Here is a 144,179-nt window from a genome sequence, read left to right on the forward strand (position 1 = left end):
GTGTCTATTAGGCTATTCAAACTCAAACAGAAGTCTTACGTACACAACACGGACGCAAACACTGAGTATTTTATGAGATGGGGTAAGAACCCAGATTCAGTTGGACTTGTGAATCGGTGCGGCCAATTTATTAAGATGAACCGATTCAAAAGACGACTCGTTCACGAGTCGCTTCGCACAGCGTCTTCAGCGGCTAAGCTAGGTTTCGTCAGTTGTATTGTTCGGTGCGTTTATCTTGAACAAGGCTGTCGGATTTAAAAGTGTTTCTGAAGTGGTCGTTTTTTGTCTTTTCGGCTAACGAGTTCCCACAACAATGGAGTCAACCACGTTATGAATGAAGGCTATCCAAGCTAACCCCCACAGCCCTGCCGCTACAGCCCCCCAAACAAGACGAAGACGAAGCGACCTGAGGGCGAGGCCCGGGGCCTCCATGTCTTTTGTCTGTGGGGAAAAAACACCACGCCGGTGGTCCCGTCATGTCCAGACACAGGCTTTATAAATCGCTCTCCGGTCTGATCCCCATGCCGCTCAGTCAGTGTAAAAGAACAAACGGAGCACCGAAGTCGTCACTGCTGGTTGGCTATGGTCAGAGTTTTTGTGAAATCAAAGGCTGGTGAGCCTACGCAGTTAAAATGCCAGCTCACACCTAAACTGGTGCAGTGTGACTTTCAGATGAGTTGGGCTACACTATTGTTAGATTATTTAGAAAGGTGCGAGTCATGTACAACATGGTGATTTACTCCAGAGCACTGCATGTGCTCATTAGGTTCAGATTTCCGAGCTAACCTCATCAATCAGCAGTCCCTCTGTGACGATTAAAAGGTGCCTCTTACCATATGTGGGGTGCAATTTCTTTTGACCCTACAAATAAGAGCAAATTCAGAAGGTCATCAGTTTAGACTATCAAGTCATGCTTTGTCGCTCACAGACATTGTACTTTAAGTTGCATTCAGTGTATGAAAGCTGCTGCTATATAAATAAACATTGAAGTTATTATAAACAATAACATTAACAATAATGGCAATTATAGCCATACATTATTATTATTTTTATTAATATTATTGTTAATCGGCAGAAAAAGCTGTGGATTTATATGTGTGTGTGTCTTGTCTAGTTTGGTGTATTTCTAGATCTCTTATTCAGTATGTTTTAAGTGTTAAAATATTCAATTCAAAATAAAAAACCAAGACCTGCTAGCAAGGAAAATTCTAAGTAACAGCTCAATGAAAAAATGAGAAATACATACATAATTTTGAGTTTACCTGCATACTGTATGTACTGGAAATGCAATACTGTAGCTTTATTATTATTAATAATAATAAAAGTAATATTTATAGTTATTACAGATATACACTTTGTTTTTCTACATTTTCATTTAATTTCATAAATTTGTAAATTGATTTTAGTGCAGTTATAACTTGTCTAAAGTATGGGACTCCTTTGCTTGTTTGAAATGCTTTTGGACTTGTTATAGTTAAAATCTCCACATACATTGATTTCATTAATGAGAAGCAGGCTGTTAGCTTGCAGTGGCAGAACACTATAGTCCAAACTGTAGAGGCTGTACTTAGGTTTGGAGATATTCACCCCTAAACTTGAGATGGGCCTGCGCACAGAGGGTTTGTGTCAAGCAATGAATAAGTCAGGGACTCTTCACCACATCATTGTAATAGACAGTGACAGCTAGAAAGCTGGCCATTCGGAACATCTTCAGGGATGGTCACGAAGTCTCAGTCACAAACGGTGGAAAAGGATGCCTTGTGTGAGATGAGGCACCAGAACCCCACCTTTGTATTAAGTGTGGTATGTTGCAGATTCTCCGGTTACTTTTCTGGGCTGGTCCAAACGGGTAGGTGTAGGTAAACCAGTGGATTTTTCGTAACAACTCTACAGAGACCCCTTGTTGAATAAATAATTCTGCTGGCACCGGCACACGATAGTGCTCATCAATTTTTCAGCCTCTGCATTTCAGTTACTTCTTCTAAGGGTGCAAAAGTAGCCCATGTGCATGTGAAGCATTATCTACCTATTCGAAGCATACATTTTTCATGCTTCCAGCAGCGCAGTTGAGTCATTCATCCTTTCCCGCTGGGCATCTCAGACAGAGACAGTTTGTTGGTAGCTCGATGACCTCAAATCAGTGCACACTGAATTCCATATCAAACGTGAACAGTATGAACTCACTTTGGCTGACCTGCAGTAAGTGGTGGCAGTGATATTGTGATAAAGTGCATCACAACATGGGTTCAAATCTCTTCACAAGGCCCTTTGATAAGCCTGTGTTTTTTGGGTGAGGCCATTATAAACATAAGCCCATTCATTTCTGATAAACAGGACCAAAGGGTTCTTTGTCTTTACAGCCTTGAAAATCATAACAGCCATAACCAAAAGATTTAAAAGGTCAGTTCTGTAGAGTGTCAGTGGTGAAGCATCTCATGTCCATAACCACGAGCAAAACACTTGATGGTTCTCTACAAGTTTTTCTTTGTAAGAATCTGCCTGTTTACAGGGGTAAGTCAAAGAACTCCAAAATTGCTTATGCTAGGAGAGCACATACTACCTATCAAAAGCGTAGTGGCATCTAGCCTTCCATTGTTTTTCGTAAATAAATGTCTTCTTTTTTTAGTCTGCAATAACCTAACATAAAGTAGAAAACGACCATAGATCTTGCCATTTTTCTTTGCAAAAGAAACTGAAGGAACAACTGACAAAACTACTACCTTAGGAATAATGACATAACCCCCTCACACACATTTTATCCCGTTGTTGGGATGTCAGCCTTCATCAGCATTGAAACCTTTCAGGTGTTTAAACTACCCTTGGGGCAAAAAGATTTTCAATTTGTGTTGTGTGAATGACAGTTCATTTCCTTTGAAAAGCAAACTGTCAAATTATTATTTAGGCAGAATCTACTATTCATACCACAATCTGAAGAACATGAAACTGAGTGTTAGCAAACAGCTGCTTGTGTTAACAAAGCCTTTGCAGGTATTCAATTCAAACGTGAAAGTCAAAAATCAAACATTACTCTGAAAATTTCAAAAGACAGGAAAGCGTCCCAAAACGTATCAGGCACTATATATACATATTTCACTTACGAGTGTTGACCTCTTTGACAGAGAACAAGTTGGACTGTTCAGTTCCCTAAAAACAAGAACAGACACAGCTTAAGAGGCTGTTAGCGAAGGCTTTACTACCAATAATAGCATTACAGCACCATGCAGATATATAGACCCTGATTAATCAGAAAGCCACATGTTTCATTGTACGGAAACTACATGCCCTATAAGACCAGAGGCCAGAATTTCTCTCAACACAAATTTCCCAAGGAAACCCCGGCAGGACTCTGGAAAAAGACATACTCAGCTAAGCAACTGGCAAAGTTACAAGAGGGAACATGTGTCCTTCCTCTTGCTAGGTAGAAAGTCGAGATAAGCAGATTTATTGTCTCACCGCTTTTCTCCAAGTCCTCTGGTCAGAAACTGTATTTCTTTCTGTCATTATTGGCTACTCAATCACTCTTTGGTTTATGTGTCAGATAAAAGTAATTTTGTAACTCTGGAAATAGGCTGGCAAGTCAATAAGTAATACAGAAACCATCTAATACCACATCATTTTTGGATCAGTGGATCAATATGTCACCATTATTTTATGCTCTTAATATAACCTCTTGAAATGCTGAATTATGACTTTAGCAATAGTCAATAACTGTACTCTAGTGAGATTTTTAGCTGACAGATAGATAATATTAGAAGAAAGAAGCTTAAATTGATCCATCCTTTCAAAATAACAAATAACTTATGTAATATGTAAACTGTGTTGTCTACAATTTGAACCATTAACAATCAAAGAACCATTTGCATGCTTGAAGGTTTCCTTGCATTGCAAAATGGTTCTTTAGACTGACTGAGAATTTGTTATATACGGTTCTACGGTACTGTATAGAAACTATTTGAAAAGGGTTCTATGTAGCACCAAAAAGGGTTCTTCTACTGTTACAAGCTTGACATCGTAACAGCAGAAGGACCTTTTTTGGTGCTATATTGAACCATATACAACACATTCTCCATCAATCTGAAGTACAATTTTATGATGCAAAGAACCCTTTAAGCATGCAAATGGTTCACTGAGTGTTCATGTTTCTATACAGATCCACTGTCTTTATTAAAGAACCCTTGAAGAACCATTTTTTTAAAGATTGTATGACATTATTTTGTATGTTTAACAAGTATAATTTAGTGTTCAGTTTTAACATTTTGGTAATGTATACAATATATAATTCTAACGCTTATCAGAGAACTGTTGTATCCTCTTGTCCACTCTGACAAATTTTTCTCTAAAACTACAGTAAAATAGTGGTAGCTGTGGTTGTCAGTATTCTACTGTTTTTTTACAGGGTTACTACAATGATATAGTTAATTACTGTAAAATAATCTAAAAATGATCCAACTCTGTTTAACATCTAAAAATGCATATACCACTAAAACAATAGAGGATAAAGGATAAGGGAAGTAACATTTTTGTGGAATAGGAAGATTTACTGAAAGGCAGCAATGTATGACAAATTGTAGTCTATTGAATATATTTTAGAAACCAAGGTAAAATAATTTATCTTAATGTAAAAAAAAGTAAAAATGGCCTATCTCAGGCCGTCCGTGTAAACTTATCAATAATATTCTGAGCTGCCTAAATCAAGTCGTTATACTAAACATACATAAGTGCTTTGTAAACTGTTGTGCAAAAACTTTTTGTTTAATGAAACAAAAACCAATATACAGTAAATGCGAAGTTTAACAGAATACAGACATGATTTCACTTTTTATACTTCACAGTGAGTGATACATTTGGCGATGTATTTTTACAATGTTTGCTAATTTGGGTAACTATTCTAGTCATTCTTAGCAATGTTTGCCTCATAGCTCTAGTTCTAAACTAAAGAAGCTAAATTTAGACTCCAATTGTCTTGGACAATCAACTACATCTAGGGTAAGTGGAAAATTGTGTAAATCAGATTTTTTTCGCCAAACCATTGCTTTAAAGTGTTCAAACTTCCAACTGCTGACAACACACTATCTGAAAATGTCCTCTTGTGCATTACCAGATGCTGGCTAGGATTTTGCCAAGATACCATAAATTAAAACTAGCTCACAAATTAAGTAACCAGATTTACAACTTAAGTTTTAATTTCTCAGTACAATGTTGCTGACCTTTTTATTGGTTTCTAGGAGGGAGGATGAATGATGATTGACAACTGTCTTTCAACTGTTGCATGTGGCTCACTCCATTACAAAATGAAAATACTGTACTGCTCCATCAAATTTTCCAGTAGCCTGCTGTTAACGGTCATTCTTGGTTTTGACTTTACAGTATTTAACTGTATTTTGGAAAAACGGTAGACTACTGTCAAAAATTGACTGTATTTTTACAGTAATTTATTACTGCATCGGAAAGGAACAGAAATCTCTCCATTGAGAGGTTTTCAAATGTTTTATTCAAGCAGGCAGTCTCGCGTGACTGCTTACTAAACGATTGACTGGAGCTCCGAACTGTTAGCCTGAACTATGCAAAAATATGCACCTTTCCTCATTAAACCTGCTCATCAGACTCCGTACGGACAGGAGAACTGGGGCAAGGAAAGAATTTCACTCATTCAGTAAACGATATACGTCATTCAATGGAAAGATGCAGACATTTTAAAAAAATCAGGCATAGAAAATAGCAGCACAAGGTTATAAGGTGCATTCTTTACAGTTATTTATAATGCAAACATATACAGCAGGTAGAAATAGGGTAGAGTTAATATCTTGTTGTGAATTAAAGGGGAATTCCACTGATTTTTCAAAAGGTCAGTGCAATTTATTTGTTGAGACATAAATAAAGTCATTATGAGTGTTTTGATGTAAAAAGGTAAATTTAAGAGAAATTTACCAACTCAGATTTCTTTACAGTGATGGTGACAGGAACCAGGGATGGCAACGGCAACAACACCAAGATAGCCTTTTTTAATTATTACCCAAAATAACTAGTGAATCTACAAGTGTCCTCTGAGTTTTTAAAATAGGGGCAAAATTACAGAAAAAGCGTTTTAGGACAAAAGCTTATATCAAAAATATCTAAAACAATGTTTTAGGCATCAAGCAATTCTGACTTGGCAAGCTTCTCTAGAATTGTGCATTTTACAAATATCAGTGGAATTCCCCTTTAATACAAATCACAGATATAAAATTACTTAAGAAAGCAATAGGCCAAACATCTTCAAAATGGATCATCTTTACTTTATTGTCCTTCTGTTCACAAACAGAGTACATAGTGGCACAAAATACACTTTCTCCTTTGCCGCACAAGCCAGATTAATATTTGTTGTGCATGTAACAAAATATGATTAATACACATAGTACATGACAGACAATACAAATAACATATATTGTAATTTACTGATCAATTACAATGAAGTAAAAAGACAAAGTGTGGCAAGGACAAGACATATGTTATTAGATTATATTAAAGGGCCCATACCATTAATTTCTCTTGCAGTTAATTCTTGTCCTGATGTCTACTTACAATGTTTGTGCGGTTCTGTCTTCCAAAATGTCATAATTAAGTTTTACATGTTTTTACTGTGCCTTTAAGACTGATATATGTAAATGAGCTCTGTTCTTATTGGCTGACCTGTATTGTGTTTCACTCAAAAAGCAATCCAGGCTGAAACACTCCTTATAACTTCAGTGTAAATGGGTGGGACAAACTACTGTAGGTAGTTACTGTGGACTTAAACAATGTTTGCATATTACATCAAACCTTTTTATTTAAAAATGAATAAGGACAATTAAATGTTCCATGATATGGGCCCTTTAAGTTTTTCGGATTGGTGGATTGACCACTGAGCTTCATTCAGTACATATAGTATACAAAAAATAGTATCTTTGTTCTCTGAGAAAAAGAATGGCAAAGATAAAAAATAGTAATCATACGCAATGCTGATATTTCAGGATGTGGAAAATTAGTCCCACATCCTAGTGTACAGTGTTGTTTAGATAGAGGAGCACGTACAGGATACTGAATGTTTTCACTGCTTTTTCTTTGATTCAACTATCCCACTGGCTCTAACACACCTGATTGAACTAATCGAACTTATCTAATTAAGAAGTCCTTCCTGAATTAAAGTGGGTCTGTTAGAGCAAAAAAAAAGAAACATTAAAATGTGCAGAGCAGAGGTACACCTGGTATACCGTCTATCATTAGGCCTCATATCTTTGCTCATTATATGAAGCTTCACAGTTGTGCTTGACGGAGCTCCTGATTGTAATGTTTAACACAGGTGATGGCAGGATAATGGTGGGAGGGCGGAGGCGGTCTGACCTCCTCAACCTTTTTCTGGATGCTGCTGGAAAGCTCTTCAGGAAGAGGGTGCAGTTAATGTGATGGGATATCCTGATACCGCCACTCCTTTTCCCTCTCAGCCCCATTGTTCCCACAGCCCCAGGATGCTCCATGATGGCTAAACATTTATGCAGTTTCAGACTCCTGACAACAGCATGGTCGGTGCCAGGTACTGATAGGAAGTTCCATTCTGTTTCCCGAACCGACTCTTTCTAAATGTTTCAACCAACTGAGCATTTGGTACAATGATTCGTTAATTCACCAGTGAAGTCAGCTATATTCTCATCCTCTCCATATTCAGCAATGTTCAATCAAGTGCGTGAATGCTTCTACTCACTGCTAGGGCTGGTGAGTGCAGGGCTGGAAGGCAAAAAAACACATAACAAAAAGAAACAACTGGCATTTTACATAATGATTTTATGAAGGTAAATACTGAAAACGTGTTATTTTAATTTCAATAGACATTTTCAGTCAACAGTACAGACATAAATGTTGTGTAAATGCTACAAGGAAAAGTTTTGTTGTTCCGTTGTGAATCAATTTGAATGGTTTATTAAGGGGCCCATATTCTACTATTTTTGGTTCTATGCTGTTTGTTCTGTTTTTTCGTTCCATGTCATAATTAAGTTGTAAATGGCTAAATTCCAAACCCTCTTCATCCCTTTGTCTGCGCTTACATTATGTTGGTAGATGACAAACTGGATGTTACATTATTTCTCATTTAAGTAAATTAAGGACACCACAGTAATGGCAGCAGACCCCAACAGACAGCGGAATGTTCTGTCAGGAGTTCTAGAACGTTCCATCAAAAGCAGGGCTACACCAGAGCCATGTAGAGAGAGAGTTGCATCAACTCACTCCAATGGACCATTTTTTTCCAGCAATGGCGGATCGTGGAACCTCTCAATAGTTCCCAGAAGTTAGCAGCAAATACTAGCAGTGCGGCCGAGTTGCAGCAGAATAGACCAGTTGTGATGCACTTTTAAAGGGTAAAACGATTAAAGAATCAGTTTGTACATAATAAGCACATCTGAATCAAATTAACATGTATATTAAAGTATGTCAGTGGATTTTCCCCGATTAAATTAGTAGATTTAAGAAACATTAACAGATAACAGATTAGGCTAGGGTACTGAGTAAAGTTAGGAGCCCATAAACAGCCTAGTAATTGTAAAATCCCTGCTCTTAATGTCATTTCATCCACCATTGTTGAATCTTAGAAAAGGCTTCTAAACATGTTTTTTCACGGGGTGGGTGGGAGTTAAATATTAGTTAAATATAACATTGGGGCAGAGCTTGTAGAGTGGAGGTGGAGGAGATAAAATGAGAACATCGTTATCCATTTTGGAGTATGAGCTAATGTAAGTTGCACAACAAAAAGAAAGAGATATTTTCGTAATACGTCACTACTGATGTGGATTTAGAGCGCATATTGGAGACTTTAAAGAGTGAACAAATATAAGACGTATGGTTTGAGTGTTTGCAGGCTTTGTGATTCTGTTGACTGTTATCTATACATTATGTTGCAGTTTAGTTGATTTTGGATTAATGGCAAGAACCACGGGGGGATTCAACTCAGCCTAGAGACTCCCTACAATAAGACAGCACCGCCACCCTGCACCCTGAGTCTCAACTCCCTGGGTTTTGCAATTCTTTACCTGTTCCTTATTTTTAATAAACAAAACATTAAGCTTCCCAGTGGTGTGGCTTTTGTTTGTAAAACATATGCAATGTCACGTTGTTGTTGTAATCTTTAGTGATGGTAAGTAATTTAGTAATTGCTCCTGCTGACTTGAGCCAGCAGTTTTTTCTTCTCTGTGTCAGTGGAGAAACCAAACATTTTACTCCTTTCTCCGAGCGACTGAAGCATCTCCATGCAGCAGAGCAAACCATGGTGGGGACTATATGCAAGGACAACATGGAGAAAAGGGCACAGACAAACTGCCTGCCAGGCTATTCATGTTTGAGTTCGTTATAGCTTTATTTAATGAATCCATCGCAGTAAATATGTGCATAGTAAAAAGACAAGATATATAAAATGTTTATATGTGTACAAACAAATAGAAATAGATGTGTTTATTATGTCCTGTCCTGTCTGGATGTGATGTATTTTAATGTACGCTTTTTAATACAGATTTTTTCATATGCAAGCCAAACAAATTTCTTTGGCTCCTTCTCCTTCTGTCCTTTTGGAAAGTCATAGAGTTTACAGTAGTCATCAAGTCATTAAACATAACATAATATCTATAATATTGAAAAGTCAAAGCAATGAAACAACGAAAACACACTTTGAAACCATGTTCACATAACCTAACATGTCAAAAAGGCAGGTAACAACAGCTGTTGAATCCTCAAATAGTAACGAATTTGACTTTAAAATATATCATATTGTTGTAACTACACACACACGTTGGTTTTCTATATAAATATTGTAAATCAGTGCATTTACTGACTTTAAAGTACCAAAAGACGCAGTTCTGTCGCTGAGTGTTTATGGGTTTAAATTGCCCGCAAAGAACTTCCTGGAACTATCTGAAGTATATGTGAATCACGTGACCATCAAGTATTTTCGAACTTCCGTTGACGCTACTCTTTCTCTATATGGCTCTGGGCTACACTAGTCATACATTTTTATGACCAATTCCAATTTCTTTACAACCAAATTCACAGATGTTTTGAGCTGATTTTTATTATTTTATTGGACTTTTTTTGTAACAGGCAACAAAGACAACAATATTCATAACAGATCAATGGAAGTGTATGCACTTCAGACAAAGCATTCAGAAGAGCATACGTCTTGACCAGCATGCCCTAGAAACACGATTTTTAGAGCCCTTATAAACATTAGTCTTAGCACCTTTCTAGTAGGGGTCAGTTTTTGACTGTACAGTGTAAAACATCAGAGAATGCACATCACATCACAGAAATCAGACTGCTTATGAAGTAAATGCCTCAAAACCACAGTAAACACATTGTACACATGAATGCAATTTTGTTTAACAAGGCGTTTGAAATACTGGAAATCCTCCACTAATATTATGACATTTACCGAACGATTCAGTGCAAAACTGTAGCATGCAAAGCAAAGAGTTTGTTACAAGTACATATTACATGGAACGAAGTCTTACAATTTTACAGTAGCAAATATAGTTAAAATGCCATCTTTAATTCCAAGTTCTTTTTGTCAGTCAAAGTACTGATGGCTAAAAAAAATCAGCGTCCATGTACTTAGTTGACATAAATTATGTATATTATAAAATCACAACACAGATTGGCTGAAATGATCTGAATCAGTTGTCAGATTGCTGATCATGTGTTTGGAGCAAAAATTTGCCAATTCCAATCGCGCACACCTAGTCAAAAGTTTTTAATTTTCCCGAACATGGATGCCAAACAGCTTGTAATTTGGTGCACACAGTCATCAACAACAAAAAAATAAAAAAAAACAGAGACAACAGAGACAACTAGCCATCTCTGCTCATACCTATTATGATATCAAAATGCAGCAATAAAATCAATCATTTGTGTTATTGTGTCTTTAACACTAATATACGCAAATGCTGTCTGATTGGCAGACTCTTCACAAATGAAATAAGGCACAAAACATTCAACAAGCAGTCCACACATCATTTGGAAGGCTGCAATGATACATCTGCTTCCTGACAACCATGAATAAATCACAAACCACTTGTTCATCTACAACACTCCTAATCACTACTACAGGAATGGGCAGGCTAAACTGAGGAGACTGAACAGGCATTTAAAAGTATTTACTGTTCACGATTGTGACCTCACAATCATGATGAAGTGTTTTGCAGCTTACTTCCTGTAAATGAACTGCACTGCAGACATCATGACACCATAAATTTGTTAGTAGACACCAATACCAAACAAAAAGAATAATTAACAGTCACACCTTCTCTAAAAAACTTTGTGTCAACATTACTAATTAAAACAAGTATGACCCCATTTCCAAAAAAGTTGAGATGCTGTGCAAAATGTACATGATAGCAAAGTGCAATGATGTGCAAATCATTTAAACCCTATATTTATTTGACAATAGTACAAAGACAACATATCAAATGTTGAAACTGAGAAATTTAATTGTTTTTTTGAAAAATGCATGCCCATTTTGAATTTGATGGCAGCAACACGTTTCAAAAAAGTTGGGACGGGGCAAAAAAGACTGGTAAAGTTGTGTAAAGCTAAAAACACCTGAAGGATAATTGGCAACAGGTCAGTAACATCACTGGGTAGAAAAAGAGCATCCCAGAGAGGCTTTCAGAAGTTAAGATGCAGAGAGGTTGACCAATCTGTGAAAGACTGTGTGGGCAAATAATTCAAGAATAACGTTTCTCAACGTAAAATAGCAAAGAACTTGAGGATTTCATCATCTACAATACATAATATTATTAAAGGATTTAGACAATCCAGAGAAATCTACGCAAAGGACAAGGCCAAAAACCAGTAATGGCTAGCCAAGATCTTTGGGACCTCAGGTGGCACTGCATGACATGATTCTGCAGTAGAAATCATTGCATGGGCTCAGGAACATTTCAGAAAACCTCTGATTGTAAACACAATTCATCACTGCATCCTTAAACACAAACCTTCTCTGGGCCTGAGCTCATCTGAGATGGACTGAGGCGAAGTGGAAAAGTGTTCTGAGGTCTGCCGAATCAAAATTTGAAATTCTTTTTGGAAATCATGGACACTGCATCCTCCAGGCTAAAGACCATCAGGCTTGTTATCAGCACACACTTAGCAATGATGGTATAGGAGCGCATTAGTGCACATGGCATGGGTGACTGGCACATCTGTGAAGGCACTATTTTGTTATACACCGGGATGTAATACCCTGGTTTTGGCAACATATGTTGCCATTCAGATGACGTCTTTTTCAAGGAAGGCTGCTTATTTCAGCAAGACAATGTCAAACCACATTAAAGCAGTAAGGGTGCTAAACTGGCTTGCCTGCAGATCAGACCTGTCACCCACTGAACACATATGGCACTTTATGAAACAAAAATATGACTAAGAAGACCCTGTTAAGCAGGTGAAATCCTATGTCAAGTAGGAATAGGAAAACATTTCACTTTCAAAACTACAGCAATTGGTCTCCTCAGTTTCCAAAAGCTTACAGAGTGTTGTTAATATAAGAGGTGATACAACACAGTGTTAAATTTGCTCCTATGCCAACTTTTTGTAATGTGTTGCTGGCATCGAATTCAAAACGGGACATGTTTTTCAAAAAACAATAAAATTTCTCAGTTTTAACATTTGATATGCTGTCTTTGTACTATTTTCAAATAAATATATAGTTTAAATGCTTTCCACATCATTGCATTTCGTTTTCATTTACATTTTGCAGAGCATCCCAACTTTTTGGGAAATGGGGTTGTATATTAATGGCACGCAGCTTTCAAATACATAAAAAAAGCAAACAGCAAGCCTACACACACACATACACACTCCCCGTGAGCGCAAGCAGTATTAAAAATTTACTGACATTGGGTTCTAAAAAAAAATCTACTCAAAAGGCATAAAATATATTTCATTCACACATGACTGAATGATAAAGATGTTACATTGAGATATATTACTACTTAAAGTACTATTCAGTTGGCATTAGTTTTACATCAGAAGGTGGGGTAATGTAATGTTGGTTTGTTTTATAGTAGGTAAACACAGCCAGAGTCTGACTTAAGAATAAATAGTTTGCAAAAAATGTTCCTAAAACAACTTATTTAAAGTTAAAGGTAGTGTTGATGAAGTTATCTTCATCATGTGTTTTGAAAGCAAAGTATTCTGAAATGTGAGTTATGCCACTTCTTGATTTGTGTTATTTGGCAGTGCTACCACTGCAGAAGGAATGTGGAACCAATTTCGACTCGACACTACCGAGCAGAAAGCAGTTTTCCATGTTATGGGCCCTTTAAGTATGGTTGAAAAGAACAATTTGATTCATAAGTTAGAGTTCAGGTTCGATAAACACTCTGGAGGATGTTGGATGCAGAGCGGTTAGCAGAGTTGGTCAAAAAAAACAAAGGAGAATCAACACCACAAATTGACAGCTATGTCAGCAAGAGACAAAGGCAAAGGCATTACACTGCCATCGGAGTCCACTGCGATGCTGGTGCAGGGCCAGGATCTCGCTGTGAGGCGCAGCAACATCTCACTCAGACGAATAAAAAAAGGGCTGCATATTAAAGGACGCAGATGGCATGTTAGCGCGAGACTTCAACTGAACGACAGCGTGTCCTACTCTGTGATGTTATGCTGTTGTTGTTTTTTTTTGGTAGCTCAACACTAGTGTTACCTCCCTTGAATATCACTTCTGTGTCATTATGTGTCATTGTGGTTTGGTACAGAAGGCATCTCTCACAAAGACTGTGTGGCTACAGCTGGGTGGATTTTTTCCCCCCACCGAACATCACAGAGAGGGCCTCACTCAAGCTTCAATAGCTTTCTGGCACTGCCCTCCTACCTCTGATCCTGTAATTATGGCTTGCCAGAGACATTAACGTAATAAGTCATTGGGGCAGGATACAATAACAGTGCAAGCACACTTCAAGGGGAGTCAAATGAATACAGATTTCAAGCGTAATTGCATGAAAAATAGTTTTTTGCTTTTAGTTAGAAATGTGGATTTAGATCTTTTATCTGATAGCGCTGCTCCACAGTCAGAAGGCCTCAACTTGACTGTTTTTACATCCCTGAGTATATGACAATCAGTTTTTCCAATAACTCATTCAGCTACAAAAGGGAATATGGTTTTGTAAGCCAATAGGCAAGATGTCATTTGTTAAATTGAACCAGTGTATGGGCCTCTGAGCCATCGCTTAAATGTTTCAATACTGCCCCCTTGTGTAGTTGCACAGACCCCATGCTACAGCGAATAAAGCCATTCATTCAAGGCCAATAGCAGGTAACATAATCTGATGACCAGTCCATATTAATATCTGATTTTGAGACTGTGTTTGTGTGAAATGGAGCACTGACATTTTAATGCAACAAAATGAAGCTGAAAATACTGTGTTTTGACAGCAACAAGCTATAGTTCCTGAGTGGAAGCTCCTATTTCGGCCAAAGTCATGACCGCAAATTATAAAATACTGGTTTGAGAGATATCACTGCCCAGCATGCTTTGACCATTTCTAACATCTGTTAGCATTTACTCCAAAATTAAATGTTTCTCAGGTACAGTACTTTTTTGCTTTACACCAAAACTCTAAAAAGCATTTGTCATAAATATGCAAACAAAGGTTTAGCAGATGTCTGACTTACAAGTAAATTCCCTAAAGAAAGTTTTCCCACTTACTATTACAAACACCTGACACAACTAGACACCCTACACTTGATATTACTACGTGTTTCACCCATGCCAACACATATGAAAACAACTGAAGCTTTATCGTATAGAGCAGAGGTAAAATATGAGTTTTGTAGAGTTTCGGTAGCCTGTACGAAGTCATACTGCTGTGAATGTATGGGTGCAAAAGCGATGCAATATTTATTCTGGATCATAAACTACATCTTTAATAGCTCAGTGACCTACTTCTGACCAGACAACTGTTACACCAACTGCCACAGAGAAAATGTCCTTAAACCATCTTAATGTTGATGGCATGTCAGGCCCTTCATTATTCATAGGAAGGCTGTCTGTCCCACTTATTTCAGCACCTCTTAATTGAGCTTGAAATGCCCTTTCTGCACTTCCCCTGTGTCAAAGCCCCACGAAGGGTACGTGCACAATGTCAGACAGTATACAATATTTAATAAGCAGAATACAGACTGAAGGTTCCTTCAGGGTCATATCCAACACCAGAATCACTGCAGGGCTATGCTAATTGTATTTAGAATACCCCCTGCATTGTAATTTCATGTATACTTTTTGTAGGTGGTGGTTCTGATTTAATGACTTAATGCATAATTAGGATGTGATGACTCAACATTATATTTAGCTGAAATCAATCAAATATTTCAACTATGGTTAATGTCCAATACAATATTTACTTCAACAGATACAATGCATACAGAAAAAGGATTAACTGACTAGTTAAGCCGCATAATTACAGACATTCATATTTATATTATGTACCTAGCATGCTGCTATACCATATTGAAAGAACTCCAGCTAATCAAACTGGCATTATTTATTTGTGATTTTGGGAAAAGGCTCAAGTATTCTGTATTGTGTAATGTACATATGTTGTGCAATAAATATGTTAAATGAGTGAAGCTACCAAGCTATATAATATTCATTATTTCCTGCTGGAGATTTACTGGAGAATTTGCATATATTTCTGTTGACCACATTTATGACTGTACAGGTGCTAGTACTTTTAAACTGGATAATATAATCAGCTGCTTCATGCAAAATAAGGCTGTGAGACATGCCACTCTCTTACTCTGTGCCGCAGCACCCCACCAATTAACCTTCCAGTTGTGAAATGTCCTGCAGCACAATATGCTATTTGGGTTAATCTGGTAAAGGTGTCCTTGACTCTTGACAGCATGTCTCTATGGAAACAATAAACCCTATAAAGACACCAGAAAAGCAGCTGGAATTTCAGTTAAAACTTATTTAGGTATTTATTTGGATTTTGTCTGGTGCTAATGGCATCTTTGCTGCTTGGGTGGTCAGCAGAAGACCAGCACAAATAAAGACTGCTAGAGTTACAAAGTATGGATCATTAAAGTTAAGACTCCTGTGCTTACTGAAAATTTTAACTGATCTTTTTTTTCTTTGAAAATTTTAACATTGATCTCCATCAAACCAGAAGGCATACTACAGAATTATAGGTAGGCCTATAGTTTAGGTCCAGTGATGACTAGAATGAAATCAGTTGATCCAACATAACCTTAACCGAGCAATTTTTGACCTACTTCATTCTCTCGTACTCGAGTTGTTGAATAATGCTTTTATATGCGAGTAGGGTTTAGGTTAGTTCACTTCCATTCTATGATAAATTATTCAAGCAAAGAGAAAATAAATATATCATACCACACCATGGGCATCTCTTTGTTTTAAATAGCCAAAAACAGAGCCTTCATGCACCGGAGCTGCAGTGATCGATCAACACCCCTCAGAGGTTAAAAATGTTCTTCCTGGTCCACAAAGTATTTTATATTTTATTTGCAATTGATTACTGCGGTGTTTCCTGCTCCAGTCCTACCTCATCTGGATGGGATAGGTTGAATCTGAAATAGCACGCTTATGCCTTTGAAGGATTTAAAATATGGTCTCCTGCACCCACACAGTGCAAATTATATCTAATAAACAGCCATTTTCGATTCAGCCATATTTGCGTAATTCCATACTGGACAAATTGTGCATTATTTGGGTGTAGAAACAAGAATTTCATTACTTACATAGGACACTATATAGGGTGTAGCAAGCCATTTGAAATTCAGTCATAGTGTTGTGTTTTGCCTGCTATAACACCCCTGCGCCATTTAATTACCTAATTATCAATCTATTCTTGTGCTGAATCAGGTGTGTTACAGCAGGGATAACACAATGCAGTGCAATGGCAAACTCCAGTATTTGAACTGGAAAACTACATTGTTTTTTCCATCCACAATAATGCATACAGAAAAAGAACTTGGGAATAGTTTCACTGGCTTCAGGGTTGAGAACCTGGCATAAATAATAATGACTTGGCTCTGGAAGCTGGAGCTCAGAATTGCATCATTTTATTTAAGCTAAAGTGGGAAAAAACCTAGACTCCTCAATGAAAGTGAGTATTGTTAGCAACAAGCTATCCAGCTAACATTAGCGATAGGATATGTTGCCTTCTCAAAACACTTAATACAGTAATGGTGATAGAAACCAGGGGTTGTAATGTTCACAATGCGAAAATAGTCATTTTATTTACTTTCCAAAATGACCAGTGAAGCCACATATGCCCTCTAATGTTTTACATGCAGTGTTAATAAAGGTTTTATAATGCTGAATACTAAATATTAAAATGTATTCGTTTTCATTCTTACAACTAACAAATTACCTCCAGAAACATAAGGAATGGGAGAATATTTACAAATCTCCATCCAAACTAGAGGAACTATTAATGTCACTTACAGAGGGAGAGACAAAAAAGGGATTATGTCAAAAATTTACAAAGCATTACAACATAAATGTAAGGATGACAATATGGAGGTCAAAGGAAAAAAGGGAGTTGGAAGAAAACATTATAATAACAATGCCACAACTCTTGTAACCTTTTTCCTACTGTTTTTACTTCCTTTATGAAGGATTGAGGTGCTACAATGTTTAGAATGGACATGAAAAGAATTTAGATTAAAAGAACTGCAATCTTGTCCAAGCTATGAGTTCTATGTATTATGTACTCTGTGTGTGTAATAAAAAATCTGTTTAAAAAAATTGAATTGGTTTTCTTTGGAGACTATTTTGCTTTACAACAACCTGCCTGTACCACTCCACCAACAATGGTGTTTTAAAAACATGTTTGAGGTCAAAATCTTATCTCAGAACTACTGTATGACAATGTCTCAGGCATCAGACTGCATATCTTTAACCGTTTCGTATAATAACGATCTGATGTATATAACACTTCAGACGTTTTTATTACTATTGAAGGTGTTAGCAGCCACGTTGATTTGCAGTCATACGCTGAGCACACCATCTATCACGCTATTTGCGCAGAAATTCCCACTTGAAGGGCACTTTCTATCATTTTTTATACTCCTCGGAGGGAAATTCTGAGTTGCTAGCTCCATCTCAAAACGCTAACACGCTCACTGTGTTAGTACGCAGACTTAGCTATTACTTAGTTACATGATAGAAAAAAGGTTATGACTTACCACATGTATTATTAGAGTTTAAGTTACTTGATATTTTACAACTCTGCTTTACATGCCTAAAATAAGAAACATATTACTACTGTCAGTGCTTATGCTTCTTATTGTTTAGCCTAGCTATGCTAGGAAAGCTGGCTAGCATTGAGATGGTCTGGCTGGAGAAATTCATTCGGACTCGGCGAACGTTAACGTCACGACAAATTAACATAAGCTGAAGAAGGTTAGGAAATCACTCAAATAGGGCATGTCTATTAATCTATACTTCTATTAATGTATATAAACAATGTGTCTAAAAATAACAACAAGAAGACCTAAACTGTTTCCTCACCTGTAGCAGCTCAAATATAGGCTGGATCTCCAGAAGGTCCATTCAATTTTGACTGGTGAATGGCCGTTGAATCGGGCACGCGCTGAGCCGTTGAGATTTCCGTTGGATTTTGAATTGTGTCGTTGTGCGCGCGGTACAGATGGAGAGACCACTGATACCACTTTCTTAATTGATCTCTTACCAAGTAGGATAGAAAGAGTACAGCTATATTATCTGTTTCTTGCACTAGAGCACAAAAACTGTAGATGGAAGTTCAAATTTCTCATCAAAAAATTCTGCCTGTGTTCATTTTGGCGGTCTTCTAGTAAATTCACAGTCGAAAATATGCGTCCGCAGTTTATATGTTCCACAGTACGTGTGTAAAAACAGTGTGCATGTGTTGTCCTCATTGCAGGGCAGTATTTTGTCCTACTATTAATTGGCCTATAGAAGAATAACAGAAGTGAAATCTATTTATGAAATTTTATATTCTGCTGCAATGTAGTGGCAATATATTCCAAAACGAAAGAACCATCATTTTCTAATGAGATACTGAGTCCTCAAGCTTCATTTAATGAATTTTATGTTACTGAATGTTTTGTATTTGCCTAAAACTATTAAATGAACGTGGGAGTTAATTTATTAGGAACTTCCAAAACATCTGGCTTCGAAATTTACCATAAGTACAATTACTGTATAATACTGTGTTACAACTGTTTCCGCACTAACCACCTTCACATAAACTCACATATTTGAGCAGACATGTTACAGCAGTGTATGTATTATTTCACAGTTAAGAGGCACTCTATCTAAACTGAGAGCAGGGTATGAAAGTGAAAAGTGAAAGCATAGTCTTTTGTAGGTATCTTTGTTGCAGAGATGTATATAGTTGAATCTTCTCATGTTCAAAGAGGATAATATCATGCATATGCATTCAGAATATGGCACTTGAAGCTTGAGGCGCAAATGTGTTACTACAGTCATGATGTTACAACTATTAGCCTTGTTATATCCCAGACTAATAGTCATATACCAATACTGATACAGATACTGATACAGATACAAAAAATCCTGTGCACAAAAAAGTGGAATACTTCGTACTTTAAATAGTAAAAATAGTAAATATGTTTGTCTCAAAGTGAAGGCTGCAGCCAAGGCAGGAGAGATTTTGTTAGCACTGGTATATAAAGGCTAATCTTCAGTGCTCTGGCATGCATATTTGAGATGGTCTGAGCAGGCAGTTAGACACACGTCATGGCATACTGATGTAAGCAATGAGCAATGAGGTTTAAATCCAATATTCAAAGACATTCATTTAAATTTACATTTTATTATAAACTAGTGCTGCAGCAACTCGCCACTTGCAGCTGTTTTTTTTTCCAAATGGTATTTACGCTACGTAACAGCCAAGAAATGCAAGCTTCCTTGCTGCATCATTGGCTTTGAGACACGTCTATGTGCTCACCTTAACCGTTAGGATGAAGCCCTACAAGCTCTGCTGAGGAAAAACATTTGAAACACATCTTAGTATGATGGACAAACCTACTTGTCTGGCCTTTAGCTCTAACAATCACAGTGGCAATGTGGAACGGAGCCAATATTGGACACTCTGAAATCCAGAATGGCCCTTATCAGGCGTGCTAGCTGGGCATATCTAGCTGATTAGAGTGGACAACAACGCCAAAACCAGAGGCTTTCAGGTAGCCTATCAGTGTAACGATGACGGATGGCTGATTGGAGAAGACAGGCCCTTTCCCCTACAAGGTGATGGTGGCATTTTAGACATTCCTACTTTTCAAACTGCTCATTCAAAAGGATTTCAGAAAGTGTTGAGGATAAAATCAGGTATTGCCAAAAAGTGGTCACCAGCATGAATGCCTATGTGCCTCAGTAGCCTACAACAGTCTAAACTCTCAAGGCTGGCTTGCAAGGCATTTCAAGCAATGCAACCAATTGGCCTTTAAAGAACCTGCTATAAAACAAAATTAATATAGAGGAAACAAGATAAAGTGTTCATCTTGAGATCCTAAATTTTTTTAGCTTCATAGAAACTTTTACAATTATAAACAACAATACTTCTCTAGGATTATTTCTGACAATACAAATAACCGTAGGATTCTTTTTCAACCATTGATAGTCTCTTACATTTCTCACCAATGACAAATATGGGTTTAAGGATAATCTGCAAAATGTGAAGAACAAGGCACATTTTGCAAATTATCTTTCAAAATCTGAAGACTTTGCCTTGTTTCTCAATAAGTTAAAGTCAAAATTAGCTACATGTCCCCTTCATCCAGTCCCAACATCCATTTTTAAGTGTGTCTTTGATAGCCTCTGCTCTGGATATAATAAATGTATTACTAGAAACTGCTTTCCAGATCTACCAGATCAAATTCCAGAGAGTAATTTGGACCACTCGATCAAGAACAGTTTTAGACCAGTCTCCAGTGGAAGAAACACCTGTGGATTTTTCAGATTTGAAGCAAGAGTAGAGCATGATTTTATGCTCTCTCTCAAAGATAAAAGCTATAAGTTCTGTTGATGTGATGCTGACCGTTTTGTTGTCTACCAGGTCTTGCACAGTTGTTAGGAGTCCGATTTAGTTGAACTTTTAATAATATTTTTAATTTTGCTTTTGGAATCTTCTGTTTTTGCTTATTTTCTTTTGATTTCCCTTCCTAACACAAGTGGATCATTAGAATAAATGCAGATAAACATGAAAAGTAACAGAAATTTCTTGTTTTCAGAAAAGTAGTTGATATGTTGTGAGCGAGTTTGAAGACCAGAGTTTGGTTCAAGATGTCTCCTGGATGCCACTAGCCATTGCATGGTTTGGGCAAAATCAGCAGCGCACCTGATTTAACTTCATTACTGATGGAGAGATTTGGAAATGGTTAAACAAATACACTGACAAATGCAAAATCACTACTTGTACTACTACAATTTATTGATGAATTTCATTTTCTCAGTTTTAGGCAACTGAAAAAATGAGATTTAAAAATTAGTGTTTACTTGGTCAGAAAATACACTAATACACTACACTGATATTAATACACTAATAACAAATACACTAATATTATAATACTGTATATTCCTGATGCTCAAAAAATTAATAGCTTATACTTAAGGCTGTTCTGGCCTAAATGTAAATAAAGTAAGGGTGATCTCTAACTTTTACACTCAGGGATGTATATATACATGTATGTGAGTCAGACACACATATATATGTATTTTAGTGATTTCTTTTTAGCTTTAAACTCAACATGTGGTGTAATGACCCAAAAAATAGAAGTTTCATTAAAAGACTGACATTCATCTAAAAAAATCCTTAACTAGTTTGGCAGAATTGTGTATTACTGTTCTTTAAAAATGATAAATGTGGTGAAGTAGTTTTGTTTTTAATCATAATGAAATCTGTCTGCAAAGTCGTTTTTTAAGTCAGCATGGTGTAATCAATATGCAGAAAGCTTCAACCCTGGTCCTGGAGATCTACCTTCCTGCAGAGTCTAGTTCCAACCACAATCTGCCACACCTGCTCCAGCTAATTAACTTTCTCAGAAGTCCTTGACTGGCTGCATCAGATGCATTAGTGTAAGGTAGCATTTCTGATGCAAGTTGGAACTAAATTCTGCAGGAAACTAGATCTCCAGGAGGAGGGTTGGTGACCACTGGTTTAATGCAACAAGAAAACAATAAATAGTACATTATATCACAGAATAGACCCCTGAATATGCTCATAGTTATGTGTGAAGTTCAGTGAGTATTTTAGAAATATCTGAAAATTTTACCATTTTATGACATAGCAACACTTACACAGGTCCTTCAGGAAAAGTTTCAAAATCCATTATATATGAAAAAACTATTACATTTCGAAAAAAGTGATATGATGATAATGCCTGTCATATTTGATTTGAAATGGAAATCTTGGGTGGTACACAGTTAGACCATTAATTCCAAAGCCCATTGCAGAACCACATAAATGAGGCACATCTTTTAATCTCTTATAATTTTATGATTTGACTCCTTCAAATCATACTGTTCTTACATGTTTAATATTATTTTATTTTTTTTTATCAAAATAGCTGCCATCAGAAATATAATATCTATTTCAGTTCTAACACTATGACATTATTATTATTCTGTATTCTGGGAGGTGATTTTTCATTGTAATAGATGAAATTTGTTTGAATGCTATTCTCAAGTGGGTTTAAGTCTGATAGTTAGGAAACTTTTATTTTTCATTTATAACTGTGCATAGCACAACTTCACAACTTCCCAATCCTGCTGTCTCATGACAATAAATAAGAGATTTGTCTGTCATATGACTTTGCTAAAAAGGAGGCTGAACAACTGCTATTCTTGTTTCTGCACTCATCTCAGCTCTCATTTGTGCAGAAAGAAGAAAGAAGGCAATGTTCTGATCATTTTCAGACTTAACATTAAAGTATTCTTGTGGTGGAGTCCCTTGGTGGAAAGTCTGACAAAAACGTGACCTATATTTTGTATATTTATGTATTATACACCAATCAGGCATAACATTATGACCACCTCCTTGTTTCTACGCTCGCTGTCCATTTTATCAGCTCCACTTACTATATAGGTGCACTTTGTAGTTCTACAATTACAGACTGTAGTCCATCCGTTGCTCTGCATACTTTGTTAGCCCCCTTTTACCCTGTTCTTTAGTGGTCAGGACCCCCATGGACCCTCACAGAGCAGGTGCTATTTGGGTGGTGGATCATTCTCAGCCCTGCAGTGACACTGACATGGTGGTGGTGTGTTAGTGTGTGTTGCGCTGGTCTGAGTGGATCAGACACAGCAGTGCTGCTGGAGCTTTTAAACCCTCTGTCCACTCACTGTCCACTCTATTAGACACTCCTACCTTGTCAGTCCACCTTGTGGATGTAAAGCCAGAGACGATAGCTCATCTGCTGCTGCACAGTTTGTGTTGGCCATCCTCTAGTCCTTCATCAGTGGTCACAGTACACTGCCCACAGGACGCTGTTGGCTGGATATTTTTGGTTGGTGGACTATTCTCAGTCCTGCAGTGACACTGAGTGTGAACACTTCTTATTGCATGTTGTTGGACAGCCTGAAATGAAAACTGTTTGCTAACAAAAACATACTTTTGGCTTATGGCTGCTAACAGCTTTTACTAAAAAGAAGACACGTCATTTCATTACAGGGCATTGATTTTGAAAATTCAAATTTTATTTCAGAAAACAATAAAGGACCCCATCAAATTTAAATTTGTCTTTCTTATGGAATGTCCAGGACCCCCTCAGTCCCTCCCTCTATTCAAACCCTGGCCTCCTCTTTTTTTGCTGGGTCACCACGATTGTTGTTGTTCTGTTTGTTCTAACCTCGTCCCTCTAGATGTTCCTCTTGGGCTCTCATTGGCTATTGCTCACCCCTGTTCTTGCTGTTTCAGAATTTTTTATGCCAATAATTTCAAACACTGTCTGAAAATATCACACAGTCTGTGACAACTCACAGAACCTCTCACAAACAAGCTGGTGTTACACATTACACACACACCTTGCAGTTTATCAGAGATAACTTCCCACCCTCCCAATTTTGTTGTCAGCACAGCATGAAATACTGGGACCCATATATGTCATCAAAACATAGTTTTCTTTCCATTAATGCTGTGTTATTAAGCATCTGGACATTTAAGTAACACATAATATAACATTAAATTCAGACTACTGAATTTTATTCTTGGCTTGTAACATGAATTCATTCATCACTGAACAAGTATAGAGTGTTAACAATGTAACTCTCAATACAGCAACTAAGCTCTTGCAAAAAGAACAGTAGATGTGACAAGGTTGGATGGTATGGCATTGTTTGATGACCTGTATTTTTAAAGTAAATGGTTTAGTAAAATGTGAATAAAAAATAGTTTGTTTTTTTAATGTAAAATGTTGTCCAAAATAAAATAGAAAGCAAAATAACCAATAATGCAACAACAAAAAAAGTGGAATGGATAATATATGTTTTTTTGTTGGAGGGGCTCATTTAAGAGTAATGTCAAGTGGGGTAACTGGTTTTAGCCAATTGGTGTAATGAAACTATAACCAAAAGTTTTGCACAAAAATAAATGATTTTAAAAACTAATAATAATAATAATAATAATAATTCATCAGTGAAAAGTGTGTTTAACTAGTCACAGAGACTTAAGGTACCGTTATAATAATAATTCACATTAGAAGATTGTTTAAGTAAATGTTAATCTAACTGACATATTATTTATAAATCAGGCTGAACAGTTGGCAACTACTGAGGGGTACGTACTGTACGGTGCGGTATTTGGGCTGCTTATATGCTAGTAACCTCTTAGCCCGGAGCTCAAAACCTCACACTGGACTCATTAAACAGAGTTATTCACAATCAACTTCCATTGCCTTCTTGTTCGTAGCGTAGTTAACAGCCGAGAACTCCAACGACCACAATGCACTGCGCTGGAAACACCTCGCCAAACGACTTGTCCACATCAGAGCGCAGTGAGCTGTTCCTGCTGCACACAAATGCCAACGAGCGATGAGTGCAGCACTTAACTCCCGTAATGGGGGGGATACACATTACTATTACACACAACCTGCTATTCTGCGAACTCGTGAGGTAAGACCTCTGTGTTACACCTGGACTTCTGCGGCCTTGTGCACAGTTTCTGTCATGGAATCTGTGAGGTGCTCGCTAAAGTTAGCCAACAGAAAAACAGCAAAGGCAGGTTTCTGTGAGAATATTTTCAGCGTAGTTAGCCAGCTACCAATGATAAGATTTAGGCAAGTATCAGTTAGCTTTCCAGGAGTGAGCTTGCTAGCTAGCTAGTATGACAACATCTGCATAAACAGGTGACACAGAGAGAAGCATCATCGGTAAATAAGGTTACAGTGAGGATATTAGGTTGTTAGCACCTTTTTGAAGCAACACCGTAGTTGGAGCTCTACTGTTATTATTGGTATTGACATACATAGCTAGCTGCTGTTTTGGTCAGATGAGTGTCACACCCGTGGATGAACCTGCAGGGCTGCTTTGCCTTACCAGAGCTGATGAGCTGGTCAGTGAGCTAATGGCTAGCTAATGGCTGACGTTCTTTAGTTCAGCTAATCTAGCTAAGTAGAGCAACCTGCCGAGTCTGAATGAAGTGTAGAGCTTGTAGCGCTGACAGCTAGCTAAGCTAAGCTAGCTTTCCTGACCAGCAGCTCACTAGCTAGCTGGCTAGCTGCTGTTGGCTAGTCGTTTGGACAAAGTAATAATTTAACTACACAGCGTTGCTTAAGGTTAGGTAGGTTAGCTAGCTAGTTTATACGAGTATTTAGGTAATGTTCGCTGTGATTGACCAGTACCACAGATTAGTATTTAGTCTCTTATCAAATTTATTGCTTTAGCCTGTGTGCTATTCCAGTTAGCAACGCCAGCAGCTCGCCGTCACGTCATCACGTGATGTAACACACGGTACTTTTCTGGATAGTTTCTGTGAAGATCAGCTTCCCAACTCCAGTCCAGGAGTCCACCTAAACTGCACCCTTTAGTGTTTTACCTGCATTTTAAAACATTTAGCTATAGAAGGACCTGATCATTAACGTATGGTGTGACTCAGGTGCTGGGAAAACTCAACTCTGCAGTGCGTGTGGGCTACAGTGCTGGAGTTGGGACCCACTGACCTAGACAGTTATGTCCATAACTTATTATACAGTTTAAAGAGAGGTGATGTAGTCTCTGTAAGCTAGCTTGGTAACTCAGTTCGATCTGTAATTGTGAATCTGTTAACATTAGTTTGGACTTGTGATCAGTGTGGGCACCTCTCACAATATTGTGTCAGGGTAGAGATTTTTTTTTAAAAAAAGGATCTTTTTAGTCCCAATCAAGGTTGTTTGCCCATATTCTTATTATGAGGAAAGATAGATTTAACAAAGAAAGGTGGATATAACAAGGTCATGAATTGTCATATATGTGCCAGCTTTTGTGTTTTCTTGATCTTTTCATTTCATCTTTTAGGTGGATATCAAGGACACAGTTGTGGAAGACCATGACATTGCTTGGGTTTCTCTGTAATATCCATCAGTCTTTGGATGTGATTTGAAATTTAGGCGTACTGAGGACAATGAGTCTACACCAAGTGCTCACTGGGGCTGTCAACCCCGGGGACAATTGTTTCTCTGTGGGGAGCATAAACAACGTACCTTTCACGGTAAGGAAGCCTTGTGGCTTGTAGAATACACTAAATGTGCCTGTGATTCCAGAGTAATTGCATATGGCACCATTCCCACGAGTCGTTGCTCTGAGGATTTCATTCTGCTGCATGGACAGAAATCAATATCCGTCTATTTTCTGTGTCTCCGTCCTCCAGGCTGTTGCCTAGGTGACTTTCTACCCGTTCATGACATGCTTTGCACAGTCATCCTTTCAAGTGCATTTCATTCTAGGCCTAATACATTACTCAAAAGCAAGCCTTATCTGTAACATGCATTTTCATTTAGGTAATGGTGGGTGTCTTCAGAGTTGCCCTGTTGTGAAAGTTAAAACTTTCCACTCTGCTGAAGAGCTTTTTGCTAATAACCTTTTTTGTTTCTGTGATGAATATTTATGACTGCGAGGGCAGTTGTGTTTTGCCAGACTTTGCACTTGTGTGTATCAAATAAACATTCATGTCTTCTTTGCTCCTGGGACAGGCCTATGCATCTGGCTGTGACATTGTAATCTTGGGGAGTGACTTTGAGAGGCTTCAGATCATTCCAGGTGCCAAACATGGGAACATCCAAGTGGGATGTGTGGACTGCTCTCAGCAAGGGGGGCAGGTAAAATTGTTGTTTAATTCCTTGTTGCGTAACAGGTGGGTGTTGCTTGTCACGTTTCTTTTAACCAGTGCATTAAAAGGCACAGGTGTGGTCAGAGGTGCTTTTTAAAGTGACATTTCTTAAAAAGAAAAAATGCAGTGTTACCTCAATAGTTCCATGACTAGGGCTTTGCCTCTTGTATGGTCATTCAGCAGATGGTCAGTCGGTCTTATTTTAGGCACGTTGGGAACAAACTTACTGAAATGGAGCTTTTGTTTGTAAGAAAACCATATCTACAGCTAGGGCTGGGTGATAAAACGATAACGATAATTATCGCGATATAACTTTCCTTGATAGAACAATAAGAAATGTTTGATAAATGTTCGATATAATACACTGTTCTCACACTTCCACGTTCTAGCGAAAGCCCTGGTGGCATTTTCTGCTGCAAGGAAACGATACTACCCTGCTGTCGCCAGGAGAGGGTGCACTTCCGAGCTTTTTGACATGATTTGGGAGGGAGGGGGCGACAAGTAAAATTGAGTCGCCAAATATACGTGAGGAATGTCTGAAACGTGGAGTTATACATTTCCTGTTTGAGTGAAGCGACCGGCGTTCTGTTCTCCTGTGACCAAGTGTGAGTGATGAGATAAGTGGCGTAACTATACTGTCCTACAGTGAACTCACCTCTTTTCTTACATTCTAACAAGCTTTAGCAGCGTTAAATCACATCTGCTCCACACAACTAAAGCACTGTTACAGTGCTCGGACAGTCATACTTAAGTATTAGTGCATTCCCAAGCAACGAAAGTGAAAGAGAGAAGTGGGTTCATGCAAGTTACAGCCCTGATTTAAACGAAAGTAAACTGAGAAAGCTGTGAGGCACTGGAAAGCGAGAGAGCGCTGTCTTTCCAGACTAGCTGTTTTTAGCAGCTGGCTAACTTGAAGTAGCGCTCCGTCACTCACACAGCACAGCGAATTGATGATACTGTAGATGAAACGAGACACAAAAGCACCGCTTTCAGTTTAAACGTAGCTAAAAGGAGGACTCCTTTTGTCTGGTGTTGATATATTGCGGTTCACCCCTCAAATTACTATAGAGAAACCCAGTCGTCTGCTAGCTGGTGTGTGAATACTGCGATGTGCTCGACAGGGATGTGGTAGGAGTGATGGCAGTAAGGCGGTGTGATCCATCACTGACGTACCGAGCCAGCAAATGTTTGCTGTTTGTACTAAGTTGACGTTGTTGAGAAACTGAACAGTTTAGCACTGTTAATGGCCACTTGTTTAGCATTTGTAACGGGATAGCCTAGCACTCGTCGCCAGACAGCTAAAAATAATCTGTTTTCTTTCTTAAATTATGAATATTACAAAAACTGCGGCCGTGCTTTTCCAGCTGATTAAAAACAACTCACCCGACACTTTCTCCCACTCTCCCATGACAGATTTGTGAAATGTTCCACTGTTTGGCGAGTGTTTGTCATGATCCGACCATAAAGTATAGTTTAAAACAGCAATTAACTACTCAGGAGCAAAAATCAGCCTTCAAACTTAAAAGAAATAATGATTAGACATTTATTGTGATATGTATCGATATCGAACAATATAAATTTTGTTTATCGTGATAAGATTTTTGGCCATATCGCGCAGCTCTATCTACAACCCTCTATCAATGCAGAATTTAGGCTTGTGATTGGTGATGACTTGGCAAATCACCACTGTAGCTGTAGCCCCCAGTGATAGTACCTCGCTTTGAAAAAATGTTGTTTATTTACTGTTTATTTTAAAGGTAAACATAACGATACACTAGCATTCCGACACATGAGCATAATTTAACTTTTACACATTTTGGGGGAAGTGCATTCTGTCCAAATTTGATATTTGAGTATCTGTAAGGTCAGTGAACGGATAATCATTTAATCACTGGGAAAGAAAAACAAAAAAGGAAGCGAAAAAGGAAGAAAATGGACAATTGACTGTAATGTAGGGCTTACATTTTTGTGTGTCAGCACTAGTGTTGGAAAAATAAAAATTGCAGGACTCAGAGGAATACATTTAAAAACAAGTTTAAGTATTAAAAAGATACCTGAAGAAGAGGTATAGTAGTTTTTCACAATGGATGAGAAACCGAAACTGCCTCCTCAGATAAGCTAATGAGCTAACAGAGCTAACTGACACAACACTGGATGTTGATGGAGACTTTTGTCCTCAGTGGACGACATGCCAATATGATAGCTTCTCTGAGAAATATCTTTTCCCTATTTCTTGGCCTAGCTAATGTCATCTAGAGGAGTTAACCTAGTTAGTGCCTCATCTGAGCCCTCTTCACCTGCTCAGGTCATGTCTTTAACAAATGTCCTTAGCAAAGTGTGGAAGCTTAGGGTAATATAATAGATCTATATATATACTTACTTGCAAATGTCACAAATGTACATTTTCTCAGTCTCCTTGTGATAAAATGTAACAAATACCCAGATAGTGATTTCAGTATTTGAATACTGGGACCTTGAACGGTTAACCAAGTAATTAAGTACCTGTGCAAATCCCTACTCTGGACTGAGTTGATATTTATAAATAACAAATATAAATAGAGTACCGCAAAGTTGACTTGCTGTTTTCCTACCACTGATCACATGCTTCTGTTGTTGTCAGAGCAGGAATTAGAAGTGGCCACTGTCTAAAAAAATTACTGCAAACCCGTGCCTATATGGAAATGTTTTGGTCCAGATTATAAATGCATTCAGTGGAAAATTTGTGCAGGGACCATATGTAGGCTGAGGTTACCGCATTGGATTGTGTTGCTTGTTAAAAGACATGAAATAAGATGAATGATACATGGCCATGGTTTATAATAGACATAAGCCAGATGTGTCACTCTGTCTCAGAGGTGAGTGGCTTAGTATGACTCATTCTTGCATGACAGTATTGTATCCTTGGCAGGGTCTCCCACATTAAACCTGTACTTGTACGTACTTGATGCCATGTCAAACAACAAAAGAAGGAATTAAATGTAGTATGAAATTATATCGTTTAATCAACAGGGATTAAGGATTAATTCTGTGAGAGTGCTGTAGGACAGCCATTGTGACTAGCTCAGAGCTTTAAGAATGAGCTATTAGCAGCACCCATTTTCCTCTAAATAACAAAAGCTGTCCATTATTTCAAGAAATGTATTGGCTATATTTGTGCACTAGTTTATATTGTGTGCATTTCTCATGAAATGAAAAATCTGTGGAGAAGATTGTTGATTGTTAAACAATTTTTTTGAAATCGATAGCAAAGGTTGAGGCTGTGTTAGTGTTTAACCCCTTTGAAAGACATTTATTTCATCTTGTTGCCAACAGATAGCTGCATCCTATGGAAACATTATTTGCATATTTGAGCCTATGCAGATCAGCCCAAAGGAAAAAATACAAACGGTGAGCTTATTTTTACAACCAGATTTCCAGTGATGACCCTTTTTGCATTTCTTGTGCTGTATTGACGCATATTCTGTATTAAATTTCTACAGAAGTTAAACTACCATTGGCAAAAAACTGGCCAGTTCGTTTTGGAGTCTATAGCACACAACCTTGCTTGGAGCCCCACAGGTACATGAGTGTCTATGTACAGATCTGTCTTACAAAGGTCAGCGTTTGCTTTCTTTCTTTTAAACCTTTGTCCATTTTTTTTTCTCTTGTTTACATGTCTGTAGGTACTAGTCTCTTGACTGGGTCAGGTTGCTTACAGTTATGGTCCAATGTGAATTTCTGCTGTAGTGCTGAGGGGGAGACAAGTAGCGATCCTCCATGTTCATGGAGGTGTATATGGCAGTGCAAGTAAGTTGTTAATGGAAGTGCTTGAAATTTGCATGTAACTGAATTGGCTAATTAGATTAAATCTATGGTCAAGGTGCTAATAAAAGTTTCTTCATATTGCCTTTTATTGTTATAGGACTGCTTCACCTATTCACCTAATGAAGTTTTCTCCAGGTGGAGAATTTTTTGCCACTGCAGGACAGGTTGGTACCCAGCACTTCTTGCTACTCATTCATATTGATAGCTTGTAGCATGTTTGCCATTCACACCGTAAACCTTGTCTGAGAAACGTAAGGGTCATCTTGCATTTAGGATGACTGTTTGGTGAAGGTGTGGTACAGCACAAGCAAGTGGCAGTCAGACGTTATGAAGCTTTTCTCTCCCCCTGAGCTTGGCTCTCAAGGGGAGATTGACTTCTCCTTCATCTATTTGGCCCACCCTCGTGCCGTCACTGGCTTCTCCTGGAGGAAGACCAGCAAATACATGCCCAGGTTTGAATCCACAGGTTTTATATACAAAAAAAAACTAAGTGTTTAAAATGCACCAGCACATTGTGATGCATCAGTCTGAAGGTTATTCAGCTGCATTGATTTTAGAGCATTACAATTGATTTTACTTTTTGTTACAATATTCTATAAATGTGTGATCATTTTTGGGCCAACATAGATTTTCAGAATATTCCAAAAACCCTAGTGTATTTTTTTTTAAATATAGTTTACAGTGTAAATACTTTCTTAAGTCACATTTATATTTTCAGTGTATTTTTACATTCTAAATGATCTTAAAGCCATGGTCACACCGAATGCAAGTAAATTCACTTGAATGGGGAAGGATGTGATGACTTCCCTTCTGTAGTGGTAACTGGTTTTGTTTTGCGTTGAGTTCATCTAGGTGAACTTTAACCCTGCAAGAGAGTGAGCTGTGGTATCTTATTTCTGAAAAAAAAAAAACTAATGGATGAATTGCTTCCCAGTTAACACAGTTATGTGTTTCATACAGTTGCAAAAACTAGTTAAAGCTGTTCCAAATAAGAATTGTTAAAATTTAAAAATGTCATTATTTAGTCAGAAAAAAACCCACTAAGATATGGTGTGCGTGCACTGCTTTGAGTTTCCCTGTCAAGCCTGATTTTGGACCATGTCATGTGGCTTTTACATATTAATGGCATACACATTGGCTCAAAAAGAAGGTCTAACTTTATGTCTCAAATGCAAAATGCAAATTAAATGTCTTAAATGCAAATTAAATCCTCAGAAGACATTTTGTCCAAGTTGTTGACTGAGTTCTCTTTGAATATTCTTTCAAAACGCTTGCAGTCATCAGATTCATACACCTGGGGAAGAGTTCAGAAGCACAACCCATGTTACAAAATGTTGTTCCACACGTTGCGTGTAATTACAGGCCTCCAGATTCCCAAAACTTACATAGTGTAGCTATGTAAATCACATCACGTCTCGTCCACCCGTACTGATTATTGCACTGCCCGTTGAAGACGAGGCGACAGTCTGAATTTTGTTTTCTTAATTGTGTCCTAATTAGAGATTTCATGTTGCATTGAATTGTTTCCTAAAGAAATCATAATCACATTTAATTGTTTTGTGGTCAGAGATTTGTACACCCAAAAAACATATCTGCAGTCATACCAGCAAGTCAATTAAGCAGCTTCCTCTCTGCCTCCAGGGGTGCCGTGTGTAATGTGTTACTGACCTGCTGCAAGGACAGTGTGTGTCGGCTATGGGCAGAGACCCTGCTGCCCAGCGACTGTCTGCTGTCTGGACTAAGGCACAATCACAGCAGCAGTAACAACAGCGATGCACTGAAGTCAAATAACATGAAGAAGGCCTTTTGTAATAACAAAGGCCAGAGTGGGACACCACTGGAGGTGAGTCACACCCCTCCCTTTGATCAAAAGACTGAGTAAATGTAGTTGCATATTGGATAATTTATACAGTTACCTGTGTAGAGGATTAGGGCCAAACAGACTTTGCTTTTATGGCTGAACTGATCATGTCAAATTATGCAGTGGACTTTCAAAAGCATAGTGCACTTTCTTTCATGTTCTTTCATGTCTGTGTTATTCTACAGAGAAGCTGATTTATAGCAAAGACTGTCTGATGGGTTTTGTTTTTACCATTGCTGAGATTTGACTTTTATGTTGGATGTCAGAAAAGAGCTTGTTTGCACTAAAAGGGCAGAAATGGACTCGTATACACTCCCATGCAAAAAAATGGCAAAACGTTAAGCGTCTTAACAATGTTTAATGGTCTTAACAACAGATCATTAAACAAATAGACAAAGTAATTTAGTATGGGGTATTTTTTTCCCTTTAATTTCTTTCAATTTTGAAGTCTTGTGAGTAAACTAACAGACAAACTTTTACAGAACTAAGAGTCAGTATTTTTCCACACAGCATTGATGGCTTTAAACAGTTGAAAAGCTTTGCCAGGCTAGTTTGTGTTTGATGTGAGACCAAATATTCTCTATAAAGTTTAAATCTGAACTCCAATCCAAAAGCATCAGTTTGGCTTGACCCATTTTTTTTTTCCACAGGAGTGTAGTTTTAAGCAAAAAGTTGGCTATGGATGTGGCATTTTTAGGAGTTCTTCAACATGAACCTGTTAAATAGAATTGACATAATATATAGTTTTTTATAAGGGTCACAAAGTCCTATTAGCTGTAAACTAAAATATGAGAAAAGTGTTCCATAATATTTTCTAACTACATAACGAACTAATTTAATTGAATAATAATAATAATTATTATTATTTACGTATATTACGTATATTTCATATACTCAGTTTAATTATGTGAGACTCTAATAGTAATAGCACTGGCATTGAATGGTGAATGTGAGTGAAGTGTTGGTGGAGTAATTCCATTAATTCTGACACTCTGTATCTACCACTATGTGCTGAGTTGAATTCTTGAAGGCAGATTTAAGTGACTGTCAGCCTAAATTAGGATAATGCCTAAGTTAGTTATAGCTAAATACAGCCATGTCCACTCGGTGTATGCCGTTCATGCTGCACCAGGTTTTTTGTTTGAATGGTTCTTCTTGCATGCCGCACTCTATTTTTGCTTTTAGTAACGTAAGCATCAACCTAGGCAAATATTATGTAACACGTTAGGTAACCGGCCATAATGTCTAGTAGTTGAGGCAAATCTCAGTGTCAGATGTAAATATTTAGCCTCGGAAAAATTGAATATTTTCAGGCTAGATAAATAGTAAATATGTGACAGGCCATATAAAGATGTATGAAAATGTGGCCCATGGGCTGGTAGTTTAAAACCCCTGGTTTATTGCATTAACATACTGATTCAAGTAGTACAACCCCATTTCCAAAAAAGTTCAGATGCTGTGCAAAACGTAAATAAAAACAGAATGCAATGATGTGCAAATCATTTATCGCCTATATTTAATTGAAAATAGTACAAAGATGACAAATCAAATGTTAAAACTGAGAAGTGGTATTGTTTTTTGCAAAACATGTGCCCATTTTGAATTTAATGCTGGCAACACATTTCAAAAAAGTTGGGACAGGGCAAACAGAAGGCTGATAAAGTTGTGTGATGTTATCAGAAACACCTGGTGGAACATCTCTACTAATAAGGTTAATTGGCAACTGGTTAGTAACATTTTTGGGCATAAAAAGAGCATCCCAGGAGAGGCTATGTCTTTCAGAAGTAAAGATGGGGAGGGGTTCACCGCTCTGTGAAAGTCTGTGCAGGCAAATAGCACAACAGTTCAAGAATAACGTTTCTCAACGTAAAATAGCAAAGAATGGGGATTTCATCATCTACTGTACATAATATCATTAAAACATTCAGAGAATCCAGAGAAATCTCTGTATGCAACGGGAACACTAATATTTTCTGGCTGTGATCTTGGGTCACTCAGGTAGTGCTGCATTATAAACAAAAATGATTGTGGAAATTACTACATGGGCTAAGGAACACGTCCAAAAACCACTGTCTGTGTACACAGTTCGTTGCTGCATCCACAAATGCATGTTAAAACTCTACTATGCAGAGAATAAACCATATATAAACAGGATCCAGAAGCGCCACCACTTTCTCTGGGCCTGAGCTCATTTAAGATGGACTGAGGTGAAGTGGAAAAGTGTTCTGTGGTCTGACGAATCAAAATTTGAAATTCCTTTTGGAAATCATGGATTTCAAAGTATTTTTAGTTTTATTATTTAGTTTAAGTATTTTTAACCTTTATTTTACCAGGCAAGATATTAAGAACAAAATTTTTTATTTACGATATCAGCTTAGCAAGTGCCAGAAGAAACTTAGTGTGGAGGGAGGGGAGAGGGTAACAGAATAAAATGAGACCAAAAATAAGAGAAAACAATCAGACAAAAGAAAAATGACTTACAGAGGTCATTAAAACTGTACTGTGATACAAAAATTTACAAGTGTCAATAAAAATGTCATAAAGTAGGCCCTGACAAGCAGTGACTGAAATTAATGTATCCAGTTTTAGTGTTTTCTCTAAAAAATTCCAGTCATTGGCAGTGGCAGACTGGACTAACATAAGGCTGTGTTATAGGGACATAACGATGTGTTTACTTTAGGGGTCCTTACTTCGATGTAATGGGAGGACTGCATGTTATACTTAGCCACAGATTATAGCTACAGTAACTGACTTAAATAAGGTGGAGAGCAACCAAGGAGAGTTTTATAAATAAGCATACACTAGTGCATGGTACGATGAGAGAGGACAATTTGACCAGCGGGAAAAAAAGTGGTGCGTTTAGAAAGGGGCCAGATGTTATGTCAATAAAAACTTTCAAAATGGCAGTAACATCCATAAACTGAACGAAAACCAGACTGTATGGTGGAGAAAATGTTATGGTCCTCAAGATAGTTAGTTAGCTGTTTGTGGACAAGTTTCTCCGAAAGCTTAGAAATGCATGGTAAATATGGATATAGGCCTGTAACAGTTTAAGTCAGCCTCATCACCACTCTTAAAAAGAGGATGTACAATGGCTGCCTTCCAGTCAACTGGTAATTCAGCAGTTCTAATGGAAAGATTAAAAATGTCTGTTTCATTGCCTTGCAATGAATTAGAGCTGCAGTGTTGAAAAAGAAAAGAGCTAATCCATCTGACCTAGTCGGCTTTTTGGGATCAACTGAGTGCAATTCCTTTAAAACTTTTTTCTGTAAAGGGTTGTAACTGTGAGAGGCTGCATGAAAATAAGGTTTAAATATTGGACATAAGGCTAAAAAAAAATTGTGCGCTAAACTGGCCTGCCTGCAGTTCAGACCTGACATCCACTAAAAACATTTGGTGCATTATGAAACAAAAAATAGAACAAAGGAGACTCTGAACCATTGAGCAGCTGAAATCCTGTATCAAGTGAAAATAATAAAAAAAAAATTCACTTTCAAAACTATAGCAGTTGGTCTCCTCAGTTCCCAAAAGCTTACAGAATGCTGTTAAAAGAAGAGGCGATGTAACAGTGGTAAACATGCCCCCGTCCCAACTTTTTTGGCATCACATTCAGAATGGGCATATTTTTTTCCAAAAAAACAATACAATTTCCCTGTTTCAACATTTGATATGTTGTCTTTGTACAATTTTCCATTAAATGATTTGCGCATCATTGCATTTTTTATCAGCGTTTTTATTTACATTTTGCACAGAATCTCAACAATTGTTTGAAAATGGGGTTGTAATAATAGAATAGGCAAAAGCCTTTAATTCAACTGGTAAATAAGTGAAAAGTGTTTGCATATTCAAAAATGCTGATCTGTTCTGTTTATCTCACTCAGCTGAACTTGACTGAATCGTGGCGAGGGCCGATCAGGTGCACGGCCCAGCTAGCTCACACAGGGCTGCTACCTCATCAGCAGAACAAGCATTACACTCACAGAGCCAGCACCCCTCATGCCAATGCTCTGTGCCACTTCCACATCGCTGCTAGCATCAACCCAGCCACAGGTAATTGCAGCATCAGCTACTTTTGACCTCAGTGTCAGTTTCATATCCTTTGACCATCCAACTACCAACTTTCTGCACTTCAACTTTCATTAAAGCCTGTCTACTTATTTTTTTTTTTTATTTTCTTCTATTAGCTGTAGTTTTTGTGATGTTTTAACAATGAACTGGCAGAGAAACAGTGGTGGTGTTTTTTTTTTCTGTTAAGAAATTTTTGAAATGACATTTTCTGCCGTTTCTTTAGTTCGGTGTGAGTTGGGGTTGGACTAAATTTGGCACAAGTGACATCAGATCAACCAAAGTACCAATCAGCATTATGTACATGTAAACGCCAGGTACTCGTGTTCCTCTCCCTCACATAAAGTGATTGCTCTTCCGCTGCTCTGAGTCCCAGACTAAACTCCCAGCAAGTACATTATTAAAGCTTTTTTCACATTTGTTAACATTGCTTTTATGAAGGTGTATTACACCAGTGTTTTGTATCGTAGTTAGACACTGCTTGGTCCTTGTGTTAGCCACCTGTTACAGGATCCTACTATAAGCGATTAACTTCGTTTACAAGAGAGTGATAGGTGTGGTCAGCCTTAACTGTAGAAATAAAACACGTTAGCCATGCCCCCTAACATCAAGGCTCGCAGTGTTTCCCCGCAATTGCACTCTACAGGTGTGGCACACAAGAAATTTCTTTACCATGTCCACAAATATGACTATGCCGACTCATAACAGGAGCTTGTGTGATCAGCCCAGCCGTTAGCTAGCTACCTATAGGTTATGGATATAATGTTAGTTCTGCTGAGTTTTTTTAAATGTCAGACACAATATGCCTGTGATCTACGTGTAATAAGATGAAAGCCTGAGTTCTCAACCATTAGCTGTAAAGTGTATGTAGATCTCTAAAATGACCATTACAAGCTTGTTCTCTGTTTTGCACCTTTTTATTTACTATTTAAAGATTGATCAAGAAGTGCAAGAAGAGCACTTATCTATTAAATTCTTATATTACTTACTATTAAATTGTATTAGTTTATACATATTTTGTGAATTTAACACTGGAAAACACTTCTCTGTGGCATATCTTTAATACTAAAAAAATTTACAACTTTTGAAACCATGATGGCAGGATCTTCAGCATTACTGACTGTGGAGTACTATTTAAAAGAAGACATGAAAAATGAAGGAGGTTAAAAAAAATGTAAATGATAACATTAAGAAAGGACTGCTGAACAGTGTGGTATTGATATACATGGTGATGGTCTATGAACTTTAATGGATAATGAGCTGGTCTTGTGAAACGAATTCTCTTTCAGTTATGTGTCTGAGTGAGTTTTGTGTCTGAGTGAGATGTTTGCCTTGGTGAGTAGGTCCAAAGCTGGAAAGATTATGTCGGAGTGTGGGAGGAAGTTATTCGTGTTTAAGATGTGGTTCTACCACTGTGACCACACACATTTTAAATGTCAGTTGAATTTCAGCAGTGAGAATTCTGGAATGATTTTCTACCTAGTGCTGAAGTGCAGAACTGCTTGAAAGTTTCAATAAGTCCAGTGGTCTTGCCAGCATATATAGTTCTATAATTTGTACAGGCAGTCCAAAATTTTATTTGTAAATATGTTCATTTACAAGTCATGTACATTTACAAGTTTGGTTATCTAGTGGCAAATGTGCTGTGTTAATCCAGATATCCCGTTACTGCCCTCCATCTCGTCACTGAGCGGATCAGATGAGGAGGAGCCTGGTGGACCTTTTACTGTCCATTGGCTTAACAACAAAGAGTTGCAGCTCACTCTCACCATGGAGGTGTTTCTTCAGCAGATCAGGAGCAGTTTGGAGCAGCAGAACCAACCCCAGGCCAGCCAGGCTGACGAAGGTTTGTATTATTCATGAATGGGGTTCTCACATTTGATGCCTTTTGATGACATTTTCTCAATACGTGATGTGTATCATGATATTTCATTTTTCTTTAAGGACTGACAATAGATAGTTGTCTTTATGTACTGACAGTACCCATTTATCGTGTTGTTATTTATTATGCTAATGGTGTGTCCCTCACCCCAAATTGATGGTTGAGTTTGAGATCACCTTTGATGGTGGCTTATCTTACATTTCAGAATAACCTTCCACACGTTGGTCATCTAGATCAGAGCTTCCCCACTACTGGACCGCGGACCGGTACCAGACAGTGGATCATTTAACCAAGTCTAACTGCTGAAATCTACTATTTTCATACTATCATTAATGTAACTAATAATATTATACAAGATTCTTTATTTAAGCCCTAATTCTTCCCATTAAATTTCATGGACATGTCGTCTCTGTGGTCTGTGTGCATGCATTCTGGTTGTTATTGGCTGCTTTCAGCTGAAGGATTTCTGTGCAAACACAGAAAAAACATGGAAAACAAGAACAAAATGATACCAAGATGATCAAAAAATATTAAAGTTCATCCACACAGCAGAAATAACTGCTGCAAGATAGAAGAAGCAGCAATATGCTCAGGAGAGAATCACCAGAAGTGCCAATTCGTAAAATATATACCAATTTAGGAAATGTCTGCTGATCTTCCAACAACACGCATTTCTAAAATGCAGCCAGTGCAAAGTATTTCATGCAAGCCCCTCTATATTCAGTAGCATTAATACCAGCCACACATCACAACCAGCGCAACAGCTTTTGGGCATCATCAACCACCAAACAACCCCCGCCCCTCCACCATCCGGTCTGTGAAAGCCAATGTGGGTTGGGCATTGGTCCATACTGTTAACAAAGGTTGGGAACCACTGGTCTAGATGTTTGGGACACGCTCTATAGAGCTTGACGGCATGTAAGCCAACACTTCTGTGTTGAACCAAGTAAAATAAATAAAACTTTCTTCATTCACGGTACAGACTTTGACGAGGAAGGCAATGCTGTAAGCCCTGAAGACAAAAAAGGAGAGGCGAACGTTGATGCAGCCTCCAGCCCTCTCCCCAAAGCTGCGGTGGAACACCAGGTGGATGTGTTGCTGGGTGACTGGAACAGGGGGGCGGACATGCTCTTCAGCATCCACCCCATGGATGGCTCTCTGCTGGTGTGGCACGTAGACTGGCTGGATGAGTATCAGCCCGGAATGTTTCGTCAGGCACAGGTAGGCGAAACAGGCTACTTATTTTCTTATGTACATTATGCCAGTAGCCCTCATGTAAAATGGGATTGTTAGGATTGTTTGTGTTTAAATTTGCCTGTGTTTGCTCAGTGACTCAGGATTTTCACCAGGAAACATCTTAGGCCCTCGAGTAGGGCGTTGATGGGTTAAACAGGATAACAGCAGAAGTTATTTTATAAACATACACAGGCATATGTGTTTTTTTTTATTTTATGTGTTTGTTTTGTTTTTGAAATTCACTTTGTCTGTTGCACTCATTCTGCTGGCTTAGATTTTCACAATTCTTCACACTTTTAAGACTGCCTGGTGATTTGTAATTGTCAGCCTGTGTAGCTGATGCAGCCTATGCTTTGCAAATGTATTGTTGACCTGCTAGGCTTTTCCAGGCTGATGTGGTAGGGCAGTGCCAGAATCATTTACTACTGCAGCACAGGTAGCTGAATTAACAAGTTTAGTCCACAGCATGGTATGGAGCAGTGGGATTTACAATGAGAGATTTGATGTTAAACTATATATATTATGTAAAAACTTATGTTCATGTGTTTATTTCATTTTAAAAATAATACAATTCATGCATTTGTAGCATGTTGAAGTATATATTTTTCTCCCACAAGCAATCCCTGTGACCCTGTGACATAGTAATTTGGGCAACTGGTTTGCTGATCAGTTGTGCACTGTATTGTTCTCCTCATCTTCCCATCACAGGTGTCTTTCGTGTCCCGAATACCAGTTGCCTTCCCCACTGGTGATGCCAACTCGCTTAGCCGTAGCGTGGTGATGTACGCCTGCAACAAAAATGTGGACCTGGCCATCCAACACGGCCGCCAGCGCCCCGCGGGCTTGCCCCGCTCCTCCTCAGTCCTGATTGGACTAGGCCAGAGCAAGCCATGCTCCAACAGCCTCCGTCTGAGCATTTTCACCCCTAACGTGCTGATGATCTCAAAGCATGCAGACGGTTCCCTCAATCAGTGGGCAGTCAGCTTCGCTGAAGGCTCGGCATTCTCGACTGTGCTAAGTGTTTCACACAAGTCCCGCTACTGTGGCCACCGCTTTCACCTCAACGACCTAGCCTGCCACTCGCTACTGCCCCTGCTACTCACCACCTCACATCACAATGCTCTGCGCACACCTGAGGTAGAAAACATCCTGGCCCAATCTTTACCTGGCCCCGCCTCCTCGGGCCAGAAGACCCGGGCAACCCTAAGCGCTGTGTCCCAGGATCCAAACGCTATCTACAGTGAGCTGATTCTGTGGAGGGTTGACCCAGTTGGTCCTCTCTCCTTCTCAGGGGGTGTATCTGAGCTTGCCAGGATCAACTCCCTCCATGCCTCGGCCTTCTCCAATGTGGCCTGGCTCCCAACTCTTATCCCCAGCAACTGTCTTGGTAAGGGTATCTCCTCTTTGTGACCTGGCTCGCTCACTCACTCACTCATTTGCCTTCAGCAAGCTGAAGGGGAGCTATTGCCAGTAAGTTTACTTTTATATGCACAATTGCACACAAGGGAAGTGTCTCACAAATGCACCTGTATTTACGATCGTAAGCTTCCCTATACATGAAGTAAAAGGCTTTAAGCGCCCTACATAAGTATGCAAATGCAAAGAACATTCAATACTGTTACAGTTGTTTAAGACAGCTGTTTACTGTTATTGGGAATGTTCACTTAACCGGAATAAGGATACTTGAGCTATGCTGAGGAAATGACCACAGGCAAAGGAATTCTATGTAAGAGTGGCACTTTTCATCAGTGGTACTGTGTTCTTCTTTTCTTGTGTTCTAAATTCTTGGAACGTTTTACTATGAGTTTCTGTCCTTGTCTAATGATTACTCTTTTATTTTGTATTTGTAAGGTGTATATGGCAATTCGCCAAGTGCCTGCTTTGTCGCAAGTGATGGCCACTTCCTGAGACTGTATCAAGCAGTCATTGAAGCCAAGAAGCTGCTGAGTGAACTTTCCAATCCTGAAATATCAGTAAGAGCAAGCTGTATGTCCAGTGTGGCCTGTTGACCAAGTATAATTAGTTAAAACAAAAAAAAAGCCTCACGCTTAATTTTTTTTTATTCTGTTCAGAAATATGTTGGGGAAGTGTTCAACATCATAAGTCAGCAGTCTACTGCAAGGCCAGGTTGCATCATCGAGCTTGAGGCCATTACAGACTTTGTACGTATATGCTCTCACACTCACATAGCAGTCACAAAAAGTGAAGAACTATACAACAGTTATGGTAAATATTATTGTGGTTAGTTCTTTGTTTGAATACATAATCATAGCACTGTTTAATAGAAATTATAGGTTATGTGCCCTTGAGCCCATTTGCCACTGCTGAGGCTTTATGCTGCTTCTTAATGTCTCCACAGCAGGGAAAGGAGATCCAGCTGTTACATGTGTTTGAGGAAGACCTGATCTTGGGAAACGAGAAAAATGATGAGTGTTCACAGGAGCTCCCGCCTGCCGAGACCGGTAGGGAGCATCTCAGAAATTCCATTTGATCTTTGCCAACTTTCTTTTTGATGCTGTGAAATTCAAAGTGCCCATGTCCTTCACTTAGTCTCTAGCCCGGCACTCTTCTCTGCACGTTTCTTTCTGGTGGTGATCGAGTTTACCCAGAGCAGAAGATCACTCCTACATATGTGGCATCTGCAGCTGGCAGCAGTTCCTGTTGCTATCGGTGCGTATGTGATTTTACACAGAAAACATTCTCTTTGTCGTTTGTCCAGTAGCAGTTTAGAGTGTAAACACATTTTTGCTGACTATTGATGCAATTTTTGCAACGGTTGTAACAAGGTTTCCTATTTTATAGTTTTTTGTGATTTAAATTTATTGTTCTTATTTTTTTCCAGAGGAGACCTCAACTCCTGTTGATAAAGACATATCGGCTTCGTCACCCATCAACAACTTTAACTTTGAGTCTTTCAGCTCTCCACCATCCCAGAGATCTAAGTTGAGCAGGTCCAACCTGCGAAGTGCATTTCGCCTCACTCTGACTAATGAGAGGGTTTTTAGTCAGGAGCTGAGCCTTCCAGAGGGAGTTGAGGTTACACGCGTAACTCCAGCAGCAGGTGTTGACTGATGCTTTTTGTCTCTGGCCAAGGCCATCCTAAACTAATGAAACATATCACTTGATGTTTTGTTGCTTCTGTTTAGCATGCAGAGTATCTGTTAACCACAAATCAGTTTTGATTAGCTAAGCAATTTGTTTTATTATACATGTGCTACAAATTATTCAGTGAAATCTAATTGTTGTAAGGAAACACGATTAAATCCCTCTTGCATTCATTGCAGGCCACTTGAGCTCATCATCCTTGCAGCCAGCTGGACGAGCTCCGTATCTTCTTGCCACGTCATGTTCTGATGGGACTGTGAGGTTTTGGAGTTGTAGCACAGCCTCTGACAATGATACTTCTGATGAAATTGCACCTACCTACTTCTGGGATGAATGGCCTTTACTGGTGGAAGAAGGTCTAGCCAATACCAGTGCAGTGAGCGTTCCTGGCTGGCCGGTAGGCGTCAGCTGCTGCCACACTAGCAGAGTGGCCGTGGCCTACAAGGATTTGAAACCTCAGGGACTTACTAAGGAGCCCCTTATTCATGTGAGTATATTCCAGTGTGAGTCCACAGGAGGGTCCCAGTGGATGCTAGAGCAGACTCTTAAAGTGGATAGTTTGGGAAGTATTCCTAGCAATGGCTCTGATAAACACCTGATTGTGCCAAGCCTCCAGGATGGTTTGGTGGGGCCTGGGGACTGTTTAGGCACCAGTGGTAAAAGTCTTGTTCACCTAGACTGGGTTTCTAGAGAGGATGGTTCTCACATACTGACGGTAGGTCTTGGATCTAAACTGTACATGTATGGACCTCTTCTGGGTAAACCTCCGGAGCTGGGCCTGTCTGACAGCAGCAGGGAGCGCTGTTTTTCCCGGCTTGTTCTGTTGCGGGTAGTGGACTTGGTGTCCTCTGTAGAGGGTTCCTTACCCATTCCAGTATCCCTGTCCTGGGTTAGAGATGGTATTCTGGTAGTGGGCATGGACTGTGAGATGCATGTCTACTCCCAGTGGCAACCACCAGCTCCAGCCAAATCAGCAATGACCACATGTGATACAAATGTTGGCAGTGTTAGCTCTCTTATAGCAGCAGTGAAGCAAGAGGGGTTAAGTCTTCAGCCTCCAAAAAAGACTCTCACCAGGTCTATGACCAGTCTAGCACAGAAGCTTAGTGGCAAAAGGACAATGTATGACCTTCCAGCTGAGATGGAGGACTACGGCTTATTTGAGGCTGCACATCACCTGTTCCCCACCCTTCCTCAGTATCACCCAGTGCAGCTTTTAGAGCTGATGGACCTGGGAAAGGTGCGACGGGCCAAAGCCATCCTGTCTCATCTGGTCAAGTGCATAGCTGGAGAGATAGTGGCTCTGAAGGACACTGCCGTCAACCAGGAGCGGCGTTTACGATCCCTCACAATCAGTGCAAGCGGCAGCACTGCCAGGGATCCCAGAATGTTTAGCAAGACAGAGAATCCAGACTACACGGAGATCGACTCCATCCCACCTCTGCCTCTGTATGCTCTGCTTGCTGCAGATGAAGAGACAACCCCCAAAGCCAAAGACAAAACGGCCAGCATCCATGGTGACAGTGGCCACAGCTCCAGTCGGACAGACACCTACGACGAGCTTTTCCAGGCCACCACTGTGAGCTTGGATGATGTGGATCCTTTAGATGACGAGGACGATGATTCTAATGCCAAAGTCATCGATCTGTCCCAGTATAGTCCAACTTTCTTTGGCCCAGAGCATGCTCAGGTTCTGTCCAGCCACCTGCTTCACTCCAGCCTGCCAGGCCTGACGCGAATGGAGCAGATGTCCCTCATGGCCTTGGCTGACACTATCGCCTCCGCCAGCACAGACATCGGGGAAAGTCAAGGGAAAAGTCAAGGTTGATACCTTTTGTTTACTACGAAGTTATCTAGCTCCAGTACTGAAGGGCCATACACAGAAGAAAAAAGAAGTTGTTGAATTTACCTGATTCCAATATGTAATCAGTTACACACAAATGAAATATTATCAATTTTAAGTATGTGATTAACATAAGTTTTAAGTAGTTACTCATAGTATGTAACTTATTTAATTCATGTTGAGCCAGTGTACCCATATGAATCATGTAAATTTAAAGCAACCCTTTAAGCAACTTTTTTTTTCAGTGTAGTACAATTTCCCTGCTCAGACACACATTGTTCATCTCAACAGTTAGTTAACAGGGGCCATATTACACAATATCTTAAGTCTGAAATCTTATCTTGTTTAGTCACCATGAAACTTCAGTTGGACTGAGGACAGAAGCTTTTACAGAACAACTGTTCTTAAGTTCATAATCTTATCCTAACTCCAGCTACGAACACAGTATTACAGAAACATCCTAACCAGACAAAATTTCCTAAATTCTGTCATAACTTTAAGACAACCTCAGAGGTAACTTAACGTCTGTTTTAACCATTTGTTTTTATTGTTTTATGCAATGACAGGCAGCATAGTTCACTGTAACTAGCATAATGACGTTAAATTTATCTGCATTGAAAACGGTGCTTTGACGGAGCAGTTTTTATTGTTGTAACAGCGTTTTAAAAGCCTCAGACACTCATATTACCTTTGTGTTAATGTTAATGAAAACCCGTCAGACAAAATATTACAGTTGAGGGTGGTGAATAATGAGGAGACAGAACTGAATATGTTGCTGTTTATTAGGTGAAATAACATTAGCGCGTTTGGGTAAACAAACTGGGGAGCAGTGAAGCAGTGAGCACTGATAAACATCATGAAGTGCTGTCACAATATTCTTAACTTTGAGTTTATTGCGTTTTAGTTGACCTCTTTTACATTAGTAACGGTAGCTGTCTGGCTAACTAACTTGATTGTATTGATTACGTGTTTACGTTTCAGCTGCGCGTATGGTTGGTTGCTAGGTAGCAGACATGACAGTTGATTGTCGATTTCAATTGAGTAAGTTAGGCTAACTTTTAGATAAGATGCTATAAGATTCCTAAATTAAGATAAGATTTACTTTTGTAATACGAATTTGTGGAAAATCTTATCTTGGTCTGACAGATCTTAACTTCAGAAAAAAGACAGGACGTTTTTTGTAATACGGCCCCTGGTTCCAGTTATCAACACTGTAAAGAGTAAGTCTCTCAAAGGAAGCATTTCACATCAGACCAATTTCAGTGACTCTTTACATTTAAGGCAAGGAAAGTCATTATTTTTCAGTTATGCTTTGCATTTTAGCTCTGTCGTTTATGATTTTCTTTTTTTTCAGCATTTTATTTTTAAAAATTATAAATTGTCTAATGTACCTCATAGAAACCAGGAAATTGTTTCAAAAACAGTCATTTTCACACTGCTGAGTGTCAGGCGACAAGTCTGCGTTGACAGGCGCAGGAAAATGATTTTTTTTTTTTAAATCAATATTTTTAATTTTATATTTAACTATTTAATTTAACTATTTAAAGTTATTTGAAAAGACTTAACTGAAAATACTATTTTTGATAATTTTGTCTGAAAGAATTTTAGATGGCTGAAATTCCAGTTTGTCTCTATTAGGTCAGTTTGAGCAGAGAAATCACTAAACTGTGCTGGATTCCAGTTCATTGAAATTGGACACACTTGGATTAATGTCAGTCTGCTTCTTTTTGACTTTGACTAATTACATACTTGCTATAGATGCTTAACCAAATGTCATACCATAAATCAGGTGGAGAAACGCTGGATGAGTGCGGTTTAAAATTCTTGCTGGCTGTTCGTTTGCATACCTTCCTGTTGACCTCGTTACCTCCAGCGCATCGCGCACAGCTCCTCTGTCAAGGTACAGTTGCTGAGCTAAAGATCGTGTACAATGTTCTTGTTCTAGTATTGGAATATAAGTATTTAACTGAATAGAAACATACCAGTATTTTTATTTGTGTTGATTTGATCATCTCCCTGAGGGTCGGCTTTGCTGTCACTTCAGATGTTGCTCCACTGGGTGGGTTGTGCTAATTTGAGGACTCAAGGCTATACACAGCAGTCAGTAATCCTCATTTCTGGCCTACAGGATTGTCTACCTGTCACTATGCCTGGGCATTTCACTCTGAGGCTGAGGAGGAGCTGCTCAATATGCTTCCTGCCATGCAGAAAGGAGAGCCCACCTGGCCTGAGCTTAGAGCTATGGGTGTGGGCTGGTGGCTAAGAAGCACCAACAAGCTTCGCAGGTGCATTGAGAAGGTTAGTGCAGGCAAAACAGTTGGTTTTAAAGCTTTGATAAAAAATATCCAGTATCTAGATTTTATCATTTTATTTATTTGTTTATTTATTTCAAATATGTATATTTTTCTCTAATTAACACAATGTTTCTGGCTGAGAAGCTGCATTTTAGGTACCTTATTATGCATAAATGATACTTTTATGGGTAGGAATATCTTTTTATTCCTGCCAGTCATTGAATCACTTCCATCCTACTTCTTACCAGGTAGCAAAAGCGTCTTTTCAAAGGAACAATGATCCCTTGGATGCAGCCCTATTCTATTTAGCTATGAAGAAGAAAGCTGTAGTTTGGGGACTTTACAGGTATGTCTTAGATAAACTCTTATATTTTATTGTGAGATATAGGATAAAAAGCTGCCTACTTTCTGCATTGTTTAAACTCACCGAGAACCTCTGTCATATGAAGGTCCCATAAGAATGTGAAGATGACAGCCTTCTTCAGTAACAACTTTAATGAGGACCGATGGAGGAAGGCTGCCTTGAAGAATGCGTTCTCTCTGCTTGGAAAGCAGCGGTTTCAGCACTCTGCTGCCTTCTTTCTGCTGGCAGGCTCCCTCAAGGATGCTGTTGAGGTAAAAATGTCCTTAGGACTGTCATTGTTTTAGATAATACAGCCGCCTTTTGAAGTGGTGCACTTACACTCTTTAAATTCAAGCAGGAAATTAAATACGTGTCACGAAGTTCAACTTTTTTTGTTCTCTGTAAGATGTGCTTTGCATGTATTGTCTTGATATTACAGGGAAAAGTGCTGAGAGGTCTTTCTGTGAAGTTTTATCCCCACTACCTATTGTCTTTGTGTCCTTCTATGTGTAAACATCAGAAAGAAATGGTTTCTATTAAACTGCTATGCCCTTTCTTAGGTTTGCCTGGAGAAGATGCAGGACCTACAGTTGGCCTTGGTCATTAGCAGATTATATGAGTCTGATTTTGAGACATCTTCCACCTATAAGAAGATCCTACAGAGGTATGTGTTGGGTCAGGACCACCAGATCCCAATGCATCAGGATCCATTTCTACGTAGTATGACATACTGGGTCCTAGATGATTACAGCAGAGCCTTGGATACTTTGCTTGAGCAGCCCAACCCAAATGTTGGCGCTTTAAACCAAGGTAAGAATTGATACTGTGTTGCAAATTTTCATTTTTATTTTTATTTTATTTTATTTTATTCATTTTATTTTGAAGCTTCAAGTTACCTAAATCTGTGATTGAATTACATTGCATGCGTAAAGTAGGGATGTGCCGATGCAATACTCTATTTAGGACAGATACTAAAAAATGCCACTGGGTTAGATATTAGAAAAAATAAAAAAGTATAATCTGATATGATTCATTAGCCTAAACTATGATGTAAATGCTTAACTGAACTTTAAACGAGATATCCAACCAGGCCTGTCAATGAATATTCTAAATATGATTATCAAATTGTGTAAAAAATTTGAATTACATGATGGACAGGAGTCACACAGCATCGCTTTCATGATTAAAAATGAGATGTAGGTCCAGCTGAAATGAGCAAATAATTCAACAACGGCTGTGTGGCAGAGAGTTCACAAGCCATCTTGGCTGCAGAGAGAGTGATTTGCAATCCAGGCAATCTAAAAAGCCCTGTGTTGAAATACTTCAAGCACTGCTCTGAAGTATTTCAAGCACTGCTCTGAAATACTTCAGAGCAGTGCTTGAAGGTCAGTAGATGACAAAATTGTGGATCCTTGAGAGAAAGTTATGTAAGCTACAGTTAGCCTACTATTCCAGCACTAGCAACCTGAGGGCACATCTTGAAAATATGCACCCAAATGCATCCGATTCAATTCCTCCTCAAATTCATATTCCCTCTGTTAAATTATAGTTGCAGGCACGTGCATCCACACAGCACTGATATGATGCACTGAAACAATGCACTGAAAACAGTGGAAACTGAAACAATGGTACGCAATGAATGCGCTGAAACAATAGGAAGTGAAATGAGTGAAAAACCTTTATGCCTCAATTTAATAATCCAGTCGGCGGCAAAGCAAAGATTTACGCCTTTCTTGAATCTCTTTTACTTTCGGTAGTTGCAATGTGGTTTGGTGCTGATTTCTGCTTAGTGAATGTACACTCCTGAGGATGTGATTCATGAAGGGGAACGTGAATTTGGGGGGCAGCTGAATCGGATGCAGTACTCTTGTTGTATTAGTTTGCCCTCTTATGGACAAAATGCACAAAAATAGATATTGAAACCTATGTGTTCATCATTTTGGTCAATTTTGACAGCCCTAGTTATTAGAAGAATCAGCAGCATGTAGCTCAAAAGTGAGTGAGACGTATCAGCAGTGTGGTCATCAAGTCAGATGTGTGGAGTAATGCAGCTAACTTGATATCAGGTGTAATAGCTTAAAGTTTCAGTTGTGAGTGCCTTAAGATGCCATGTCTACATACTGTGTTCCACTGTGCATATTATACTGGAAATGCAATTATTTTTATGCCAAGTTATGGTCTACAGTGCAACTTGTTTTTTGCCTGGTCGTTGAGGTATAGGCTACATTGAGTGTTGAAACTTTTGCACAAAGTTGCACTTAAAACTTTAGTTAAGCATCCAGTGTGCATTTTTTTTGTTTGTTTGGTGCATAATTTGAAAACGGTTATCTTTTTCATTGTGTTAAAATGATGACTGGACCAAGGAAAATGGCCCAAAATTACTTAATCTTGTTACATTAACTTCCATTACAAGTTTTAACAATGTTTGTTTTTTTTTCTTTTTTCTTTTTTTCACAAGTTACCATTTGGAGATACAAGATTTTGTTCCATCAATGTCGATATGTAAGGGTTGAGCTGTCCTGAGTCTCTTTGCTTCTGCCACTGTGTGTAGTTCTTCAGTGAGATAACAAGCAGTTTTTTGCCATTTAAACTTCACTGAGTGTTTTTAACACTGTAGTTTAATGTCATACACATTTTGAAAATGTTTTTCACCATGTTCCCTTCAGACCTCATTAAATTCAAATACTTGAATATTTGTTAGTTTTTGTTTCTGTTTAGTGTTTGGAAGCTTCATTATTTTTTAAGCCACTGATTAAAATGGAGTTTGATTCATGTTTTGTCAGACGAATGATAAAAAAAAAACACTTCAAGTTGGGTAATTTGGGAATGAATGTTAGGGTACTTGTTCAGAAATAGTGTTCAAAACCTGTAAAATCCTGTACAGACCAGCCTTACTGGGACCTTAAAATTTTTGTGGGTGATTTATGTTGTTTATTATTTCTAGACGTTGTCTTTCTCTGTGTAACTATGTTATTTCTTGCAGGAACCACTGCCATTTCTCCTTGCAGTCCAGAGGTTTTCAACTTCTACACCTACCTCAGAACTCACCCGCTACTGCTTCGCCGCCATTTTGGCTCCTCAGACAAAGCTAAGGTGGGATTGACTGCAGAAGGTCGCATGGCTGACTCCATTAGCCTCATTGAGAGGAGACTGTTCTTCACAGCTGCTTATGCCCACTTACAAGCCGGTTGCCCCATGCTAGCTCTAGAAGTCCTCTCCAAAATGCCCAAAGTTGTCAAGAGATCTAAGCTGATGCTCAATCAAGAGAAGCCTTCACCTTCTTTTAGTGGTTCTGGCAAATCAGCTGGCCAGAATGGTAAAGACCAAGCCTCTACACTGGACTGGTCCCAGCCTATGCTTAACGGGCTCGAGTCCATTTCGGACACCTTGTCCTCTCCCAGAGAAGACCACAGCCAGTCAGACTCTGTGCTGAGCTTTGACTGGAGCCAGCCGTCTATGACCCTGCAGGATGAACCATTGGAGTTGAAGTGGGACAGCGACAAGGAAGACTCTGAAGATGAAGAAGCTGGGCTAGCCATGAAAAACATCAAACCGGAAGACTCCACTGTCATTCATGACCGTGCTGACTCTACCTCTGCTTCCACAGATGTGGTGGACAGCTCCCTGCTTCTCTCTGAAGACATCCTGGCTGCCCGCCTCAAGTTTAGCTCTTGTCTGAAGATACTCACGGCTGAGCTGCGGACGCTCTCCACAGGGTACGAGCTTGATGGGGGCAAGCTGCGTCACCAGCTGTGCCATTGGCTGGAGCGGGAGGTGGTGGCCCTCCAGAGGTGCTGCGGTTACAACCCTTGCCTCCACCAGCTGGCTGGGGGCATTTCAGCTGACCTCAGTCAGGTTGGTGGTAGTGGAGATGAGCAAGAGGCCCAAGGGGCTGCTGAGCAGGCCAGAGCAGTGCAGCGCAGACGCAGGCTGTGGCTGCAGAGGAACCAGCCTCTACTGCGCATCTTCCTCAGCTACTGCAGCCTGCATGGCTCCCATGGAGGAGGGCTGGCCTCTGTCAGGATGGAGCTCATTCTTCTGTTGCAGGAATCCCAGCAGGTAAGTTGCTTCATCACACAGTAGCTGTAAGCACTGAGTGATTAGCTTGTATTAATGAATTGGTGCGTAAAATAAAATCAAAGCAGAAAATAAAATTGTAGACGACTTTAGGAAGAAAAGAGATTAACTTGTGGAATCCAATTCCTTGTGGCCAATGGTTCAGTTTAAAATTGCCATTTTATTTCTTTGATCAACTTATTTATTTATTGTTTTGCCTTTTTGATATTCAGTTTAATGTGCAATATATTTAATGCTTTATTTTATTTGGTCACTTTGTTCTTTAAATCGATCAGTTTTATGATTATACACTTTATTTATGTATTTTTGTATTTTCATGTTAAATTCTACTCCTTTTTCAGTATCTTGCATGGGATAAATTAGCCATATCTTAATTACCAAATAGTGATAATACATATCTCGTACAGGTTGGTGCGTTATTACACAATACTGTGCAAGTCAAAAACCGTTAAGTCATTAAGTAAATCAAGTCAGAAAGCCATTAAGTTTTTCATTTCAGTGTCTGGAAAAACGTAGATAAGCATGTTTAAAAGAAAATTACACAGAAGCCAACAGCTAAATATAATTATTTATGTAAGCTGCATTATTCTGTCTCCAACCTTTACCTTTATTACAGCTTCTGTTCTTTTCAAGAGGCCTACTTTCAGTTTTTCAAAGAAATCTGCGGAGATATTTTTCCACATCTCCAAAGTTCAGTCTTAGAAGTTGGTTGCATTTTCTGCTTCTCACGATCCAAACAATCCCCAATATATTCACTAGTGTTGAGGTCTGGACTCTGAGGTGCTTTGTCTGTTGTTCTGAAAACACCAGCAGCTTCTTTGTTTGATTTGCAAGTTCTTTTATTTTTGAATCTTTTTTCTTTTCTTAGTACTGGCTTTTTATCAGCTTCATCCTTTCAGGCCCAAGTTGAGAACACTTGCAGAATTTATGAGGAATTCTAGTTTTAGAAAATTCTGTTTTTTTGTTTTTGTTTTTTTTTTTCTTATTTTCCTTTGGCTTTCCCTTTCCTTATGCATGTTGATTATCATATGTCTGATTTTCAGAAAAATGAATAACTTGCTCTGAACGGCTGTTTGACTTGAAAAGTAAATGAACAGAAAGGAGGTCTCTGACCTACGTTTCCTAAGACAAAACACTGGACTAAGCATGATATATTAAGGTTTCTTGTAATTTTCAGGCGTCTGCCACATAGTGGTATGAGATTAAAACCAGGTCTCAATAGTCTTTGACTAAGTTATCTGGGAAAGAAGAACTGAAAAGAGTTTCAGTACTAGAAAACTGCTCAGAAAGTGTTGGTAATGGGAAGAAGTGTGACAGTTCCAGCACTGGCTGACAGATGGAGCTGAAACACAGGGCTCTGAGGAACCTGTCCTCCTTCCTGCAAAGCTTCAAACAAACAGCCAGACACAAGCGCCGTCTGAATACACGCAGCGTCAGGCCCGGCTGTCACAGAAATCAGCGGCCTCCTTTGACTAATCCTAATTGACTTTCTGTTTCTGTCTCCTGGCGCTGACAACAGGGCTTGTGAAAACTCTGAGTTAGCGATAGTGGAATTTATGATTGTTGTTGTTGTCGTTTGAATATGAATTATCTATGTATTTTTGTGCCTTCTCCAGCATTGTTGTTTTGATGAATTGTACTCTCTAATTTATACATATTTATTTATTTCCATCAGGATGACAGTCCTCAGCTTCCTGTTCAGCAGCAAGCCTTAGTTCCCCTCCTGCTGGCCTGCACAGCCAGCTCCAAAACGGTTGTGGCCAATCCCATAGTTCATCTGACCAACCTGACACATGACATCCTGCACATCATTAATGCACTGGACTCCCCTCCCCACCCAGATGTCATTAACAATGAGGTAAGGTGGTGTTCCAGAACATGCATGTTTTACTAAGCCTGGAGACAAATCTCAGTTGATTTTCTTCGAAATTCTAATGTAGTTTCTGCTCTCGTATTTAGTTCAGCATCAGTTTTAAGTACTCTTTACAAGCTCAAATCAGAGGACACATCTAAAGCATGTTTGTTTTATACTGGAGTCACTCTGACCATATTTGAACTTTGGATGTTTCCAAATGGAGTACATAGTGTTTTTTTGTTGGTGAAGAAATGTGTTTTTGTTGTTGCTGCTGCTGCTGTTGTGATAGTTTGTTAAAAGCTCGCTCCAGGACTACTATGGCTGCTAATTTATTTTGAATGGCTGCTCTGCTCTCAGATCTACGTGATGCACACGCTGGCAGCCTCCCTGTCCGCCTGCATCTATCAGTGCCTCTGCGACAGCCACAATTACAGGTGGGTTGAACTCTGTGGTCCACTCTTATTGTTGGAGCACGGCACTCTGCTCTCAGCCACAAAACGGTCACTTGGAATAGAGCACACTGAGAAGAACTTGAAAAACGTTATCAGCGCTTTTAGTCGGGCCTGTGTTTTCTGACCCACTTTTAGTCCTTTTGTTCCTGCTGACTAGAGTTTTCAAAAGACTTGATATTCCTCTTGTTAAAGTGCATCTTGCAAACCTGACAGTGACACAGAGTAGAAAGGTTTCAGACTCCCAAGTTGGTTTTGCTGTGAGGCTCGTGGAGAGCAGTTGACCTTAGAATGTCAGCCTTTGAGCCTTTGGCTGGCTTGTGACATTTTTCAAGGGAGTGGATTTTCTTTGGCATGTGAATACAGCCTTTGTGAGGATCTCTACACATGTGCGTTCAGATTAAATGTTACATCTACTGTTACAACTAAGACTATGCCCGTTGTCCTCCATTTGTCTGTAGTATACCATAAAGAATATAATTAATGGGGATACTTGGTAATTTGAGAAATTTGGACTTGCAGTTGGTTTATATTGTCTCTTACACTAGAAATGTTTTTTTTTCCCCCTAGTCATATCAACCAGTTTACAGGAACAGTGTACCAAAGCATCCTTCTTTCCCATCAGCACCCTGTGCGAACCATCAGCATGGATGAAGCTGTCCTTCCCAACACCTCTCCAGCACAGTGGCCTGGTAAACTACATCCATCACTTCTTTTTGGATCTAAATAATCTGTATGGTTTCAATACATGTTCCAAGTCCAGATCCTTTGATTTGTTGCTCTAGTAAACATCATGGCACGCTGAAATTAGCTTCAGTGCTTTTTCATCATCCTGTACACTGTCAAAAAATGGTACTGTGTAGGTTTTTTGCTCATCAAGGTACAAACAATGTACATGTATCTTCAAAGGTACAACAGTGGTGTTAAAGTCTAAATGTGTATCTTTAAATAGGTTTTTCACAGGAGAAATGTATGTATTCGTACCTTTTCGTAACCCAATGTTTTAAAACAGAATACTAAAATAAAAGAGCTGGGGACAAGACAGGTTGTGTGGAGTCAATACAACTTCAAAAATATAGTTGCACTGCGTTGTGGTACAGTTACTTTCCCTAACTAAAGGTACTGAGGATGTACCTTTGGGGGTACCACCACAGTTACTGTTTCATACCTTTTTTTTCCTGAGTGTAGCTGCGGCCTTAAAAAAGACTAGATGCTTGTGCCTAAGCTTCACACCAAATTCTGTGTTCCTGTGTCCACCGTCCTGTAGGTGCTCTGTTATTTTCTAACTATTTCTGTGATTCATGTTGCCCCCTGCAGGAATCAGTGCTTTAGTTCGGCTCCTGAGCGCTGCAGGAGAGGAGAACCAGCCGAGTCTGGGGGTGCTGCTTTGCGAGATCCTCACTGCCGTCTACCTCAGCTTGTTTGTGCATGGCTTGGCCACCCACTCCAGCAACGAGCTCTTCCGCATTGTGGCCCACCCACTCAACAGCAAGTTGTGGGTGGCTGTGTTTGGTGGTGGAGCTCGTATTCCTGTGGTGGAGAAAGCCAGTCCACCTCCAGGTTGGTTTCTTTAACAAAGATTTTCTATGCTAAGCAACATAGTCATGCTTCAGTAGTCTATAGAGTGAGACTTTCTTTTTTAAAGACTAGCAAAGGCCTTTTCTCATGATGTATCTTGAAAGTGGTAGGAACTTTTGAAAAACTACAACTGCTTTTGGCTTGTTGTTTGGGGGCAAGCTGTTTTGAAATCGGTGAGCTAGTATAACACTGTGTGTTATGTAAAACTGTTAGGCCTTCTCACTAGGCCAGGGGTGTCCAATCTTATCCATAAAGGGCCGGTGTGGCTGCAAGTTTTCATTCCAAAGGAGCAGGAGCACACCTGATTCCACTTGTTTAATTAATTGCTCAGTTTTCAAACAGCTGATCATGTCAGTCCTTCTTTGTTGGAATGAAAACCTGCAGCCACACTGGCTCTTTGTGGATAAGATTGGACATCCCTGTACTAGGTGAACGCTAGCTTGTAGTGCTAACGTGTAGTGGCATGTCCACCGGTGGGGTGGGGGTCGTGATAGGTTCAAGAACATAAGCAGTTTTGTGATGCACAAAACTAAGCTGCTACGTAGCACCCCACGAGTCACTTTTTTGGGTATACTGAGAAAGTCTGTGCTTACAATGGAAAAATGTGAACTCTGCTCTTTAATAACACATTTGATAAAAATATCAGTCAATATAACCTTGATGCCATCCAAGAGAAGTTGACCATTTAAAAACTTTTTACTGCAGGGGGGTTTTAAATCTGCTGATCCTCTTGCTGTGGTAGTTGTTGAGCAGCTCCTGTGCTTTGCTCATGTGTGCAGAGGAGACTCTCAAATTCCTTATAGTTGTAATTTTGTCACAATAAACAGATCTGCTGTTTGTGCTGTTAAGGTTCAAACTTTATAGAGAACCAAATACCAATGTAACAAATGCATACTCCAGTATTCAAATTATTCGGACCAGACTTTGGGAGAAAACAGTCAATTTGATATTTATTGATTGAAAAAATAATTGATTTGGTGTCTGGTGTACCACAAAAAGAACTTTGCCATTCAGGTACCATAAAGGTGTTTCAGTTTCTTCAGCACTTTTTTCCTTTTTGTTTGTGTCTCTAACTCCCGTACATTATTAATGCACATATTCAGAGTCTCAAAGCTTGTCCAGTAAGCACGCTACTATTGCCAGTGACAGTTTGTGTTCTGTGCGTGTTTGTTTGTGCCAGCCATGGCAGAGAACCAAGAGCGGAAGCAGAGGCGCTTTAGGATGCTTTCTTCCAGAAGCAGCTCCAGGGAGGTGCCAGACAGCCCTGCCAGCCCCAGCCCCATAGTAGAGCAGGAAGCGTCCGTTTTTAAAGAGCGCTTTGTGCCCCCTGAGCTCAGCATCTGGGACTACTTCATTGCAAAGGTACAGACGTGTAATGTTTTAACCAGTCTTACCCCTATTTTTAGCTCTACTATCTTTGCATAGCATGAAAACTCTGTGCTCTCCATTTGTGTGATCTCCCAAAGCCTTTCTTGCCACCGTCCGCAAGCCGCGTTGAGTATGACTCGGAGGAAAGCCAGGAGAGTGAGGATGAGGAAGAAGAGGAAGAAGACAAATTTGCAGATGCGTTTGACACCAATTCTCCCCTTGAAGAACATTCCAACAACAACTCGTACAGGTCTGCAGGGCTATGTTTTTTTAACGGTACAGTGGGTCATTTAATTTTGATGTGATAGACTCATTGTGAATAAGTGTTCTTTTCCTTTCTGCTCAGCTGGTGTTTGATGCGTTTGGCCATGGTGCAGCTGGTGCTGGTTAACTTGAAGTCGTTCTATCCCATGGCTGGCCATGACCTACTGGGTAAGGCCTAGGATCATTTGGATTCTCACAGTGCCAATGCACCATTTCCAGTGTTCAGTACATTTTTTTTAGTTTCCTAGCTTGTGAGTTGAGGATTGTAGTTGAATGTGGTTAAATGTGGTTAAATGGTTAGAACTTTTTCTTGTTTCTACTGAGAGATTAATTTAGTAGGAATGTCTTATGTATTTAGGCTATGTGGTGTGAAACACAGCTTGCATGGTGAGAATGTTTTGATAACTGAATCCTTTTAAGGGTCCATATAAAGGAGCACCAGATTCTCTTAACTGTATTGAAATCAAATGCAGAAAGGAAATTTTTCTAAATCCTAAAAATTATTAAAATTTCAAAATGTATAGTTCGATCTTCAGTTCATTTTTGGAAACTAGGCTGCAAAAACAGCCTGTTTTGGATTCCCTGTTTTGGTAATTTCATGAAAAGCCAACAAATTTATATATAATTGTGTGCGAAAGTTTAAACACCCCTGGTCAAATTTAGTTCAGTACATGAAATAAGTTAACACATCCTCTACAGAGGCCAAGCATGGTTTCAGTTCATTTGCTGAGTTCTACATACATTTAAAGAGTAAAAGATAAAATAAAAACTGTCCCATAACTTTTGCACAGGCCACATTTTCTGTTTTATTTTCTAATATGTTAAATTCAGCAAAAAAAAACAGTAATAGTTTTATTAAACATCTAATATTTTATGGTTAGTTGATGACAAATTTAAGCTTTTCAGGCACTAACTCAGGCTATTCTTATAGCATGGTTGTGAAGTTGCTTAAATGCAGTAGTTTTCAAGTATTTGTTGTCAAAAAAGGTCATGGAAATTTTTAGAATAGGTCTTTGAGAAGTTGTGGAATTTTGTCCTTTAAAGATGTTTAAAGAGTCAGTAGACTTGCTTCACAATCATTTCACGATTTTGACTGTTTGATAAGCATCATGGGATATTGCGGGTAAGGGAGTTTTTGTTTGCGGTTTATTCTCTGTTGTTGTACGTCTTTCAGATCTGCCTGTGTGCTCCCCACTGTGCCACTCTGTACTGAAGACTCTACAGCGTTGGGAACAGGTGTTACTAAAGAGACTGGAGATTTTTGGAGGCCCTCCATCTAAATATATTTCTACACAGCCTATGGACAACACCATGGCATCTGGCCCTGCTCTTCTTAGACACAAGGCTTTGTTTGAGCCTTTGAATACACCTTTCAGGTCTGCTGTAGTAAGATGGTCTGGCATCTTTATCAAAAACAGGCAATTGTTGCTCGAATATGTTCTAATGGCCTGCATGCTTTTGTCCAGTGGTCCTGGGAATACCAGTGCTTTACATATTTTGGTGTTTTCTCTGTTTATCACAACTAATCCAATCATTCATCTAATTAAGAAGCTATTCCAAGTGAGTCAGAGGGTTAGAGCAGGGAAAACACCTCTGGGAACTGCTACTTCAGGCTACTTAAAAAGTTATTAAAGTTCTAAAACAAAGTTACAAAGCAGAATAGTGGAACAATTTTAGAAAATGTCTGGGGAAAGCTGGGAAGGGTTTTGAAAAAAAGATTCCAGATTTTCAAAATATTTTATTTTTAATTGTTTACTGTTTATCTTTGGTGAATTGCTAGTAATGATGCACGTGTATTGACAGTGCATGGTAATCACACAGGTCCCGACATCATTCTGCTCTTCCTGTTAAGAGACTGTGGCAATATCTGGTCAAACAGGAGGAGGTCCAGGAGACTTTCATCCGCAACATCTTCACCAAGAAGCGAGATCGGAACGAGGTACTCGTCTATCTGCATGCTTACTTATCTGTATGGTCAAGAGTTATGGCATATTTTAGGTTGAAAAAAAAATATGTATCCCCATATTTGTTTTTTAATGTAATATTGACATTTAACAGATTAAAGAAAGTCTATTACCTAAAGCTGGGTCCACTCTACACAATTTTGTAACACCGTTTTGCCACTAACAACAAATTTTCACAATGAAAAAGTCAATCTTTAGGCTTTCAACTGAGTTCCGTAGTAATCAGAGGCCTTCCAATATTTTTAAACATTTGATTTTGACAACCCAAACGTTTGTGAATCTTGTGGTATGAGATGGTCATTAATGTAATTGCACAAGTGATTCAAGAAGAGACGTGTATGCAAGCCGTGTGTACAGTGAGGGGCTTGTTGTTTAACACTGGCAAAGAGTCACTCTCTTCACAATTTGTTAGAATTTTAAGTCATGTAGTGTACGCCCAGCTTAAAGAACATTTTTTTTTTTCGGTGCCATCACTTTTGACCATTTTGCTCTTTTTGTCTGTTGGTACTGAGTATTCATGATGAACACCCTTGTAAATTGTTTGTGTGTAATTTGTTTAGCCTGTTCTTGGCAATTAACAGTCTAATTCTACATGTTAATCTGTCCCATTCACTTGCATGTTTCACCACATTTCTTTGTCTGATGTCTTGTGACTTTTTTGATCGATTAAGTCGGTTGAGGACTGCACTGACAGTATGAAATATTCAGTGATGGAGGAGCCGGGCCTCAATCAGGTACTGCTAGCCAAAACCTCAAGGAGGGCATTATGCACTCAAGCTTGTTGTTAGTGTTTACAGAAATCAGTATGTTTTCGTTATGTCTCACATGCAAATTCATATTATTATGTTTGCGTTTGTCTCACTAGGAAGTTTGAGGTCAGTAGAGGGTTTAAAGGGTATGCTTAAACTTAACAAATGCACTGTGCATGTCGTTTCTGGAGTACGTTTACAGCGCAGACGGCAACTGTCATTGACAAGGTTCAGATCTTACATAGTTATAACATTTATCTAACGGGCCCCAGTTATTGATTACCTTTGTGGGTACATTAGCTAATGAAGCACACAGTGAATTTACATCTCCATATCACTGTTTTAAAGTGCATTGAGGCTCACAAGCATGAAGCTAACAAGAATATTATACACATACAGATTGAACACATGTATTTTCTGGTGTGATCATTGTACTTTGAAAACACTGCAGAACAAATGGAGAATTGATCAAAGCACAACAGTACAGAGAGTCTAAAATCTAAAAAGATCTCTGAATAATTAAAACAATGCAAAACAGTTTCTTGCATACTTTTTAATAACATGAAAATATACCAGTGTTCATAGTTTTTTTTTCCTCTTAAACTTGATACATTTGTTCAAATCATCTTGTATTTTTTCCATATGAATATTATAGAAGTTCCCTGTATAATTTGCTGAGGTGGTGCTGTGGATCGTTGTAGAATTCCCAATGCAGAGTAGACCTCATAAACCAGACAGATAACACTATGTATTCCTAACCAGGTCTGCCGGACAAGACTGAAATATATGAACCATCAATGTTATCTCATAGGATTGTCCTACCCCATTCTAACAAGCATACTAAATCAGATACCCGCCTTTTTAATCCTGCCCCCCTTGAGCCATGTGCAATGACGGTGGATCTCATAACATCAGTTGTTCACTCTTACAAAAGTATGACTATTACTGTAGTCAGAAGTTAAATGTTAGTGCCCTGGCAAGGCCTGAAGATGACTTCTCTCATTCCCACAGATTGAGGCAGATCTGGGTTACCCTGGAGGGAAAGCGCGCATCATCCACAAGGAATCTGACATCATCACGGCCTTTGCCATCAACAAGGTGCGGGATGGCAGGAGAGAAGCAGTGACATTTTCAGATGAAACAGTTTTCTGCTTTTAGCTCAGCGGAGTGGGTGAAGTCTTATCGACTTCTGTTTTGCGTTCGCAGGCCAATCGTAACTGCTTAGTAATCGCCTCCACCCACGACATCCAGGAGCTGGATGTATCCTCTATCCTGGCCACTCAAATACTGACGTGGGTCGATGACGAGGCGGAGACAGAGGTGAAAGGGTAAGCCAGGTCGAAAGAGTTTCATCCGCTTCTCCAGTGGGAGAAACGCTTAATTTTGGCCTTTAAAACTGCCTTTAAAACACAAAAAAAATTATTTTTGTCAAATCTGCACTAGCAAAAAAGAATGTATAATGCGAGCTGTGGGCGGATGGTGCAGTGAGGAGTCCCACAGCAGGATCTGAAACATTGGTTCATATCTTCCCTTCATGACCATTCATCATGTTCTTAAACAAGGCATGCATTATACGTTTCTCAAGGGGAGCTGCAAGATAGCTTTCATCTTTTTTTTACAGTAACTGTTTAACCGCCACATTATTAGTGAACTTTAAAATGTTCTGATGAATAAAAGGTAGCCTCAGTTTATCTAATTCTTGCTTTTCTCTGATTATGGACTGTTGGGATTCCACCATTGCTTTGAATAAATGTGAATGCTTTTTTCTGCTGGACTGATTTTGATCCAGTTAGTCATGTAATTCAATTAATTGAAATGGGTCATTTAAAGAGGCTTTATTCTACACATTTTTCTTCTCAAAAAAATTATAAATTGATGCATAGTATTGATATGTAGTAGGGCTGTCAGCTGGGCTCAGAATTATTTGCTGAATTAGGCTGCAGTAAACAGCGAAGTCAATGTTATGTCTCCTAGATCCACAAGGGGTGCATTTTTAAAAGCACAGGGACAATATTGCCCCTCACAAGAACGTATATCTGCCCATTAATATCATTCGGCATATAAAGTAAACATGTCACGTCGTTCACAATGACTGAGTTTCTAAAAAACTGTCAGATGTTGGCAAATATTCCCCTGCAGTTTAAAACTAGTTTTAAATAAATTGTTGTGGTTTCATTTATTTAAGGTCTGTAATGGCATGTTCTGCAAAGTGTCTGACAGTCCTCATGGATGATAAGGTTACTAACTGGCCTGGAATGTGCTTATAGTCGCAGCAGAGGTAGCCTTAAATATTCGAATGGACGTTTACGTCTACATTCAACTGGGGTTTTTTTTTATTTATTTATTTTTTTTTAATAAAATTCAACCAATATTCATATTTTATTTTCAAAGCCCTAATATGTACATGGATATATGTAAATGACAATGATGTAAAAATCAACTTCAGCCACTGCTTTTGAATGCTTGGAATTTGTAGAAGGCTACAGTTAAATATTTGCTTCCCCTGGGAACGGCACAGTGTTTATTTATATCCTCCAGACCTTGCAGCCCAGTAACCACTGCAAACCGTTTACAGTAACAACACTCCTTATCACTTCACCATGAATGGCTGGGTTAAACTGCTGTACGCTGAGTAGGTGGTCATGTGTAAATATGTTTATGCTTGTGACATCAGGACGTATTTAAATTGGGGTCTGAATGATACTGAAATATTAAGTGTTTATATAGTACATCAAACTTTTTTATTAAAAAAAAAAAAGTTTTTCCTTGATATGGATCTTTTAAATGAAACAGCAAATGGTTGTCATGTCTTGCATGCCTCATTTGGACTTGCATTGTTTCTTGTTATGTATTTTAGAGGCGACGACTTCTTGGTGGTCCATGCCCGGGACGACTTCAGCACTTTGCATGGCACCACGCCCTACACCAACAGCAGCCCTGGTACTCCCATTAACATGCCATGGTTGGGCAGCCTCCAGACAGGCAGAGGAGCTGCCATGGTGAGCTTCCCATAATGGTCCCTTCCTTTGAACCTCTGTCTCTCCTGTGCCAGCTCATTCTCTTCTGCAAGTGGGACTTGTACTAATCCTGTGGTTTTTGTATAATAATACAGTTTGGCATGCAATGTGCCTTATGGGTTGTCATGGTTTTGCATTCATATTAATGTCTTTGCCCTTAAAACCTTAGTTGAAATGTCAAATAGAGTCTAATTTTATAAACCATGTCTCCTTAAGCTATAGTTTCTTTTTCGGAACTAACATGGTCCTTTGCCCCCTTATGCAGCTAATCAAACGGAACATTAACAACGTAAGGAGGATGACGTCCCACCCTACCCTTCCGTACTGTAAGTGACACCAGGCCTTTCTTGCTGTAATAGGATGACAGCGAACCCCGCCAATGAGTTCCCCTCATGTGCCATGTATGGGCTAATCTTTTTCCAGTGTGAAAGACAAATCCGCTTAAATAGTCTCATTATCCTCTATGTGCGCACATTCTGGGTTCTGGGATTTTTGGATGAAATTACATAGGCTGCTCAATAGGCAGTATTCTTCAGTGTGATGCCTGGGACAGTGATGGCAGGATCTTCTCTTTGACTGCAGACCTAACTGGAGCTCAGGATGGCAGCGTGAGGATGTTTGAGTGGGGCCATTCACAGCAGATCACCTGCTTCAGGAGCCCTGGCAACTCCAGGGTTACTAGGATTAGATTTAACTATCAAGGGAATAAGGTAAGAGAATATATGTCTCCTGTGTTTTAAAGAGCGAGTACGCCAAAAGTTTCTATACAGTTTCCCCCTTGTCCCAAATGCAGTTAATCAGCCAAGACAGTTCTTGTTCATTTTGCTTTGCACTGGAGCTACAAGGCTAATGTAGCTATCAAGTCATGGAAGCGTATAGACCACCAGTTATCAGTGTTCAAACTGCAGGCTTGATCATGTTGCTAGGCAGTAAGTTTGAAAATGTATATCGACGTTTTTAAGCCTTTGGCAAAAAAAGAAGGAAAAAAGAAAAAAAAAATGCCGGTTTTCAGGAAACTTTGTATAAAACATGAATAAAATATGAGGCGTGTAATGAGGCAACATAATTCACAATGTTGCCTTATTTTGTGTATTCAAACAATAATTGTGAATTATCTTGTAAATAATATATAGGTTGCTCAACCCTGAAGAATAGTCTCTCACTTGCCTCTGGCCACACCAGGTTGTTAAGTCATTTTAGATAGACCTTCTTGTGTGATTTTTACAACTGACTTACATTGTAGCTATTTGTCTTGGCTACTGTTTGTATGTCAATATAGACAGTATTCTGTAATGTAGTATCTAGATTTTTATTGTTTTTTGTCTTCCATTTTGAGTAATAAATACTTTTTTCTCCTAGTTTGGTATTGTTGATGCTGATGGAGCACTTAGTCTCTGGCAGACAAATACATCTGGGAACACACCAAAACCATACCTGGTAAACTAAGGGCAATCATTTCTGTCACTTTCAGTGAAAACACTATTAGATTTTTTTGGGGTAATATGCTCTTATGTTCCTCTGCAGACTTTGCAGTGCCATAATAAAACGGCTCACGACTTTGTGTTTGTGGGTTCCTCCTCTCTCATTGCCACTGCAGGCCTTTCCACAGATAACAGGTACACCTTGCATGACAGGCGCTGCAGCTTTTCACCCACAGGCCATAAGATCACACCTTTGCCCTGTTGTTTTCTTTTATACGCTGACCAGCTGAAAAGACTTCCTTCAACACCTTTTTACTATTCAGTCCAGCAGAGCAACAGAAAGCAAACTTGTTTTCCTCGCTTTCTCTCTCCACAGAAATGTGTGTTTGTGGGATACTCTGGTGCCCCTGACCAACAGCCTGGTTCACGGTGAGTTAACAGAAGCACGGCTCCTCTGTTATACAAACAGCACGCACCCTCACATGAGCAAGCGCACAGAGTCACATCTGTCTAAATAAATCAAACTCAGAAACCTCACTGACTACGTCTGCGTGATTACAGGCTTCAGCTGCCACGAGTCTGGCGCCACTGTGCTGGCTTTAGCTCCCAAGCAGCAGCTCTTGATCAGTGGCGGGAGGAAGGGCTGGATCAGTGTGCTGGATCTTACCCAGAAGCTCCAGCGCCAGAGCTTCCAGGCCCACGACTCGCCTGTCAAAGCTCTGGCCGTGGACGCCACTGAAGGCTGCTTCATCAGCGGTTCAGCTGAAGGCAACATTAAGGTAGGAAGGAAGGCTTTAAGGCTCGTCTGAATCGGGGACGGGTTGCAGTTTTGTAACTTGAGGGTGATTTAGTATAATAGTCTATGTTCAGGCACTTGGTATACTTTGATAGCTTATGTTAACAGGTATCAAATGATCAAGGAGATGTACTGTGCTACTTATTAGGCCTGGCTGGTAAAATGATAATGTTCATGTCTACGGTATTTGTAATGCATGTTTGAGGTATATTTGATAAAGCGATTATGCCATTCTGTTCCTAAATCTGATATTAGCAGGAAAGGCTTAAACTTTTATTCACAAGATAGAAAGTCTAGCTATTCAGTTGATAGCAGTTGTGATATACCAGGAGAAGCCATCTGTTTGTGTTCTTCAACATTCAAAATACTATTCAGACCTAAAACTGAGGATCAACAAACATGATCAGTAGTTACTGATATTGGATTATATCGAATATACACGTGTATACCTGTTTATATAATATATACACATATACACTTACCATATATGTGCATGTATATGTAGTTCTACAATTACAGACTGAAATCCATCTATTGCTCTGCATACTTTTTCCCCGTTTTCTTGTGCTCTACAGTGGTTTGGACCCCAATAGAGCATGTATTATGTTGGATCATTCTCAGCACTGCAGTGACAGTGTGTTTGGGTGTGTTGTGCTGGTATGAGTGGATCAGACACAGCAGTGCTGCTGGAGTTTTTAAACACATCAGTGTAAGTGCTGGACTGAGAATAGGTCACCAACCAAAAATATTCAGCCAACTGGGTCCAGTGAGCAGCATCCTCTTACCACTTATGAAGGGCTAGAGTATGACCAACACAAACTGTGCCGCGACAGATGAGCTCCTGTCTCTGACTTTACATCTACAAGGTAGACCAACAAAGTATGTGTGTCTAATAGTGTTCACTCACTAGCCACTCTGTTTAAAAACTCCAGCAGCAGTGTCTGATCCACTTGTACCAGTGCAGCTAACACACCACCACCATGTCGGTGTCACTGCAGTGCTGAGAATAATCCATCACCCATATAATACCTGCTCTGTGGTAGTCCTGTGGGGGTCCTGGCCGTTGATGAACAGGTTAAAAGGGGGCTAACAAAGTATGCAGAGCAACAGATGGACTACAGTCTGTAATTGTGTGTGTGTGTGTGTGTGTGTGTGTGTGTGTGTGTGTGTATATATAAATATAACACATAGCCCTAATGCAAACAGAGATTCTTAATGATCAAATAATCCAAAAGACATTGACCTGTGTTGGTTTAGCAATGTATTTGCTGGTTTATTGAACAGATATGGAGCATGTCCACCCAGTTCCTGTTGCATACCTTCCCAAACGAGCACGCCCGGCAGTCACTCTTTCGGAACCTGGGCACGGGCGTCATGCAAATTGAGACGGCTCCGGGCAATCACGTCTTCTCCTGCGGGGCTGACGGCACCATGAAAATGCGGGTTCTCCCTGACTGCTTCAGCACGTACAGCAACAATGTGAAGAACGATGTCAGGTTCATCATGTAGCACATTCTCAAGCATGGAACCACTTTTGCACATGGTAAGACGAGCAATATGAGGCACTGGGGTGGGGGGGTGGAGTGGGCATTTGAAGACCTAATCAAGTTCAACGTTTGGAACACTGAGTGTTCATTGTTACGGAAATCTGAAAGACTGAGTAATACAGGAACTTAATCATTGATGATGAACTGAATCATTGATTGATGAAGAAAAGAAAAAACAAAACGAAAAAAAAAAAACTTGTGTATCCCTTGAATCAGGATCCAGGCTAGAATCATTACATTTAAGCACAGTATAGGAAACATTCCCCTCTCCTCTTTTTAAATATATTACATCAGAAATTAAATCACACCCAAACATATTTAACAGAAGTAAGCCTTAAATAATCACTATTGCTAAGCAGTGTTGTGATTGTGGTTTAGACTAAATTAGTGATAAGTGTCCTTATATTTATACCTAAAATACATCAGACTTGGATCTCAGTGACACCAGAGACTTATTGGTTCAAGTGAGGTTTGTGAACTCATTTTCATTCTGTGGCTTAAAGCTTTGTATCCCTTCTTACATTTAACTGTGTGTACTAGTGTCCGCTTGTATCCCTAATAGTGGTATGAGCAAGGTATTGTGTATTATTAAGAGGAAACAGTATTTAGTTAGCTGTGGGCTCGTCACAACTGTGCACATTCTGAGCATGTACAGTCGTTATGTATTTCAACATAGGCAATCATAGGTTCAGGTTTTTAAGCTTTTTCTCCAAAAAAATTGTTATAAGAGTACACTATAACTGTAGTCATTCTAGGTGCAACATTTTCCTGTCCAGCTCCTGGAGTGGCCCTGCACTGCATATTTTTCTGTTTCTTTTCCTGCCCTAGGATACTCATTTTAACCCAATGAAGGTCTTTTTTTTTAACAAGCTGAAGAGTTGAGTCTTGTGTGGGGAGCAGGGAGAATGCTACAGTTTGCAGGACAGGGGTGCCAAAGGACCAGGATTGATGAGCACTGCTCTAGTGAGAAGGCTGAAGTTTTTCAAAGCACTTTGTTTCAGTAGAGTTAAGCCACAGAAATATATATATATATAATATATATATATATATATATTATATAAATAAATAATGTATGTGTTACCAGGAAGGATCATTCCATTATCCATTTATAATAAATGCTGTTGCCTCCAATGAAAATATTTTGCAGATTTTGGTCCATTGGTCTCTGGCTGACAGCTAATTGTCTCTAGACTTGCTTGGAGAGGTGTTCTTCAGTCCCAGTCTTGGAGAACTACAGTGCTGCACAGATTATTCCCTGATTCAACACCTCTGCTAATTATCAAGCCTTTCATGAGTTTAATTGAGTTTGTATGAGTGGGGAGAACATTTAAACTGTGCTGTGCTTTGGCTCTCTAGAACTAGGAATGAGCTGCGCTGTGCTAGAGTTCTCTTTAGGAGTAGCAGAAGTGAGTAATGTCCTGTCTCTGTCATGCTGCCAAAGTCAAAAGCTTATCACTTCTATGCCTTTAGCTTATCATTTTGCGACTTGTTCTTAGAAGTGAAGGTAATGGGTGCATATTGATGGCCCACAGTGAAGTAGTTAGACTGATTTTGTCAGCCTAATGGTTTATCAGGACTGATTTGCAGTCAGCCTTTGCACAAGAATCAACCTTAATGGCTGTAAAAATGTATATTAGCTTTATTTTGGGGGAAGTGAGCGAGAAGAGTGTAATAAATTATTTTATTGCCTATGTAATATAGAATCAGAGTACCTTGATTAAGTACCTAATTAACTGCAGTCTATACAAAACATTTTGTTTAACACAAGGAATATTTATCACTAGTGTGTCATTCACGATGGCTCTTTCAAATAATTAAAGTTTGGCATACTCTTGTTTTTAGAAATGCCTCCAGGCTGTCTCTCCTCCCCTCTTCTTTTTAGCTATCGCCACGAGATTGACCCCATGCACAAACTTCGCACACTGGTGTCTTTCATGTTGTAGGTACATTTTAGACTCTTATAGCAGTAATATTTATCTCCATTAGGTTTTTTTTTTTTATTTAAATGATGGAAAAAAAATACCAAACTAGAAAACGTTATTTCCTTAACAAGGTGGAAATAAAAATTCAACTGTAGTTGTAATGTGTAGCTTCTCAAGCTTTCTCTCTAACCTCTGAAATGTGAATATACACAAATAAATCTAATTTTATAATGAGTATAAAGATTATTGTAAATTGGACTATGTAATATACATCTAATGTAATGGTATAATAAATCAACTTGGTGCAACCTTTATAATAAGTGTGTGCATATTTTTTTTCCTTAAATGAATTTTGAGTAAATTCTCCACAGAGCCGGTTGTGTTGCATAAAAGTGAGATTTATTACAAATTAACAGCACATATTAAACATGTGTAGTACTTTAATTACACAAAATGGTAAGGTCATAGTAAGTAGTAGCAACCTCTTCTGGTAGAACAGATTCTGTATGAATTATTTTTAAAGGCATATTGTTTCAAAATTTTCAAATCAACATTGGGCCTACATCAGAAAGATGCAATCTCCTCTGACTTACTGTTTCAAATAAGTTTTGAAAATGCATTATTTATTACTGAAAGACATGCTGCCAACAGAGAAACCATTCATGTGTTCAACTGTAAGCAAGATAAATTGCATGATTACCTGACTGGGCACAAGTTAGTTAAAATCAGGTCAGTTAACTGTACCATGTTAGATAACTATCACATTGTAACATAGTATGACATTAAAGATCCTGCATGTTCTAGTTACATTGTCCTTAACATCTTACCCAGCTTTGATTTGAAGAAATCATAGTTATGAAAGAACAACTCAAGGTAATGTTCCAAACCTAATAAAGAGTCATAGGAAAAGTGTAATTAGAGCTTTGTTATGCTCAGAATTTGGTTAGACTCTCCTAGCATTAGTGATTTTTGTAGAAAATGTTGGGCATTCTCATTGCTATATTAGATTTTAGATCTCATTGCACAAAATGATCCTAGAAATTACTATCACTGATACACCCTCAGTAAAAGTGAGAGTGTCAGGAAGTCTGCATCTGCATCGCTCTCAGGGCATTGGATAGTTGGAGGCTCACAGCTTGGCATAATTCTTCAGTATCATCTCCAGCTTCTGGCTCATCATGATATTCCCTCTGACCTTCAGTTTGCCAGCGAAAAATGCCTATGGGGAAACAAACAAATAAACAAACCCTCATTGATCTCTGAGCACCAGCATTAATACGGTAGATGAATGATGACATTTGCACATCTGGGTGAATCAAACTTCATTTTCCCCTGGCCGTTCAGAGAAAAACAAATGTTGGACCGTCAGTACCTTCTGAGGGTTGAGTTTCCCCATCGCCACTTCCATGAAGTCCTCATCAGCTACAGTCAAAGTCACATCAGCCTTGCCGGTGTACGGACCCTTGTGGAGGGCACCATTTCCCGTCTTCAGATCTATGGCTGGATGTATAGATGATATCAGTGTTGTTGGGAAAATAATAATAAAACAAAAAGAAGCTGATCTTAGACTAACAGGTATAAAAGATCTTTCGTTTTGTTGTTCTGTACTGCAAATTCTCTAGACGATATCATGCATCCCTTCATATTTGCTTTTATATTACTGACAACTTAAACTTACTCCACTGTGCTGCTATCTTTCCTCCTTTCGTGATTTCCCATCCAAAAATACCATTAACTTTCTTCACAAGTTCAGCACCAAGGTCTTTGATCCGTCGGCCAATCTCAGCAAACACTAAATCACTCTGAAGACCCCCAGCCTATCAGAAAAGGCAGAACTGTGATTATGTAACATTCTTTCTAATTTCTACAGACACAATGATTTGTATCCTTTTTTTTTTCTTTAATCATTTACATCTTCAAGAAACAATATTGTTAACATTCAAAAGAAAATGATGCCTTTTACCTCTGCTGGCACAGCGTTAACAGAAGCACCTGGAGCTTCATGTAAATCTATATATGCCCCAGACAATACCACAGCTCCTGTCTCCTTGACCTAGACAGCCAGAGCAAATCGGTAAATGATTGTGACAGCGGGGATAGCACGTATGATGAAATAAGAACAGCGTTCCATGTAGCTTGTTTTAGTCCCCTTCAGGGACCACATGTTTTCAAAAAGAAGGAAGTTTCTTTTTTTTTTCTCGTTTAAGCTTTAGGCATTATTGAGTTATTAATCGCAGGGCGTATCACCCAGTAACTATTATGAATTATTCAGTAACTACTAAGAAACCTGTATGTATTATGTTTTGATAGGGAGTGAGGAGCCTAGACCCAATCGATCCGAAAGAGTAAACCAAACAACAGAAAAAAGATAATTTGACAATTTGGTTTTGTTAGCTTGAAGTAGACAGAAAACATAATGAGGCACTTGTTCTCACTTTACACAGTAGGTGAATTCTGTCCCCCTCTTTCCACATCTCTGTCTGAAGACACTGTCCTGGTAGCACAGGCTTCACAAACCGCACCTATCCAGAAAAGAGCAGACAGAAGTTGGAAGCAATTATAGATAAATGTCAACACAACACTGAAAAACAACAACCATCGCAGAAAATGTCATAAAAGCCAAATAAGTGTTAGGGCCTGACTGAAAGTTTGTCATTGATAGCGATTTTTATGAGTCTTACCTTAATGGACTTGAATCTGGAAACATCATTGCCAGCATACTGCTTCAGAACATGGCGGGCAGCAAATCCAAAAGAGCATAGTCCATGCAGAATTGGGGATTCGAAGCCTAAAATTTTAGATTGCGTTTTAACCACTGACGAGCTCGCGTTTCTAGCACAAACATTATCACTGTAGTTGGCTCAGAATATGAACCCATCAGAAATCTCACCTCCCATTGCTGCAAAGTTTGGATCTATGTGAAGCGGATTCCAATCACCACTTAACCTGTACAAAGCAGCCTGTAATGTAGGAGTACAGAAATTAATTTGTCAGAATTAAAAAAGATTCCTTTCCTCGTTATATTTTACAATACTGTGCAAAAGTCAGAGACCACACTTATGTTAATTTCCAGTCAAAATGGCTGTCAAGTACAGATCTGATCATAAGATCTGGAAAAAAAAAAAAATCCACAGATGATTCTGTATATCCTTCAACTGTGAGAAGACCATTCAGTGCTTAAGGTCTCAAAGGATTTTAGCTGTCAAGAAGCCATTACTAAAAATTAAAAAAGAAGAAAAGTTACACTAGAACACAGAGTCTGGACATCTGAGATTAGGGAGTTTTATTGGACTGACGGTTCTAAATTTGTAATTAGAATTATAGATCAGAAGAAAATGCAACCATCTTCTAAGACTGAACTTTGGAGATGTGGAAATATATCTCTGCAGATTTCTTTGAACTGAAAGCAAGTCTCCTGAAAAGAATGGAAGTTGTATTAATGGCAAAAGGTGGACACACTCATTAGTGAAAAATGTGGAATGTTGTGGAATGTTGAGGCTTTTGTATAATTTACTGTAAAATGTTTTGCCTTTTTTTTCTTAACACTGAAAAATGAATAAACTGTACTTAATGGCAGTGGGAATTAAATAAATGAAAGGGTAGTCTCTGGCTTTTGCACAGTACTCTACATGACTGTATAATTGTATAGAGTCGATAGAGTCAGAACACCTTCTCACCATTGCGTCTTTTTAAAATTATTTTACATTATACATCATTTAAAAACACAGTTACCCTTGACAGTATGTGAAAGTTTCATGACAGCCCAGCAGAAATCTTATCTTACATTAAAAGATGAGAGTATTTTTTTTCTTCTCCCAAAAAGTTCTCATTTTGCAAAGTTTTATTCTGGAAGCAACAATATACATCTGTCAGTCTATATTTGCTATTAGCTGAAGATGCAAGCTTGTTTCATCTGAAATGCAAATGCCGAATACATGGTTCCACCACCCACTATTCACACTTCAGAAGATGTCATTTCTAACATCTTTTATACCATTGCTTACGAAATCCTTAGAGAGCCTCAGACATCTAAGTGTGCCCCACATCTTCCTATGTGGATCATGTTTATCATCATCCCTTTAGCCTGTGTTTTTGAACTGGTGAGACGGCACTGTACCCCACCATTATCATCAAACTCTTACCTGATCTCTAGAGGTTTCGTCTACCACCACTGCATCTGGCGCTCTGTTTGGAGCAGGAACTGTGGACTGGGGGGAGATGAATAACCATTTCTATAAAGAAACTAATGCAAACATCATTTACAAAGCTAGAACACAATGTTTATTACCACAGCTTTATCTGATGATCTCTTTCCTCCAAAACCTCCAGCACCAACAATGAACACTGAGAACTGATTGTAGCATACCAGCTCTTGGTTGCTGTACGTGTGAACTGCAAGAAAGAAAAGAATCTCAAATTGCCTGTTAAATCAATTTAGTGTCATTTTTATTGCTATTTCTAGCATAGCTCTTGAATGCAGGCCATCTCAAATTAGTAGTTTTCATGTACATGTATGATTCAATACAGTAAAATGCGTATAGTTCCTCTTTGAAAATAAAAGAAATTCACCATCCAAGAGTATGACTGCACCAGATCCCTTGTCGAGAATATCTGCTATTGATGCCTTTGAAGTCAGCGTTCCTAGAAAGTAAACATTAGTTTTAGAGCCAGTTAAAAGCAACATCAACTGATTATAAATGTCTTGGGAAAGAAGCCTTACCTGATGTGGGCAATGGTTTGTACAACTCTAAGTACTGCTCTCCATGCAAAAGCTATGGAAAAAAACAAAGGGGAAGCAACTTTAGGATTAAAGATTATTCTACTCACTTTGCAGTACATACACCTACATGATTCATATATATGATTTACCCAGTATAGATGTAAAAACCCTATAATTCAGGTCAGTGTGAACCAGAAATCGTAATACAGTTTTCCTTCTGCAGAGCAGAAGACGTTTTAGCAGGCAAAAGTTATTTCATTTTAATGGAAGATGATGTGGAAACAAGCTTAATATGATCAGGCCCATAAACAAGTATGGGCTGCAGAGCCAAAGCAACAAAAATTATATCACTGTCTGAATACTTATGCATCTCACTGTATTAATGGGATGGAAGCAAGAATGTGCAAGAATGATGAAATAATCCAAGCGGTCCCTGTGCTCATCTGTTCAAGCAAACGCCTTAATGAGATACATGGTAGCTGCATGCATATTACAAATCACACAGGTTTTCTGTTGCTCACCCTCGTGGGGTCAAAGCTGAGCCCTGGAACAGAGCTGAGACCTCCTTCTAGCATAGAGACCTGGGCTGGGATGACACCAAAGGTGGGCAGGCAACTGAAGTCCTCATGGCCTTCATAGAGGAATTTGAGCTGATCAGGATCCTTGGACGACATGCCCACTCCTAGAGCATAGAGGATACAGTGCATGTGGGTGTAACTGAAGGTCATTTGTGGAAGCACCTTCCCCACAGCCTCTGTCTGCAGAAATACAAGGATGAAAGTCAACATTTTAAGCATTAAAAAGCATGAATAAGCTGAATAATCTTGGACTCAGACTGTTCAAACTCGAGTCAAAGGTGCAAAGATCTTTTCACAGTGTAAATACGTGTAGTTAATGGTAAAAGCACCACATGGCATTGCGAAGACTAAAGTTTAATACAGTACTGTGCAAAAATCGGACAGAAAACATATTTAATAGAAAATTACACAGAAGCCTCAACAAATAAATGTTTCATGTTGTTCAGTATTCAGTATGTCCAGCTTTTTTGGCTTTATTATAGCTTCCATTCTTTTAAGGAGACTTGCTTTTAGTTTTTTTTTTTTTTCTTCAAAGAAACCTGGAGGCATATTTTTCCACACCTCCTCATCAGTCCATAAAACCTTACTCCACATATCAGATGTCCAGTTTTGGTGTTGTAGTGCAAATTTTCTTCTTTGTTGTTTATATGATAGTGACAGTTTCGGTGGTCTACCAGGTGGCTGTTTTGACTGGAAATTAAATAAATGAAGGTCTTTTGCACAGTATTTTAAGTCTAAGAAACCTTAAATGCATTTGACATATTGTGGATTTACACAAGACTGTGAACATAACTCACAGGGTTGATGCCAGATCCTGTTGAGGCCATAGCGCTGGTTGGATTGGCTCGAATTCCTTCCCCATCCTCCACTTTTGACAGCACCTCCACCATTGATTGCAATGACTCTTAATGACAGAGCATAAAGGGATGGGATATTAACTCTGCCATCCTTCTCATAAAGACAAAGAAAGCAACATGTTCTTCCAATAAGACACAAACAACAAGCACTACAAAGCTATGCTAATGAGCCTTCTTCCAACTCTGCCGCCTCCATGCAACACACCCTGAGGGCAGCTACTGTGAGCAGAAGCGGAAAAGAGGATGTTGCGGCCTTCTTGACTTATCTTTCTTCTGACCTTCGTAATTTGTAATCTTCGTAATCATTCTTTTTTTAAAACTTGCTTAAAGATCACCACTGACGGAAATCACTATGTGCTTGCATTATGTGTAAAATAGTAACATTAGTTCAGAAATACAGGTAGGCCAAAGAGTCATGTGTTAGCCCACTTCAATATTTACCTTGTATACTAGCTGGCTTTGTAGCATTGGTAAAGTCACATATCTGGTCCCATGTGTCCCGTACGTCCTCTGGGGTCATGTTCTGGTTCTTATGTCGGACAATTTTGCCCAAGGTCCTCTCCCACCGCACTTGACCCACATACAAGTAAAAACCTTTCATTAGCGCAGTGGTCACCAACCCTCGTCTTGTAGATATACCTTCCTGCAGAGTTTAGTTCCAACCACAATCTGTCACACCAGCTAATTAACCTATTCAGAAGTTCTTCACTGGCTAGATCAGATGCTTTAATGTATTATGTAAGGTGGTGGGAGGGCAGCATGTTAGACACAGGTCGAAACTAAACTCCAGAGGAAAGTAGGTCTCCAGGAGGAGGTTTGGTGGCCACTGCATTAGAACCTAAAATTTCTTCCAAATTCTAACAAAAATATAGACTTATAACAAACGTAACAAATGTACTTTCACTTACATTTACCAATCCAGCCAGCTCCAACCTAAGGAGAACAGCAACAAGAAATGTTTGGAATTGGCAAACCATTTGCGGTGCATCAAAAATGAATTAAATTCACCACCACACACCTCAAAAAGGCTCCCATTCTCCTGACATTCCTCATGGCACAGCCAAAGAACAAGAGGAGCCACATATTCTGCTTTCAGTGAGTCCAAGAGATCTGACGAAGGAACAAGCACCACGCACTGTCACTCACAATTAGGAGAGCACAACAGGCAACTCAAAGTAATACACATCACAGTGCTTAATATCCAGATTCAAAGTGGTCTATTCAGCCACAAGCAATGAAAGGTTATTTGACACTTAGAATTATCTCTTGGTGCTTTTCTTTGTTCCAAAGGACAGCAAGTGGCAGCTGCCACGGAGAAAAAAATTCAAATGAATAGCTGAGGATGCTGTATCGCTTACAAAGCCTCGTCAACTTTTGTCTTTATGTTACAAAAAAAAGACCAACCAAACACAGACACTTAAAAAAAATAATATATATATATATAAACAAAAAGAGCTTTAATATGTTACTGAGTAAGCAAACAGAGCCAAGAATACAAAAAAATACATGTTTACTTTGCTGACAATCCATGCTTTACTATCATAGCTTAGCATGGCTGCGATGTGAGATTACAACATTTTTTGTACTACAAAGCTTTTTCAAAACTGAGCCTCAACCAATATTTCAGCATTTTTCAGAATGAGTTCACAAAAAAGGGATCTAACCTGATGGCATGACTGTCTGCGTGAGACGTGAGCCTGCTGTTGGGGCAATGGTATTGCAATGGATATTGTACTTTTTGCCTTCAATAGCCAAAGTGTTGGCCAGTCCCAGGAGGCCCAGCTTGGCAGCACTGTAGTTTGCCTGACCAAAGTTGCCATAGATCCCAGCTGCTGATGAAGTCATGATGATTCTGGTGTATTGATCAGTGGTGCCACAGTACAAACAAAGCAACAACAGAATTATGATCACCAGTACTTAATGCTATTTCTTTTTAATAGCAAATCTGATATTATGCACTGTCACTTTTATGACATTACCTCCCAAATTTTTGGTTCTTCATATGATTCCATGCTGCACGGGTGACTTGGAAAGAGCCCCTCAAATGCACTCTATGAATGAGGTCTGAAAAGAAAAGAAAACCCGTTAAAACAGTTGGCAGTCAGATTCTGCATGATAACAGGATTGTTTTCATTATCACAATATGTAACAGTATGTACCCCAGTCCAAGTCACCGGTTCTAGCAAAAGATCGATCACGCAGGATCCTGCAGAGAAATAAGTAGGATGAGGGAGAAACTTCTGCATGTAAGCAATCAAAACTTAACCTAAATGAAAACTATATCAGTAATTATATAAAAAATATTTCAGCTTCATAACCAAGTTATTAACTTACCCAGCATTATTTACCAAGATATCTGGAAAGGAAAAACATGTTAAAACAAAGTAAATGACAGCAGTCTCCTAACAGTGTCTGGAGAATGTTGTTGTTAACCCTTAGAATTCATTATGTTCATTAGATATAGGATTCAAATCAAATTATGTTATTACATATTTAATGATATAATTCTTTACATAATCAATTACATTTACATTCTGTGTCAGCAGGTTCCAGTCTATACCTCAGACATTTTTTCTGTTTGATTCAATGTAAAGAATTGACAAGAAGTGACAAAAATGTAAAAGATGTTTTTTTTCCCTTTTTGCAAAGTAGACTATACACAGAGTGATGTTTCATCAAATCCAAATTATATTAAAATATCACCTTTTCTACTTACGAACATAAATGTGGTAAAATCTGCATGTTCAACATGTTCAACTTCTCCACTTGTTTCCATAATTAATACAAAATTACACCACGCTTTTATCACCTCTGGCAATAACTGGGACTTGTAAGGACACAACAAAGCCAAATGGGGTAGGCTGTTTATAAACTGATTCAGAGCCACTAACATAATGAGAAAAAGACAGAAATGCACCTATTCTTCCAAATGTATCCAAGGCTGTCTGGATTAGCTTTTCACCATCCTCTACTGAATCTGTGAAAATAAGCAATTACAGACATGCAAAAAAACAAATTAACAAACAGTGTATATTTTTTTTCTTCAGCTGAATCTTTGATATCCAAAATTGTGGAGTATATTACATAGGATACAATATAATACACATTCCTAATCCCAGTCCTGGGGACCCCTCATATGCATACCTTCTATCATCTAACACACCTGACTCAACTCATTAACTAATTAAGCTGCTTACCAGCTGTGTATTGTACAGTAAACACAAATAGTATAGGGTCCCCATGACTGACTAAACCACTGATATAACATCTACCAACAGTTCCTTTGGGAAAAAAAGGTCAACAAAAGAGAGCCATAAATATCATTAGCAATCAGCTTCAACAGTGAAAATCCTCATGACTTGCAGAGTTATGCGTACTCACCATAATTTGCCACAGCTTTGCCACCTTTAGCTTTTATCTCCTCTACCACTTTATCAGCAGCTGCTGAACTCTTCCCACCTCCTTTTATATCTCCCCCTAGGTCATTCACTGTGTGTGAAACCGAGGTCACATGGTCAGACAAATGTCTATGAATAAAGGATCTGGCTGAAATAAAATTGAGTGAACTAACTTAGAATACAACCTACCAACGACAGAGGCTCCTCTCTCACCAAAAGCCAATGCATATTCCCTCCCAAGGCCTGAAACGAAAAGGTCACGTTGCATCTTATTGTTTGTATTTGGCACTGGGTCTTCTTGACTGTTTAAACAAAAACGTGCACCTTCACATGAATAATAACACTCACTCACTCACACCAAGGGGCAATTTAGCGTGTCCAGTTGGACCGACTGCATTTCTTTGGACTGTGGGAGGAAACCAGAGTACCTGGAGGAAACCCACACAGACAAGGGGGAGAACATGCAAACTCCACAAAGAAGTGACCCTGGTCACCCGACCAGGGATCCGAACCCAGGCCCTTCTTGCTGAAAGGCGACAGCGCTACCCACTGATTTAAATGGACTTTATTAATAATTATAGCCCATATCAAATAATCACAGAGAGGGGAGAATGTCATTCTAAGATTCTGCAAATATTAGTTGCATTTCTGTTTCTAATGCTATTTAGGTACACCCTTAAAAAGACGGTTCTTGAAGGGTTCTTCAAGAAACTCTATAGTCCTATATAGAACCATGAACAATCAAAAAGAACTGTTTGCATGCTTAAATGGTTCTTTGTATCGTGAAATGGTTCTTCAGACTGATAGATAATGTGTTGTACATGGTTCTATATAGAACCTTTTTGAAAAGGGCTCTTCTATTGTTATGATGTTCAGCTTGTAACACTAGAAGAACCCTTTTTAAAAAGGTTGTATACCAGCAAACGTTGTATACCATATACACAATATACAACACATCCTCCATCAATGCGAAGAACCATTTCACAATGCAGAGAACGTTCTGAGCATGCAAATGTTTTTTTGCATGTTCATGGTTCTATGTAAAACCACTGTCTTTACTAAGGAAACTTTGAAGAACCTGTCTTTACTAAGGAAACTTTGAAGAACCATCTTTTTTAAGAGTGTACCACTAAAAAATAATCACATGAAAATGCATAGTATTACTTATCTTAGCCCACTAACCTATTACCTACTGCAATTTGCCCTTTGCCCTGTACACATCATTTATAGCTGTCTCTGTTGCAACTTTGAGGGGTTAACCTGCATGGAAACTGTAAACTGTTAAATGAAGTCTGAATGTCTGTCTATTTGGCACATAGCACATTATCTGAGATTCACTCATAGGACCGATAACTCATTTGCTTAAGGGGACATTCTGATCCAAATATTAGCATTTAATATGTGATTTGTTTTGTTATGTCACATTTTATTGCAATAAACTGCACCTAATTCGATTGACAGATTTTTCATGCATATGTCCACCAGTGTCTTTTCACTACAATAGCCAGCATAACACAACCACTGAGAAACCCTACGGTGCTGAATAAATCCTTACTGCTAGCTACTGATCTAAAGGCTAATAATTACATATGGTAGCTAGAAGGGGGGGATGTACCAGAATGTAAGTATTGGTAAAAATTAAGTATCAGTGTTCAGTCCAAGTTACATTTTGTAAAGGTATTAAGAATACATTAATATTAATTAATGTACTGATTTTTTTATATATATATTTTTAAAGTAAATATTAAAGTATTTTTCTTACATTTTTAGAAGAATACTTTTAGAATACTTACTGACTAAATAAAAAATATACATACATATACCATCTTCACCATACACCATCAATGGTTGTTTCTTAACTGCTTTAAAAGCAGTGCATGGCGTGTAAAGACTGGACTCAGTCATGGCAATTTACATACATGCTATTAATTGAAAAACACATATCTACACACTTTAAAGTTAAATTTGCAAGATTTTGTTATTGGGATACAGCGAATTCTTTGCTTATTTCAGGAGACAGAAGTAGGATTATAGGAGCACAGTGTATTCGGTATTCAGCCATCACTACTTGTTCAAAGTATTCTGCCCAAGCCTGCTAGCTAGGATTAGTGACACAGCATTTAAATTCATCCTGCTTGTAAAAAAGAGCCCCCCTCCCTCAGTATCCACCTCAAAGCACCTTTCAAAACGTACTTCTACCTTCAAGATACATCATCTGTAGTGGGTTTCTGATGATTCCTAGTCATTAAACCAGCAAATCTTGTTTTTTGAAACTACTGCAGCACCGCTGTAAATGGCGAATAGACATGTTTACAGCAGACGGAGTGACAGCGTTAGTCGTTTCGTTTTATTTTAGCCGGCGTGTCCCTTTAAGTCAAATGGCTAACTTCATAAACAGCTCACAAGCGTTGGCGCTAACTGCTAGCGCTCTGTCTAGTTTGTGCAGCATTAACTGCCAGTCTTGCAGCTTTCTTGCGCTTTTTTTCGGGATATGCTCTTAGGCAGTGGCGTTTATCATTCTTTCATTACCGAAAGGCTAGCTAGCTGTGTCCTAACTAACTTTCAGCATCCCTGCTAACGAGCCGTTTACAGTTAAAGTTAGCCAGCTAGCGTTAGCCACTAGCAGCAGGCGCAGATTTGCAGCTGAGTCCCACCAAATAAAAGCTACTTCTAAGGTAAAACAGCCACCGTCCTCTCGACTCACCTCCGCCAGCGCCCGTGACAAGAACCACTTTTCCAGCGAAAGACAGAGGCGCAGCCATGGTGAACCACTGCAGGTGGACGGACGGGCACAGTTAACGTTAGTTTACCTTGACTCTTCACCTACTGCCTGCAGTGCTCGTCACCGCGTCACGTCATTTCAGCAGCCAATCAGAAGCAGCCTGTGCCGCTTCAGTCCAAGCTGTCTGTTGTATACTGTATATATGGCGGTTTGCGTCCAGCAGCTGTAGCATCAGCTGGATGTCCGAGGTACAGCAGTGTAGGCTACTGCAAACTGAGGTGGTTAAAGTAGCCTAAACCATCCGAAAAATAGAAATCCATCAAAATATTTATTAATATCTTATACAATAGCAGTGTCCCTGTTGTCTGGCAGTTTAGTTTTAGCTTTTTTTTTATTGTTATTTGCACTTTATTCATGGTGTCCAGGTCCTGACATTCAACAGCAATCTATTGCATTTGCTGGATGCTTCAAATTGTTTTCAAAGAACAGATTAAATTCTATAAATGTTAAATAAATAGTAGTTTTATTTTCTGGATATGTATTATTTTCTGGTTCTCATTTGCAGTACTATATAAGATCCCATTCAGCTAAGTTTAAGAGAAGAAAACAGAACAAACAGCCTAATCAATTCAAGTCAGGTTTGTAATACATTCTTTAACATACAGTAGCAGGTCTCACTCACCCCCCTCATTTCTCAGACAATATGCATCTGAACCGATAATTATTGAATGCTATAACATTCTAGATGAGAGACGGTACTGTGCAAAAGCCCACCTTTATCTTATTTAATTTCCAGTCAAAACAGCCATTAAGTACAAGTTGTTCATTTTTCAGGAGATATCTCTGAGATTAGAAGTAAGTTTAAACATGCATAAGGAAGGGGAAATTTGAATGAAATTCAGTGAAAAAAACACAAGTTTCAAAACTGGAGTTAAAATTTATTGAGAGAATGGAACTCCTAACAACCATGCAAGACCTGGTAGACCACCAAAACTGTCACCATCAGATAAACATCTCTGAGAGACAGGAGAAATCCAGCTCCACTGCTTCAGGTCTTCCAATGTGAGATGTCAACTCAACACTATTGATCTGAAAGAATGTGTAGCTATCAAAAAGCTGTTACTGAGAAAAAAAAGAAAATTTGCACATTAAAAAAAAAAAGAAGCTGCTGGTGCTCTCAGATCAATGAACTGGCCACTCCAGACCTCAACATCACTGAATGTGTTGGGATCACTTAAACTGTGAAAAGCAGAAAATGCAACCAATGTCTAAGGCTGAACTTTAGAGGTGTGAAAAAATATCCCTGCAGATTTCTTTGAAGAACTGAAAGCAATGCTCCTGAAAAGGACAGAATCTGTACTACAGTCAAGGTTGGACACACTACATACTGGAAAAAAATATATTTTGTTGATGCCTTTGTGTAATTTTCTGTTAAATGTTATTTCTGTTGTTTTCTTAATGCTGGAAAATGAATAACTTGTACATAATGGCCGTTTTGACTGGAAATTAAATAAATGATGTGCACAGTCCTGTATGTAATCTGAGTCAAACACAGCCAACATTTTTCAATTGGGCCTACGCCATGTGCATAATCATCTTGTCAGAATTTGCGAAGATTGTTCTCGAGCCTCAATAGGGGGGTGGATTGAGGTGGAGAGAGAGAGACAGAGAGACAGAGAGAGAAAGAGCATGGCAGGACAGTCCAGTGGCCATAGCATGTGATCCTGTCCTTTTTAGACCTTACACCCTAATTCTCTCTAGCATTTGCTTGCTGCCCTGCAAAATAATGTTCTTATTTTAGCCTAACAACTGTTCCTCTCGTCTATTCCTCTAGGAAAACATGGGACATGACCCGCAGTGCTAGGCAGACCACTGACAGTGAGCAGCACAGCAGAACTAGCACTAGCACAGAGAGACACTGAATTAACGTTTGTGTCACAGTTTTCTCTGTGAATATGTTTTTCCTCATTGAACGATATTTATTTACGATTCCTGACTTTAAAATGTGCCGTTTGTTTTAACTGGAGCCTGCTGGCCGACTCACAGTCCACAGTGTAGGCGAATGAGATTCGTTCAGGAGGAAAATAAAAGACATGCGACTTGTTTCAGTGAATCATCTGTGAATACATTTTCCTCACGACCGCCACTTATTCACGGTTCCTGACAGGACTTTAAAACGCGCCGCCTGCCTTATTTCACTGGGCACCGCTGGACTACTTCGACCCCTAAAACGAGGCGAAATATAGCCGCGTCGAAGAAAAACGAGTTGTTATTTGCTGTTCATCGATATTTTTTCTGTGAATTTTCTCGGAATTCAAGAGCGCGACTCGTTCCAAAATGCATCGCCGTGTCTGCGCATGCGCGAGTGGCGGGACGCTTTCCTCCCCCCTCCTCAGCTTCTCCTGCAATGTGTGTGAAGGAGGGAAGCGGAGAGGAAAAACACGGTGTTAAAATGCGCGGAGAAAGTGCGCCGAGGGCGATGAGAGGATAACGTCCGCGCTCCTCCGCGATTCTGGGGGGCTCTTCTCGAAGCATGTCAGGGACGGCACATGGGGAGTCGGAGGGAGTCTCCAAAGTTCAGGTGAAACGGCAGATCAAGACCATCGTGGAGGATCTGGAATGCATCTTGGGCGACTTGAAGGATGTGGCCAAAGAACTCAAAGAGGTCGGTGGCTCAGACCTGAGTGCTGAAGGGAAGAGAAAAGGAAAAAAAACAGTCAGTGTTAAGATTTCTCTCTAATAGCTACCTGTGTGCTAGAACGGCGGGCATCCTAGAACAGTTGGGCTTGTAATGAGGTTTATCAGATTTACAGTACGTTTAGAGATCCTGCACTCCTGTCTGCTAACCGAGGCCTTAATTCAGACCGTTACCCTGCTTGTTGAAGATTTCTCTTAACTCCTTGAAGGGATGCTGAGTGAAACATGTCATGGCTTTGTGGTGAACTGTCATTACACTGACTGCTTGGTAATGAAACTCTGCGTAGCCCCCCTTCGTTTCCATTCAGGTCTGTGGAAGGTCTGTCACACAGAGCTCACTCGTTGATATGGAAGTGCACTCCATGTTGACAGCTGTCTGTCTGGAGCCCCTCGTCCGTGGCGTTACGTAGGGTTTAGGATACGTTGATATTTTATGTTCAGTCAAATGTTTTTTTCCTTATTGTAGTTTAATGTATGGCGTGTGCATGTGGCAGTTGGGGTGTCGTTATCATATGGTATATATGTTATGTTACATATAGTTATCATAACCTTGTTATGAGGCCAGAGTGAATGAAAATGAGCTGCCACACTGGGCCTGCTGTGCTCCTGCCACTATGGTTTAAAATGTAACATTTCTATCTATCTATCTATCTATCTATCTATCTATCTATCTATCTATCTGTCTATTTATCTATCTATCTATCTGTCTGTGTATGTGTGTTTGTGTTTGTGTGTATATAAAGAGAGCAATGTTTTAGTAAACCAGTACTTACAACTACACATATGTAGGCTTACCCATAATGCACTGAAAGATTGTGCAGCCTGCCATACCCAGGATGAAAACAATAATCTAACAGTATTCAACAGTGCACAGCCTTCGTATTGTTTTGCTGGCAAAGATTATGTTTAATCGTACTGTAGAGCCACATTTGCAATGCAAATGTCACTTGCCCACTTCATTCTCAGTGAGTGTAGGAAGACAATGTACAGAACATTGTAGAAGGAGGGGTAAAGAGAGGGAGCTTAAAGAAGTGCAAATCCTGCAAGCTTCTAAAATCCCAGTGTTATTATTATAGCCAAAGATCTTATGTAATTGGACAGTAACAAATAGAATGGCCTCTTCAGACAGTGAAACTGTGCTTTGACACTTGACATCACTTTCTAAACTGAAGTATTCATAGCAAATGTCTCGTTATGAGCCAATGTTTGTGAAGAACACTTGCGCATTGTGGAATGTCCCAATGTGGCTGATGTCATGTAATATTAGATTGTAACAAGCAAAACCCCTAAACTATGCTTGCTTTGCAACTACACTCTTAAGAATAAGGTACCAAAACGTTCTTTGGAGCAATACCATAGAAGAACCACTTTTATCTCCCTAAAGACCATATTTCAAATTATGTGCGTAAAGAACCGTTCTTTTAAAGTTTGAAGAACCTCCACATAAATGAAAAGGCACTGAAACAATTAAAGCCTTTTCCCTAGAATTGTGCCTTCAACATCAAAGATTTTGTCTTTTCTGTTTTTTTAAAGGTTGTGCATGAGATAGACTCTCTGACATCAGACCTACAGCTTGAGGAGGAGATGGCCGACAGCTCGAAAACAGACACACTGAACAGCAGCTCCAGCAGTACCACCACCACTACCACAGCCTCCAGCATCGAGAAAATCAAGATCTACCCTGAAGACACCTTACTCCGACCTCCGTCCGTTAACCCTGGCGTGCTCACGGTCCTGAAAAGGCCCCATCCTCCTCTTCCACCTCCACGTCTGACACCACTCAGGGCCGAGGACCACAGCAAGAGCCTGTCCTCAGGGAACCTAGCCAAGGCTAACGGCACGCTCATGCGGAATGGTGTCTTCCCCACCAAGCCCATAAACATACCCAGCAGAGACTCGGCTTGTGGGCCTAAAAGTGTGATGGAGAAAGAACTGACACCGATGCCACTTTTGAGGCACGAAAAAAGCCGGTGTCCCCAGGTGACACGGGAGCGTGTGAGGTTTAACGAAAAGGTCCAATATCACGGCTACTGCCCGGACTGCGACCTACAGTACGACATGAACAACACGGATATGCACTTACACACGGAATTGATCGACACCAAGCTAAGCCCTGTCCATCAATGCTCCTCCTTGGCACCGGCCCACGTCCTGATGGAAAATGGCGGCCTGAGCCTCAGTCATAGCTTTCCCCCTTCGACTCCACCTTTTGTGCCTCATCACCCGACTCAAAAACCACAGAAAACCATTCTACGCAAGTCCACCACAACAACTGTTTGATATATAAATCACCCCTCAAATGACATTTTGTAATCTTTATATTTTTTATTTGATGTCATGAGCACTTTCTAAGCCAGTGAAAATGGATTACCTGAAGATTGATAAAAAAAGATAAGGACAGGGAAAGAGGATGAAAGTGACGTCTGGCTTACTTCACCGGAACTCCAAACAGAGTAAGTGAACGGTGAGTGCTTTTGAATGGACTCAAAGCCTTGAAGAGAATCCATTCTATTAAGTCCCAGAAACATCCATTAATGCACTATATCTGTGGAAATAAGAGACAGACAGAGAGAAAGAGAGAGCGAGAGGGGAAAGAGAGTAGGAGAGGAATATGAGGGGATTGCAAACACTGCCAAATCAGTGAAGCAAATGCATGAAACATAAATACGTACAACAGTCTATTCTGCTGCGCTGCCATTGTAGTTTTGCTTTGTTTATTCGTCCTGTACTATGGAACAAATATTGGCCAGCGGGTAGCGGTAGGGCAGATTAATGTGGTGAATTCGGTCCGAAGGGGAAATAGTCACAAAATCAAATAACGCCTTAATCAAATCATGCCTTAATCCTTTCATGTGCCTCTCTTTTCACATACACAGCCATTTTACAGATCATTTGGAATCATGTCAGGAATTGTGAATTATATATAAAGTTTCAGATGATGTCATGTATAGAGGGACGTTGCGTTACATGCAGAATACAATCAGGATGATTCTGACCTCGAGCCAGACACTGCGGTCATAAAATATTTATGCAGTCTCATAACAATCCAACTTGCCTATGAAAACGGGACATTTTTTTGAGGGTGGTAATCTCCAGGACAGCTCTATCCTAGGTGTCGAATTGAACTCTCACATTTGATGAGGGCGCTTTGACATCTTAGGCAGGTGTCCAAGGGACTTCATTAAAGGGATGTGTAGCACTGTCTAAGTCCCTGGACCGTGGCCATTTTTGTCAGCCCTCTGTTTCACTTTAGACAAGACACTTAAATTTGGAAAGGGGGGTATTTAGCTCTGACACCTGCACTTGTACTTATCAAAGTTAGACATATGCCCACTTAATCAACATTTTTTCCTATCCTCCAAAATGGTAACTTGACTAGAGAAGGAAATAACTTGCTTATTCTTCTGATCCAATGATTCTGATATCATCATGCATCTCTTCTTTTAACGTAAGTTGATGCAGAAAGATTTTATTCTAAGTAATTGTGGACTGTTTCTTTTAGTCTATTCATCATGAAATTTTCACATAATGAAAAGGGCAGCAATTTGTGTAAAACAAAATAAAATCAAAAAAGATGAACTTACAGCAGGGATGCACCGAGATGGGAATTCTGCGCCAATGCATATATCCAATAATTTTCATGCATCTATCCGCCGATGCTGATACGTTAACATTTATTAAACATAGTTGGGATGATATAACTGGATTAACTTTACAGAGAAAAGCATCTTTGGGTTCTTCAAGTTTTGCCTAAATGTTTTGCTGTCCTGGAGTACAATTACTCAATCCATCAATCAAATCAATCAATCAGTCAGTAAATAAATATCAAAAATCGTTTTGAAATATCATATCTAATAATCTGTCCGATGCTGATAATTTTTTTTAACTATTATCTGCAGATTCTGATGTGATTCTACTGTCATTGTGCATCCCTACTTATAATGCAAGTTAATATAACAATCTTTTATTCTAAATCATTTGGAACTATTTCTTTTAGTCCATTCATTATAAAATTAGTAGGGATGCACCGATACTGGAATTCTGGGCCGATGGCCAATATTTTTCATGCACGTATCCGCCGATGCTGATACATAAACATTGATAAAACATAGAAACTGGGACAATATTCCTGGATTAGCATTACAGAAAAATGTAAGATTTATTTTTAGAGAGTCACAAATTAAGTAAACTGAGTAAAATGCATTGGTCAGATCTAACAATCTGCCCAATGGTGGTAATTTGTATTTAATTCTGATATTCTGATATCATCATGCAACCCTAGTTTCAAGGTTTGATATGACAGCAAGAATATAAACATGCCTTATATGATCACGGCATTATTACGATTATATTATGCTTATTATGGAAAAATTATAATAATGATATAATTTACATTTATATAAATCGTTTTTTCAGCCAAAATGGCCTTATGGAGGTTTTATAAGTGAGACTTGTGTAGTAATGTTTACATAGTGAAGCTGTGCACAGCCAGATGTATGTAAATGTATGTGCTACTAACACTACATTCTAATGAAACAGGATGTTTATCAAGTCAAGTACATGAAGACACCCCGCCCCCATTTTAACACTGAGAAAGACTGAAGGAGAGGAGAGAGTGTTCTAGTGCTGGGGGTTCAGGAAAGCAGGCATACCCTAGAGGAAGATGAAAATAGCAGCTTCCACTAATTAGAGAAATTAAGCAAATACTGATTACAGAATTTCACTCTGGCTTTGCATCAACCCAAATATCAACTCAAGGATCAGTTCATTCAATTCCGCCTAACACTTTAAAGGCATTTAACACATTGTGAATTGTCAGTGCCACATTAAATTCCTCAAGTGTTGCCAGTATAACCCAGTGTTTTTTTTCTTTCTGTCTTTTTTTCTTTCTTTCTTCCTTCCTTCCTTGTGAGAGAATGAACAGTGAACATTTCTTTTACTACTGGCACATTTCTCCCTTTTCTTTCAGTAGAACCTGTAGTATTATTTGACTGACAGAATGATTGAGAGTAGATCTGACATCTAGTAAAACTCTATTGGCTTCATATGGCAGCCTCTATTACAGGAAATGGGGCTCTGTAAAACTTAAAAAGGTCCTTTGGCTCACTTCATAAATGACTCCCAGAACGGTTCTTTCTGGAGACATTTTTCTTCTATAGCATAGAAATAAATAGGTTTCAACTGAGCTGCATATGCTAAGTATGTTTTATTTTAATAATAATTAGAGATGTGTTACTGGGTGTCAGAATCAGGCCAATTGCTGGTATCAGAGTAAAAATAAGGACTAAAATGATCTTATTCTGTCACAACTAGTCTAAAAATTGTACATGCACAAAAATTACACATGGCTGCTGTGAAACGTAAAGTGAAGAAAAGTAAAATCATATAACATCAGTAACCACTTGTTAATGTCATGTAATAACAGTAATGGTGGGGCTGTAGTAGAGGTGGGCGATATGGCAAAAAAACCATAATATCATGGTACTACAAGACATTTTCATGATACACAGTATGTCACAATATTTATTAATTTTTTCTGACATCTGATTGTGGACAAAAAAGAAGCAGTGGTGCCACATTTAACAAATCCTATTACAAACTATGAGTATGCATGATTTTTATTCAGCATTTATACCCCTTTTATAATTAAGCAGTGTACTTTAATCAAATTAACCAGGACTGATTATGCACTCTTTGTAAACAAACATCCAATTAGTAAGTCTTCTAGAAGTATTGGCGATATCCACAACATACTCAGAGAAGCACATTGTGAGGTAACAGTGTATTGCGATAATGATAAATATCATCTTATAGCCCAGCCCTAGGTAGTGGAAATTTTGAATAGTTTGAGAATGGTCTATAAATATATAAATATTATTTTAAATGTTTAGCTTTAAATCTTAGTAGTTTTTAAAGAAAAAATATCAAATCATATCAGCTGATAGCGAAGGTTTCAGTAATGGTATTGGAGAAGAAAAAGCTATCATGCCATCTCTAACAATAATAATAATGATGAAGATAACCGGTAATACTTAATATTAGTGATGCACCAATCATATTTTTTATGAGTAATTCAGATTCCAATTTCTTTACAGCCCAATTTGTCTATGGGCAAATTTAAAGTTGATCATTGTCTATGGGAAAATTTAAAGTTGGTTATTTTAGCCTAAGACTAAAATCAAAATGATAAATTGGCTGATTAGGACAAAAATCTACCTGATTGTGTATCTCTACTTAATATTAATTAAGTATGATTGATATTATATAGTAGCACATATAATATCTCTTATATGAAGGTCTTACAAAGCAGAATGTCAGGTTGGATTTGTATTCGTTCATGCTCTCTGCCATCTGGAACAGTGATAAAGTCTAAACACACAGGAGTCTTTGCTGGGTTCATTGATGACATTTACAGCTTTTAAATGACAACTCTGACATTCAGGCAAACAACCCCATGTTTCACTATTGTCTGACAGGCTATAAATACATTAAGACATTTTAGGGTCTGTATGTTACTCCCCAGTGATTTAAACTGTAAAAGGTGCCAAGAACAACCATTCCAGATCAGAGTGCAAAGAGACATGTAAAGCTGTCCATGTGGAAATATATATCTATCCGTGTATAGATTTAAAAATGAAAGTCTGGTATTCAGACCTTATCATGCAGTCTACTTTCATTTCATTCTTTGTTTTATTCAAATATGTGCCTTTTTGCCTTGCATGCAGATAAGCAGATCAGTTTTGGCAGTTCTTGGTTAATGGCAAGATAAAGATTTGTGTAGTGGGAGCTGGTCTTACAAGAGCGATAAGAAATTCTAGAAGCTTTTGCTGCGATTGTCAGAACAAGTTATTGTCATTTTAGAGAATACTATCCCATAGAAACCCTCGCTGTATTTTAAACATGATGGTCCCCTTCCTATTGTAGGCTTCCTTTGCAGATTAAAGTCTATGGGCCTTATTCACCAATATCTTTCTAAGTTTTTTCTTAAATTTGTTCTTCAGAAAGGTCCTGAAAAAAGTCTATATCAGATTCATGATGTGTTCTTAAACCGCAGAACTGTTTGCACCTTTGTGCTCGAGTGTGTGTAGATTCTGTTCTTATGTAAGAACAAATCCTGTATAAGGAAACATTGGTGAATGTCAGTATCTTTGTGAAAACTGCGTAAGTCGGTTTTCAGAAGAAGTTTCTTTTTAAGAACGGTGGGTGAATGAGGCCTAAAGTGAATTGGAAATCACATAACATTTCCCATAATGTGACGTAATTCCAAGCAGAGCACTGTATCAGGAAGAGTCTTGGAGCTAGCTGAGCGTCTTCGCTCAATGATAAATGGGGATTTAGGGAAGGATGGGTGAAATGTGATATTTAGGGTATCAGTTATCAAAACTCAGAAGACGTTTAAAGGCAAAAGTCATTACATTTTGATGGAAGTTCACAGTCTTTTAAATGATATGATGAGTTGTGGTTAATATGACTAGGAACATGGCCATTTTTGTACTTTGTTAGTTCAATTTTGATTTCATGTTGACTTTTAAAGCGCTTTCTTTCAAGTTGGGATAGAATAATACAAACTGGACAACTGAAGGTTAATTTTCTAGTAGGGATGGACTGGTCCAGGATCAATTCTATGTCCTGGTTATACTGAAATTGTAACACCACATTATTTAGTAGCCTACTTTGTCATCCATATTTTTTGGTAAAGTGAACAAAGTGAGTAAGGCTTAATAAGTGCACACATTCCAAATGCATGTTTCACAGTAGCTGCTACTATAACAGTCTAATTCTGTAAATGACTCACGTCTCACCTCCGAAGTGTCAGAGGTATTGCACAAGAAACAAGGAAAATATGAGATTATCTGCCAAAATTGCCATAATTGTGTGACATCTGTAGGCTTAGGTAAATCAGCACAGTGTGTTGGTGGGAGGGCTAATGTCAGCATATCAAGAGTGAATCAGAAACAGTTTTATTCAACAGTACAGAAAGGTCACAGCCAATGACTTTCTCTGCAGACATGACAGCACGCTGTAGTGTGCCCTTGTAGCGGGCGGCTTCAGTGCCAAACCAGACAATGAAGAAAAATGTGATGACGCTTGCGTTGGTAGTACAGTAGAAGTACCTTTTTCTACATTTTCCCAGATTGTAAAGGAAGTTCATTTATTCTTTTGCTTTCACTGAGATGGAAATTATGTTCATATTTCATATAGGGTGATGTAGGAGATATTTGCAGTCATTTCCACTGTTTTAGTGATGCTGAGTTGTAGATTTTTGATAACAAATCAAAATACAAGATGTCCCAACCTCTAGCCACAGACTTGTTTGGGGACTCATAGCTTTTAATGTAAATTAGTTTTTAATGTAAATGAGCTTTTTTGCATTGTTGGTTTATTTTGAGGAATACAAAATCACACATGTAAATACAGTGTTTCCCACAAATAGTCTATACTTAGACGGCTCCCCCAAGTATACTTTGTCTAATTTTAACAATTACCAATTTCTGTTTTGTCCCATTTAAATGCTTATTTATAAACAAGAACACATCTTGTAACACAGTATGCAACTCCAGCTTCTTGTGTTTCAATTTTAAACCATACTTTCCTCAATTGAATTTTCAAGTTAGTAAAAAGAATACTGAGGTGAGTCTGGAAATCCGTATATATTAGAATGCCCCCTTAACACCCTCGAGCCAGACCTCCCCCCAGGTCTGTTTCAAACATGTAGGAAACACCAAAAATACTTGGCAAACCCCACACATTTGTACTAGGGCTGTCAAAGTTACAGTTGATTTTTTTAACACCGTTAATGTTTATTCCTAGTTTGACCCTTGAACCATTTGTAGCAGTGACTGCACACAGTATGTTTCTATGATAGAATACACAATTGTAGCTCTCTTAAAGCAATACCTTATGCATCTTTGAAGACTCAACTCACTGGAGAGCTGTGGATAATCAAAGAGCAGCAAACTAACAAAAGCAATAACGAAGTGGAAATCTACAGTTCCCCTTGAGTCCACAAGCTGTAAGAACAACAAGTTGGCTACAGTCATGGAGCCTCTGGAGCCATTTGGAACATGGATGTTGGTGACGAAAATGGAACACTGTGTTCACCAATTTTCAGTTCATGCATTCATATAATGAAAATAGTGTTATTGAATTATTTAAAGTAATAAAAACATTCTGATTAAGCTTATTTTGTCCATAGCTGTAACAAAATGCTCTGCTTTTAACTTTAGAAAATCTACGCAAGACAAATGCAATTAATCATGATTAACTACACAATGTAATGTGATTAATCGTGAATAATTAATTTAATCATTTGGCAGCCCTGATTTCCTTATTATGATGTCAGCATTCATCAACACTCAAACCTCTCAGGTGTTTAAACTGCCTTTGCAAACATTTTTTAACATGTTAAATTTTCTCATTATTTACGCAAAACACACTTTGATAAACCTGAAATAGAGTGTTGCAAAATGTACTCAAAGCTCTGAAACAGATGTTTTATGTAAACTAAACCTTTAGAGATTTTTCTTACTTAATTAAGAAGTAACTATAGGAATCATACATATTCTGTTTGCTGTTTGTCAGGTTATTGTATCTAAAGATGGAATTGTCTCCCTTGAGTTTTGTCAGTTTAGCAGTTGCTGGGATATTATGACATTGAACATTGTGTTAAAGAATGATTGCACAGGTTTCTAAATTGGTGAGTTGGTGACAGTTAGAAGTGGCTACAGTTTTTGAACACAAACCCTCTTTTTCTGTTTTCATTTCTCAGGTGAAGCGATAGTGACACATACTGTAATTGAAAGTATTTGTTACGTTTCTGTGGAAGTAAAAACACAGCAAACAAATGATGTTGTGAGGATAGAGAGCAGTGTTTCTCTCCAGTGTTGACAGCCTCATTCATATCCCTTTCTCCAGCTTCAGACGGTTGGAACTCTTTCAGAGCCGACGGCAGGTCAAAGCCTCGTTGGTTGAGAACAAAACTGCTAAGAACCCAGACGTGTTAAATAGCACCTAGAAGTGCTACATGGAATCTCTTGACAAATTTATTTTAACAGTCTCAAGTCGTCTTGTTGGATGCCCCCATTAAAGTGAAAAATTTGATAAGAGTGTAGTAAATGTAGTGTGGCAATATTCCTACAGTTGTCATAATTGGCCTGACACTTAATGGTAACATTGATATTCAGTTCCTTTGCTGTGTTTCTTTGGCCTTTACATGCACTCCATGATGACTTCTTCAGTGTAAGTCTGTGCTGTGTTGCTTATGAAGAAAGCTTTAAAATGAAATCTGAAAGCTGTATGACATTATCATGCAGCAGCCGTGAATAAGGTCATGAAGAGAAGAGGCCTCAGCTGTTCTTCCAGAGGTAACGCAAGAACAACAGAAACTCTTTGCTAGCACAGCTGTATAGGTCTGTTCAGGGAAAGATTTGGTCAAATAGAAAAATTGCTCAAGACTTTATGACAAATCAGTGACGCAACACTGTAAGCAATGGCATACATCTGAAAACATAAAGACATTCTCACTGTAGAAGAGAGCCTAAACCAGTAGTCCAGAGGCAACATATGCTCACCATGACCGCGGAAGATGGGCAAAAGTTCATTTATTACATTTCATTAAGCTACATGAAATGTCACTATACATTTTTATACAGAATGACACATATTTAGTCAACATTTTAAATTAATACAAATTATAGAACTCAAAACTGCTAGAAAACAGTCACTAGCCTAAGTATAGTTAGGGTCTATGTCTATTTTTATGTCTGTTTTTAGTCTAGTTTAAATGTGGTATTCTGCATACTGCATACTTACAAGAATTGTTACAGAATACTTACACACTAAATGGAAAAAAAAAATACAGTCTTTAAAAAAACATCAATCCTTGCTTATGAACTACTTTAAAAGTGGCACACATGTTCCTCTGAAGACAAACTCAACAAACAGCTTCTTTACGAACACCAATCCAGTTATTTATCACAGCGTTACTGAGCTCTTTTACGAGTGTTCCTTGGTGCATTTACCAAAGTGTCCCACTTTTGCTGAGTTCATGAGACAGGCATCAGTCTCGCTTGAGGCATTGTAGGAGCAGCAGTGGACTGGGGCAGGCGATGAGAGAAAAACATCATTGTAAGAGCGTCATTCGTGTTTACAGAAGAATTACATAAAGATAGCTGTCAATCAGTAAGAGTGAGGAACAGTGTAAATTAAGAGTTTTTCCTGTGTGCCGTGTACTCTAAATGTACTCCGAAAATGTTACTTTTTAGGTGTTGTAACACAGTACACTACTGAATACGTTTGGGACAGTGTATTCAGTATTCAGCATTCAGCCATTACCACTTTTTTATTTAACTATTTTGTCCAAGTCTGGTTATAGTAGACTTAACTGATATTTGACAGTGCTGAACTGGGATGTGTCTTTCAATAAGCAGCATAAGCAGTCGCTTGGGACCTCCAAGCCACCAGGGATCCTAGCGAATATCTAGTATGCACAGCAAGTTGATGTGTGAGGCTTAGGGCCCCCGAATGTTCAGAAACAGGAATGTTTAATTTTGCACTGTAACTTTTTGCTACAGTAAGAATTGTTAATGAGGCTTATGAACATTAGCAATGTAGGCTTAATTAAATTCTATGTTTAGTGTCTGAGAATGCCTGGCTTATACTCATGGCAGACCACAACAGATTTTAAATATTAAAATTTTAATGTTAGTACTTGCTTATAGATCAGTCCTTCCAGGAATTGAATGCAAATTCAAACACCCTCACAATCTGTGCAAGAGCTCTCATTTTTGTCCCATCATTGTATCATTTCCACATTAATTTTCTAGGTCTTATAATTGCTCTGACAATTATTGTAAGCACGCATCAAGACTGTAACGTCGCCAAAAATCAGACGCTTGCGGATTGAAAACAAAAGTAAGGTTTTACTGTTAGATGCAGGAATGTACAATGTAGTCAGAGAACAGGCGTGGGTCAGTTCCAAAAAACACAACAGAGTAAGAATGGCAAACATAACAGACAAGGGCAAATCCAAAACGAAGTCAGCAAAACAGGCAAAAGGTCAAAAACTATAGTCCAAGCAGTCAGGCAAAAGTACAAAAGGGCAGATCCAAAAGGCAAAGTCAAAGAAAAACAGGCAAAGGTTCAAATACACAAAAAATAGCAACAGAAATAAACGCTCAGTAGTTTCACAGGGAAAGCAATACCTCGCAACTAACAATGGCTAAAGCCCGGGCTTAAATACTACACTACCTGAGTCATATGACAGAGACACAGCTGAAACATATTAATATTCAGGTGAACGTGAGCGCTGATGGGAGCATGAGAACTGGTCGGGAGTCATGTGACTTTGCTGGGAAGTCTGGGTTTTGGAGTCCGAGTCCGACTGCATGTTTGAGGGAAGTAGCTCTGCCACCTGATCCCCCAGAGGATTCTGGGAGATGTAGTCTTTGTCCCTCTGAGGATTGGTCGAATGCGTGACAAAGACAAGGCAAACCAACTTCAGTTTTACATGAAAACAGGGTGGAGACTGGTTAATAATGCAACATTGTTGTGGTCAACAAACAAAGGTCAACCATTGTCACTTTTCCATCATGAAGCACAACTTTAACTCGATTTTGTGTACACTTGGATTTGTGGATTCTGGAGTGTGTTTACTGTTGCAAAGAACATTTTTTTTTAGAAAATATCACATTTAATGTGTTTGTATTTAGTGGCTCACGCCTAGTTCAGAGTCACACTGAACATTCTGCCAAAAGTCTGAGAGCAGTTTTCCTGATACTTATGGAATATTTGAGAAATATGGTGCATTGCATAACATCATTTCAATATGTATTGTTAAAAATACTTTTATTTTTTGAGAATTTAAATAGTGTTAAAATGTTTCTAAGTCTAAAAATGTCTATGTGTCTGCATGTTCTCTCTCCTCAGTGGTACACAAGATTTACAGTTTTTTTTTTCTCTTTGCAAATGTTGCTGCAAATTTTTAGAAAAGCTGCTGCAAAATGAGGTATTTTAACCTGCAACAATTACAAAAAAATGCACTGAGATCTTTGAGAGAATAACAGGGAAAGGATAAAGGATACCTGTCAGCTAAATCCTAATAGAACTGTGGAGATGGGTGATGGAAAACCTGTGAATATTTGATAAAAAGCCAACCTGTGCCCCCCCTTTTGCTTTCATTATTTAGGTTTTTCTACTTATTAATGTCATTGTTTAATTGTCTGACATTAGTTTATTTATTTGTTAATTTGCTCAGTCAAACCTGTGTATATTAATTTGTTATCAAAGTTAGGTTGTATGTGTTTGCAGCTTGCATTAAAGGATTTTGTCATGTCCAACTCCCACAACACACTCAAAGTGCAAAGTGCACATTATTCCCCAAATTTGGCTTCATGATGTATCAACTTTACATTTTGCGTTCAGTGGAATTTTCTATTACATGTATACACCATTAGATGCTGGCTGATCATCAGTTTTGTTTGGCTTTTTAAAGTCAGCCGTGAAATCAGTTTAATGTGAATTGGCTTTATTGGTCAATAACGCTGGACGGTGTAATCCAAATACATAGATTAGTCTGATTTGGACTGTTACTGCAATGACGCTGCGTCGCGCACCAGAATTTTGTAGAACAAACTTTATTTTCTGAATGTGAAAACTAGTGAAAAAATTCACGGCTGTGAGAATGCAGCAAAGGCAAAAAACGGGAGTGTCTCTTGCCAGATATGTTACAGATTAATCAGTTATTTATCAATTAATGATACAAGCCCTTTTCTAGTCTGAAGAGGGCGAGGTTGACATTGTGCCCATTGTAAAAATATCATATTGTAAACTGTAGTGTTCTAACTTGGGCTGTGAGTAGAATAGATGTCAGACTTGAGTGTTACTTGATTACTAAACATTTGTAGAATGATTTGTCATGAGCGTTAGAAGTTAAATAAATGGACACGATTTCACAGTTTCATCATGATAGCTTGAAATAAATGTCACACTGCTGGAGTGGCATGACTCTCATCTTGTTGTGATAAGAGATTTAATCTTTTCCTGCTCTGAGATGCCTCCTTAGAGACAGCTTGCTTCTCTCGATGCACTTTTCCCCAGTGTGGGAGGAAAAAATCAATGTCCTTCACCACTCCCATCCCACACACGACCATCTTATTTTTACTCAGAAAGCCCACTGTACTCACTTCAGCCAGAGACAGCTGCAACTAGATCCGATTATTTACAAACTGCATGTTGACGTTATGTGACTGCTGACTGTATATAAAGGATAAAACTGTATGCATTGTTGGATGTGTGGTGTAAATGCTTGTTTATTCGCGGATCTTTTGACAGACCTTGAGTTTGAGGTCAGCACCGTTACATTGTGCTACATTGAGAATCACAGTAACCATTTGTTCAGGACTGCTTTAGACTTGATTAAGGTAGAAAAAAGGGAGGCATACAGAATCCGCATCAGTGCCGCATACATAAACGCCATATATTAGTACCATATATAGGTCTTTATATAGGCTTTCTTTTGTAGGAGATATAGACAGTAGACACAATCTTACTAGGGCTGCACAATATATTTGTTGACTGTTATTGTGATATCGGTTTGCACAGTGCTGATATTGCCTCTAACAGTCAGTAAAGGTTTTATTATTAGGTAATGGGAGCATCTGACTAGCCATAGCTGAGTATTTGTGTGACATTCACATGTTCCAACAGATGTAAATACTTTTGGTCAAAAATAATGCAGGCATTTTTCACCACATGTGTTTTTGTATTGCAATATGTTATTTTATCCATATCAGGAAGCCTTAGATCATACTGAACACGCTCCATATACCCCAGTTTTATGTACAATGTTAATCTCATATTCTCTTCTATTTTGCCAGTTCAGTCCTATTTTGCCTTGGTCGTGATGCTCATGCTAATGTGCTTCTCTTGTTTCCCCTGCAGGTCCCTTCATACGGCAGAAGAGACACCATTCGCAGACAACCTACTGATCACCTCAATTTCATCATGTGATGTTCAGCGAGGGCTCACCGCATCTGACAGAAAGCCCTCAGAACCGCTACCGAATAATTTACAGCCATTGGCCCCAGAGGGGCTTAGACGTAGGAAAAAGTACGACAAAAGTAGGAATCTTGCCGTAAGAGCCTGCAACTTACGGCTACCAAGCTGAGTCATCTACAATTAGAGGCTATGTTTAATCATACTGTACACGGGGGATGAAAATGTTTTTTTTCTTTGCGTTCTTGTGGTTCTACCAGATGGAGTGGCGTACTCTTAGAATTGCAAAAAAAAAGTCTCTTTGAAATTCCAGAAAAGATGTGATAAAACGAGGCCTATGACTACTTTCAAAATATATTTTTTCATCTATATTTGTGTGATTATTGGCATTCCGTTTCATTTCTGTAGCAGAAATGATCAATCCTAGAGCGACCCCAAAATGCCATCATTTACTGTAGCTTAAGTCACTGTTGAAAAGAGTGATATATAATTGCTGCTAAAACAGTCAAAATATGGAATAGGATCAACTTTAACATGATGCCTACACTGTCTAATTTAGCTGTTGTCGTTACTATCATTATCCTGAGAATAGCAAATTCCTTTCAGCTATTAGCTTTGTACAACGTGGTTCACCTCTGAAAGATATGGATGAGATAAAAATGGGAATTTAAGTGTCCAAACACAGTATATGTTTTATAAAGAGGATTTTGAGATATATAAAAGAGCATATTTTTGATATTTCTTGAGATGATTTTAATGACGATTGCTTTCCTTTTTCGCTGGACTGTAATCTCTGCAGGGCATATATTTACATAATTTATTTATGTATCATTAAAAGATATAGAAGATGTCTGGAAATTTTCTTATATTGCGGAGGTGTGCTTACGTGTGGTTGTGTTTATAAAACCAAATAAGTTATTTTATGTACATTCCCTGACAAAAGCATTGGAATTCTAGTAGGGCCTGCCATGCATCATGGGAATATAAACTTAGTGTCCACTTTATTTGAAACACTTGCCTTGTACTTCCATTCACAGCTCTGCCCACCTTATAGGTCCACTATACAGGTGTAGAATTCCAGATTGTATGCACAGTTTGTCAGCCACCCTCTACCCCATTCATCATTAATCAATTTCTGACCACAAGGCCGCTGCTGACCAGATATTGCTCGGATGATGGACTCTTCTTAACACTGACATGTTAATGGCATGTTTCAGACACGGCAGTGTTGCTATGGGTTTTTTACATGCGTTAGTGTCACTCATAGGTTGAGAGTGGTTTGTTAGCCAAAAATATCCACCCAAGATGAGCTCTGTGTTCAGAAACTGGCCATTGGTGAAGTGCCAGAGGATGGCTGATACACATCGTGCAACATATGGGCTATAGTCAAGGTCAGAGTTTCTAATAATGTAGTGAATGTAACGTTATTGGTGCACAATATGCAACACCATAAGAGTCTTTAAGCAAGACTCTTAACACTACATTCATCTAATTCTAATATGATTGGCCAGGGAGTGTATAAATGTGCTAAAATATTTAAAATACAGCCCATGTTTCACGTAACCCCAAGACATGCATTTGCACCTGATGCCTGATACCACTGTTCCATTTCCAAAAATCTATTTTTGATAACGTGCAATAGTGGCAAGCCATTTACCCCAGTTAATACTTGGCTACTCTTCTGAGAGCGTAACTGTAAGAAAGATCAAGTAAGAATAACACATGATCATTACACTGTGGTTTCTTATGTGTTATCTGGAGCTAGTGAAAACATTGGTAAAACGGGCTGTCATCCTCCTGCCATTTTTCTTTATTTTATGGCTGTATTCATCCTCTTCTGAGCAAAATGCCAGATGTAAAGATGAACTAAAGAACGTGGTCAACTAAAATTAGACAACCATTAAAAATACTGAAACATTTGTGGGGTTTTAAGACGTTGTCAATCTTTGCACTTTGCACTGTAAATGGAAGTCTTTATACAGTGGAAGGAGCATCCACTTTAATATGTGAAATACAGAGTGATTTCAAATAGATTTGGCCTCGCCTTTTTCTCTGTGTGTGCATGTGTGATGTGTTTCCTATTTAATGTTTTGCTCCTGTTGACTTTACTAAAAGAAATGGTTTTGCAAACCAAAGAAAAGACAGAGCTATGCAACAGTCACCAAAAGCCCTTCTTTTATAGTCAAAATGGCCATAATGTACAAGTTATTAATTTTTCAGGAGGTATTTCTGAAGAGGGCGGCACGGTGGCGCAGTTGGTAGCGCTGTCGCCTCACAGCAAGAATGGCCTGGGTTCGATTCCCAGCCGGGCGACCAGGGTCATTTCTGTGTGGAGTTTGCATGTTCTCTGCGTGGGTACTCCGGTTTCCTCCCACAGTCCAAAAACATGCAGTCAGGCTGATTGGACATGCTAAATTGCCCATAGGTGTGAGTGTGTGTGTGTGTGACTGTGTATGTCTGTCTGCCCTGCGATGGACTGGCGACCTGTCCAGGGTGTATCCTGCCTTCCGCCCAATGACAGCTGGGATAGGCTCCAGCACCCCACCGTGACCCAGAAGGATAAGCGGTTTAGATGATGTATGTATGTATGTATGTTTCTGAAGAGATTAGATATAACATAATATGCCTGCATAAGGAAGGAAGATGTCAAATGAAAATAAGTGAACAACGGGTTTCCAAAACTGAAATTCAAAAAAGTGATTAAAATTATAGAGAAAATGGGGCTCTTAACAACCATGCAAGACCTGGTAGACCACCAAACTATTAGATAAACAGTACTTTAAATTCAAGAAAATCAAGCTCCACTCTTGCTTCAGGTCTGAAAAAATCCACAGGTGTTTCTGGCCATCTTTCCGCTGTGAGGTCTGGAAAAATATCTATGTAGATTTCTTTGAAAAACTGAAAGCACATCTCTCAGAAAGACATTGTAATGATGTTAAAGAGTGGATACACTAAATACTTAAAAAATATTTTTAGTTGTTAAAGCTTCTGTAAAATTTTGTAAAAGTTTTTTTTCCCCTAAAAATGAATAACCTGTACTTAATGGCCCTTTGTGGCTGCAAATTAAACAAATAAAGCATGGTCTCTGACTTTTGAACAGAGCTTTATACGAAGCAGAGAAAGACCACTTGGCACTCTTAATGAATCTTTGGATAGTGTTGTGGTTCAATAGCAAGCTGTCTTGTTTACAGCAGGCCAGGCAAGAGAATTGGCTACTTTAACCATTGTAATGAGTGAACATGGCACAAGATGGCAACCTACACTTGTTCTACTTGCACTCTAGGGTTCAAAAAGTATTTGCAATGGCAGAACGCCATGCCTGCTCCATGCAAACCAAAGACGAGAGAAGTCAGACCTGATCATTTGCACAAGGTGTCTTCAGATTTTCTAGTTTCCAGTCATGAAATACCTAACTTGTACCCAAGACTGAACTACATCATCCAACCCTGGCGGACAGGCTATTGTCCCTGGTCAAGATTATAATGGGTCATAATGAGACTTGCTCTGAACTAGCAGTACCTCGAAAATGGTGCAACTCAGAGTCATCAGTTCTGCCATTAGCAGGGAAATAAGTGATGTCTACCGAGACAGCTGAGAGGTTATTCAGTGCATATTACTCATCGACTTCATGATATTCCCAGTTTCACTTGCCTTGGACACCATATGACAAGGTAGCATTAGTTAAGTACAGGATGGCACAACAGAAATACTCACACAAGCTGTTTGCATTTACAGGGTCTTGGCTTTAAGGCATGAGTGAAACATGAGAGAAAGAGAGACTGAAGCTGTTCCCTTCCTTTCAGGGTCTTAGTTTTTGCTTTGCAGGTTTCAGTCAGAAACACCAAGGCTGCAAAATAAGACCTCTTGCAAATCTGCTTGAAAACATTAATGGAGCCTGTGATATCTTGTAGAATGAGTTAGGCCTGCAGCAGTATGACATTATTTTGAGAAAAGTGAAAACCATCAGCATAAAAATGAGCTTTATTTGTGAAATGTGTTACAAATTTGATATAGATGTGCAGTACATGGCATCCATATATAGAAAATTTTACATCTTCCTTTTCATTTCTCTCTTCTTCCATATGCTCTTAAAGAGTCCATCGTTACCGCCATGCAATGAAAAAGCCTCATCTTACATTATTACATTGTGGTTTCTGTCTTCTTTTTTTTACAAAAAATTCACATTGAGTTCACAAAAAATTATACAGTACTGTTACTTTATACATTATTGATACTGTTAAATTATACATTGCTGATGCATTACTGTTTTTCATAATTAATAAATAAAAAACAAATTGCTTGCAAGTGTGTACAATGATTATAATATTGTAGTTCTGTGTAACTTCAAAAGGTAATTTCGAGTAATTAGTAGAACACTAGGAAGCTGTAAATAAAACTGAAGAAATATTAGATATGTACGGAATGATGAACGGAGCAACAATGACAAAGAAACTTGTATAGCATCAAGAATTAAGCTGCCATAAAATTAATATTTAGTATTCATCGTACCTCAAAAGTGGGGATCAAATCTCAAGGCAGGTAACTTGACACAAGATGATGTATATCATTTATAATTTAGTATCTTACTGTTCACAGAATTTGTTGACTATTATAAATGAAACATCCAAATATACCTTTGGGTGAATAGTTTGTAATATGTTGGGTTATTAATTAAGTACTACTTACTCATTTTTCAGCAGGAAATAAAGCAGAAAACATATGTAACAGAAAATGGAGAAATGGAGAGATCTGAAAACCTCTGAAGTTCAGTCTTAGAAGTTGATTGCATTTTCTGTTTTTCATGATTCAACTAATCCAAACACATTCAGTGATGTTAAGGTCTGCACTCTGGGGTGGTCAGTCCATTGTTCTGAGAACACCAGCAGCTTCTCATTCAGCAAAATTTGTCTGTCCCACTTGTGCACCACATCCTTGGGTTTGCTCTGGCCCAGTATATGGCTGGGTCCTCTCCCCAGATCTAGCCCACACACTGTAAAGTGAGTAGAACTAATGGATGTTACCCAAATCTGGCCCAACTACATTGTTGGTCCACAACATGCACGCCAGAATTGGCTGACAAATATAGACACGAGGCAAAAAAACTTATGAAGCTGTCTGGCTTCCATCCCGGATTTTGGCCCGCATGCCTAACATCTGCCCGGTAGTCAACGAACACTCATGTAGGAAAGCCAGAATCAGCCCAAAACTTTCTGTTATCTGGGTTCTTTTTTATTTGCAAATTTTCTCTTTTTGTCCTTTTCCTAGTAACAGCTTCTTGACAGCTACACATCATTTCAGATGTTGTGTTATCTCTCACAGTGGAAGAAACACCTGTGGATTTTTACAGATCTGTAGCAAGAGTGGAGCTTGAAAAGCATTGTTGTGAAAAAATTTCATGAAAATACTGAGTGGCTTGACCTTGGTCAGTATTGTAACGATGTCGGAATATTCTCTAGAATATATTTTACTCACTTGCACAGCACTTTCAGAAATTATTGTACTTTTAGACTCTTGCCAAACAATGGCCTCCAGTTCATAGCCTTCAAAGTATATTTGCTTGCAGCTACTGTGTCTTGTATAAACAGAGTGACTCTATGTGAACACTTCTTTTGTCAACTGTCTACAAGTCCCTAGCAAATAAGGCAAGCCATTGAGTTGTCACAGTGTCTCTGATTTTGTTTTGTTAAAATGTGATTAAAGTCTGTCAGTCAGTCAGTTTACGTTGTATAGGAGCCACTGCTGGGAAGAAGTAAGCTCTTTTCATGTGCTCCACCCATTCTGTTGTGACAACAATGCTCTTTTCTGTGGCGCTGGAAACTAGGTCTGTGCATGCTGAGTGCCACGTTGCTTCACACACTGTAAACGGAACCAGCTGAGATGCTGCTGTCAAACTGTCAGTGTGAAGCATGTGCCACATACAGAGAGATTCCATTCAACAAGTGAAATTTCTCTCATTAGGTTTTCGTGTGTGCATCGGTTGCCCTGCTGCAAATGTGGCATTCAAAGAGAACACTGCTGAGCAGTCTTTGATTCAGAACAGATATGAAGTGAAGTACATCATAGTGCATGCATACTAAAATTCAGCTTATCAAAATGCAAAAGGCTTTATCATATTTCCATATTTCTAGTACTTTCAAGTGGTTCACGAACAACTCGCACAGAAGCAGGAACATAGGCCAAGTTCCCCCTGTGTTTGTGTAGTTAGTAATAATAGATGTGGTGATCTGGTGTTGAATGATCTGGTGGTGTCTTAGTTTCCATGTATTTTATATGTCCTGTGGGGGTTCCTACTAGTCTGTATCCCTGTGGAGAGCCACCTCATTATTATGGAGATTAAAGTGCCGGGGTCAACGTCACACACCTGCAACTAATTGTAACGCAACATGCGCGCCTTTATATTTGTAGGAAATACCTTCAGTGTGGTAAACTGCTTTAACTTTGATCTTTACACAGCGTATAAAAAGTGTCTCGTTCAGTAGATTCCCTCCCTTCTTTCCTACGTGGAGAGCCGTTAAATCGATAGAACATGTTGGCCTTGTGCACGTGCGCTAAAAGCCAATTCCAATGGAGGAGAAAGGATCTTTCAGGCCGACTACAGCATATATAGCCAAGCACTGCCCAAAGGTAGTCACATTATGAAATTCAGTAAACTGCTGTTGGCCGAGGCGTATTTCGTGGTGTCAGAAGATACGAGAAACAGTTTAATCATAGACCTACTGTTCAAAACAGCAATGGGAAAACAAGACAGTACACGTTTGCAAAGAACAGAGAAGGTCTGGAGAATTTCCCTCTAAAATTGGGGGCTGAAAATGGTTCTACAAGGGTTATTAAGTAAAGATGTGAATACATCCTATTAGGCATGCACCAATATAGCAACTGTGGGCCGATGCCGGTATCTGATATTTATTTATGTACATATCTGCTGCTACTGATGCTGATACATAAACATGTACAAAATGCAGTATTGGGGTATCTACGCTAAAAAACCCATTAGTGATTACTAATTAATCCTTTCAAACTTCAATGGGATTACTTACTTATTGCTTCTTGGAAAAGCAGTCTTACTATTCATTACTTTTACTTCTGCATTACTCTATATACCCCATACAAATCTGTACCAACCGGAAAGTACAGAAGAAACTCTATAGTAATTATCACTACTTTATTTAGAAAGAAATAAAACAACATTAAAAAGATCTGTTACCATCCTTGTCAGTTATAGTCAAGTCAAGTCAAAGTTTACTTACATAGCGCTTTTTACAACAGACATTGTCACAAAGCAGACAGTGGCAGGAAAAAAGTCCCTAAGAGCGGGAGGAAGATGTGTTTGGACCTTGAGAGGAACCAAGACTCAAAAGGGGAAGCCATCCTCCTCTTGTCGACACTGGATAGCAAAGCAATAACACAACAAGAGCAATATGAATAGATGATAAGATTTTACAATTAATACAATATTGAATATAGAGAAAATGAAAAAAGAAATCAGCTTGTTATTGGACAGAAATATTTAGATGCCAGTTACTAACTTAGTAAGAATTACGTTACTCATATGTCTTGTCCTTGTATGTAATTACATCAGTTATACTAATTATACTAATTAACACTATGAATGGCTAGTGCTGTTTTAAACCTGAATGAAAATCAAGTCTGGCCTGTTTACATCAGATTTTTATCAGTTTTGTATTAGCATTATTAGATTCTCTGACAGATTGTCGCTTTTTATGTTGCTTTGTGCAAATTACGTACAGGGAAAGGATGCAGATAATCCATATAGAGGAAATTAGAATTACATAATTATTATAATAAAAACATATGAGTAATAGCACACCACCACTGGACTCTGGAGCAGTGGAAATGTATTCTGTGGAGTGACAAATTGCGCTTCTCTATCTGACAGTCTGCCAGGAGAATGTTACGTGCCTGCATTGTGCTAATTGTAAAGTTTGGTGGAGGAGGGATAATGCTACGGGGTTTGTTTTCAGGGGTTGGCCTAGGCCCCTTAGTTCCAGTGAAGGGAAATCTTAATGCTCCAGCATACAAAGACATTTTGGACAGTTGTATGCTTCCAACTTTGTGGGAACAGTTTGGGGAAGACCCTTTTCTGTTCCAGCATGACTGCACAAAGCAAGGTCCATAAAGGCATGGTTGGGTGAGTTTGGTGTGGAAGAAGTTGACTGGCCTGCACAGAACCCTGACCTCAACCCCATCAAACACCTTTGGGATGAACTACAACAAAGATTGTGAGCCAGGCCCTCTCGTCCAACATCAGTGTCTGACCTCACAAAAGCTCTTCTGGATGAACAGGCAAGTATTCCCACAGACACACAACAAAATCTTGTAGAAAGTGTTCCCAGAAGAGTGGAAGCTGTTATAGCTGCAAAGGGGGGACCAACTCCATATTAATGCCTAATCCCAATACTTCTAATAACATATATATATATATGTATATATATATATATATATATATATATATATATATATATATATATATATAGTCAGAAATGCAGTAAAATGAATAAAATGCAGACATTTAACCCTTGTGTGGTGTTCGGGTCTGTGGGACCCATTTTCAATGTTTACCAAAAGAAAAATGATGTCATTTGAACACCACACAAGGGTTAAGCACAGTAGCCCAGCGTCTGCTCTTTCAGAGTACAACACATACAACATTAAATTTTGGTTTGAAATAAAAAACATCAGATGGATGTTTAGATGTGACCAATTTCAAACCAATATTTCATGACGTATCTATTGTAATCTGAAAGAGCACACCAGCAATACAAGATGTCTACAAATATTGGTTTCAAATATTGGCCACATCTAAACATCTGTCTGTTGCTGATTTGTTTTTTAAGCAAATATCTGCTGAACGGTGTTTTGTTGTTATTACAAGTCATAGAACTTTTTTTACTACTTAAATTTACACCTGCAGGGTTGAACAAACCCTTACAAAGTGGAATGAACACATGAAGTATTGAATTAACAGTGCTGAATGAAAACATACTGCATTGAATAAACATGTACAGTGTTTAATTTAACACACAGTGTTAGGTGAACAGTGTTGAATTATACATCTTAAATGAACACCTATTATGTTGAATTAACAGTTCTGAATGCACACCTAAAGTGGTTAATAATCTACATCAGTAGTTCACAGTGCCAGCCCTGGACCTGCTCTGCACATTCTGTACAGTTCCAAAAAGGGTTCTGCTATTGTTCCAAAACAGAAATGATTTTTTTGGGTTATTTTATTTCCTTTATTTGATAAAATATACAACCCTTTTTGCTGAGACTGAGTCCATGGAACAAAGCTTAGACATTCAGGAGACAGGCAATACTCCCATTTACATGAATGTAGGGATTTCATTAGAAGACAATGTCCTCTAGTGTGACAGCAGTAAAATGAAAAGTACCTGAAGGCAATGCACCCTATTAGCGCTGCTCATAATTAGCACTCGTCATCATTTATCTTTGTTCATAATTATCATAATTGAAACATTATCTGTTGTAAACATTGCGCTCAGCTTGTCAGAGCTACGCAAGCTTAAAAAAAACTGTCCTTTTTCAACAATGTCAAAGACTGAAGGAAGGTTGCTTTCTTTTGCATGAGGCAATGTCACAGGAAATCAAGGTCTACCTGCATTTTGAAAGAAGTATAAATGCTGTATTAGAATGCCTTGCTGCATAATATTAACAAGCAGTTTCCTGTAATACAAACATACAAAGCGTATTTGGACACTTTAACTGTTTAACCATTGACAGACTTTGATGAAGGTTGCTTCATTAAACATTTGAGAAAATATGTGCTTCAGAGAAACGCTTTTAGCACAAAATTAAACAGATGTTAGACTCTTTGTGCAGAGAAAGCCAGTAGAAGACCTCCAACCAGACTGCATTACACAGAGATGCACAGAGGTGAAAACTTCAAAGTCTGCTTCTGTTTTTCTTACAGTGGTGTCGGTGACCTTGTGTTTATACATGAGCACAAACTAAGACATGTACAAAAGCATTTTGGATGCAAATCTGCAAACAAAATGAGCCTTGGAGTGGTCTGTTTAATCCTGTAAAGTCCCATGACATACTAAGGCTTTTTATTCAGTAACTGCATGGACTACAGTGCAAACTGGGTGAGTTACTCTTAATTTATAGAAGTGTGTAGTAAAACTTCAGGCCCATGGGCCCTGATCATTTAAGGGGTTAAAATAAATGCTACCTGGTTTGACACTGGGTTTCCTAACACAGTGAACTTAATACATTTGAATGTATGGCACAAATGTCCAAATAGTTTATGGGGCCAATGTATGTATATGCACAGTAGGAGCCATTAAACAATATAAACCATGGGGGAAGCCCAGCCTATGAAGGTCCAAATTTTGCATATGACACCACTTAAAAGCCAGCTGCTGGGCAGCAGGAGAGCTTCAGAGAAATGAAGTTTCAGCAGAACACAAGTTTCAGAGACTATATTCATGTAGTCGTTTGCCTCCTGTGGATCTGTATATTTTCTGTTTTAAATAACGATAAAGTGTTGACATTGCTAAACATACTCAAGGTTACAAAACAATTTGAAACCTGCTGGCTCTGTGATGTTTTTCTAACCGTGATGTCCTTTCCTGAGAAGTGTTGAGGAGTGCTGAGGTTAGAATGAGCTTCTCACCACAATAATAGGGCTGCTTGCCATTAGGGTTTGAGAAAAATATATGAGGCGTGCTTAAGAATTCCAGATTACTCTGCAGTGAGTATGTCAGCTTGCAATACAAGGCAAGGTGCTGGAAGTAGATGCTTTAGTTCTGTATGTGATTTATAGTATGTGTAAAGAGGAGCAGTGTGCCTTAATTTCAAGAGAAGAGAAACCAGCTCATAAAGGCCACCAATCCATAAAGAACCTATTGTTTATCTTTTACAGTTTTCTTACATATAAATAAACAGAACTGTCTGGGAGAATGAAACACAAAACTGGAGCTGCTGTCCCAATAAAGTCACTGATTCTGGAAAAGGAGGGAAGATTAAGTAGGAGTTGCAACAGCTAAGAATCACTGAACTGCAGGATCAGCAAAATCTCCATGTGCTGAATATCTAGAGTGTTGAATTAATACCTAAAGCCTGAACAAAGACCTGCAGAGTTGAATCTACTGGGTTGCTAAATATCTAAAGTATTGAATTTAAAGCACATGTTAATGACCTACAGCAGTAGTTCCCAATCCCAGTTCTGGGAACCCCATGCACATTTCTGTGTTTACTTATTCATTTCTAATAAACTTTATTAGACAATATTAATTATTATTAGACAAGTGCCTGTTAGCCAGCTAATTTAGCTAATGTAAGCTAAAATTTCAAGACACAATTTATGACATCTTATCCAGAGAGACTTACAATTTTAAACATTTTATACAGGTAGGCAAAATAGACTCTTGTCCGAAGACTCTTATCACTATAGCATATTGTGTTTGCCTGGGTGGGTGGAGAATCAAACCCCAGTCTACATGGAAGGCAGAGGTGTTACCCACTACACTATACCAGGGTAAAGTTTGGCCAATAAACCAGACAAACTCAAAGTAATTGCTCAAACAGACTCAGCAAAATCTCCAATGCTGAATGATATCTAGAATATCTAGTAATAGTGTAAAATTACACTAACTTACTGTGTATTAACAGAACAGTATTATAAAATCACAATACTCCTGTATTACTATTATATCTTCAAATGGGCAGCTCATATGTGCTCTAAGGTGCACATACAGTTCTCATAGGACCCTCAGTTATGCTATATTTTGTAGTACAATATGTAAATACATAGACATACATGACAAATCTGTCTAGTTAGCTTCTGATGGCAAATGCTTTAACATTCATGCAGACTGTTACATAGTTTAGAGAACAATCACACTATTTTTCACACCAGTGTAGTACTGTTTATCCATCACACCACGAACTGAACATCACATTACAGCAGTCACTACTACATGACTTCTATGATGTCATGTATTAACATCTATTAAACACCTATTACAACCCTCCTTCCAAAATTGTAATTAATGTAATAAAAAAACAATAACATTTCTACTTTAAAATTTGACATGTTGTCTTTATAATATTTTCAATTAATATAATATTTAAATGATTTGCATTCTGTTTTCATTTATATGTTGCACAGCGTCCCAACTTTTTTGGAAACAGGGTTGTAATCATAACATAATGGGATTAATTAGCTAAGTGAAACACAAAACACCATCATGGTTGAAGCACCAGAACACAAACACATGTGGCAGGAATAAAATAAACTTACGTAAAATGAACTTTGGATGAAAAAATAAGAGCAAATTAACATAAACTACCAAAACTGCAAGGAATGCTGGGAAGCTCCACCCCCATCATTACAATATTCAAAGACAGGCTGCTCAAGACTGTGCAATGCACTGCCCACTTTCCCAATTTACTTTGCAAATAGCAGCTAATTACTGCAAAATCTGAACTTTTACTTTTTTGACAAGAAACTTTTTCAGCTGTATTTAAAGCATGCAGTAGTTCATTATAATATTTCTGCTCTTAATTTACATCAGTTCCACACAGTGTACAATGTTGCAGTATTGAAAGAACACCTATAATGTTAAATAAAACCTAGTGTTTAATGAATACTTACAGTGCTGATTATACATACATGTTGTTGAATTGACATCTAAAGTGCTCATTTGTATCCAACTGCACACATATCAACACTTCATTTTTACACAGCAAAATGCTCTGTTGAATGAGCTCAGCATTTAATGAACTGTTTATTTGACATTCTTTAATAAACCATTTAATTGTTCTTTTATTGTCCAGCTGAACACTGCAGGTACTGTAGATACTCATAGAACTCATCTAACAGCATATTAGCTATTATGTTCTTTAACCATTTTAATTTTTCCAAACATGCACAACAGATCGGAAGCAGTATATATGCTAGCTAGCTAGTTTAGCTCAAAGTGTCAAGGAAAGACAATGGGTAGCTTTGGTAGCCAGTAAAAACTGCATAACATGACACAATTGCATAATACATGCTGGGTATTCTAGTACTAGAGATGCAATACTACATAACATGACAAATATCATATTAATTGCCATTTTTATGCTGGAATGCCCCTTTAAATGGGAATCAGAGACGTAGCCAAGGGGTAGCCAGGGGTGGCTAGTGCCATCCTACAGGGAAGCATGGCTACCCTTATGGCCACTGCAGTTAGTGGAAATGAGACAGCCATCACCAGTCAGCCACCATCAATAAAGCATCAATTACACTTTATGATGAAAATGCCATCACCTATAAGAGTCTGCTGCTGCATTTAATAATTAATGTATTGTAACAACTTTAAGGATGGGTGGAGTGGAGCAGGTGTGGAGACGGAGAGCTATGTTTTATTTACACATAACACAAAAACCACTCTGCTTTTCAGCCCACAGAAAAATTAAGACAAGATGCTCGCTAGGACCTTTCAGTCTCTTCCTTTCTTTTCTTTTGCTTTCTTTCCTTAGCTCAGCTCAGCTCTTCTCTCTCATTTCCACTGGTTTCCTTCTCTCTGGGCTCAGCCACCTACTGAGGAAAGAGATGGCTATAAGTAGGCTGGTAAAAAACAAGGCACAGGTAAATATCATCAGCTGAAGCTGGCTGCTTCAGCCTGACCGGCTCTCTGTTCTGCATTCGACGCTGGCCAGGCACCCTTCTCCATATATATCTTGCTGTGATAGGCTAATTTCCTGAGCAAACAGGTGGGAGCACTGGGTCCCTTCACCAGCATAGGTTAATATGTTAAAGCAATGGTAAGATTAATTAACTTTCAAAAATTAAGCAGCCGTAATCTCTTACAATACTAATTACTTTTTACAGTTAAATACATACTTGTGTTTTAGTTTATCCTATACAGTGCTCTCTGGCTAGCTTTCTAATCATTAGACTCATGCATAACATGCAGTGAGGGCAGCCTAAATTAATAACTTCTACGGCCTATATCTATATGAAATGCAACATCAACACAGTTTTGTCTTTCAGTTTACTTTCGACAATAAATTTGTTGATGTAGTATCTTTTTTGATGTGGAAATGATGGACAGATTTAGGTATGCACAAAGAAAAACAACGTATCACTTTTTATGTCATTCTAATTTAGTAACACTATTGTTTTTTCCTTCTTCCCTGGCCACGCTATTCTAAAGTTCTAGCTATGTTCTGGTGGGAATTCAACTGATTTTTCAAAATTTTCATGTGATTTAATCATAAAAATATAAATAAAGTCATTCAGAGTGGTTAGATGTGAAATGCTCCGATCCAGAGACAAAATTGTTTATAGTGGTGGCGATAGGAATCATGTTCAATATCTCTAAAAGCTCCCTCACAGAAAGTTAATATATGAAGTGGCTAAATTATGCTGCCTGATGTCCCAGACTTTGTTTTCCGATAATTTTGAGAATGTTTTGGCCTAAAAAATCATTTTAAAATCCATGAATGGCAAAAAGGCATTTGTGGGACATATTTTGTAAGACAAAATAGTCCCCAGAGAAAATTTGCCACTATTTCACCTTTCTCAGCATAATGTATAAAAATGACATGTAGGTTCACTGGTCATTTTTCATAGTAATTAAAATGGCTATATTTGTGTTGTAGACATGGTGACCCCTGGTTCCTATCACCACCACTGTAAATAAAACTGAGTTTCTCTATAATGAACCATTTCACATCAAACCACTCTGAATGACACTGTTGACATCTCAACCACTCTGTAAGGCATAATAATTGCACTAACTTATTTTTTCAGTTTACTATTTTTTTAATTACCAACACAAATCTCGTAACATACACTATTTCTTGTATAATCCTTAGTTACTGAGGCAAATATAGTTAAGATCAGTTAATGTGGATAAGTCTTACAGACTGAAGAGTCTTATGCCCAAAAAGCTTCCCAGCACTTTTAGTGATTTTGTTAGTTCCTGTTAATCAACTCTTATTTTTCTAATTTTGCATTGTAGCATACTGTGTTAAATGTGTTTGGATGCATTTGACATGTGATTGTTATTCTCACCATGACGGTGTTTTGTGTTCAGGTTTATCAGTTCAGCCTGGAGCCACGAATGCTAGCAGAATGGTGCATATGTGTTAAGCTATTGGAGTCCTCAGAAATAGGTGATTGTAGTCTTACTTAGGCCATTTATTCATTATTGTACAAACAATCAATTTAATATAATGGTTTATTGATGCCAGTACATTACACAAGGAAGAATACAGTGGAGTACTGCCAGCTCAAAGGAAGCCATTTATGATTATCTCACGTATATAGTTATTTAAGCTCAAATCTGTAACTTAATTTTTTTTTAAGGCAATAAGTTTGCATGATTGTTTTAAGTAAACCCTGCTAGACAAACCAGAATGGACCAGCATTCCTGGTCACCAATAAAGCCAGCATATGTTGTGTTTTGGATGCTGGTATGTCTATTCAACCAGCATGACCATACTGGGTGACTGGCTAAATCAGCACCAGCTGTTTTTTTCAGCAACTAATTTATGTTTACAGTGCACTGAATAATGCATAAACTTTGAAAAATCGGAGGAAGTCCCCATTAACACTGCTGAATGGACACGGACAGTGTTCAGTCTACAGAGTTGTTGCGCTCAGTGATCCTGCAGTCAGAAAGGCTGGTGAGGTGTCGCCTCTGAAAGCTGCGCAGTGCGCATCCTCACGTCCGCGGGTTGTTACGACACAGCTCCTCAGCGCGCCAGGCTAACTCGTCCTCCTCTGAAACGGCTCCAGAAACTTTATAAAACACCCCCCCCTTCTGCCCCACACTCCCCCTGCAAAAGCACACACATCTCTCAACACAAACGCTACACTGACCGGATTAGGACTCTCCTTAAATGCACGGCTCAAAATCTTCCCAATGCAACTTCTACACCGCTGCGGCCTTTTTGGAGATTGGCGCGTGCTTTCCTGTAATTTAAGCATCCCTAAGCACATCCGTTTGTAAGGCATATAAGGAAATTGCTTGCATTTAAAAAAAAAATGAGGGATTTTTTGGCCGGCGGCGCGCTGCTTCTGTTCTTCTCCTCTCTGTGCTGCGTTCTGAGGGGTGTGCGCACCGAGCCGAGCGCCCTGCGCCCCGGGTTGCGCTGGAGGAACCACGGGCGCGTTTACAGCCTGCTCAGTCCCGGGGCGCAGTACGTTCCAGCGGGCCGCCGGAGGGACGGTGGGTCTCGTGGACCAGTTGTGGTCATCAGGGACCGCAACGAGACCGCGTGGGTGCCCGGTGGCGCGCAGCAAGAGGACTCTCCGCGCGCAGACGAAGGCGCACCTGCTCCCGGCTCGAGGCAGCCCGAGCCACGTCCAGTGCCGGGTCCTACTGACCAAACGTCCATCTCTGGAGGGGAAGTGCAGGGCAGCCGCGCTCCAGGGGACGCGATGGTGGCGGATGATCCGTACGACCCTTACAAGTCCTTCCGCAACAGTCTGTACTACAACCCGTACTACGGCTACAACGGCTACGACTCTTACTACACGCCGAGGTACAGGAGCAGACAGAGACCTAACGGCTACGCCACGCGCATACAGCACGGTAAGACGGCACCGGCTTTGGGCCCGTGCGTAAAAGAGGAATGCCAACAGCAGAGATACGAATCTATCAGTCTATCTGTAATGGACATCAGGAGATGGGAGATGGGCAAACCCTGAACACTCTTTAAAAGAATGGTTTCCTCAAAGGTTCGTTAGCAAAGACAGTGGTTCTACATAGAACCATGAACGCTTGCAGACTGATGGAGAATGCGTTGGAAATGGTTCTGTTAGAAATAAAGGTACTGTGCAGGTACATTTTCCGTTCATCAAGGTACAAACAATGTAAATGTACTCTCAAAGGTACAACTGTGGTTTAAAGGTCCAATTGTGTACCTTAAATAAATTTTTATGCTCTCTGACCAAAGGTACCCAGATATACCCTTGCGGATACCACCCGAGTGGCAAGAAGGGTACTGCATCGGTGACAGTTTCGTACCTTTTTTTCTGAGAGAGTATAACACCAAAAAGCATTCTGTTATTGCTATTATTAATTTTGGTGCTACACAAAACCATGTTCAAAAAAAGTTCCATATAGAACCATGTACAACACATTCTCCGTTAGTCTGAAGAACCATTTCACTACACAGAGAACCATTTAAGCATGCACATGGTTCTTTGAGTGTTAACTCAATCTGGGCTATAATTTGAGAGGCCAATATTGGCCAATAATACTGAGCCCGTAAAGGGACCTTTCACTGTAAGCCATGTTAGAATAAATTACATTTCTTGTGTTAGATACACTTAAATGCATGTTTGTGCATATCATAAATTCTTATTATTCTAATTTAACATTTTGAGTTAGTTAAACCTAAAATTTTAAGCTGATTATATATTTCAATAGTTTACATAACTATTTCAGATTAGCTTATTTTGTGCCCAACACTGATGGGTCAGTCCTTAAAGTGAATGTGGACACAGTAGTATCCTGCTAGCACAGACCTACACTCAGCAGCAGGGAGAATGTTATCTTGTCCTTCTAGCCAACAATATGAGATCAGTCAGTTAACTGAAACACATACAGTAACCACACACCTAAGGGAAGGTAGCCTGGGTGGCATGAAAACAGACTAATGGAAAGAAACACCTAGTATGCAAATAGATGGAGCCAGGAGCCAATGGGAAAGAAGGAAGTTTTACTCAAGAAAGATTTTTTCAACCAAACAAACATGTCACTGTATTTCATTTAAACAACACATCTCACTTAGTTTCACTCAGTTACACGCATTTGTTTTGTAACATTAATGAGAGAGAAATGAATGAAACCAACAGCAGGGCAGTTTCACTTTTTGAATGTGGTGGTTTCAAAGCTGCCAATGGCAACAGACTAACCTACATTATAATAAGTTCATTTAACTCAAAAATGACATTTGAATGTTCAAAATCATCAAAACCATTTCCTGAAATAGTTGAGCAATACATGAGATATATTGAGTTTTATGTACAACACAGTTAATTTATTTGGGTCAAAACAAAATGTGGGATTACAAAACATCTAAATAGTGTAACTACAGTGAAGTGCAATGATGAAATGGCCAGCATTTGAAACAAACTTTCTAGTTTGGTTGGTTGGAAAGCATGAAAACCCTTTATATTTACATTCACGACCATAAGACAGCAGCAAAGGTAAAAACAAGACAGCAAATCATGTGCAGCACTCATAAGACCACTGTGCAACCCTACAGGTCTGCCAGATCTGGTGGCAGATCCCTATTACGTGCAAACGTCCACTTATGTTCAGAGGGTGCCAATGTACAACCTGAGGTGTGCAGCTGAGGAGAACTGCTTGGCAAGGTTAGTGTTGAATTAAACCATCATATACTGACCAAATGTAACTTTAATGTATGTTAATGTGCATTGATTTCATATTTTGTGATGCACCTAATGTATCTGTATGTCCATGAAAGACAATGTCCACAAGAAGGCAAATGAAAAGATAAGAAATGCTAAACAAAGAATAGAAAAGGTACAAAGATAAAATGTGCCTATAATTTCTACATCCATATATTCTAAGTGAGCTCTGTGATTAAGAGTAGGTAGTAGTTAAATACAGTGTAGTTAAGTTTCTACTTTTCATATTGTTCCTAGGCTGATTTCGTACCTGCTCACACCTTCTACTCATGAGCTTTAGTGTTTAAATTTAGACCAAAGGGATATATATATATATATATATATAGTTTTGAGCTACTCTACCCACCTCTATGTTAGATATGGATGGCGTTCTTGTCTTCTCTCTGATAGACGTTTCTCATTATGGCACTGCCTTTTTAAATTCAGCTCATCAGATCTTTACAAAAGGTCATTTTATATGCCAACAGCTCATCTGCCCATGCGAGGGACTATGACACCCGGGTGCTACTGAGGTTTCCACAGCGTGTGAAGAATCAGGGAACTTCTGACTTTCTCCCCAGCAGACCACGGCATGCCTGGGAATGGCATAGTTGTCACCAGTGAGTAATTATAGCTTCCTAATTACAGCTTAGCTGGTGCATAGCCATCACTTTTGATGCAGTGGGAATCATTTCACTATTGTAATGAGTGGGACTAAGAAGAATGCGTGTGCAGATGGGTTTTATTAGCGGTGAATCGAGAATCACAAACCAAGTCAGAAGCAGGTGCTATTACAGAGGCACAGGGGTACATGCAGTAATAATCCATAACCAAAAACCAAAACCAAAAACACCAGGCAAGGTTCAAAAACAAATATAAACACCATGGAAAACAAAGAGGTGACTCAGCACTGCACTGAAAAGTGACAAGACTTGGCAAAGAGCAAAGTTAAAACAATGGGATTTATATATAGATCATTCTACCAAATTAGTGCAAAGTCAGAGTTTTAGACTTTTAGATAGGACTTTTAGACTTTGGACTGTGCAGTTATTAAATGACTAGCAAACACAGCTTTGAACAGTTGTCCACACATAAAATTGTATTTTTCAGTAAAACACAAAAAGTTTATGTAATTGCAGCAAATGTGTGTTTTCAGTAGTGACAGTTTGTAAGGTTACACACTGATTTTCAGACTTTGCGACACATTTAGTTGAAAACAGTGGGATCTAACTGCTCACCATGTGGTCATGAGGGAAAGGGATGCAGTCTCACTTCCTGCTCTAAAATGCAGGGGTGTGGCCAAAATAAGGCTCCCCCTTCTGACTAAAAGTCTTTGTGCTTAAGGAATGACAAGAAAAGAAAATGTGGTACAGGAAGTTTTTTCATTTAAATATTAAATTCATGATAAATCCAAATCTTTCAACTTCAATGTAAAAGGAATTAAAAAGAACATAAAAAAGCCACCTCCGAATAGAAAGTACCCTATAAATGAAGATGATTTCCTGTGTTTTTAGCTTATTATTAATTTTAGCTTAATTAATGTCTTGGGTGTAAGTAGATCATAACATAATCTCTGTATCTATCTAAGTTCTGAATACTTAATGTTTTATTTTTATTTATTGTATTTTATTTTTATTCTTTATTTATTTATCTTGCTGTGGGACCATGGTTTGACCTAATGTGGTAGTTCGGTTTGAATCAATTTGGTCTAATGGAATGCTAGCCTTTCATACCAAAATGATAAATTACCACATGGTGCCTCTCACCATTGAATCTCATCTTGGTTAGCAATCTAAAGTCAGCTATAACATAACATTCCCAGTTACTATTATTGTAGTCATTAGCTGTCTATCACAAATAGCCCAACACAAATAACATCATGTAGAAATGTAGTTATGGCCTATAGTGGCTCCTCCTCTTCCACTACATGAGTTAATATAGACCTGGATGCACTTTGAGAGAGTTGAGAGACATTATGTGAATTTAATTACAAAAAAGATTTGGGTGACTGTTGACTTCTAGAGTTTGTTAGCAACATTATCCTTATAAAGAAGAAAATATAACCTTTAAAAAGTATAACAATTTTTCTTCTACATACATACTTTTGATTGATATTTGTCTGTGAAACTGACTGAAAGGTTAAAACCAATGAATGCCATTTTACAAATCATATTTACAACAGCTAGAAGCTGTCAGAACAACTCGACATCACTGGGCACTACCTTTTCAAGACTAGAACTGTAATAGTCTGTAGTTTACCACAGTTAATGTAATTATGGCTATAGGATAATTATAATGATTCCATAAAAATTATATGATGCAACTGAGAAGTCTAAAGATGTAAGGGGTAAGAAAGCTCCTCAAATGATGCATAATTATAGTCCTATTACCACCACCACAGCCTGACTGCTGAATTATTCTATTTGTCAATTATTTTAAAAAGAAAGCTAATAAAGGTTCTGCTGAAAATCTGCACCTTTGAAAATCTTTTCAAGCAATTTCCTTTCATGTAATCTCCAATAGTTGCTTTGATTTCTAACAAAACAAAACAACAATGTTTTTAGGATTAATACAAGCATTTGTTATGTCTCACTGGGAATTGAAAAAAACAGACAAAAACATACAAAACCACATACAAGTTTTAAATGAAAGATCCAGCCACCTCCTCAGATCCAGATTCTGTCTTTATGGCACCAATTAGGAGTAGAAATAGCAAAAAACTGGTCACAGATTTTTTTAGAAAACTAACAACTTCCACTGACATCAGAGATCTGCCTTGAACACATCTGCTGGTGAATCTAGAGCTGCATCTCAAAGGCCCTGTTCACACTTGGCATCAACATGCATCCTGGGCACAGATGGAGATGCCAGGTGTGAATGGCTACACATCTTGCTGTCCACTCATGTTCAGATGACTCAAGATGGATGTTAAAACCAGTGATGGATTTAAAAAAAGTGTGAATAGGGCCAAACTGCTAATGAAATAGTTCAGCCCAAATAAAAAAATCAGATGTACATGATTGTCTACTTACCCCAGATGTAGTCAATCAGCCAAGACATGTTTGGTGTCCAAATTTTGCTTCTTAAGTTTAGCGCTGCAGCTATGAGGCTAATGTTGCTAACGAACACTAGAAGCCAATAGTCACTCACATCTTTTCCATGAATACATCCCCAGAACTCCTCTCAACCTGCTCAAAGTGCATCCAGGTCTTCATTCATGTAGCTCAAACTTGTAGTTTAGGACTCAAAATTTCACTGTGTAGCTGAATGCAGCATGCAGCCATTAGTTTGCCAAAGCAAAATCTGGACACCAAACATGTCCTGGCTGATTGGCTACATCTGGGGTGAGTAGAAAAGTGCATAAATTTGATCTTTTGCTGAAAGATTCCTTCTATGCTCAAATGACGTACGAGAATCGTTGACAAATTATTCACAATTGAAATTGAAATCTAATATATTCTTGTTTCACAGACTTTGGACCTACATTCTGCGATGTTCACTGAACTGCTCAGTGTCATCACCTTGCATTTGCAGGGTCGCAAGTGTATAAAAGCTTTAATGAGAGGGGAATTCAGCTCGACACAAGCTGTATAGGGTTCCTAGTTTAACATGGAGTTGAATGGTTATTACTGCCTCTACGTACTTTTGAGAAGGTCAGCCTTTCTTGTGTTTCTTGTGCTTCTACCCAGACACTTCCACAGCATGGATGAGTTCTGCCACTATGATCTGCTGGATGCAACCACCCAGCAAAGGGTGGCAGAAGGCCACAAAGCTAGCTTCTGCCTGGAGGACACGTCCTGTGACCCAGGATACTATAGGCGCTACGCCTGCACTTCTCACACTCAGGTATGCCATTTTCCCTTCCCTATATTCCCTTTGATCTTTCAATACACTGGAATAGCAGCTCTTATGGATGCCTCAACTTGCCAAGTTTCTACATAAACACGTATTTAAGATGAAGAACCTCCTTCAACACAAAAAAGAAGAAAGTCCCATCTCAAATGCTGCCTTGTTATGCATGTGGCCATCAGTGCCTTTTGGTTTCCAAACACCAGTTTGAGTGCTGTTGCTAGTCTTTCAGACTGTCTGATTTTCTAAACTTAATAGGGACTGAGCCCAGGATGTTACGACACCTACAATGCAGACATTGACTGCCAGTGGATTGACATTACTGACGTCAGACCTGGAAAGTACATTCTCAAGGTTAGATTTTACACATTTAAATACAGAGTAATGTGTGCAGCCGTGTTTGTTCAAGTCTGATGTATTCTTTTATGTCACTGCATTCCAGATAACGGTGAATCCAGGCTTCCAGGTCCCAGAGTCAGACTTCAACAATAACATTGTTCGCTGTGACATTGACTATACGGGCAATTACGCCCAAGCATCAGGGTGCACTATGTCTTCGTAAGTGAATATTGGACGACAACACACGTTTTGCATTTCAAAAAATTAAACTGAAGGAGTACTACTTTTTTCAAGTAATCTTTATCTGCCATATCTGTATCACATGGTCAGTTACTACAGCAATACTTTTGACAAGTTTCCCTATACTCCGAAAATATCAGAAAACAAGTTTTCTCAAAAATCACTTTTAATAAAAGCCACCAGGTCAGACGTCGGCAACATGTGGCTCTTTTACTGACCTGTTGTGGCTCCACAGCAAAATTAGATGTTTAGATAAAAATAACATAATCCTCCTTTTCAGTTAAATAGAGCTCTGCTGATCATTCTAACATAGTTTTAACAATAAATCATCTTAAACGTTGGAGTTAATGCGTAACTGCTAATTCACCCCTTAAACCTGACAGTTGGTGCGCAGAGTGCTACACAGACAACAATCCCGCCTAGCTAGTAGCTAACTAAACGGCATAGAGAAAGATTTCAGATGAACATCAATAATTTTGAAACGATATGACTTATTTGCATTTCTAAGCACTTAGCTGGTTTCCCGATACATTTAATCTGCAACGAGAAACTGAAACACTAAAAAGTCACAAAGCTGAAGTCAGCTTCTCATTCAAATTTTCCTGTTCCACCTTAAATAGTGCAGCAGTTGCATTCTGGTGCCTCAGGCACCATTTAGGGTGAAATGGGAAAATTCAAGCAAGAAGCTGGTGAATGAAAAGCTGACTTCAGCCTCATAAAAAGTCAAATGTTGAGAGACATTTTACAAGAAGCTATTCTACTTTGTCTGAAAAGTTTCCTGCCAGAGATGCGAGAAAAGCAGCTGTATCTGAGCAAAAGCGTAAAGCAGAGCAAAGTGAGTCTGTGTTTTCGTTTATAGGCTAATATATTTTTTAGCATAAACCAGGACATTAGCATGTACTGAGACATATTTACAGCCAAGATGGTAAAATGGACATAAAATGTTGTGGCCCCCACGGTGGTTTGATTTTTGTTGAAAGGACAAAATGGCTTTTCTTATACATGAATTTTAATCTACAACTGCTACAGTTGGGTCTCTTATGAAGCTGTATTCAACTTTCAAACACTGGAGCCACACAAATTACTATAGTTTTTACCTTCTGGAAGACTAGTCTCATCTTTGAAAGAAAGGATTGAGCAGATTTACAGCTTCATTTATAAATACCTTTGACAAAATAACTGAGTGTTCTACAAAGGTATGTATTTCGAACAAACGTTTACTGATGGAAATGCCTAGTGGCTTCTGTTTCTTGTCAACAGGTTTTTGTTCTATTCTAAGTGCAGGGAAACACCCCAAATTATAGTACACTGTGGTAACCAACCTTACTTTTATATATGATTACATGGAAAAATGCTGGAATATTCCTTTAAAGCTCTAAATCAGTGGTCACCAACCCTGGTCCTGAACATCGACCTTCCTCTGAAGCGTAGTTCGAACCACAGTCTGCCACACCTGCTCCATATAATATAGATGATGGATGCATGTTAGATGAAGGTTGGAACTAAACTCTACAGGAAAGTGGATCTCCAGGACGTCTAAATGGAATACCACAAATTTCCTGTGGAAAAACAGGAAGGGAAAATTATTTTAAATAAACAAGGCACTGTAGTGCCCTCTAGTGCATTCTATTGGACATGCATGGCACTTAGCAGATTCTTAAATTGTGCTTTGAACTGAGCAGACTGTGTTCAGTATTTATTCTAGGGGTGGACAATATGATGATATTTCATTGTTATTATGGTAATTTACATTAAAGCATGCCTTTCTATGCATATGTTCCACTACAAAGAGTGCATAATGAGTTTAATTAATTTCATGTTAAACTGGATCATTGCATAGTTGTGGTTTTTGATAATATTCTTAAAGGTGACACTACTGGGGCTTTTCTAACATAGGAAACCTCAGAAAAACTGAACATTGTGATGCATGTTGTGTATCATGAAAATGTCTTTAAGCATTGTGATATAATATTTTTGCCATATTACCCACCCCTAATTTATCCTGTTACAGACTTTTTAACAACAATTTCTATTACCTATTTTTTCTTCAGATACTGATGGCAGAGTTTTGTCACCACATACAAAACATTCAACTCTTTGATTTGACCATCGTTGGTACAGGAAAGGACCCCTTAAGGGACAGCCAGTGGGTGAAATGGTGCCTACCAGTGATGACCACATCAGCCATTTTTAGCCTATCCAAACCTATCAGCATTATTATGTCCAAAATGTGCTTAAAAGCAATGAAACATGTTAATTTAAAGTAGTAGCAGAACGTAAACAAAGCTAACAAGAGAATACAATGATTACAACAGTTCTGATAGCACTTTCATTGCTTTTGCTGCATGAAAATAGCTGAGAAACTAATATTCAGTTTTCATAGATGTTATTTAATACCCTACTTGTTGTAGATTACATGAAAAAAGATTTAAAAACTTAAGCTTATTAGTATTAGTGTGCTTTTTGTCGCCATAAATTGCTTCTCCACTCAGAATTATATCCTGGAGAGCATTTTCTGTTTAATAAGATAATATTTGAAAACTCAAGAGTAATTCTAGCTGTATGTTATCCATAGACAGTATAAGTAAGTGCCACATTGAAACAGTGAAAGTACATTCAGATGTTTTAAATCAGTGTTGTTTTCTTCTTTTATAATGTACATTAACTGTCATATATGCTAAGATTTTGTATTTCTAACATTAAATGGTGCTATTCACGTTATGACTCACTGGCATATTTGGGAGCCAAATATTACTTGAATAAAGGCTATCAGATGAGATCTCCCTGTTTCCTCCCTTCAAATCCTTCACAGCTGCAATATTTAACAGCTTGTCGGTGCTCAACTGATCATGACTGAGCAGCCAACTGTCCAGTTACTTTTGGTCAACTAAAATGGAAGGATGGTGTACATGGCCTTTAATTTCTATGTGGTTCACCCAATATGTGCACATATATTCTGAAATTTAATCTCATAGTTATTGTTTCAGATCCGGTGTGCTGGAGTTTGTAGTAAGACCTACAAAAACACCGTCCAAATATTTACAGATTGCTCTGAATGTCAGTATGAATGGGAACACTGCAAAGATTCAACTACAGAACAGTTTGCAGAAAATCCACTAGAGTGCAGCAGCATAAAACCACGACCCAAACAGCTTTTACCCAACCAAGGAGTTGTTTAAACTCCAGAAATAGAGAAAAATGTCCAAAAACAAATCCTAAAGTTGATTAGAATTTTATGTTGCTGGATATTTTTAACCTATGGCAATATGAAACATCCAAATGGGTCTATGTGTTCTTTTAATTTCATCAAAATAATTTCATCTTAAAGCGATTTTAAAGGAAGAATTTTTAAGCCACATAATCGGTCAGTGACCAGAAGGTGTGCATCTGTTACTCTGACACTTTTTAACTACAATAATACTAATAATCTAGTAATACAATAATTTAGGAATAATACCATTTAGCATTAATAAGTTACAAACCCATACTTCCTGCACAGTATTATGAGCATAAGCAGACAGAAACAGTTCCAGAAAGGAAACTTAATTTTAATATATGTAGGTGTTCTTTCAAAACAATCTGAAAGCACCCAGCAAAGGATCTACATCACATTTAAGGTTAGGAAAGGTTAGGAAAAGCTCCCTTCTAATGATGCATCTCGAAGACGGCAGTAGATTTTAAAAGACTACAAGTGCTCTTTTTTGTCTTTGTTTTTTGCTATCTGACTAATTTAAACTCCTTAACAAAGAAAACAATTTGATGACCAAGTGCTAAGTAACTAATGCTGCTAGCACCGTTTATTAGCTTCTACATTAACGGCTAATTGAATTTGTGACGTATTTGTGTAATGCACGCTGGGTATTGTAGTCATACAACGTTGATGGATGTAATCACGAAAACAAAACATCTTAAATTTCGTCAATCTGATTATGCTGCACTACGGAAAACTACAGAACACAACAAATAACATATTAAATGCTAGTTTAGGTCAGAATGCCCCTTTAAGTATTTGGTCCTGGAGGCGTTCAATAAAATGCACAAAACAGAATTAAAAACTAAAAACTCCCTGTCAACAGGGACGTCTATTTTGTGGGCATATCTAGCAATATCACCAAAACTGAAAGCCAGTAATTCAGAGTTCACAATACACTGCACAGTTTTATATTATATAACGCTGGAATATTTACCCTGAAGCTCATTAACTTTTATTACTTCCACTAACAGGCCTTACTGTACAGTGACACAGGCAGTCTTGGTAACACTTCAGGCTGCTCGCTAATTCTGGACATGTTTTTCTAATTATCCGCACAATAGACGATTTAAAACGATCAAAACATACAGACATGACTTTGTTCTTTGACGGCTGAAGGTTTGGGAAGAAGAGGGGAGGCTGAAGAGGACCGTGTGGACGGATGAGTGCGGTGATGCCCGCCTGTACAGTAACTGTGAGACTGTAACGGCGCCTGTAATGTATATCCGGTTTGGTAGGAATAAGCAGGAATAGCGGTGCGCCTCCTGCTCTCCATGTCACATTCCTGCGAAGTGTTTCCAAAAAGGAACAGCTGGAGGACCGCGAGAGGGAAACACAGCTCTAGGCCACAAGGTATTGTCGGCTGATGTGTTATTATTATTATTTATGAAAACGAAGGTTTATCAGTGAAGGACTAATGCGATGTTTGAACAGCTTGTGCTCGTTAACAGTCGGCTCAGCTGGACCAGCCCTCCGCTAAGCTAACCAGCCTCACCACAAACAATAGGGAAAGCTTCGCACGACACGAACAGATGTTTTCTTCGCTATTTTCTTCTCAATATATCTTACAAAACGTCCACCAGACAAGCAAGAAATTAGTCTTTTACTCGGTTCTTTTTCATAACCCTGCTCACGGTGTGAAAGCGGTTGCGCTTATCAACTTTGTCGGCGTTTTGTTCTTTAAATAAATTAGCTAGTTAGCTAGCTGCGTTAGGTGGCTACGTTGCTGGTGATACCAGGTCGCAGACGAAGGCACCTAGCTGGCCTAGCCACGTTTAGGAACCGGGAACATTAGCTACACCACTCACTGTCACAGTTTACTCTTCTGTTAGCGCATCTGTGTCACTCTAATATGCGCTTGTCTACTGTTAATAAGGCATAAAAAGACGTTTCCAGTTTCACGGCAATGACCTGGAGATGGAGAACCACTTTTTAAAAGAAGGGTTTTCAAGGGTTCTTTAGTAAAGGGGAATGGTTCCATTTAGAACCACGAGTTCTACATAGAACAATTTCCGTGGTGAAATGTTTTTGTAGATCGATGGAGAATGTGTTGTATATGGTTTTGTATTTGAAAATGGTTCTATATAGCACCAAAAAAGAGCTCTGCTATTGTTAACGTCAAGCTTGCAGAACAACAGAAGAACCCTCTTTGGTGCTATGTAGATCATTTTCAAAACGGTTCTATATAGAACCATACTCAACACATTCTCCACCAATCTGAAGCCATTTCAACATTCAAAGAACCATTTAAGAATGAAATGGTTCTAAATAGAATCGTTCTCTTTACTAAAGAACCATCTTTTTAAAGAGTGTGCGAGGATGTGAGGTTGGCTAATAAACTGACCCCCTCTCGCTGAGGGAAATTCTACAAAATGACACAAAATATAATTATGTAGACCCAGGAGTTATTAAGATTCTTGTCTGGCCTGTAACCCAAATAGCTCTGTAACCCAAATTGATCTCTAATCTACTTCAGCAAGGTGTTCATGACAGTTCTTGGAATAAGTCCGCCTGTGCCAGTGTTCTTCAAGTAAGCCGCTGGCAGGCTGTGCTTTCCTGATCCCTGCTTGGATTTAGTTCAGTGCTGCTCTGTATTCTGGAATTGTAGGCCTTATTTTGTAAATGCCCTTTTAGGCTAAATCTGGACAATGCACTTGGAGGTTTTAAGGGGGTATTTCTGTACGTAACACATTTTGATGCAGCCAGGTGCATCAGATGTTGCTAGGTTTGTAGGCCAGTTTTTCCAGTCACCAGATGCTTTGAACCAAAATCCTCATACAAGATTATCACCCTCCTGCCAGATTAGTCAGTATTCATACATACATAAATACATATATATAAATATATATGCTCTCTTATATCATGCTTTTGGAGCATAAATAATAAAAACTGGAGTACTTCTGATTCTAAATTAGCCTTCCACATCTGAAACAAGAACAAACATTTATTGTGAAGTTTCATTGTGTTTCATTTACAAATATCTCCCCCCATCAGGTTACACTATTGTTGTGCTATATTAGGCACATTGTGGTGCACAATGGACCTCAGTGAACCTCAGTGATGTCAGCAACTTTTGACAAACCGTAGACTGACTGTTTTCTTCAGGGAAAAGAAAACCTTGTTAAACTTTGTTAATATTTTTTAAGATGTCACTGTGTTGTGATAATGTTGTCTTTCACACATTTTCAACAGGGTTACCTTGGACATAATGCTCACAGAAGATGGATGCTCCTGAGTATTTGGACCTAGATGAGATTGATTTCAGTGATGATTTAGCTGTGAGTAAATGAGTAATACTTTTATGGGACTTGGCAAACTGGAGATGTAGCTGCTTTGTAACAGCAAATCAAGACGAATGGGCGTAATAACCAGATGTGAGGGCGTATATAAGTGTGAAAACATTTTATGTAAAAGTCGCAAGTAGAATTAAAACATAATAAAAATGAATGTAAGTTTCTTGCTGTTGAAAGCCGCTAAAGTAAACATGCAGTGATGATCTGCCATTTTTACAAATACTTTGACTACCAGTTTTAAAGTGTAAGGATAGTCCTGTAATATGGACTATAATTGCAAGGAAACTAACAAAGGAGAAAATAGTGCCATAAAAAAACGATAGTAGCATAATCTAGGTATTTGGTCACAACAGCTGCTTTCTTACACAGATGATACAGATGTGCCGTTGAGTATAGATCTGTTTGTTGACTTAGCTGATTACTTAGGCAATTAACTGAGGTATTTATTTGCATTGTAAAGAGGCCAATGTAGAATTTGGCTTGATTAAAACTGCGTCGTGAAAACAACACATCAGCACACTCCCTTGGCTCTGTTTCATCACCACATACCATTGTGATGTTTTGCTTTCAGGAAAGGAACATGAAATTTGATAGTGGCATAAGCTAGTGTTCATAGTGTTACATTTTTAAGATCTGTGTAAAGATTGCTATGAGGTCCTCTTTGTAAGGAAATTTGATCATACACAAAAAATAAGATCCAGTATGACATTTGATATGAAAACGACAGAGGGTATATGCATCGTTGTGTGCTGTATGTTAGAGGATGGTCTTGTTTGTGCACAAGTGGGTACCATAAAAGTGATCTGAAATGATCTTTCTCTATTATAGTACTCATCAAAAAGCATTCCAGAACTCTGTCGGAGAAATGATGCACAAGCTGAGGAGAGACAAGGTATGTGTGCTTTTGGAATCTGAATGTGTTATAAATGTAATATAATGCATGAAATCCAGGTAAGTGACTAAAAAACTTGGTCTTACTCCCTTGCAGTAATGGATGACAAAGATGTATGTTGTTAAAGGGGCTGTCAACTTTTGTTCATCTGTTTATGGTTTTAGCTAGTCTTAAAAAACAATGTTGGTTGTTTCAAGTACGCTATACATCAAGTCCAATTCCTCAAAGCAATCAGTATTAGGGCAGATTTTTTTGTCAGTGGCTTCTTTCCACTGCCCCCCCTATTCAAAACAAAGTCTCTTTAGTTGTGCCTGACTCCACTGAGCAATCTAGCTAGCTAGCATTTTAAAAACAAACCCTCAACTCTGGTAACATTGCTGTAACTGACAGCTTTAATTTAAAAAAAAATATCAGTTTCACAATTTCTGCCAGGCAGAATGTCCAAGTAAATGAACACGATTCTTTGTTCATACACAAACTCTTATGCATACAGAAAGAGTCGCTTTGAATTTACTTGATTCAGATGTGTACATCGATTCCACATGAATACAATAGATTACATCAACACAATTCTTGCCAAAAGTAAAATAAACAACAGAGTCCAACTGCTGACAGAAAATAAAAGCTTAAAAATGAGAAAAGCCTGCTGCCACAAAGTTGTTTATATTGTCATGGCTACATCTCTGCCAATCACCGTGGTCTGAAATGCCCACCCAGTCCTGTTCAGTCAGAAAAGCTGAGTTTATCTCGCTCTTACTCCATTTGAAATACTGTTTAGTGTTTATTCTTTCTGTGGTTAACAATCATCAAACTCACTAATCTTTAGGCTCATTTAGGTTTAATAATTGCAATCAAGTTGCCAGCCCCTTTAAACCTACAAGCTAATAACGAGCTATAGCTTAGTAAACCCACACCTGGAGAATGATTTAATTCAGAGTGACTGTGATTTCACTGTACTGTTTCAGCTCCAGGCATCAACTGGGGACGAAGTGCCTCATTACACAGTGGAAGTGGAATCAAACCCACTGGAATTGCTGATGTGTACAGCAAATTCAGGCCTGTTAAAAGGGTTTCACCACTTAAACATCAACCAGAGGTTTTGGACACTGAGACCGACAGTAAGAGTCCAGGGCACAATGTAGAAGGAAACAAGGAAGAATCGTCCTCTAAAGGGCTCCAAACAAGTGTGATCCCATGTGATGTTCAGGGGCTCAAGTGTAAAGGTATTGGTAATGGAGCACTGTTTGGGGAGCTGGAGCACTATGACTTGGACATGGATGAGATACTGGATGTGCCTTATATTAAATCCAACCAGCAAATGGCAACCCTCCCCAGAGTGGCCTCTGAGAAGCGGACCTCAGGGAGCAGCACCAGTGATAGGTGTCTCGGCCTCAAGGCATCATCTCTCACCCATACTGAAAGCCTGGGCGGAGGGACGCAGTACTGCGTACTCTCACCTGTTAACTGGCCGGACATGAGAAAGTCGAAGTCCATGGATCCAGACTATCTCAGGGCGCAAACAGCTGGATACGACCACTCCCCAAGCTCACTGCACTGCTCGATATCTGAAGCAGACAAACTCTTATCAGGAAGACCTTTTCCAGACACACCAACCCATAAAGCTGGGACTGACACCCCTGGCAGCCAGCCTTTGTTCCCTATTCAGGGAAGCACACCGGGAAGACTAGATAGTAGCAAGTCTTGGAGCGGTCCAAGAGCATTTGGAGAATGTGATGAAGAAACCAAGAAGTCTCAGAATATAATCAACATCGTCCGGGAAGGACAGATCTCGCTGTTGGTAAGGAGTGCTGTAAAACGATTGAATCGACTGAATGATTTGTTTGTTGTAAGAAAACCATATATCAAATGTAATCTTCATCCTTTCTCAGCCTCATTTTGCGACCGAGAATCTGGAGCTGATTCGAGATGAGGATGGGAACAATCTCCTTCATGTCTCTGCTGCACAAGGCCATGCAGACTGCCTGCAGCACCTCACCTCCCTTATGGGGGAGGACTGTCTCAATGAACGGAACAACCAGCAACTAACACCCGCTGGTCTAGGTGTCAGGGTGAGCTGAATGGTCACTTTTTGTAGCTACTTTTGTCTTTTTTGCGAATTCAGACTATGTTTGGTACACAAAAACTCCAGTTAATCCATTTGTAGGCTGAATCTAGTTAATTGACAATATTCTTCTGGCTGATCTGTTACTTGAGTTCTTTGAATCAGTTGTCTCACAAGTTATTTCAAGCTATCAGTATATCCAGTACTGTGCAAAAGTCTTAAATCATTAATCTTAGCAGCAAGTGTGTTTTGGGCAGCAAAAACAATATATAACTTTAGAATAAGGACGAATAAACATAAATAAACTTTTTTCAAAAAAGTGGTTGATGTCTTTTGAGCTGGTTTGGTTCTGGAATTCACCTCAACACCCTCAGCCGTTGTAAAGCTTTGTTCAAAGGTACCCGCACACCAAATTTAATTTATTGAAGTATTGATTAGCCAAACCAGCCACTGCACAGTAACTACAATTAGTACTAGGCTTTTTCAAGGAGTTTGGAAATAGTTGCAAGAACACGGTGACATACATAAAATCACTGCTTATTGTATTATATTATTGCTATTTATTCTAATAGCTATAGATATTTGAACAAATAAATGCTTATTGCTCAAATAAACAGGTTTTTTACAATGCAATTATCTGAGGTATCTATATTTTTTGCACAGTACTATATATTTACAATTTTTGTGTTCTCTGTAGAACGGACACCTAGAGTGTGTGCGCTGGATGGTGAGTGAGACGGAGGCCATTGCAGAGCTCAGTTGCACTCGAGATCACCCCAGTTTAATCCACTATGCAGCACGATATGGCCAAGTGAGGATCAAATCAAGAATAACAACATTAAAGTTGTTTTTTACACTGAACTTCTATGACTCTGTGGTGACTCTTCTCTTTAGGAAAAGATTTTGCTGTGGCTGCTTCAGTTTATGCAAGAACAAGCCATTTCTCTGGATGAAGTGGACCAAAATGGGAACAGTGCAGTGCATGTTGCTGCTCAATACGGTCATCTAGGCTGCCTTCAGGTAAAAGACAAGTTTATTTTTGTTTCTCTGTAGTCCAGTGATTTTTGACAAAGGCTTTAGAAAAAAAGAGTGTTTTGCAAAAGTAGATTTTTCTGCTGGACAATGGAAAAAAATCGGAAACAGGATACTGCTCTCCCTCCTGCTTCCTGTTTGTGCAGACTAACCAAGTCACTAATCAGCAACTAGGGGAAGTGTGTTGGCGTAAGGAATAATATTGTGTTGAGTAGTGAACTTTTAGAGTTTAGAAGTTCTTGGTCAGCCACTGGGCAGACAGCTTCACTAAAACAGCTTTCATTAGTGCACAGAAGTAAACGTTGAATGCCTTAATAATGTGTGGAAGTTTTCACAATGGACTGTCTGGCTTTAGCTACATTTTTATTTACAGAATCTGTTGTAATGCTATCTTTTGATTTTTTTGTTGTCTCTTTATTCAAGACACTGGTGGAGTATGGCTCGAATGTCACCATTCAGAACCAGCAGGGGGAGAGACCATCCCAGTGTGCCGAGCGACAAGGTCACACTACCTGCTCGCGTTACCTGGTGGTGGTGGAGACCTGCATGTCTCTAGCCTCACAGGTGGTCAAGCTCACCAAACAGCTCCATGAGTAAGAAGACCTAGAATACAATATGATGTTGTAGACTTACAGTTTTGCAAACTGTAAATTTGATATATATTTTTTGCTTTACCTCAAAGATGAATGTTTTCAACATTTTTTTTCCACAGACAAACTACAGCAAGAATAGCACTCCAAAATCAAGTCCAGCTGCTTTTCCAGTCCCAAGATCCTAATGGAAGACCAAGATCACCCAGGTCTGCTCTTCTCTCCTCACTATGTCTAATTACTTTTGTCTCATGCAATGTGCTGCCAGTGTACTGCTCTTGGATTAATATTGAAATTTCCTGAAATAAAACGGACCATAATTTCAGTCGATGTTGTTTTCGATTAGTTCACTTATTCCTCCGGCTGAGGCTTGGCCTGAAATGACCTTGACTGCGGAGGGTACGCCTGGCGATGGGCAGTGGGTGCTGAGGCAGAGGAATGTGGACTCGGACGCAGTCCTGCGCAAGCTCCTGGGAAAGGACATTGCTGAGAGGGTCGGCTCTAAAGAGAAGCTAAGTCTGGAGTTCCAGGAGGGGGCAGTAGATGGCGCCAGCGGCACAGCGGATGCAGGAACAGGGCCTGGCACAGGGCCGCTGAGAAGACTGGGTGTGGTGGAAAGGCGGGAGCTGAAACTGGCACGCCTAAAACAGATCATGCAGCGTTCCCTGAGCGAATCGGACACGGACTCCTACCCTCCGGACGAGTCCAAGCAGGCAACGGGCACCTCCAGGCCAGAGAGGCCCACCCAGCTTCCCATAGCTGAGAGCGAGGAACCTGTGTCTGGGCTGCACTTACTGATGAAGAAGCATACCTCAGCCTCTGAGCGTAAGTTCTCCTTTGCGCTCAGGACTTCCAAATCCATGGACGGATACAACCACTCTCCGACAGACAACAGCGACGTCGATCACGAAACAAAAAATGACCTGTCAGGGGACTTGGCCGAATTTAACAACGGGCAGAAAGTCACGACAAGTCCAAAGAGTGCTCTCAAATCCCCTTCCTCTCGCAGGAAAACCTCACAGAACCTTAAACTCAGGGTGACTTTTGATGAAGCGCCAGTCGTCCACAAGGACAGTCAAGCAGGAGAGGTGGTCAAAGGAGCATCTGGTAAAGAAAAGTCTTCAGAATCAGGGAAAAGACCCTTCGGAACATTCCGCTCCATCATGGAAACATTGAGTGGCAATCAGAACAGCAACAACAATAACACTCAAGCCACATCTGCTGGCAAGCACCCTGTTTGTAGTTCAGCACAAGGTCAATCTGGGAAAAAAACAGATGCTAAGGCCAGTCCGGGGGGTCTGTCCAAATGCAAAAACAAGACAAGCGCTGTTTAAGTGCCTTCCCTGAGAGAGCAGAGCAGGGCCCTATCGTCACTTTTTATTAAAGCATTTAGTATAAAATTCTTTGAGTATTTTCAAAGGATTATTGGTAACTGAGGTCCAAGCATTCACTTGTATGCGCTTGACATAAATGACTGACCAAAATACACTCCTAAGCATACATTTGGAAATCAGGCACTTGCTGAATTTCAACTTTGCAAGTAGCTCAAATCATTTTAGCATCCTGGTTTTCTTGGAACCGCTGTATATAAGAACAACATAACATTATTACAATCCCATTCTCAGTATTTCGTTGTGTAAGTGAAACTGTTACAGCACTCATTTACCAACACTGTGATTTTTATACAACCATGATCTCGTTTTACCGTTCTATGACTCATTGAAAAGCAAGATCGGTCTTACCTTTGCGCATAGTTCTGTTTTAGAAACCTGAATGCAATACGAACCATACGTAATAGATTTGTGGTTTTTCTATTAATCTGTGTTTTAGGAAATGGCATGAATGTTTATGACCACTGCGTTTCATTCTGAACAATACTACACATCACATTGCTGATTTTAGAAAGATAAGCATGTTCCATTTTTTCTTAATCTACAATTTGACAATTTCACAAGAGATGGCAATATTGGATACAGAAACTGTAGACTTTACGTTAATCAAGAATGCTTCTTTATTCTGATCCGTAGAATCATGACTTCCAGTCTTTTCATAATTAAATGTATGTATAATCTGTAGTTTTTTTTTCTCATTTTAAAACAAATTTATGAGTTATAAGTTAAGTATTATGTTTGAAGGAAAGAAGTATTATTGCAACCATTGTAACATTTTAAGACAAAAAATAAATGCATTTAACTGTTCATGTCTGTGCAGTTTAAAAAATATGATGCCAGTTTCAAAAATATACAGTATTGTGCAAAAGCACCTGAGGAAATGATATTTAAATATGTATTTGAGTGAGTGTTTATTGCCCCAGAAAACACTAAGATTAGAATACATACATATAACATTAATGCAAAAAGTAGTGATTTCATATATGTCAATGTTTTCATTTAACCATTTTAACCATCTATTCTTAAGGAGATCCCAGTATTATTTGTAGTTATCATTTAATATTGGTTTGTTTGGAGATCTGGAAAATTTGGAAATTTGGAACCAAACTTTCTTCTAACCAGCTCACAAGATATCAGCTACAGTTTTGAAAAGAGGAGATTCTTCCTACTTTTTACTGCATTGATGTTTGTTTGCATTTATTCTAATGTTACATAGTGTTACAAGCAAAAACACAGTTATTGTCTGGATAAATCGTTTCAAACAATCTGTTTAACAAGAATTTCTTATTTTGAAAAAAATTCCATCACCAGCACAGTTGTTTTAATACTAATACTGGGCTTCCTCAAGGAGCAGTTTGGAAATGGTTGGACAAACACATTTTCTGAGCAAAGAAATGCTTGCTGACCAGATAAATTACTTTTTAATTAAAATTTTTTAACACTTTTATGAAGTACTGTATGTGTGATGAATGGATGTAAACATACACTTCCTGCACATCTAATGCAATATATGTCCAAAATAAGGATGTGGATATATCAGGAGTAACAGGATTTAAAATGTTCTATGATTTATAAACAATAATACGTAATTTGTAGAATATGTTTAGAAAATAACCAACCAAACATTAGATTATAGTAAAAAAAAAATCCCGAAGGTTCCCAAGACTTTAGCAGAGTACTGTATGTACTTCTTATTTTATAACTAGGCATTATTTCCTTTTTTAATCCATACGATGTACTATAAATTGAGTCTGTGCAGAGCATGACTGCATTACTCCCTGTAAAACAAATGTAACTTTCACAAAGAGTAAAAGTAAATGAGACCCTTTGATACTCTTAATCTATGGTTTGATATGGAAAAAAACAAAATGTACCAGCAGTGCCACATTGTACAGTGTACAGTGATTTTCTTTATTCAACGTTGAATCCACTGCTGCACACAGTCCAATTAAACAGAACTAATTAGGCTCCTTTTTTAATGAAACGTAGCTGGTTTACGTTCTTTAAGTACCGATGATGTCCACAATACATCCTGATAAATGTATTGTGAGGCAATGATTGAATATCGTCATGTTGTCCACCTAGGAGAAGCATTTCTCTAACAAATATTTTTTAAAGGATCATGTGGTACAAGCATGTCAGACCTGCCTGGTTTCCATTCGTAAACAGCCCTCCATAAAGCACCAGTTTTATGTTCTCCTCCAGCGAGGAGAGCGTTTCATTTTTTACAGAAAGTGATACCTGGGGAGGCTGGGTTTTTGTAAGTGAAGTTAAGCTGATGAATTAGCCCTCGTTTATTGGACAACAGTTTGAGGCAATGTCCAGGGGAGTCGTTGCGCACCTTTTGAAGAAGCGGGCAGTTTAATTGGTGACGGGACGGGGGGGCTTGTGAGGGGAACCGTTTAAGCACGGGGCCGACGGCCTGTTGTGCAGCATGAAAATGGAAGAGACAAGCGCTTGATTTGACAGGAGGAGTCATATATAGATTTTTGTGTCCATTGTTTTGGCTTATTTGTGTGTGCTTTACTCAGTCAATCAAATATAATTGACACCGCTGGGCTCTGTTGTTTCTGGGATGACAGCAGTTAATGCCAGTGGAGGGAAAAAAAAGAAAAAAGACACCGGGAGGAAAGTTCTCCTAGTGAAGGATGGGAAAAGGTTTCTGCCAGACCTGTGACAATTTTTCACACTTCAACAGCATTAATTGATGTAATGGCAGTGATGATGGATACTGATATATGCAACCTTTCAAAAAAAGTAATTACACCACCCCCGTCCCCCACCCCCACTGCCTTCTTGCCTCCTTTGAATAAGATTGCAAATGAAACTGTGCCAGCATTTTCAATGATCTTTTTCATTCTTTATTATGTGTTGTGTACATTGATCAGTAAACGTCTTTTGTAATATGCAAATGATTTAAAAACCTGTTTCAAATAGAACAATAAACACTAAAGCAGTTACACCATAACAAAGCACTGTAATGTCTTATTTTACTCCAAAATTAGTCTTATATGTAGGCAAGAAACATTCAGTGCTGTAGTTTTGAAGTTGCATGTTTTATTCGCTCACATAATGTGATGAATGTAACACAATAAAAGCCATGAGGTGTTTTAGCAGTGCTGACACTGCTGTGAAAGGCCAGAAGAGGGAAGCATTGCTGTGTAGAAGCTCTTACTGTTAAACCTTGAGAGATGCTGAACAATATTGTACTAATTGGCAATGATTATTAATGAAACCAATCAAAAGTCCTACGCTTTTAAAAAGCTGGTTCTTCAAGGGTTCTTTAGTAAAGGGAATAGTTCCGTTTAGAGCCATGAGTTCTTTCTAGAACCATTTCATGCTTAAGAGGTTCTTTGCATGGTGAATAGTTCCTCAGATTGATAGAGAATGTGTTGTATTTGGTTCTATACATCACCAAAAAGGGTTCTGCCATTGTTACAAGCTTGACATTGTAACAACAGAAGAACCCTTTTGGTGCTATATAGAACCATTTTCAAAGACGTTCGATAGAGAGCCATATACAACATATTCTCCATCCTTCCGAAGAATCATTATACCATGCAAAACTGTTTAAGCATGAAATGGTTCTATATAGAACTAATCGTTCAAAATAGAACCATTCTCTTTACTAAAGAACCCTTTAAGAACCATCTTTTTAAGGTGTATTTTAAATATTTTCAGTTAAAATATGTTTGAACTATTACCAAAACTGAAAAACAGAGTAGTGAATAATGGTGGGCAATAAGGCAAAAATATAACTTTGCAATACTTGTAGATATTTTCACTAATGATTATAAAAGTATCAGGATATGAAGTTATAACAGGCACAGGGATCTCCAGAACAGCAGAGCTACGTTTAAAAAGGCTATAAAACACTGCATACAGTGATTTTTGTAACCCCAGTGATTTTTAAAATCCCAGTCTTCTAACTGCTGAGCAGGCCTGATTACATGGAAACAGTGCATATTGGCTGAGCTATTATTAAGTTATAATTAAGTGTGTAATTAAAGTTTGGACCTCCTGACCATTTCAGTGGTTAAGCCAACATTCACAAAACAAACTGTTTAACCCTTTAAATGCCCAGAACCTGGTATTCCTGCAGGTTATTTACAAGGTAGATACCACACATACAGTACCATGCAAAAGACATAGGCACCTAAGCACACTGTTTTAAACCAGTTACCTTGGTAGTAAGTGTGCTTTTGCCTGTAAAACCCCAAGTATTATTAGAATAGATGCAAATAAACAAACAAAGTAAACCGTAACAAGTTGATATCAGAGTAGTTAATATCTTGTCAGCTAGTTTGAGGAAAAAAGTTTGGTTTTAGACATCTCCTGGACGCCACCAGACATCAAATGGTTATGATTTGTTAAATTCCATCACCAGCAAAATGAATGTAACATAATGAAGAAGCAGGGAGTGGATTATCATACTGGGCTTTCTCAAGGAGAGGTTTGGCATGTGTAGTGAATGGATATAAATATGTGCACTGCATACACTTCTAATGCAATATGTGTCCAAAAACAAAGGACTGTTGCCACAGAAGTGATGATTTAAAACGTTCTGTGGTTTATAAGGAAACAAACAACAATAATTACACAATATTTGGAACATGTTTAAAAAATAAACAACTAAACATTGAATTAGAGTTAAAAAAAATGTTTTGGTGCTCAGTTAAGACCTTTCATTTCTGACATCTATGCTTATGCACTGTAAAAAAAATTATTCATTCTTTTTACAAAGTAAGAAAACCCAATTGCTGTATGATGTAGATTGTAATGAAAATGTAAATAATAAGTTAGAATAACACACACAAAATATAGCTCTGCTCATTTCCTATTAGATGTTCTATGAACTCAAATTTAAAACATGAAATGTGTTTATAGTGAATGCAGGTTTACAAGTAGTTAAAAAAAACAATAAAAAGTGTAGCAATCTTGAGCGTGGACATTTATGCTGGCGAGAGAGAGAGAGAGAGAGAGAGAGAGAGAGAGCAAGCAGAGAAGTATCTCATTTCTGCAGCTTTGTGTCAGTCAATCCACTAAGTGTACATGTCGAGCGCTGTTCCTGTCTGTGGGAAAGATGCCCTCTGACCTGCTGTCAAAATACTTGCCCCGAGAAATAGTTCAAGAAAAGACAGATGACAGATATCATTCCTGCTGTTATACAACTATATCTTGCATTCACTTCCAGCTGCCTGTAACTAATAGCACTGCTTTAAATAGCCTTTGCCCAAAGCCTTTCTTTAAAAATGCATTTAGCCCCGCTTCACTCAAGCTTGAGCTGAAAACCGCCAGTCATGTTTTCCCTCCAACTTGACTGAAGTACAGAACCCCAACATATACCACCATCACTGTTGCCTCCACCCCCTCACACAAAGACAGAACAAACTTTTTTACTGTATATGTTAGCCCATTCTTATTCCCTTTAAACCTGTATTTTTATATAACAAAGTACAGAGGACTTCAATATGTAACTAAAACTAAATTTAAAATAACTATAACTAAAATTAAAATGTACTTAAATAACAAAATATATTGTAGTGATCTGAAATGCATTTTTCAAAATTGTCCTTTTTAAACCTTCCTACCTTCTATTTTATTTGTGTATTGTTTTATCTTCTGGCCCCTAGTGTAAATGCCTAATATATTAAAATTTATTTTGTTATTATAATATCATTATTATTATTGGCAGTAATAGTAGCAGCAGTATTTATCATTATAGTACATGCAGTACTGTGCAAAAGTCAGAAACCATGCTTTATTTATTTAATTTCCAGGCAAAATGGCCAACAAGTTATGAATTTTTCTGGACATATTTCTGAGGAGATATAAATAAAATATGTAAAATAATCCACTTGCAGTAGGAAAGAAAAGTCAAAGCAAGCTCCACTTTCTTTAGATCTGAAAAAAATCCACAGGTGTTTCTGTTTGTCCTTCCACTGTTAGAAAACAACTCAACACCATGAGTCTGAAAGGATGTACAGTTGTCAAGAAGCTCTAACTGAGAAAAAGAAATAGACAAAAATGAAGAAAATTCACAAATCAAGCAAAGAAGCTGCTGGTGTTCTCAGAACAGTGGACTGACTGACTCTCTCTCTCTCTCTCTCTCTCTCTCTCTCTCTCTCTCTCTATCTATCTATCTATCTATCCATCTATCTATCAGTGCCACATATTACCCAAGTGTTACTTGTTACTTTCATGTTCACAATCACAGCACTCATGTTTAAGTTAGAAACAAGTCATTAGATACATTTATCAATACGTTTATGAGACTTAAACATTCCTTTAAGATGAACAAAGATATTAAGCCTAAAATATGTCAATAAACCACTGCACATATAATTTATTTTTGAAACTGCTACTTACTGGAGATGTGAGTTTTAGCCTCATTTTCGTAAAATAACACAATCTGTCTTCTATCTGGCTCTGGCAGTGTGATTAGAATGCACCCCAACTATTTCTCATGATGTGTTTCGGTGTCATGCCCACTTTCTCTATAAATCTCTGTCAACTGTGGAACGGCAGAAATGCTTTGAGAGAAAACACTGACATTTTTCCAAATCAAACATTCAATTATTGAAATAAAGTCTGCAATTTTTGCCTCCCTGTGTGTTTTTTTGCCCATGGGAAACACTAAAGTGAATAATTGCTTCTACTCTTTTGAAGATATTATGGAAAGGAATGAATGGAATTAAATCTTCAACACTTGATTTTCTGTTTCCCAGAAACCAACCATGCTTTCTTTTTGGTTACACTTACTCTTATGGTTTCGCTCAAAAGGACATTTGATGCCTTTGTTTCATGATTATTATGGGTCAAAGCACCAAAGGTACTGGATCCTTATTGTTTTTGCTCAGATTCGCATAAATTATTTTTCTCCCCTAAAACGAATCATGCAGACTAAACCATAAGGCCTACAGACATGAAACTTGGTCAACAGGGAGTAATTATAAGGTAGGTTACTTATAATTGGGCAGGTACTAAATCTGTGACTAATTTGAATGTAGTCAAGGCCTATATGTGCTTGTTTTAGAGTGGAGTTTGTATTTGTGTCTTTTATTTATATATTTTAAAAGTCTACAATAGCTGCACTGTTTTCTTAAGCAATGTATTTTCATTACAGTGAGCCAAACTGCTTCCTTCGCCCACTGTTGGCCCACGTTGGGGGTGCATCACTATTGCTTTTTAAACTTAAAAAACCTGTAACGATGTCCCGCTCTTTAAGTACATTCTTTGAGTACATCATTTCAATCCCTTTGCAATCATTATGTCTCCCACTCAGTCTATGTTCAAGTGTGTGGCTGTGACACAGTTGGTCTGATTGGATGTCACTCAACAGTGGGCATTTGACATTTGGCTTGTTCAGGCTGAAGCTATAAAGTGTGTTTCAACCCAGACTTCTTCTTGGATGAGGCACAATACCAGCCAATCAGAACAGAGATCATTTAAATATGCCAATCTTAGAGGCACAGTCAAAAATAGTTTAATTCTAAGGGACAAAAAGAGGTTTGTAAATGATCATGTAAAAACAACATACCTCAGGGAAAAAATAAAATACAAGAATAATGTAGGATATGTGCCAATTATGTGATATTTATTTGAAAGTCAGTTAACGACAACCTGAGCATCTAGAGGACCATCAAAGTAAAGATTTACCACAAACTTATCAAACTAACATTGAGCTTGCTGGAAAATTCTATTTGTTTTCTTTATTATAGAGCATTTTCCCTGCCTTTCAGTGTTTGACATCTCTCCCTTTGTCTTCTTAGGCACCGCCGCCACTGGCACTGTGTCATTTATTCATTGGAATGCAGTGGCTCCTTTAACCTATTCCATTGATCTCTGAGTATCTCCCATTAAAGGCAGCCAGCTCCGTCTGAGAGGAGGGGGCTAAGCAGGCTCAGGCTGCCAGCGGAAGCCCCCCTGCAGTGGCCTCTGGAGAGTGGCAGCAACAGAAGCACATCATTTAGGCCCATGTTCCACCATCCTCCTTATTTGCAGTAAATAGCAGTTCATTACAGCAAAGCCATGTTGTCATGGCTCAGTGGCACGGGGCAATTCATTTGCAATTCTGTTGCCAGGGGACGGCAGCTGGCCGAGTGGGGAAAAAGTCCCTCAGGGCCTAGCCATGGGTTCTCAAGCGGTTAGGTCTTAAGATGACAGTCATGTTTGGGGATTGCAAACATTTTTACCTATATTGTCCCATTTCATCTTGTGGAAGTGATTTTTAATGATGACATCAGATTTGAAGAAGATATACAGCCGACTCTGACTTTTCTCAAATCACTCAAGCCTAAAAACTAAAATATATACTGCTCGATTGCATTCCAAAAGAACAAAACACAGCTGAGGCATTTACAGTACTCAGTTTGACAAGTCTGAAAACATGAGTCATTTTCAGAAGGTTCTTGGTGGCTAGGATTTGAGTGTTTGTCTCTGACAACACAGCTGGTGTAATGTTTGTAGACTTCAACAACAGCCCTTGGATGAAGGCTGAGCACTGATGAGGGTCTTCTGCATTGTTAGGTATATACCAGCAAACATGCAGATTATTTGTTTGGCCATTGGCATTATTTCTACAAAAACTGGTAAAATTACATTGATTCTGTTAGATGTGTGCAGCTGTTGAATGTGTCAAACTATGTCAATTAATATATCACGTTCTTGCTATTTAAAGGGGACCTACTATTTTCAATGTTTTTAATTTTACTTTTTGGGTCTAGTAGAATTATGCTTCCATGTTCCAAAAACACATTGTTTTTCTTGTACTGTACATTATTTTACACCCTCTGTTTGAAATGTTCTGTTAGAACTCCTGTGTCTTTAAGCCCTTCCTCCCGATGAGCCCAGTGTGCTCTGATTGGTCAGCTCGCCCACTCTGTTCTGTGGTTCCGTCCCTACATGTTCCACCCCTGTCTTACAGTCTGCAGACAGATCCTTCTCTCCTGAGCAGCTGTAAACAATGGTGTGGCTATTTTTCCAGTTGAGTCAGTGACCTATCAGTTTGAATCAGAGTCTGATCCTGAAAGTAAGGTCAGTGTCTTCTCGACATGGCTAAAAAAAAAACTGAACAAAGTCTTCCCAGGCCTCCAGTTCCTGTGTTCTTGTCTGAGGGTGTGCTTAGCTAGCCAGTAGGAGGGCAGTAAGGTTTGTTTTATGAGATTGTGTCATCTTGTAACAAAGAAAAAAGGCTGGATTTCCAACAAGGCATTTCAGGCAGATGAGAAATTGGTTTCTGTGGGAGGGAGTTGCTCCCTCTGGCATGTACTTTGAACTTTGTAACTTTGTAAAGGAAAAACAGAAAGGCATACACTGTGAAAAGTGGCTTGTCAGATCTACTTAAAAAATACTTCATATGGTAAAAAGTAAACAAACTAGTTCTATTCAACCTAAATAAATACTTTGAATGAACGATTCTTTCAATCAAGGTATAACCCCATTTCCAAAAAAGCTGGAATGCCATGCAAAATGTAAATAAAAACAAAATTCAATGATGTGCAAATCATTTAAACCCTGTATTTCATTGAAATAGTACAAAAACAATAAATCAAATCTTGAGACTGAGAAATTTTATTGATTTTTGAAAAGTATATGCCCATTTTGAAATTTGATTTGGGAACTGAGCAGGCCAATTGCTGTAGTTTTGAAAGTGAAATGTTTTCCCATTTTTGCTTAACATTCGATTTCAGCTGCTCAACAGTTTGGGGTCTCGTTTGTTGTATTTTTCATTTTATAATGTGCCAAATGTTATCAGTGGGTGATGGGTCTGGACTGCAGGCAGGCATTTTAATACCCAGACTCTACAGATTACTGTTGTAATACATGCAGAATGTGGTTTGACATTGTCTTGCTGAAACAAGCAAGGCCTTTCCTGAAAAAGACGTCATCTGAACGGCAGCATGTTGCCGAAACGTGTATATCATTCAACATTAATGGTGCCTTCATAGATGTGCCAGTCACCCATGCTATGTGCACTAATGCACCCCTATACCATCTTAAATTCTGGCTTTTGAACTGTGCACTGATAACAAGCTAAGTGGTCTTTAACCCAGAGGTCCATGATTTCCAAAACAAAATTCAAATGTTGATTCGTCAGACCACAGGAC

General features: G+C 38.7%; 5 protein-coding genes across 9 annotated transcripts; 4 read left to right on the forward strand and 1 right to left on the reverse strand.

The window, feature by feature from the left end:
• Positions 1–24,984: 24,984 nt before the first annotated feature.
• On the forward strand, positions 24,985–69,083 carry dmxl1 (Dmx-like 1). 2 transcript variants are annotated; one of them, XM_036578469.1, is made up of 45 exons: positions 24,985–25,135; positions 26,516–26,708; positions 27,190–27,315; positions 30,639–30,713; positions 30,806–30,884; positions 30,989–31,112; positions 31,228–31,294; positions 31,404–31,582; positions 32,772–32,973; positions 36,873–37,041; positions 38,714–38,902; positions 39,921–40,159; positions 40,883–41,561; positions 42,026–42,147; positions 42,247–42,336; positions 42,534–42,636; positions 42,725–42,844; positions 43,017–43,235; positions 43,459–45,102; positions 46,912–47,022; positions 47,251–47,420; positions 47,665–47,762; positions 47,866–48,031; positions 48,320–48,569; positions 50,743–51,818; positions 53,512–53,694; positions 54,049–54,125; positions 54,711–54,832; positions 55,458–55,700; positions 56,899–57,080; positions 57,185–57,336; positions 57,433–57,518; positions 58,525–58,726; positions 59,172–59,289; positions 59,986–60,048; positions 61,075–61,161; positions 61,270–61,391; positions 62,921–63,062; positions 63,346–63,406; positions 63,663–63,790; positions 64,440–64,517; positions 64,605–64,696; positions 64,878–64,930; positions 65,063–65,280; positions 66,582–69,083. In XM_036578469.1, the coding sequence occupies exons 2-45, from the start codon at positions 26,622–26,624 to the stop codon at positions 66,804–66,806; spliced, it is 9,018 nt and encodes a 3,005-aa protein (XP_036434362.1). In that variant the 5' UTR covers positions 24,985–25,135; positions 26,516–26,621; the 3' UTR covers positions 66,807–69,083. The 2 variants fall into 2 exon arrangements, with proteins under 2 accessions (XP_036434362.1, XP_036434363.1); XM_036578470.1 differs by lacking the exon at positions 59,986–60,048.
• Positions 69,084–69,143: 60 nt separating this feature from the next.
• On the reverse strand, positions 69,144–81,163 carry hsd17b4 (hydroxysteroid (17-beta) dehydrogenase 4). Its single transcript, XM_036578471.1, has 24 exons — positions 81,024–81,163; positions 78,509–78,562; positions 78,303–78,410; positions 77,839–77,898; positions 77,256–77,277; positions 77,081–77,127; positions 76,901–76,985; positions 76,586–76,773; positions 75,940–76,031; positions 75,830–75,854; positions 75,363–75,491; positions 74,862–74,968; positions 74,008–74,244; positions 73,487–73,538; positions 73,336–73,407; positions 73,055–73,158; positions 72,909–72,974; positions 71,657–71,726; positions 71,448–71,554; positions 71,202–71,288; positions 70,730–70,819; positions 70,445–70,583; positions 70,139–70,266; positions 69,144–69,985 (listed from the first exon to the last, which is right to left on the reverse strand). The coding sequence occupies exons 1-24, from the start codon at positions 81,079–81,081 to the stop codon at positions 69,896–69,898; spliced, it is 2,217 nt and encodes a 738-aa protein (XP_036434364.1). The 5' UTR covers positions 81,082–81,163; the 3' UTR covers positions 69,144–69,895.
• Positions 81,164–83,175: 2,012 nt separating this feature from the next.
• prr16 (proline rich 16) lies at positions 83,176–100,931 on the forward strand. 4 transcript variants are annotated; one of them, XM_036578472.1, is made up of 3 exons: positions 83,176–83,757; positions 85,272–86,202; positions 98,679–100,931. In XM_036578472.1, exons 1-2 carry the CDS (start codon positions 83,575–83,577, stop codon positions 86,016–86,018), a joined length of 930 nt encoding a protein of 309 aa, XP_036434365.1. In that variant the 5' UTR covers positions 83,176–83,574; the 3' UTR covers positions 86,019–86,202; positions 98,679–100,931. The 4 variants fall into 4 exon arrangements, with proteins under 4 accessions (XP_036434365.1, XP_036434367.1, XP_036434369.1 ...); XM_036578474.1 differs by having other exon boundaries at positions 85,272–86,191; XM_036578476.1 differs by having other exon boundaries at positions 83,176–83,706.
• Positions 100,932–114,531: 13,600 nt separating this feature from the next.
• Positions 114,532–124,276, forward strand: LOC118813247 (protein-lysine 6-oxidase). The gene is made up of 7 exons (XM_036578477.1): positions 114,532–115,306; positions 116,988–117,096; positions 117,621–117,752; positions 120,822–120,978; positions 121,240–121,335; positions 121,424–121,539; positions 123,612–124,276. Exons 1-7 carry the CDS (start codon positions 114,757–114,759, stop codon positions 123,616–123,618), a joined length of 1,167 nt encoding a protein of 388 aa, XP_036434370.1. The 5' UTR covers positions 114,532–114,756; the 3' UTR covers positions 123,619–124,276.
• Positions 124,277–125,817: 1,541 nt separating this feature from the next.
• Positions 125,818–136,689, forward strand: LOC118813248 (synuclein, alpha interacting protein). The gene is made up of 10 exons (XM_036578478.1): positions 125,818–126,163; positions 128,003–128,088; positions 128,932–128,995; positions 129,961–130,793; positions 130,885–131,064; positions 131,755–131,868; positions 131,952–132,077; positions 132,513–132,682; positions 132,802–132,888; positions 133,026–136,689. Exons 2-10 carry the CDS (start codon positions 128,032–128,034, stop codon positions 134,011–134,013), a joined length of 2,619 nt encoding a protein of 872 aa, XP_036434371.1. The 5' UTR covers positions 125,818–126,163; positions 128,003–128,031; the 3' UTR covers positions 134,014–136,689.
• Positions 136,690–144,179: the final 7,490 nt, after the last annotated feature.

This window comes from Colossoma macropomum, unplaced genomic scaffold (genome assembly GCF_904425465.1).
Source record: "Colossoma macropomum unplaced genomic scaffold, Colossoma_macropomum, whole genome shotgun sequence".
NCBI lineage: Eukaryota > Metazoa > Chordata > Actinopteri > Characiformes > Serrasalmidae > Colossoma > Colossoma macropomum.

Excerpts from the sequence above, each read along its gene's own strand:
- hsd17b4 (XM_036578471.1), bottom strand. The coding sequence starts at position 81,081 with ATGGCTGCGCCTCTGTCTTTCGCTGGAAAAGTGGTTCTTGTCACGGGC. Across the intron at positions 75,855-75,939 it reads AGAATGGGAGCCTTTTTGAG|GTTGGAGCTGGCTGGATTGG; the intron begins GTGTGTGGTGGT and ends TGTTCTCCTTAG. Across the intron at positions 71,727-72,908 it reads ACGAAACCTCTAGAGATCAG|GCTGCTTTGTACAGGTTAAG; the intron begins GTAAGAGTTTGA and ends CCTACATTACAG.
- LOC118813248 (XM_036578478.1), top strand. The coding sequence starts at position 128,032 with ATGGATGCTCCTGAGTATTTGGACCTAGATGAGATTGATTTCAGTGAT. Across the intron at positions 128,996-129,960 it reads ACAAGCTGAGGAGAGACAAG|CTCCAGGCATCAACTGGGGA; the intron begins GTATGTGTGCTT and ends GTACTGTTTCAG. Across the intron at positions 130,794-130,884 it reads AAGGACAGATCTCGCTGTTG|CCTCATTTTGCGACCGAGAA; the intron begins GTAAGGAGTGCT and ends ATCCTTTCTCAG.
- prr16 (XM_036578472.1), top strand. The coding sequence starts at position 83,575 with ATGTCAGGGACGGCACATGGGGAGTCGGAGGGAGTCTCCAAAGTTCAG. Across the intron at positions 83,758-85,271 it reads AGAGAAAAGGAAAAAAAACA|GTTGTGCATGAGATAGACTC; the intron begins GTCAGTGTTAAG and ends GTTTTTTTAAAG.
- dmxl1 (XM_036578469.1), top strand. The coding sequence starts at position 26,622 with ATGAGTCTACACCAAGTGCTCACTGGGGCTGTCAACCCCGGGGACAAT. Across the intron at positions 42,148-42,246 it reads TTTCCAATCCTGAAATATCA|AAATATGTTGGGGAAGTGTT; the intron begins GTAAGAGCAAGC and ends TATTCTGTTCAG. Across the intron at positions 65,281-66,581 it reads CAGCTGAAGGCAACATTAAG|ATATGGAGCATGTCCACCCA; the intron begins GTAGGAAGGAAG and ends TTTATTGAACAG.
- LOC118813247 (XM_036578477.1), top strand. The coding sequence starts at position 114,757 with ATGAGGGATTTTTTGGCCGGCGGCGCGCTGCTTCTGTTCTTCTCCTCT. Across the intron at positions 117,097-117,620 it reads GAGGAGAACTGCTTGGCAAG|CTCATCTGCCCATGCGAGGG; the intron begins GTTAGTGTTGAA and ends ATATGCCAACAG. Across the intron at positions 121,336-121,423 it reads CTGGAAAGTACATTCTCAAG|ATAACGGTGAATCCAGGCTT; the intron begins GTTAGATTTTAC and ends ACTGCATTCCAG.